The sequence below is a fragment of the Sus scrofa genome, chromosome 18 (assembly GCF_054392235.1).
Source record: "Sus scrofa isolate SSC_HxYL_T2T_F1_AM1 chromosome 18, Sscrofa_HxYL_maternal_Yorkshire_Landrace_v2.0, whole genome shotgun sequence".
In the NCBI taxonomy this organism is placed as follows: Eukaryota; Metazoa; Chordata; class Mammalia; order Artiodactyla; family Suidae; genus Sus; species Sus scrofa.
Window position 1 is genome coordinate 61,062,510 of NC_139400.1, and position 144,179 is coordinate 61,206,688.

General features: G+C 44.1%; 1 long non-coding RNA gene across 2 annotated transcripts; it reads right to left on the reverse strand.

The window, feature by feature from the left end:
• Nucleotides 1-30,696: 30,696 nt before the first annotated feature.
• Nucleotides 30,697-109,934, reverse strand: LOC106506869 (uncharacterized). 2 transcript variants are annotated; one of them, XR_014834354.1, is made up of 5 exons: nucleotides 109,795-109,934; nucleotides 108,343-108,507; nucleotides 43,284-45,675; nucleotides 41,832-42,085; nucleotides 30,697-31,743 (listed from the first exon to the last, which is right to left on the reverse strand). It is a non-coding gene; the product is annotated as an uncharacterized LOC106506869 (long non-coding RNA). The 2 variants fall into 2 exon arrangements; XR_001302487.3 differs by lacking the exon at nucleotides 30,697-31,743 and having other exon boundaries at nucleotides 39,731-42,085.
• Between the last annotated feature and the right edge of the window lie 34,245 nt (nucleotides 109,935-144,179).

Genomic DNA, 144,179 nt, shown 5'->3' on the forward strand with positions numbered 1-144,179 from the left:
CTGGGCCAGGCACTCACTCCAGGAGACAGAAAGGTAAGGTCTCAAATGTTAAAAAACATTGCATGTAGCGCCAATCAGAGCTGACGCCTTTCCGAGCACATCAGCGCCCTGGTTGCTCTAAGCTTCTTTGCAGGAGACTTTGAGCCTGTCCTGTTTCCTCCAAGGCTCCCTCACAGCCCCACCTCTTTGCTTTGAGCCCTGGGGTTAGCATCATCTTCCACTCCGATGCTTTCCCAGTCCCTCCCCCCTCCGCTCCCGACTCTAAGGTGCAGTCATTTGGTCTCTCAATTAGCCTCCGTGGGCTGGAACTTCTCTTATTGCAGTATTTTTCAAATTTCGGTCAACTGCATCCTACTTCAAACCGGTATCTTTTTTTGGTTCAGCATCTTCCTTAACTTCCCTCCCTTGTATTTCCTACAGGACCTGAAACACTCAGAATTGAGTTCATCATTATTTTTGGTTCTTGACAGACCCAGTCACTGGCCTGATCAAGGCTTACTATTCCTTATTTTGTGAGTTACTTAATTACTTCAAATATGGAATACATGTCTATAAACCACCACTCCAAACCAATGCCAGGGCACAGACAATAAACCCAGCCCTGTGATCCCCTGCTATAACTTCTTCCCCCACCCACTGGCCCCTGAAAAGCATCTTGCATCTGTGTTCTTCATTTGGTTGCTTACTTCTCTATATAGTCTCATTTCATCAGTATGTACATCTAAAATATGCATTCTTTACTTTGTCTTTAACCTTAAAAGAATGTAAATCATCTTTTTTTTATTATAGTTGATTTACAATGTTGTGCCAATTTCTGCTGTACAGCAAAGTGACCCAGTCATTTATATATATATATATAATAATATATATATATATTTATTTATAATATATATATATATTATATTATCTTTCTTATATTATCTCGCATCATGGTCTCTCCCAAGGGACTGGATATAGTTCCCTGCGTTATACAGAAGGACCTCATTGCTTTTTCATTCTCGATGTAATAGTTTGCATCTAAACCTCCCGTCCATCCCACTCCTGAGTCTTGCTTTTATTATGTTATATGACTTCGATTTATCCCTATTGTTCTGACTGGCTAGTGTTCATTCATTTTGATCATCATATAATATTCTGTTATGTGAATTCGCCACTGTTTATTTTATTCATCTACTTGTCTGCCATTGGGTATTTGGATGATTTCCATGGTTTTGCTATTGTGCAGAGGGCTGCTGTGAACCTTTTTCTGCAAATCTCCTGCATTCGAGTGCTAAGGTGTGTCTTGGATACGGTCATACAGGTGGAGTGGTAGGTAGCTCATTAGGGCAAGCAAATATCTGATGTAAGGAGGCAATGCCAAACTGTTTTCCAACGTAGTCACACCAATTTTTTCTGCCACCACTCACTAGCGGCATCTCTGAATGCCTCAGTGCTGCTGTCAGACTTGTGAGAGTTTACTCCAAGAGGAGAGGTGAAACGTCTCACTTTAAAAATGATTTTAAAGGGAAATTTAATGCTTTTAACCAGAAATCGAAAACTCGCATCATTTGTTACAAATAGGAGACGATGAAAATAAATACATAAAATGAAACCATTTTAAAACCATGCTCCGCATCATCGCCGGATACTCCTACCTACGGAAAGCAATTAGCCTGAGGTTGCTGTTTCCTTTATTAAAAGGGAAAAAAGCTGGCAGATAGTGGAGAGAATCAGAGTCGGTGCCTCTGCAACAAGCTAAGATGGTTTGACAGAAAGAATGTGGAAAAGGAAGTGCCTTTTCTCCTTCTGTGATTTGCTGCATTTAATTCTGAACACTCTTACGTGTTCACATCATCTGCAGTGCCACCCCCACCTCTGCCTGACCTGGTTCTCCTCGGTGCCTCCTCCAGTGCTCTCTTGCTAATCACAGACAATCCTGTGAGCCTCGCTGGCGCGGTGGACAGTGTCGACGTGTAATGCGGATCGCTGTGGGTAAACTCCGACTATGTCCGATGTCAGGAGAGAATTAGTCCTTGGCTGGTCCTAAAGCGGGTTGGATTTACACTTCGGCTTTAATATTAAGAGACTCATGTCCAGCAGAAATTGGCCCAACATTGCGAATCGACCATACTCTAAAAAAAAATAAAGAGAGATTCATGTTGTGTTTAAGGGTTCTTAGCTGAATATTCTCTTGTCCGTCTGAACGGTGTCTGATCTTTCAGTCTTCCTCTGAATGTTTTGTATCATGTATGTTGTAACAGTGTATACTCTCTCAAATGTTCTGGATGTGCCTGTTCAATACATGATGCTGTAGAAAAATGCGTTTTCCAAGGTGAATGAAAGAGTGAATAAGTGAATGGAGGCAGTGGTCAATAATACTTTCTGGAGTTCCCGTCGTGGCGCAGTGGTTAACGAATCCGACTAGGAACCATGAGGTTGCAGGTTCAGTCCCTGCCCTTGCTCAGTGGGTTAACGATCCGGCGTTGCCGTGAGCTGGGGTGTAGGTCGCAGACACTGCTCGGATCCCGCGTTGCTGTGGCTCTGGCGTAGGCCAGTGTCTCCAGCTCTGATTCGACCCCTAGCCTGGGAACCTCCATATGCCGCGGGAGCGGCCCAAGAAATAGCAAAAAGACAAAAAAAAACCAAAAAACAAAAAAACAACTTTTCTTTGTTTCCCAACTATCCTATGTGGTTACCTCATGCCTTTAACCTGGATTTTAAACATCCAGAAGACAGGAATCACCTTCCATTGAATGTATGTGCAGGCATCATTGCGTGAACGCTTGTAAGGGCGTGCGTTTAAGTGGAAACACCCTCTAACGTGATGGCAGCAAAGCTGGAAGTGACCATATCTCAGAAAGAGATTTTGCCAAATTTTGCTTGAAGACCCCAAACTGAAATTCCTGGTTTTATTAAATTTAAGGAGAGAGTTATGTAGTGGGAGACACATGCTTTGTTAGGCAAACAAACATGGGTTCCGTTTCCACGCTGCCAATGATCCTCGGTGCCATCTTGGGTATGATACCTAATTTTCCTGGCATGAGTGGTTAACCTATAAAATAGGATTCGTGAGCCCTTCCACACTTGACCGGGTTAAATAAAAGCAAGGCATGGGCTACCGAAATGCTTACATCGTGGTTTGGGAAATGCTTCCCCAACTTCTCAGAAGGTATTGTTTCCTCTGTGGATTTGAACTTCAGTGAGCGTTCCTGCCCACACATAATAATTAGCATTTCTTTTCACTCTGGTTAGATGCTTTGCAAAGGACTTGAGTCCTGAGTTCATTGCCTTGATGCATCACATCAGACAAGCATTGTCTTCTGTCAGCTCTCCTTCGTTGACGTCTGGGTTGTCTGTCGTTCTCCTGAGATTGGTTTTACAAAACAGAATGAGGAACTTTTTCTAGAATCATGCTGCCCTCCCATGCCAGAGAACTACTACAATACTGCTTTTCTTCCTAAAACCAGTCTGTCTGTTTGCGGAGTGATTCTCTGCTTCTGCTCGGAACACTACCTGCTTTTTCACCTCGGACAGATTCCAGGAGAAAGATATTCGGGATTGTGTGAACACTGCAGCTCTCCCACAGGATTTTATTGACCCTGAGACTGCATGCTGGAAATGAGGGGTAACACTGGTGTTTCGTGTGGGGTAGGGCCTTGCATGGCCCAAGACGCCCTGATGAGAAGACTGGAGAAGGTTATTCACATGAGGCCAGCATCAGATCCCGGGCAAATCAGTGGGGTGCTTATAAGAGATGAATCACAGCCATTCTTTGGCCCACACTTAAGATTCTAAGTCTGTCAATGAAGTTGGTCAAACTGGCAGAAATGTCTGCTCTGGTCTCTGGGAACACTGGAGAGCTATAAAATTGCTCCGAGTGGAAAATTCAACTCTAGCAGGAATTATGGGTCTGCAGCCAACACCACCAAGCAAACTGAAAACCAACCAGAATATTAAAAAAACAAATGACCGCAAACCATACAAAATGTTCAGGTCCGTGGTATAAAGAAAAATACTCCAAGGGCTCCAAAGGTCTGATTTATTAAAGACCTGGGTTCTCGCAAATGCATAAAATTGTACAATGACTCATAGAAAATCAGTCCTCAATGCATTTCGCACCAGGTAGAAGATATATGAAGAAAAACTCCGTTTATAGAAGGAGCCCACAATCACCGTGATTTATTAGGCAATTTCCCCACATGCAATGCTGTGTGAGCTCCGGGCCCAGCATGGAACCCTAACCAGAAGAAGAAATCAAGATAAAGCCGGAGGGCCCAGAAAACGTCTGGATTCAAAGGCAGGCTTGTGTGCAACTTGGCAGTAATGAGACCAAGTAGGGAGGCTGGGAATCTTAAAGGAAGGAAAACATTCCCCTTGGGCTCTGGGAAGGTTTTTCCCAGAGGAGACCGCTCGCTCCCAGCTAGCTCTCCTCTCCCACAAAATATTAGGGCCTCACCGACACATCGCCTTTCTTCCCCAGAAGGCAGAGGCGGCCTGATGTGCTGTGGACTGGCCCCCCGTGGCCATCCCTGGGGCCGTCTGTCCTGCTGTGGGCGCCCCTCCCCTGAGCGTGCGGTTTCGGTCCAGAGGATGACAAGCTGCACGAGCTGCACGGAAATACATGATGCCTCAGGGGTGCACAGGCAGGAAAGAGGGGGCTAGATATGATCCTGAAGTCGTGTTTGCAGGGAGCACCGTATGCATTTTAGTTTTAAAATGCCCGAAACCCCTCCCTCTGTGTACCTGGCTGCTACATCTAAGACGGAGACTCTTTGGGAGGCTGGACATCTGCTAAGGACCGTTCATCTAACCAGACGACCAGGAAGAAGTTTAAATCTCTTTCACGCTTCCATGTCGACTTTCTCCAGCTAGTTTCACGGACTATTGCCAAGCCGTGTATTTCTGTCCCCAGACACTCACAGAATATTTAAATCTCATGGCCGGAATGCAACATGAGATTAAATTTTTAAAGTTTAATTAGGAAGTTCATATACACACACGTATATATAGCAAATGATGTATGGAAATATATAGGTATGTATGTTTTTCCACAGACACAGAAAGTTTGGGGGCAGCTTTGGTCTGGAAAACCCATTCTTTCTCCTTTGAGAAAGCTCAAGGCGCGTGCAGCCGTGGTTCAGGCTTTGCAGTTTGAGTGCCATGCTGGGATTCTGTCTCGTGGTGACCGGGGCTGCGGCAGCCAGTGGGCTTCCAAGCCTCTCCCTGTACCTCCGGCCCCCTCCGGGTGTTGGCCCTGGAGATGCTTGGAGAATGAAAAGGCCTTCGCCTCAGGCTTCCCTCTGCGTTTGACTTTTTAACTTGTGGCTGCGCATCACTGAGACCAGGATCCGTCTGGGGGCAGGAATGCGGGGAAAGGCAAAGAAAATGCAGCTGTTTCACTCGGGGTCTCGCTCCCGTTCTCTCTTTTCTCTCGCTCCCGTTCTCTCTTTTTTTAAGATTTTTCTGTCTGCAGAGGGTCATTTTCCGATTTCTTGGGTTCTCTTTTTCTCTTATTTGCCTACTTAGCTCTCCCACCGCATTAAAAAGGCATAGTTAAGGAAAACAACCAGTCAACTCATCAAGAAAACTCCTTTTTTTTTACCACGCACATTTTACATTGAAGGAAGTTCATTTACAACGTTACGTTAGCTTCAAATGTTTGACCGAGGAATTCAGTTATACATGTATTCTTTTCCAGCCAGTTTCCTACTTTCAGTTATTATAAGATAGTGAGTATAATTTCTTAGTTTCTTTGCTATACCTACTTTATACACGGTGTGTTTATGTCAGTCTCAACCTCCTAATTTCTCTCTCCTCCCCTTTCTATCTCCTTTGCGACCATAAGTTTGTTTCCTATGTCTGCAAAGCACTTATTTTCAGAGTCATCATTTGATTTCAGACAGATGCAGTTCTAACTCCAGTTTTATCATTTGCCAGCATTTAATTAAACTATCTGGCCTCTGTTTCCACATTTACCAAATAAAGATAGTAATAACCAACTCAAAGCATAAGTGCACAGCCTAGGACCTGACACAGGCAAAATGTTTAATAAAAGGTTAAAAATCATCAAGCTTAATATTAACAGCTGCTTGATGATGTTGCTTGATACATACTTAGCAGTGCAAATTTCGGACGGATTTTTTTTTTTTTTTTTTTTTTAATGCATGTGTGCAGCTACTGCTTCCAGAAGCAGATCTGGAACACTGACATGGAAAATTCACAGCTTAGCACTTCCCTGCTGTTTCTCATTTATTGTCCTATGTGTCCTACTCAGCCCCTGGCTTATACTTGAAATCAATGCATTGCTTTTAGTTCCCATTTTTGCCTAATGTCTTTGCAGCTCTCTGTCTGCCGTAACTATTTACAGCATCATTTTTTAATATTGCTTCATGAACAGACGAAACCAAGGTCACGGTCATGACCGCATGTACTTGGTACAGCACAGACGCGTCTATACATGTTGGTAATTCTGTGTGCAGAAGGGCTCATCACATTTAAAGAGACTTTCTGTGAATTTTGCTGTTCAGGACTCACATTGCTCCTTCACATAAGCCTGTCTCTCGTTCCCAAATCACCGATTGCCTTCTGTAGCAAACCCTTATCCCACGGTACGGTTTTAAGGGGGCATCAAAGGGAAATTAAGTTATTTGGTTTCCAGTAGATGACCTCAAGTTTGAAGGCAACGATCTCCCTTTTTAGTCTGTAAATTAGATCCGAACATACATTCTGGTGTCAGAAATGTGGTTAAAATAGGGCGGTGATAAATAGTCATCTCTGACTTACGGGCCGGTCTGGCTACCAGTCTACCATCGTCACTAGTTCAAGAAAGTTCTTCTCATCAGCCCAAGGTTTAGAGAGGTGTTACCACCCCTTCCGAAGCCAAGAAGGCTGCTCTGAATGTATAGCTGATGGCCTACCCGCAGTGACTGGAAGGGACTATATTGGGTCTTTGTGTTTCACCATCAACGTGCATGTTCCGGGCCTTGTGGGGGTTGGTTGTCAAAAAGGAATTTATAATGTTCCATGGTTAAATTTGGAAAATAGATCCCAGTTTGAAAGGAAAATTCTATATGGTGGTTTCAAGTATTCTGTTCTGAAGAGGTCACCTGAGTAATTACAGATGTGAATTAAGCAGCCCTGAATATTAAATGCTTTGCTTCCTCATTTTGTGAGACGGCACAGCACAGACGGTTCTTGGTGTTTGTGGACTTTTGTGGGGGGGGGGGGAGTGGAGAGGAAAATGAACTTCATGTTAAAAAATTTCTGAGGAGTATCCCCCCCAAATAAATTATTTATATCTCATTTTGTTTTCCCCATGAGACTTCCAGGGACTAATTGGTGAATTGGAGGATATATTTGAAAATATTCCACTCGTTTTTTTTCTGGTGATGATGGAAAAGGAGTATAAAGTGTAAGAAACTGATGAATTTATGATCTAATGTGAGTGAAATCATCTGAAGTTTCGTGTGTGTGTATGTTTTTCTTATTTTGAGGCCCATCCTGATTCACTACTAATATGTTTTTAAAAAATCAAGGAGGAACTTGTCCAAATCTCAGTTCATAGGAATGGAATTAATATTGCTGTAAAAACAAGAGTGGGGGTAAAACCTCTGGCGCTCTGGTTAACAGGAACCATTGAACTCAGCAGCCGTGTGGACCCTGTGACTCATTCTGGGAAAGAACTTTCTCTGCCATTCTCTGACGGGGGCCAGCCGCTTCCATCAGCTATTAGCTCAGCTTTTAAAATTAACCGTACTAAGACCCACCAAAATCGCCTGGAAAAAATAGGGGATGATGTAGTCTCCATATATTTGAAGGTACCAAAATTGTGAGAAATGCATGATCTGAAGATTTTTTATTTTTGAGGCATTTCTTGTAAAATTAAAAAAAACTGAGTTGGAAAAATAAAGTTTTATGGAAAAATTTTCGAGTCCTATTCAAATGAAAAACATGACAGGGATTTTTTTTTTTTTTTAAACCTCATTTGGTCTTGTTTTCAAAAAAAATATGACACATGCCATTTAAAAACTTCAAGATGAGAGAAGAAACTTCGTGTGCTTTCAATTAAAATAGGTTCTTTTTGTCTCCCAGGGAGTATGAAAGTATTCCATGGAAGCCTGAGGAGAAGTGCAGGTTTATACTTTTTTAGAAGGGGGAGGCTACAGGAGCCCATGAACTCTTGCCTTTGGCCTTGGTCTTGGGCAAATTTCCCCATTTGCTTAGAAGAGGAAGGCTACTTCCTGGTTGAAATGAATTTCTCTTCCCCGTATTTTAGCAGATTAGACTACAGTGAGGAACCCTCACGTCTCAGCGGCTGAAACCACAGTCGTCTGTCCCTCCCTCTGGCTGCACAACTACACACCTGTCATGACCATCATGGGCACTCAGGTGCTGAGAGGCAAGCCGGGTGGAAAGAGGACTTTGGAAGGTCTTGCCTTGGCAATGAAACGCTTAGCTCTGAATCAGCATCACAGGACGCCACCCCACCTCAAGGAAGCCAGGAAGCACAGTCTTCCTGTGTGCTGGATTTACTGGCTGAACCATATAAGCATATAACCCCACATATAACTGCACAGCTACATTCATTATGTGGGGCTTGGCTTCCAATTATTCCTCCTTGGCATGGAGGTGACCATGGATTCTAAGATCACATGCAATGCATGCGTTATGTTGACCCATCTCTCCCCACCTGGCTTTTTTTATCAACAGACATCAGTTTAGGTTAAACATATGGGCATTTTGAGTATGGTTCTCTACAAACTAAAGGTTGGACACAGATTCCTTTACTTTCATAAGTCAGATAATTCACCAGTTACCACCCAATCGAGAATTTATTTGTGCTCTCTTTTTCACTAATTGATATTTTATATTTTTCTATTAAAACGCACTAGAGGAATCACGAATCGGAAATGGCTTTCCCTCCAGGAACTCACAAAACCTGACTCAGCTTTCTGGCTAGAAAAAACAGTTTTCAAAAATTAATTTCAATAGCTGTCCATTCAATGAATATTTTGAAGATAGCATGAGGATTTTGCAACTATTTTGGAAAGCATCTCAAAATATACTAACAGTAATCTCAAGACTATGTCAATCTATTTTCGGTCTATCCTCTAGTATATAAAGGTATTTGGCAAATGCCTTGAGACTGTAGTTGCTTTCATTCCTCATTTTAAAGATATTAATCATGAAAAGTTGAGAAGCCGCTCTAGTTAGATACTACTGCTAGGGAACATTGCCTAAAAATAATGAATGAAATAGTTAAAGACATGATGAGTTTAGAAATCAAGTGGTCTTAAAGCTTTCCTTTTTCCCAAATAAGAACTTTAAAATATTAAAAGGTAAGAACAGGTCTGCTTTCCACAGAGCCTTTGCAGGTAGTGGGCGTGCAGGTGGGGGGTTGGGGCAGGGAGACGGTGTTGGGTTTTCTGCCTTTACCGTCTGGCTTTTGCCTCACCTCCCTCTTCCTCATGATGGCTTTGGGGCACTTTCAGAAACCTCTAGGGCTCCATAGAATACAGGTTCAAGCTTGTGGATCTACACCCACGACTTATTGAGCAGACGAGGCAGCCAGGCACAGAGAGGTTGACCAGTGAGCCAAAGGGGCTCAGTGACCTGATTGAAAATCAAATATCTAGGGAGTTCCCACTGGGCCCAGCAGGTTAAGGATCTGGTGTTGCCGAAGCCGCAGCACAAATGTGATCCCTGACCTAGGGAACTTCCTTGGGCTGCAGATGCAGGCATTAAGGAAAAAAAAAAAATTGGATGTGTAGGAAGTGAAAGATGGGGGCTTGGGGGCTTTACAAAATTATTTTGTTGAGAGACTCCAAGCCCTATTCTGGCAACCTATGCTAAATATAACACCTCAAATAACATACATTTATTATGTGTCTATTTGTTTACAGAGTCAGGCAATATAACCCAGGTGCCATGGGGTTAAAAAATAAAAGTCGTATTTCCCACCCACAAGCGGTTTCGTGGGAGGAGAAAATTCTTTTGATCTATTTTTTCTGAATCGAGCATTCCATCCGGCTCTGTATTCCATGAACACTTACTCCATAAATATTTAATGAACATCTGATTTATCAGATAGACTCTGCATCAGTCCATATGTGTCTTCTACCTCTTGTAACAGTTTCTCCCGCTTTGCAGCTGCCCCCTTTCCCCTCCTTCTTTTTCTGGTTTCTTCCTTCTTTCTCCTCCTTCACCCCTACCATCTAAAATATTCCTGGTAAGCTCGTTAAAGCCTGGAATTCCTTTCAGGGTAGAAAATAGCCTTTCATTCCACATTGGAAGATAAAAGGATTAAAATGCAAATGAACAGTTGAAAGCACAGGTTCTACTTGTGTGACTAGATTTCAGTTAAAGCCCAATTAATCAATCCATCATCAAGGGTAAGTGACTGATAACAGCCTTTCCTGTTTTCCTAGGTGTAGTGGGTGGGGAGGGAGGGGGAGGGAGCCAGTGAGAGACCTTCAGGCAAAGGGAGGGCGTGGGGGGGAGGTACCATCAAGAAGCAGAGGGTCTGGGACTGCCCACGTTTGGTAGTTTGGCCTGGGACAAATAGAAGCATTACGCTGAAGTATCTGTGCAGTGCAGCTGCACCACAAAGGCAGCTCTACGTGATTTATGAAAGAGCTCACATGATTTATGAAGACTTAAAAAAACATCAGCACACAGCTGACTTTTTATAAAGGAGCTTCTTTCCCCACCCCCGGGATTCAAGGAGCTTGGAATTTAATGAGGGAAACGGAATCTACAATGAGAGACGATAAGGAGACGAGACTGTTTCTCACACAGACAGACCAGAATTTATGTATCTGATACCCTGGGCTTCGCCGAGCTCAGCCCAACCCAGCAACTCCGTGTTCTCCAAACACTCTTTGGAACGCTTCCACTCTGCGCAGGGCCCTGACACCCTGTCCAATACGCCTCACCTCTGAGGATTGTCTTGGAACCTGTAGTTGGCCTGGAAGGCTCCAGTCCACCCTCCCCCATTGCTGCCAGCTGAAATCCTCTACATCCTGCAAGTTGTCATCTGAATATCACAAAGGCTCTCTCTTCCCTCCAGACTTTTCCAGCTCTCAGTTCATGTCTCAGTCATGCCTTGCAATATAGTGGTAAATTTTTCTTTCAGGAGTGTTTAAACAACAACAACAAAAAGACAAAACTAAACAGTTGCAACAAAAACCAAGGAAGTTTTCGGTTGAAGTGGGTGGGCCCTGGTAGGATGCGTGTGGATAACAGACAGCAAAGGAAGCGCCCTCTCTAGTTTACTCTCATTGTCTCTGTGGAGAGAATGGGAATTGCCTCTGTTTGTTTGGAGCAGGTTGGAGCAGCGAGGGCAGGGGGATGGCTGTATAGCACAGGCCTGAGCTTGGCCTCTTCCTTCAGCCCCATTTCTGGAGATAACGTGATGGGTCAAGCAGCTGGTAAATGTCTCAAGTCCAGCCCATCAGAGGCCAAGATCTCTCAAGGCAAAATCAGATAAAAAGGGTTTGGGGCTATGATGGGGGGCTGCTGGAATAAAGTCAGAAGCAGGTGGACGGAGGGAGTGACTTTGATATATCACATCCTGGTTACCCCCCCCCCCCAAGAGTTATGGTTCTAGAGATTTCCTAGTACCTTCTTTTTTGTTTGCTTGTGCTAATGTAAGCTAACACTTAAATATCTTTTCTAAATTGACCTCAGTGAAAGAGAATGCGCTTCATACCTGAAGGAAGACAACAAACGTTTTTAAGGCAGAAGAGGAGCACTCAATGGATGGGTGGAGCAGTCCTAATAGAACTTTTAGAAAATGTCTTGATGTCCCGACCTCCTTACAAAGGCCTGTTGGCGATGCTCAGGGACACACATTGAGAGAAAAAAGAGGCACGGATGTTTGCAAAGAGAGCTTACAATTTCCAAAAGGAAACAGGAAACATCATGACAGATGTGGCCAGCGGCCCTTCCCTTGCTTGGAGTGCTGCTCGGAGAGGCCGGGACAACACGCCCATCTGGTAGAGCCTGGCGCTCCCGTCGTGGCTCAGCGGGTTAAGAACCGACCAGTAACCATGAGGATGCGGGTTCCCTCCCTGGCCTCACGCAGTGGGTTAAGAATCTGGTGTGGCCATGAGCTATGGTGTAAGTTGCAAACATGGCTCGGATCTGCCATTGCTGTGGCTGTGGTGTAGGCTGAGAGCTACAGCTCTGATTCAACCCCTAGCCTGGAAATTTCCATATGCCCTAGGTGGGGCCCTAAAAAGCCAAAAAAGAAAAAGAAAAACCATTTGGTAGAGCCACGTGACACATGGGTAAGGGGGTTGCGAATCAAGGGGCAAGTTTACTTTTTCCAGCTTCTCTTTCCCTTCGAATCCCTAGTGGATAACAGAGCCAGGAGTGATTAGGGCCCTAAAAATCATGACACGGAAACTATAAGAATCATGAACTGCTCTGAGGTTGAAATAAACTTTCACTGTATCCATCCACTGAGTCTGTGGAGCTCCTCAATGTGGGGGCCAGCAGTACAAGCTCAGGTCAAAGAGCATATGCCACCAGGTCCTGGAAAAAATTCTGTGCCAAATCCTGTATGTTCGAAGAGGCTTCTAGAGGCAGCTAAGGATACGTTGCGGATGTCGGATTAACCTCAGTCCTTGTTGAGGCAACTCCTTGTGGAAACAAGAGTGAGACGTGTTAGTGCACTTGGTCTCTCTGGGTGTGAACAAGAAAGCTGGTGGGGATGCTCTCTCTCTCCTGATATCTTTGAACACCGGGCACATCTATAGACAACTGAACTGGAGGAGGTCCCGGGGAGGTACCGGTTCATCACTTCGTAGACTGATAGCGCCTGGGGGACAGCACTAGCGGGACAGGACAGGACCCTAGGCTTCTCTGACCCTGTCCTGCTCTACGTGCAGTTTTAGATTTCATCGACCATAGCAAACACGATCTTTATTTGTGTGGAGCCCATGTGTAAAAGGGGTGGCGTAGCCTCTGCTCTGTAACAGAAGTAAACATCTAGACGAGCAACTGGCAAACTTCTCCTGTACTCGGACACACAGGAAGTGTTTCGGGCTTTCTGATCCAAGAGGTAAAAGTGAGGGTGTCATGTAGGTCCTCGCACGTGATTTCCATGTGTCGTGATCATTTTTTTTCTTTTGATTGTTCTCAATGATTAACGATTATAAATGATTCTTGAATGGTAGACAGTGTCACAGACTAAAAATAGGACACTGACCTTCAACCTAAAAAGCAAAAACAGCTTTGCAAACGCGGCGTGAGGGAAATAAGAGTTAGGAGATGAATTTCTTCCTTGGACCACATCACGGAGACCCAGCTGAAAAACTCTGGAGACAGCGCAAGAGGACAGAGGACACTGGGTTTAGGATAATGGATGAGCCGCTCTCTGGAAGAGGAACCAAGGCCTTTTGCTGGAGGCACACTGCGTCACCAGGAGCGTGCTTCCTGGGCTCTGAACCTGCCTGAGAGTCCGGCCAGGGGACCCGAGCTCCCAGAAAAGACTGGCCCAGAAGACGCTAGAGCCCTTTCCAGCCTTGAGAATCGGTTTTTCTTTTCTCACCACCAGGCTTCTTAAAGACATAGGAGGTGTATCCACGTCATTATTCTCTGGCCATAGATGTTCCATGAATATGTACTAGTGAGGGAACCTACGAGAATTTGCCAATTGCTTTGATATGTGAGACAAGGAAAAATAAATTCTCCCAGCAGAGGGAGGTGGGCTGCCTTGAGAGAGGCCCTTGGTGGGGTGAAATGTGCAGGGGTTACCGGATTCAGCGCAAAGCTTGGCTCCTGTTCTTTTTAACCTTGGCCTTGAGGAACAGACAGGAACCCTGGGGCTTTTCTTGCCATCCTCGGGCCGCATCGCGTTAGTGCTGTAATCCCACATGCGCTCCAACGCTCACCCACACATGGCAGGGCGGGAATCTTCCCCAGGAAGGGCTGAGTTTTCCAGCTTGGCTCGTAAACAGGCAGTGCCGCTCAAGTCCTCGGAAACCCATTTAACGAGTGTCATCCAGGACTTATACGCTGGCTGCAAAAATAGAGCGAGCTCAGTAAAACACCCGGCGGCTTCAGAGCTTCTGGAAACCGAATGCAGGGACAGGCACCAGGGATCTTTCAGCAAAAGTAATTTCCAGAGCTCACGTTCAACGCCTGGCACTTTGATAAGCGTTTAGAAGGGGTCTTATTACCACTGAGAATTAACAGGCAGCTGCCTTGCCTGGATTTGGCCCCCAGGGGGAGGGGGTCAGCCGAAGGTCAACCCAGAGAAAGGCTAAGACGGGGGCGGGGGGGGGGGGGCTGGCAGGGGTCCCCCGAGGCCCTCAGTTCTCCCCCTTCGCAGCAGACCCTGTTCTTAGAACACGTTCCATCAGGAGGGATGCCAGGTAAGCAGGTTATTTCCAGGCTGTCGCTAATGCATCCCCACGAGGCTAGTCCCGGAGGCCTGAAGCAGCAGGCCTGGGATCCCGCCGCCTAGCAGCTCACAGGCCAGAGTGCAGAAGTCTCTTCCCTTTCTGCACATCATGTCTAGCTGGGCTTTAAACAGACACCAGAAAGCTTGTTGTTTTAACGAGAAGTTTGCTTAAGAGACAAGCCCCACCTGTTGCTCCTGCTCCCACGAGACTGTCCGTTTACTCAACGATGCAGTGTCCTTTCCTGGAAATATGATCAGCAGGGCACAGACTCAGCCACCACCAGCCTCAAGCAGCCCCCAGCCGGCCCCTCAGCGCAGGGCCAAGACCCCCGGAAGCCAAGGTGGCTGTGCAGGCTGGGCCCCCAGAGGCCCTGCATGGCCTCTTTGCCTTAAGGCCTACAACCCAGAGGTTCCACTAAAACTTACAGTGGATTTCAGAAACCCCGGTGAGAGCTGGATGCTGCCGAGGCATGGGTAAGATTCGGCCAAAGACAATTGGTTCACTAATGGTGGCCATGCCCCGTGGCCTTGACCCAGGTACCTAGACCTCCCTCCTGCTCCTCCACAAAGGACCAGTGGGACAAGGACAGGTGGCAGAAGGGACCAACATCCTTCACCCTCTGAGGGGGTGAGGGGCCCACGCTCAGACGAGAGACAAGAAGGCGCTGTTCAAGAAACATCTTGTGTCCTCAGGTCTCAGCTCCCGAGTTGCCGGCTGGTCCCTCGGGCAGAACTGAACTTTGCTGGTTGGTTGTGCTGCTGGTCCTCCAGCTACAGGGGGTCCCCAGCCGGCTCGGTAGGGAGGCCCCTGCTTTAAGCTGACAAACACTCCAGACATCCACTGGCACCGCTCCAGGACCCACATCCACTTTGATCACGCCCTGATCATGCCCTTCGGAGGACAGATTGAGGTCTTCAAATCGGTCCAAGTCCCCCTTCGGGGTCCTTCCCACTGCTCTGCGAGCATCCCCTGAAGTTTCGGGCTCTGCTGCTCCTCACCGCCCATTTTCCTCCACGTCTCCGCTCTCCCTCCCGCCCTCTCCACACTCACCACCCCTCTACCCCGACACACACGCACGTACACACAAACACACACACCACACACCACACGGCTGGACCTGTGTGTCCGCACTGATGCCACGGCCCTTAGATGGCTTTCCCGATCCCTGATACCCCGAAGAATGTCCGACGTGCCTTGAACTCCCGCGCCATCGTTTCTGAGTCACGCCGAGACAGGACGTTCCAGGAAGGTGGGGCCGTAGCTGTTTCTCCCACTATTGTCTTCCAGGCACTAACACAGTCTGGAACTTGGGAGGAGCACAGTGAAAATGGGTTCATTCAATGAGTGAATGAATGAATGTGCTTTCCAATTGCTTTGTTATGGGAGGTCCCAGTGGCCTAGCGGTTAAAGAGCTGGCGTTGTCACTGCTGCAGCGTGGGTTCAACCCCTGGCCGGGGAACTTCTGCATGCCGTGGGGTATGTCCCAAACCAACATCCCAACAAACTGCTTTTTCCCTCTGGTTGGCTGAGAGTGCATCACAGTCTCTGCGTCTCCCACAGATGTCCTACTCAGGGTGCCCACGTGGTGGCAGCCACTCCGGGCTGTCTCCTGCATTGTCAACTGATCCCACCACCACACCTCCCTCAGTCTCATGGGGGACTCTGATTCCAGGTCCTGGCCACTCCTAATCTGCTCCTTGGGTGAGAACAGACTGGACCTTGCCATGTGGTGTCATAGACCCAACAAGTGGAGCTCGATAGAGATGCGACTTTGCATCAGCGTATCAAGAAACATCCTCAGAATTTGAGTTGCCAGCACCTTCCGTGTGAGTCTGCCATGGAGCTGCTGAGGAAGCAGTGCCAGGGGCTACGTTTCCTGCACTTCTGTCCCAATGAAGAGGAGGCAATAGCCCATCCTATTGGGCATGGGCCATAACAAACCCAGAGAGCCAAACTCAATTCAGCTCATCCCCAAAGAGGGAAATGAACAGATTCCAAGGGGGCAAGAAACATGGCAACTGAGGAAAGACTCACATAAGTCAGATCAGAGGCAAAGAGCAGAGAGAAAGCGACACTTAAGGGCTCCCTTCAAACACTGACGCTTGTCACCTGAAGGCATAGGAGGCCCAGTGAGGGCTCTGAATGGGCTTTTTTGGGACGGGGCTGGTCCATGAACTCCTGGAATGATAAGCAGAACTTCCATTGTATTGTACTTTTCTTTTTTTTTCCTGGAGAGAATGTCCAGAGTTTCATTTAGTTACTCAAAGAGGTTGCCCCCATATTAAAAGACAAAATACGATTGAAAAGCGAAAATGTGTTAAAACCACAGATGTCTACTGTCCAGCAGGACTGGAGATGGAGTCAAGGCGGGGTCAAGCAGGGAATGAACATGTCCAGTAGGAGACTGGGCAGAGCAAAGGCAGAAGGAAAAGGGATGCTTCACATGGGTCATGGCAAGTGTTTAAAAAGATGCTCTGGAGGTGAGGTGTCCGGATGGGGTTTGCTCCTGTGGAGTTGGCTGAAGCCTGATCACCCTGCAGTCTGTTCACGCGGTTTCCTCCAGCTGGTCTTCAAGGCCAACTTTTCTAGCATCTGACTGCACTTCGTAAAGTATAAACCCTTCGTTTGATTACAATATATTTTCTAGGAGTTCCTGTTGTGGTGCAGTGGAAACGAGTCAGATTAGTAACCATGAGGTTGCGGGTTCGATCCCTGGCCTCACTCAGCGGGTTAAGAATCTGGTGTTGCCATGAGCTGTGGTGTAGGTCGCAGACGCAGCTTGGATCCTGTGTGGCTGTGGCTTAGGCCAGCAGCTGTAGCTCCGATTCCACACCTAACCGGGGGAACTCCATATGCTGTGGGTGCAGCCCTAAAAAGCAAGTAATAATTATAGTAATAATTTGGTTTCCAGAGTGTCTTCAGCTGTGTGCAGTTGCTGGGCAGTGTCGAAGAGAAATAAGCCTCAGAGATAGCCCTGGACAGCCTCTGAATCAGCTTTTTGGTTTTTTTTTTTTTTTTTTTTTTTTTTTTTTGCCACACCTGCAGCATGGGGAAGTTCCTGGGTCAGGGATCAAACCTGTGCCACAGCAGCAACCCAAACTGCTGCAGTGACAACCCCAGATCCTTGACCCAGGATCAAGAGAACACCAGAACGTCTGGGTTCAGGGTGCTTTTTTCTGTGTAATTGAGGAGCAGGTGGCACAGGTGTGTGATTACACAGCCGTAGCCATGCGAGGCTTCAGCCTTCCCTGGTGGGAGAGAAGGGGTCAGTATAGACCAGGGCAAGGGTGTCACTCTCCTCCTTCAAAGCCCCAGGAGTGGCCTGCCTTTCAGGAGCATGACGGAGTTGAGTATTAATTACTTGCCGAATTTCATGCCGAATAAAACCACATGTGTCTTTCAGCTGTGGTTTGGAAACATTTCTACCCTGGATATTATCTGTGAAAATTGGATGGGATTACATCACCTTGCTGCTGGTTTATGCGTGTTCAAATTTCACGTCAGCAGGGAAGAGAAGGTGCTTCTGTGTGCTTCTTCTGGAGTCTTCCATGGAGAGGTAGCCGCCTGACTGAGACCTAACTTGGCCTGCACGCCGTGGAGAGCTACCTCTGCCCTCTTGGGAGCCTGGAACTGACCCTGCAGGCGGTAGGGAACCCCCAAAAGGTTTGTTTGAGAAGTTGAGGGACATGTCAGCGTGGGGGTGGTGGAGACATGGAGAGAAGACAGTGTGAGAAAAGCAAGAGAAGAGTTAGGAGCCGAGGGCTCAAGAACAGAAGCTACAAAGGATGAGAAGCATTCTGAAAAATATTTAGGACAAGCTGGTAGCTGATGAGTTTGTGGATATTGCATGCTGAAGGGAGGGCGACTCAGAGGAATCCTGGGTTTCTGGCCTGAGTGGCTGGTGCATAGTGGAGCCATAACTGAAAAAAAAAAAACAAATGAGGTGGGAATTACAGGGAATAGGTCTCAGGGGAAATAAAGAAGTACGCTGGATCCTCTGAGTTGTGAGGTATCTGTGTAACAACTTAGTGTACATATTTCAGGGAGCAAGATGGTAGCGATAAGTGATGGAGCCAGGTTTGGGGTGGGGGGGGAGGAAAGCAGAGAGGGTCAGAGAATAGGTAGATATTTTGGCTGTTCACACGGGGAAAAACTAGGCGGGAGAAGGTAGTATCTAAAGATTGAGAAATTCATGATCAACCCCCTCCATTTTTCCAAAGGTTGTAGGATACAGGGAATCTTTGAAAAGTAAGTACAGGATAGAGGGCTTGTTTTAAACTGTGGCTTAGGTGAAGACTGAGTAACCAAAGACAAGCAAAGGAGTTGTCAAGGCATATTTCTAGGAGCCCAGAAAATTGTAACTGCACTAATGCCCAGAGTTGTAGAATTCTCCTATCTGCTTTCAATCCCTCAGGTGTATCTGTTGGCACGGAGCTGTGGATTTCCCATGATGGTGCAACGGACCCTGAGGACATGAACTTCGCCTGGATATAAAGAAACACGGAAGGAGAGAGAGGCTGACCTTCGCCACTGTCTTTTGTGAAGCCGAGGGAGTGTTTGGTGGTATACGTCCTAAGTGCCTTAGTTTTCAGGTCAAATACATCTGGGTTTGCATCCCAGTTCAACCACTCACCAAGTGTAAGAAATGACTGGTGGCCTTTGGGCTTCTTGTGCCTTTGCCGTCTGCAGTGCTGGCCCACATGCCACAAGTTAGTATACCAGATGGCCAGAACACGTCCCTCCCCATATCACTGGAAACTGGAAGGACTGCGTTGTCGCTGACCACTGCTGTCCGACCAGACTCGTCTGTCAGCCACCACCCCGCATGCTGCCTCGTAAAAGATATGTTTCATGTGGGAACTTCCATAGGCTGCAGGTGTTAGCATTAAAAAAAAAAAAAAAAATCGGAAGTCTAGAAGCAAAAAATGGAGGCTTGGGGTTTTACAAAATTGTTTTATTGAGATACTCCAAGCCTGGGTCCCTATTCTGACAACATATGTTAATATACATACAACGCCTCAAATGGCATATATTTATTACGTGTCTACTTATTGACCAAGTACGGCAGTATAACCAAGGTGTCATGGGATTTTTCAAACATGTCACATTTCCCACCCACAAGGAGTTTGGTGTCTGGTTGGAGGAGAAAATTCTTTTAATCTGTTTTTCTGAATTGAGCATTCATCCAGCTCTGCATTCCATGAGCACTTCTTCAATAACTATTTAACGAACATCTGATGATGGTTCGTGTGGTTCAGTTTAAGGTCCCAGAGAAGTTTCTCTCTGGTTGCCTTTCTGCTCTAATCAGCCCATAAAACGAGAATTCTGCTCCCTGATGATGCATATCCTCCACCTCCAGATGCGACCCTGAAAGGATCTGGAGCTAACTGGTCGACGTGCACCCAACCTTGCATCCAACTTAGTGGAAAGATAGGTTAATGTAACTACTACTGCTTATGCCTTGTCAGAAGATGAAAAATGCAGGACAAATGCAAAACCAAAAGGAAGTCCACGACAAACAGGCACAAAAGGACATCCAGGACTCTTTGAGACAAATCAGAAAGTAAGGACCCCCTTGTGGGAGTAAGAACACCACCCCCAGAAAAGAATAGATAGAAAGCAACATCCTCGGGGAAAGAGATTCGGGTACAGCTGAGCCCAGATCTAACCTCAGGCAGCTGTCCCCAAGCTTGTTTCTTACTGGACCCGTAGCTCTCTAACCTCAAACACAAATAAAGATGCTCCCATTTCCAGGCATTGCTCAGCCTGTTCTGAGGAGTAGGCAGTGCTTAGATGTTTCCCCATGATGACCCCTGCTGCAGTTGACTTCTTGCCCTTTTCAATGGCTAAGAAAGGTATTTTTGCTGTGAAGGTTATCTTTCTCCTATTTGATGTGGAAGAGTCCTTCCTTTTTCACATGCCACTGGGAATTATTTTTATCAGACTCTTTTTCATCATACATGGAGAAATACGGATTAAGCATGGTGCAGGGGCGGGATGTACAGATTTAAAAGGCAAAGACAGGGAAAAAGGACAAAGAGGTATATGAGTGTGTGTGAGGAGGCTGAGGGATGGTGAGAGCCAAGTACTTGAGACAATTTACTGGCTCTATAACTTTGCCAGAAGCAGATCTGCAGGGAAATCTGGCTGAGTGAGCACTTTGCTTTTGCTGTTTGAATTTCGGTCCTAGAAACACTTTAGGTGAAACTTACTTGACAGAGTCCCTATTTGTTATCCCTGTGTCTGGTCTGGACTTGGCAGCAAAAGTAGAACAACTGAGGTGTTTGAGAAATGACTTTAGTTCTAGCCTTTCTGGAAATATTTAATGTCTAAAATATTTGGATAGTTAGGATTTACAACATTAGGGACATGCAAAGAGTCACAGCAACTACCTAACTACTGAATCTGATCTTTCAAAGTTTTATTTTCACTTGTTTTACTGTAAAAGAAAGCATAGGCATATGTCTTTATATAAAATACATGCGTATGATTTAAAAATAACGCAGGCATACCTCCTGGACATTGAGGGTTCAGTTCCAGACCACCAAATAAAGCAAATGGGTCATGTGAAATTTTTGGTTTCTCAGTGTATAGAAAAGTTAAGTTTACTCTATACTGTAGTCTATTAAGGGTGCAATAGCATTATGTCTAAAAAAAAAAAAAAAAACCAATGTACATACCTTAATTAAAAATACAAAATCCTTTGGGAGTTGCTGTTGTGGCTCAGTGGTAACAAGCCTGACTAGTATCCATGAGGATGAGGGTTCGATCCCTGGCCTTGCTCAGTGGGTTAAGGATCTGGCGTTGCCGTGAGCTGTGGTGTAGGTCACAGACGCGGCTCAGTTCTGATGTGGCTGTGGCTGTGGCGTAGGCTGGTGGCTATACCTCCGATTCAAACCCTAGTCCAGGGAACTTCCATCTGCTGTGGGTACAGCCCTAAAACAAACAAACAAACAAGACAAAAACCCTAATTACAATAGTAACATCTAAGATCACTGACCACAGATCACTATAACAAATACAATACTAATGGAAAAGTTTGAAGTGTTGTGAGAATCACCAAAATGAGACACAGAGACATGAAATGAGCAAATGATATTGGAAAAATTGTTCCAACAGACTTGCCAGATGCAGGGTTACCACAAAACTTCAATTTTTAAAAATTCGACATCTGTGTGGCTCAGTAATGCTAAGTGCAATAAAACAGGATATGCCTGTAAATTAGGGAATGAAGAAAACTATTTATGCATGGAATAACATAGATCAATTTCAGAAACAAAATATTGAGGGAAAGCATCCAGGAAAAAAAAAATAGAGTATATACTATGTAGGTCCATTTATATAAAGTTTAAAAGCAAGCAAAACTGATCAGTGGTATTGGACGTGAGAACACGTACCCTTGAGAGGGAGTTAGAAACGTGCCATTCCCTATTTTGTGTATTTTCATTGACTCTCTCTCTTCTTCAGTGCTTCATCTAGTGCTTCAGATGTAGGGAGGTCTTGGTGCTGGCGCACTGGAAATTTTAGCTCCATTCCCTGAGCTGTACGATTCTGTTTGTGCACATTTGTGTATATATGTTATATTTAAACAGCTTGCTAAAAGTATCACAGCAGATATCTGAGAACTCAATACCCATGTAAAGAAACAGACTGTGCCATTTCTTAGATGCCCCCTCTGTGATTTTCTTCTATCTCTCCACCAAATTTTACCACTATGCCTTCATTCCATTGCATAAACGTATTAAGACAAGTTATTTGGCCATGGGTGAATTTCTTTTCAATTATATTATAAAATTAAATATATATGGAGTTTCCGTCGTGGCTCAGTGGTTAACGAATCCAACTAGGAACCATGAGGTTGTGGGCTCGATCCCTGGCCCTGCTCAGTGGGTTAAGGATCTGGCATTGCCGTGAGCTGTGGTGTAGGTCGCAGATCCTCGGATCCCACGTTGCTGTGGCTCTGGTGTAGGCCGCCGGCTACAGCTCCGATTAGACCCCTTGCCTGGGAGCCTCCATATGCTGCTGGGAGCAGCCCAAGAAATGGCAAAAAAAAAAGACAAAAAAAATTTATATATATATATATATATATATATATATATATATATTGCAATATATATATATATATTGCAATATATATATATATTGCACTCAGGGTAAGGGGGTGGCTCCTTTTGGTCTAGGAGAGAATATTTACTGAAAAGTCTAAGGTCTGCTATCACTCTATAATAACCTATATATAGAATAGCTTCTTGCCTTGAGATCTATTTTGTATGTTACTAACATATGGTGGATTTTGTTCTTATCATTAGTATTCCATGATTCATTTTCTATCATTTTACTTGTAGTGTTTTTTGTCCTTATTGATGGGAGTCTGCCTTTTGGTAAACACATGTCTTATAGAATTGGATTTTTTAAAACATCCGTCTTGACAACATTAGCTTTTTATTTGGATTATTTAGTCTGTTTACATGTATTGCAATGTCTAATTGTTATATTTGGATTTCTATTTACCGTCTTACTTTTGGTTTCTCTTTGTCTCATCTGTTACATGCTTTGTTTTCTATTTGGGACTTTGGGGAGACTTTTTGTTTAATGGATCTTTTTTCTCCTCTGGTTTGGATGTTGTACATGCTTTTACTGCTTACCTTAGGAATTATAAAATACATTCTTACTAACGTTAAATTTTGTTACCACCTTTGACCTCTTCCCAGACATGTAAGGATCCTAGAATCTCTGCTCCATTCCTCTCCTTCCCCAATTGCATGCTATTGTGATGCATATCATTTCCCTCTTTATCTCAGGGCAATAATGGATTTATTCAGTCAAGAGCCATTAAATGTCACCCAAAAGTGTATTAATTTTTTGCTCTTTGTTTTTCCTGGCATTCTAAACCTTTGCCTCAAAATTGCTGTCCTTTCATCTGAAGAACATAGTTTAGTGAATTATATTTAGTAAGTTCTGTGAACAGAAAAATATATTAATTCTTCTTTCTCTAAAAATATTTGACTTTATTTTTGAAAAACATTTTTTCCTTGGGCAAAGAATCCTAGGTTGCCAAGGAGAGGGAGGGAGTGGGATGGACTAGGAGTTCAGAGTTAGTAGATGCAGACTATTATATTGAGAATGGATAAGCAGCGAGATCCTACTGTATGGCACAGGCAACTCTATCCATTCTCTTGGGATAGAACATGATGGAAGACAACATGAAAAAAAGAATATATATATCTATAGGACTGTGTTACTTTGCTGTACAGCAGAAATTGACACGATATTGTAAATCAACCATACTTTACTGAAAGCATTTTTTAAAAAGAATCTTGGGTTGAATGATTTCTGAGTTTGTTTGTTTGCTTGTTTTTTTTTTTTTTTTTTTTTTTTTTTTTTTTTATTCTCAATACAATGAAAATTCCACTCCACTATCTTTTAATTTCCATGATGGCTTTTGAAAAGTCTGCTGTGGGTGTGACATACTTTTGAAGGTTAATTGTCTCTTATCTATGGCTTCCCTTAGTATGTCTGCTTTGGCATTGATGTGTCCCAATATTAATATGATGTATCTTATTTTATATATGATTTTGTTTACCCCTTTTTAGTTACTCAAATCTTGAATCTCTTTCTCTGAAAATTTCTCAAGGTTTTCTCTTCAAACGTTGACCTTGCCACATTTTTTAGTTTTTTTAGCTTTCCTAGAACTCCCAATAAATATAAATTAGATCTTTTTATTCTATCTACTATACTGTTTAACTACATAGTAATCTACTTATTTGTCTTTTTGTGCTACATTCTGGGTAAATCTTTCAGTGCGACTTTCAAATTTACTGTTTAAAATTCAGCTTTGCTTGATCTGTTTTCAAACTCATCTGAGTTTTTAAATTTTCAAAATTTTATGGTTCATTTTTAGCAGTTTTGAGTCTTCTTTCAAATATGCTTGATTTTTCTTTACAATTTTTCCATTTTTTAATTCTATGTCCATATTTAAAAATTTGTAAGTTATAACCTATTTATTTAAACTTTGCAAACCTCAATGTTTTGTTTCTGTGTCTAAAGTCTTAAAGTGTTCAACTCTGCTTTTTCTCATTCAAAGGGGTCTTCTTTCTTCATTTGTTTAGTCATTTTTAAAAGTTAGCTGCTGATTTTCCTGTGTAACTTTTCTTGTGTGAAAATACTGTAAGAGCTGAGATGAAGGCATGTACTTTTGAAGGGGATTATTGTTTTCCTCTGCCAGGTGACAATATAGCATTATTTGACAATTTCATCTAAAATTTTTGAGCCATCCAGGTGCTGTGCAATTAAAGCAGGCAGCAAAGCCACATGAGTGCTAACGTGTATGTATAGTTTCCCAATCATTCCCCTTCTTTCACTCAATGCCAAAATTTAAGACAGGCAATTTTCTATATCCATGTGTTCCTTTTTCTCTTTACCATTTGCTCATATGATGAGGAGGACAATTTATTTCTAGTTCACACATGCTTAAGATATAACATTGAGGTGTTCCCATTTTATGAAGGGAGGGGCTCCATTAGACACTCTTCCTGGGGAGGGATCAGTGCTTTAGTTTTTGGCCTCCACGCACTACAGGATCATAAAACCTTAAATGGTCAAGTTCTGCAAATCTTCTTCAGGTAAACACACTGGATGAAATGCTAAGCTTGCTTCTCTAGGTTCTCACCTTCACTTAGATTTCGGCCTAAGTATCCATTGCGTTCTTTCTAGCTCACCAGATCAATTACTCAACACGTATTTGTGGACATCCTGCAATGAGGCAGCAACTAGTCCATGTTCTGGAGACACGGCGGGGTGAGAAACAGACAACGGTTCTTGCCTTCAAGACGTTTATGTCACAGCAATTGAGTGGTTGTTTTAACAAGATTTTTTAGAAAAACATCTCATGCCGTGCGTTTGCTTGTTTTCAGTGGGTTTACGTAGGTGCCCAGCCTGACATACGCCAAAGACAGAGCGTCTTCCTTTCCGTCAGGCCTTGTAAAGCAAGGTAGGGACAGTTCCCAGGGTCTGCTTTGCTTTGTTTCGTTTCGTTTTTAGGTGCCTTGGATTTGGTGTTTTGAAATGAGCACAGGACTGAGGAAAAGGACATCTAGACATTTGTCCCATTCTGCATCTTCCAAGAAACAAATACCCGACCTTAATTTTTTTCATCTTGGGTTAAAGGGGCTGCTCTCATCTCCAAGGATTATCTGGGGGGCACTAATTTCACAACATAAGTGAAGGCACGCGGTGGAGATTCTTCTTCAAAAGTCAAGGTTCTATTACGTTTGAACTAGAGAATTAGTCTTAAAGGAGTGAAGTATCCGATCCAAAGTCACACCGAAATAATTTAGTGTTCTAATCAAACCTGTTTTCTTTGACTGGGAGGGTAAGTGTGAGAGGAAAACAAAAACCAAAAACCAAAAAACCTCACCTCCAATAGAGGCATTTTCTTGAATTCACAGAACCCGTCAAGGAGGTGTAAGTGGCATCAGTGAGGTCACTCTGAAGAGCTACAATAAAGCCACATTCTGTGCCTTCCTGAGAGCTGGGGAGGAGGGGAAGACGGAGTATGTGGCGGGGGGGGGTAGGAGGCCAGCCCTTCGTAAAGGCCCCGTTCTCTAATGCCCACAAGCCCTTGAAGAACCGTCTCATCTGGGTCTACTTTCCCCCCAATATCAGTGAACACCCACAGCGAGGAGACTGAACGGCAAAGCAACTATCGCTGGGCCTCTCCTGTGTTCTGATAACCAGCAAGGTGCCGACTCGGCTGTGCTGCTCTCCCAGGAGCTCCAAGCACCTTTGAACCATTTGGTTGGGATGTAATTGAAGAAAACGGAGACGAGGCTCCAAGATCCTTCGGGGAGCTCAACCAGCTGCTACACAGGACGAAGCAAAAGCCTGCAACAGGCTAACTATTTATCTCTTCTGTGTCCTCAGATGGATGCTAGAGAGATTTAGTTCATACCTTGTGCTTCTGGCCCCATTGCTCAAGTCACTCAGGAAACTCCAGTCCGTGGACTAATGGAACTCACAATCTTACCCGGACAAAGTGTTTATTTATAATAAAAAAGAATTTTTCTAATAAAGAGAGGCAGATGTTAACCATCTTGATTCATGTCCAATGTGCTTGGACTCATTCAACGAGCTTCAAATGGAGGATCAGAGGGCAAGCCCTGTTTTGCTTCTGCCCTTCAGGGTCACATTAAATCCATGTTGTGTTTTCTGAAAGATTAGAAACAGACTCTGCTAAATGAACGCAGCAGCTCTGAGATGCAACTTGTCTGCCCTGAAGAGAAAGCCCTACAGTTTTGTTTTCGTGCTTTTGATGAAGAGTTCTTACGTGTGTGCTAAAAGGCCTGTGCTGCAAAACCTCGGATGCGCAGGGCAGCTGGTCTAGATGCTGATCATGTGACACTCTCCCTCTCTCCACTACTTCTTCCTTATTAAACGCCTCGAGATAGCAACGTAAGTAAAACTCGCGGGATATTAGAGAGACAGTCACAATTTCTTAACCGTAAAAATACACGTTTCTCAAACAGAAAACACAGTGCTACGTGACTAAGACTCCCTGGGGTCTAAAGGAGAACGCTTCGCCCTGTCTGAGAAGTTCACTCTTGTCTCAAGTAAAATCACACGAGTAAATATTCAGCCTCGATGCAGATCATCTGATTAACAAATTGTTCCGGCGCAAACGGAAAGGCTCAAATATTTTGAATTGACCATTTTTCACTGAAGGCTTTCACGAACTCTGACCACAGCTGTCCTTGAGGCCAGATGTTAGCTGTAAAATTCAGTGGATTTAATATCCCATACAACCTCCCTGCCTTTTCAGACAGGCTGAGGCCCCCCGCGCCTGTGTGTATTAGCTTTCCGTAGCTCCGGTCGCTGCGGCCGATGCATGGCTAGTATCCTCGTGTGGCTTGGCCGTGGCTCAGATTGCCTCTCAGCTTGTGTACAATCACGCCATTGAGAACCTTCCTCCTCTTGAGGTGAAGGAACCTCACCAATGCACTTGATACTGGCCGTTCCTAAAAGTCATTGGATGAAGTCAAATACCTTCCCTGTTTATCACGGCTCAGCTGCCCACGCCCAGTTAGCTGGGGCCTCCTCAAGTGCTTCTTCCCGGGGGGCTGCAGGATGGGGGCCCGGCACGCCTTGCGGGAGAGTGAGCCCTCTGCAGAGGGCACAGCCCTTGGAGCCCTCCGCTCCCTGCCTCCGCCCCCCGTGCATTTTCTGGTCTGTTAATTAGAGACTCAGGCCTGCAAATGCCTGTCTGTAATTCCTCGGGGCGAATTCACAAAGCCTGGGGAGCAGTGATGCAATGGAAAGAGCGCAGGGTTTCAGAATTGGAAAGACCCAGGCTTAAATCAAGCAACACCACTGAATTCCCTGAATGCCCGTTGATTCCAGTCTAAGCCCTACTCCTCCCCATGTAAGGCAGTAATTTTCAAGCCAGGTTCAGGACTGCTTCGGGGTCTGCAAATGTTTGTATGACTTTTTAAAGAACACATTAAAAACTTTTAATAAAACCATGCTTGAAAAGCACACATGCTCACATGTGTTAGGTACAAAAATGTGTCCCCTAAACTGCCCCGTTATTCTTACGGATTTGCTCTCACAAATGTGAAATTATAAGTTAAACTTTTACTCATAAAGTTCTACTTAAAGCTGTATTATATATGCTGACATCTCAAGTAATGGTGCACGTGACAAAAAGGCCTCCATTGTCTAAGATGTTTGAAAACCAGAGCCTCACAGTGCGATTCCAGATTGTCCAGAATGTTCTTTCTCTCCCTGGGGACGTCCATGTGGCCCATCAGCCCATGAAATGCTGCAGCTTTAAGATGCTTCACTTCCAGGCCTCTCTTTTATCGTTCCTCATGAGGTTTGAAAAGTGACGGGGGTGCAGGAGGGACGTGCTCTGTGTCCGCTGATGGACGGCCTGCAACCTGGGCCCAGGTGGCGCCCTCCAGCGAGAGCGCCCCGGAGGAGAAATCTTTATCCGGGAGAAAGTGTGGCTGCTTGGCAGGAGGGGGTGAGCTTTCCCACAGGGCGCGCAGTGCCTGCAGTGAGAGGGGACCGTAAGGCATTTGGAAGTCGCAAGTCGTTCTGTGTGACCAGAAGATGGTCCTTATGAGTGGAAGTTATTTTGCATGAAGGAGGAGCATGGAGAAGCGATGGATAAATACACGCAGACAAGTAGGTTGTGGGCAAATGGTGCAGGCTTTGTATGCATGCAAATGTGCTTGGATTTTGTCCAATATCTACTCGCTAAGCCACTGGAAGGCCTTTGGGGCCACACCTGCGGCATATGGAAGTTCCAGGGCGAGGGCTTGCATCGGAGCCGCAGCTGCCGGGCTCTGCAAGATCTGAGCTGCGTCTGCGACCTGCACCAAAGCGCTCAGCAATGCTGGGTTCGTAACCCACTGAGCGAGGCCGGGATTGAACCCAACTCCTCATGGATACCAGCAGGGTTCATTTTTGCTGAGCCACAACAGGAGTGCTGGTTTTTGCTTTTTTAAAGACAGAAACGTCTGTATGTATCTTCTGTGTTTTCCCCTGTGGTAGTAGGACTTTTCTTTTTTAAGCTCAGATGGTTCAAATATGTAGACTTTTTTTTTTCCTTTTGATCAAATAGGTCAGACAGAGCTGTTTAGGTTTTGTACGGTCCTTGTCACCTCTGGGTGTGCCTTTGGCCGAGCCTTAAACATCCGAATTGAGTTTCTGCGACCTGGGACCATTCCTCTAAAGCACGTGTGAGCTCACTGTAGAGGAAGCCCTCATTTGCACATGTTCTCTCTTCCCAAATGCTCCTCGGACGCCTCTTCACAACGTAAATTTTTCCTGCTCTTACCCAGATGCGCGTCCTCCAGAGACGCCCTCCTCAGATCTTCAGGCTGCATCTGGGTCCTCACCGTACGTTCCAGCAGCACCCAAACTAGCCTATCGCTGTGGTCACATTGCTACCGAGTTGAAATTATTTACTTCTTCTTTTAAAGAAGCCTTCATTGACGTTATGTCTTCTGAGGTCTTACATACTCAAGAAAGTCTGTCAGCAGTCTTCATAAAATCACTAAGTAAAGAGACTAAAGTGATATTGCTGTGGAGAAAACTGAGGTTAGCTTGACCTTTTTCACCATTTTTGGTATTGGGTTTTTTTTTTTTTTTTTTTTGTCTTTTTGCCATTTCTTGGGCCGTTCCCACGGCATATGGAGGTTCCCAGGCTAGGGGTCGAATTGGAGCTGTAGCTGCCGGCCTGCACCAGAGCCACAGCAACGCGGGATCCGAGCCGTGTCTGTGACCTATGCTACAGCTCATGGCAAAACCGGGTCCTTAAGCCACTGAGCAAGGCCAGGAATCGAACCCGCAACCTCATGGTTCCTAGTCGGATTCGTTAACCACTGCGCCACGACGGGAACTCCTAGTATTGGGTTTCTATGCTTAGACGACTGAAGAACTAATTTTTAGGGCTTTTTTATTTTATTATTATTATTTGTCTTTTTGCCTTTTCTAGGGCTGCTCCTGCGGCATATGGAGGTTCCCAGGCTAGGGGTCGAATCGGAGCTGTAGCCACCGGCCTACGCCAGAGCCACAGCAACGCGGGATCCGAGCCGCGTCTGCAACCTACACCACAGCTCACGGCAACGCCGGATCATTAACCCACTGAGCAAGGGCAGGGACCAAACCCACAACCTCATGGTTCCTAGTCGGATTCACTAACCACTGCGCCACGACGGGAACTCCCTTTTAGGGCTTTTTTAGAAGTATAATTTCCATACAATGAACTGTGTGTCTTTTAGCATACAATTTGAGGCTTTAAAATATGCATATTCCTATAAAATTATTACCCTCATCAAGATAATACACGTATTCACCACCCTCAAATGTGTGCCCATGTCCTTCTGTGACTGCTCCTTCATGCCCCATCTCCTCGCCCCAGGCAATCGCTACTTTACATGCTGTCTTGCATTTTCGAGCGTGACATACACATGTTTTTTGGCCTGGCTTCTTTCACTGAGCATAATTATTTTGAGATTCCTCCATGTTGTTGCATTTAAAAATAATTGCTGAATAGTATTCTATTCTAATCATATACCAAAAGGTATTTGTCCCTGCACCGGTTGATGGCATTCGTGTTGTTTCCACAGTTCGGTTACTGCCAGTAAAGCTGCTATGAATATTTGCGTGTGTGTGTTGGTGCACTGGAACTCATGAACACGCCTTTCCGCCCTCTCCGAAAGACCTTGTTCAGAGAATAAAAATGCAGACCACACAGTGGGAGAAAGTATTTACACACCGCGCATCTGAAAAAGTTCTTGTGTCAAATATATATTTACTATACCAGCAAGTTGCTAAGAGAGTCGATCTTGAGACTTCTCATAGCAAGGGAAAAAAGCTTGTGACTACGTGAGGTGATGGGCACTGAGTAAACGTAAGGCGGTGACCTTGGCATCACGCAGAGTATTAAGTCATTATGGTGTGTATACCTTTAATACAATGTTATATGTCAATGATGTCTCAAGAAAACTGAATTAAAAGAATATAAGCAGATCTTTTAAAACGCTAATGGAAAACAAAACGTTCAACTGAAACAGAGGCAAAGGATTTTGTCAGACGTAACCAAAGGAGTTATTTGAAAACACTGAACAACGTGGAACCACTCTGGGTCCTGCTTTTAAGCTTGGTTAGGCTGGCCCAGAGCAGCTCTTGGTCTAGAGGGGCTTCTTTCCTGCGGTTGAGACGGCAGGCAGAGCATCCTAGCCGCAGCCCATGAATTCTGAGGTTTCTCATCTGGCTCTTGGGAAAGGATACAATTTCCAGCCTCAGAAACTGTTTCCCCTGATCCTTTCAGGGGTTCTCAGGTCGCTTCCTCCGGCGCCTGGGCTGCCCCACGCCGCTGCACACAGGAGGGGGCGCCCTGCAGAGCTGCAGCACTTGCTCTGGGCAGCTCGCTCTTTTCCACCGTGCTGCTGGGATGCTCTGGGCACCTGGCCCCCCCAGACGTCTAGCTCCACCTCCTCCGCCCAGGGAAACCTCCCAGCGTGGCCTGGGGTTCCCTCGCCTACATCGCGGCCCCTGAAACTCTCCCCGGGAGAAAAACGGGGCAGTGGTGGGGCTCATCTTCCTACCTGTCTCCCAGGGATCACTGCGGTTTGTTGCCTGGCGTCTAATGTCTTGAAACGCCTTTGTTGCATCCAGTTGGTCGGGAGGGAGAGTCCATCCGTCCGGTCCCTGTCACTCCGCGTCAGCTTGAGTGGGATGCTGAATGGTCGTGCGTCACGGCTTTGGTACCTGACAGCTGCTTCATCCTCACGACTCGCCTGAGGGATGTGGACCCTGAGACTGCGGGAGGGGCCGCACAGATCGCCTGGGAAGGCAGAGGATAACTGCAAGAACCGTAGCCTGAACTCTGGCGGTCTGAATCGCAGCCTCCCCTGCTTTAACAATAATAGACCATACAGCCTGCTTTGCAAACGTGATGGCTTAATCAGCACTTCCTCCGTATCCAAATTCTCTCTCTCTCTACTTTACTGAAACAGAGTATATGTTATTTTATGGATGGTTTTCCCTTACAGTTTAAATACATCTTCATGGAGTGTCCCTCGTGGCTCAGTGGTTAACGAATCCGACTAGGAACCATGAGCTTGCGGGTTCAATCCCTGGCCTTGCTCAGTGGGTTAAGGATCCAGGGTTGCTGTGAGCTGTGGTGTAGGCTGGTGGCTACAGCCCCGATTGGACCCCTAGCCTGGGAACCTCCATATGCCACAGGTGCAGCCCTAGAAAAAGCAAAACGGCAAAAACAAACAAAAAAACAAAAATATGTATTTATACACACATCTTCAAATTTGAGTTTTTTATTCTGGTACATCTGGCGTTTGTATATTGGATTATTTTAAAACAAATATACATCCATGGCTAAACAATTCATGGCGTATTTTCTTATCAAGCAGTAGCACTCACAATTAGATGATTCTGTGTTATGTTGTGTTACTGAGGATTAAGCAGAAAACAAAAAATGAAAAACCAGATACCAACAGCTCTGAGGTGAAAAGGGACTTAGAGCAGTTGGACATTATGTGAAGAACTAGGAATGGCTTAACTAATTTATCTTTTTATGTATCTTGATAATGTATCTTTTTTATATGCACCAGACTGACATGTGATATAACGTAATCAATGTCTAAGATTAAGCGAGCTCCTTTGGTAGACACAAAAATTCCAGAAAAAAGACAGCACCATAACATCCCTGGCAGTGCTTTGTTCCTTTTTGAGTGGTACATGAAAGAGTGGTAGGTCTTACGATTGATGATGCTTTTGATTTAATGAAACATCACATCGCTTATCAATGTTTTAATTTTTTATACATGCCCTTTGCACTAACTCTTGTGTCTCAAACATTCATGATGCAATTTCAGGCCTAGAGTTCTGATTATTATAGTTTCTAATGTATGTGTTTCTAATAGTGTTGTTTTGTCCCTTGTTTTATTTCTTTAGCCACAATCTCCTTTTTTAAAAAATTCATTCTATCGTCTTTACTATTCCTTTTTTCTGAGCTCTTTCTTCGAAAATGAGTTTTTATTCACTTGTGTGGTAGTAGGGGAATTCGTTTCATTTCCTTGCACTGAGTCCTTGCCTATGGAATTAATTTCCCAAAAGAACTTTCCACTTCACTCTTTCTACTTAAGCTCCAGTCGATTTTCCCCACTTCATCCCATCTTGCAGTGTCCTGCCCTACAAATTCTGCTTGTCAGAGTTCCCACCAATCCTTCAATGTCTATTTCAAATACATCTTTAATAAAGATTTTATGGACGTGATGAGACCTTTCTCTCCTTCAAACCCTCATGGCACTTTTCCATCTCTTGTAGATCCTGCAAAGATTCTCCCTTGGAGTCTAACTAGTAGAGTAAATGTAGGTATTCCCGATTTGGCTCAGTGGGTTAGGATTCTGACTAGTAACCCTGAGGATGTGGGTTCGATCCCTGGCCTCCCTCAGTGGGCTAAAGATGCAGCACTGCAGTGTAGGTTGCAGGTGTGGCTGGGATCTGGCGTTGCTGTGGCTGTGGTGTAGGCCGGCAGCTGCAGCTCTGATTGGACCCTTAGCCTGGGAACCTCCATATGCTGCAGGAACCTCCACATGCTGCAGGCGTGGCCCTAAAAAAAGAGGGAGTGATAATACTTGCCCCAACTCCAAACCCATTAGGAACTCAGGGCACCCTGTATAAGTGTGAGAATACAAACAGCCTCATTGCAGAGTGGGAGGTGTGGGCCGGCCCGTGTGGGAAGAAAACCCCAAAGGGCTGGGGACGGATATCAGGTCTGTTAGGATGGAGTCGGGAAAGAGCAGGAGACTGGGATGGAGAGAGAAAGGGAAGGCCCTCAGAGGGGCCAGGGCTTGCAGGAGGCAGGAAGGAGGGGCACTGAGAGAAGCTGAAAAAACAAAAACAAACAAAATAAATTTATTGTAAATGTGCAACAGGGGATTTTTTTGGGGGGAGAGGGCCTTGTTAGTCTATAGTATGTCTTTGTATTTCCCAGTCAGAGGAAGGTGGTCTGTACATAACAGGTTCTTTTCTATTTTTTAAGATTTTTTCTATTATAGTTGATTTACAATGTTCTGTCGATTTCTGCTGTACAGCAAAGTGACCCAATCTCATAAAAAATACACACACACACGCACACACACATTCTCATAATAGGTTCTTGATTTGGTTGAGTTGAGCCAAATTGATAAGTTTAAGCTGTATGGGAAAACTCTAAGCAGTTAATTTTCTGAAATGATGTTAGAAATCATTGAGAAGTTATTACCAGATCTCCAGATCGTGCTTCTCTCTCTTTAGGACATGTCGGAGTCACCCGTGTAAGTTTTTGTTTGTTTATTCTGAATGGAGCCAAATTGATAAGTTTAAGCTGTATGGGAAAATTCTAAGCAGTTAATTTTCTGAAATGATGTTAGAAATCATTGAGAAGTTATTACCAGATCTCCAGATCGTGCTTCTCTATCTTTAGGACATGTCGGAGTCACCCGTGTAAGTTTTTGTTTGTTTATTCTGAACAGCAATCCTTGGATCCAGCAAATCTACTAAGACTGTAATCACAGAGAATGAGCCCCAGGAACTTGTTTTGAAAAGTGCTATGCAGGATTCTGATGCTCATAAAAGTTGAAAATACCGGTTTGAGGAAGTCAAGAGATGGTTGTCTTCTGAGCTCTACATGGATTTGGGGACATTTCTTGGACCACCTAATAATTGAGTCCTAATTCAACAAAGTAGTGAATGTACTAGAATAGCCAAAAACCTATTTTCCCAGAAAAGAAGAGACTGAATAAATAAAATATGTGGCTACTGTAAGCCATTCCTTCACATATTTAATATATGTGATGATGGAAAAATAATCTAGCCCTGACGACACGCTCTGTCTATAAATATGGTCACACAAAAGCGAGAATCACACATTACAATTATGTCGTACCCCTCCAGTAACCTAGACGCCTCTACAAAAATATACATCAAGAATATACTTTCTTTCAACCAAGAAGAAAATACTTTTGGGGGGCAGCTTCAGCTTTATTTTGTGTGCATAGTCTGGAAACATGATTAGCAAAGCGTGTACGGACAAATTTTTAATACACCACCCCAGGTAAGTCGTTAATCAGATAATGCGCCCAGTCCTCGACGATGTTCTGAGTAATGCAGTGTTATTCACCCTGAAGCATTAGACTCTTTATTAAGAATTAATGTGTTTAAGTTAGTGTCTATACAAACTTCAGAGTAGCCTCTAGGGCCCCTTTCCTCCAGAATTTAGAATCTAATCTGAATTTATGTAAATGACACAGAGCTGAGAGAATAAGTAGTTTCCCTCCCATTGGCTGTAAATAGGCAAGACTTTGCAGATCCGAGACTACTAATGAATTTGCACAAACCAGGCAGCAGAGACGCTATAAATCTTCTATAAAGATGCAGACACTTGAAATGCCAAGCTTTGGAAAATCTTCTGAGTTTTAGAGAATGAGTCTGGACTTAAACCACCCATAACTTCTATTAAGGTATCGCTAGGATACAAATCTGTGGCTTAAATTATCAGTGACACCATTAACTAGAGATAGGCATCATACAACTTTCGGTATATTTTTTTTCCAGCTCTTGTGCGAGTGTTTTTATAAACATGGTTTGGTACTTGGGTGTGTGCACACAGGCGTGTTTGTATGCATAGGAAATAATTGGGGGAGTTCCCACTGCGGCTCAGCGGTAATGAACCTGACCAGTATCCATGAGGATGTATGTTTGATCCCTGGCTCTGCTCAGGGGGCTGGAGCTCTGGCATTGCCATGAGCTGCGGTACAGGTCACAGACACAGCTCAGCTCTGACATTGCTGAGGACAGTGGCAGAGGCCTCACCAGCAGAGGCCTCACCAGCAGCACCAATTTGACCCCTAGCCTGGGAACTTCCATATGCCACAGGTGTGGCCCTAAAAAGAAAGAAAAGAAAATATTTGGAATCATAGGGGGAAAGTTTTTGACTTGACATAGTATAAGCTTTTTTTATATGATTAATTTTTTGGAACTATGACTTTTTAATACTTTTCAACCATGTGGGTTTTTACCATAATTTGTCCAACATATTCCTTATTGGGGATCTTTTTATTTATTTATTTATTTATTTTTTGGTCTTTCTGCCATTTTCTGGGTCACTCCCGCGGCACATGGAGGTTCCCAGGCTAGGGGTCCAATTGGAGCTGCAGCCACCGGCCTACGCCAGAGCCACAGCATCGCGGGATCTGAGCCGCGTCTGCAACCTACACCACAGCTCACGGCAACGCCGGATCCTTAACCCACTGAGCAAGGGCAGGGATCGAACCTGCAAGCTCATGGTTCCTAGTCGGATTCATTAACCACTGAGCCACGATGTGAACTCCATCAAATTTTAAAATACCTTGGGAAGAGTTCATCTTTTTGTAATATTGAACTCTCCAACATGTTATATACTCAGCACAAAATTCTGTTTACACAAATGTGCAGAGCTCCTTTTTTTTTCAAATTTTCTTTTACACCCCTTATCAAAGTTATAGCATTTTCTTCACATAGGACAAGTGTATTTTGTGTTACATTAAATAACGTACACTTTAAACATTTTTCCTTTGAATTTTTTTAAACAATTGTTGGACATATGGGTTATTTTCACTTTTTGGCTGCTATGTATAATGCTTCTATGAACATTTTTATGCCAGTTTTTTTAAGGACATATGTCTTCATCTCTCTTGGGTGGACACCTAGAAGTGGAAGGATTGGACCACGCGGCAACTCTATATTTAGCCATTTGAACAACTGCTGGACCATCTTCCATGACAGCGGCACCACGTTGCATTCCCACCAGCAATAGATGAGGGTTCCAACTCCTCCAGCTCTGTCAACACTTGTTATTAGCTGACTTTTTGATTTTAGCCATCCTAGTGTGTAGGAAATGGGATCATATTATGGTTTCAAATTGAGATTTTCATAATACCTTTTAACTAGTTATCGCTGCTATAAAGTACAGCTACAGTGACTCTTGTAATAGATATTCTCAAGACCTCTTCCTCCCGTTCCCCTCTCTGACATACTGGCTAATGTCTCTTGTACAATGAATACTCACGAACAGTCACCTGCTCTCTAGCATCCTACACAGGAGATTTGGGGCAGTGCCCTCATTAAAGAATACAGACTGTGTCTCCAGACTGTCTGGGGTCAAGTCTCAGATCTGTCCTTTTCCTGCTTATGTGACCTTGGACAAGTCATATCCATTGGGTCTCAGATCCTTGAACTCTTGGCATTAATGGATGTGATTTATCTAAGCAAAGCAAAAGGGAATTTTAATGAGTGCACACATAGTAAAGGAAATGACCTTAACTTTATGCCCCTCCAAATGGAAAATTGTTCTAAATATTTAAGTTGAAATCATCTCTCTCAGATATATATGTGTGTGTATATATACACATGTATTTAATTTTAATTTTCTTTACTTAATAAATATTCAATTAACAAATGAGATACTGCTATAAATGTCATCAAATATTTCCATAAGTATTTTCATACTTATTTACATAGTCTTTTCTTTTTCTTTCTTTCTTTTTTTGTCTTTTTAGGGCCACATCCACAGCACATGGAGGTTCCAAGGTTAGGGGTCGAATCAGAGCCGCAGCTGCCAGCCTCCACTGTAGCCACAGCAATGCCAGATCCAAGCCATGTCTGCAGCCTACACCACAGTTCACAGCAACACACCGAGTCCCTAACCCACTGAGTGTAGCTAGGGATCGGACCCACACCCTCTTGGATGCTTGTCAGTTCTGTTAACCGCTGAGTCATGATGGGAACTCCTATTTACATAGTTTTTCAATTAATTCTAATTGACTTTGAAGGGATAATGATTACCCACAAAAAAAGAATGTGCTGGGAATGTTTAATAACCAGCTCTAGAAAAATGTGTGTATACACACACAGAGGTTTATAAATTTTACTGATATAAAGGATTGTCGCTCACAATTTTAAACAATTTACAATACTTTTTAAGGAAATCCTAAATAGCCAATTGATTCTCACAGAATGCTGTCATTGATTTTTGCCAAACTCTTGCATTTGTAGCCCATCGATGGCTATAGTTCTGCCATGAAGGAACTAGAGACTCACGATCCAATTTGCTTTTCTCAAAAAATTCATTGTCATCAAATTGGGTGTGTGATTGATCGTTAAAACTTTTTCTCGCCCTGATCAAGGGAAGGGCAAGGACATTAATCCATAATATTCAGACCTTCACCCCTGCCAGGGTTCTGCTGCGAGAGAAGTTGTCCAGTATTGTCTGCAGTTGGAGTACATCTGTCCCTTTCATTCCTCTGATTGCAGGAGTTATTAAATCATTCGATGAGACAGAGGCTGCTCAGTTAACAGTTAAGACCCTGTTCAGATGTATCAGCCAATGGTAGTAGAGGCAGTTAACTTCGTTAGTTTCCTCTTTTCCTCTTTTCCATGTAACTTTTGGCTGTCTCTTATATGTCTACTATTTTTCCAATGTGATTTTTCCGAAAACTAATCTATCACATTCTGCTTGTTTTGTTTATAATTCCTCAACCAGCCCATATATATTTTCATTCTTTTTGCAGACTCCCTTGAGCTCTATGCATGATGGCTCAAATTTGTTCTGAAGATAAAATGTCCTCTTCGTCATTTAAAATTGAACATGAGAAATTTTCTCTAGCTTTTCCTTTTGTTCCTGGTAGCAAGTTACTCTGTTTTCCTAGAGAACTTTTATGTTTTTCACTGACAGGCAATATCTTGGAAGAGAGTTGATGAGTATTCTCTTCTGGTTCATCTTCACGCACTGGTTTATGGTTAAACATGAGCTACAATTATCCCAGCAACAGGATAAGCACCTTTATGAAATTTTTGAATCCAGAATTAAAAAAAAGATGACTGGAGTCCCGTCGTGGAGCAGCAGAAACAAATCCGACTAGGAACCATGAGGCGGTGGGTTCGATCCTTGGCCTCACTCAGTGAGTTAAGGATCTGGCGTTGCTGTGAGCTGTGGTGTAGGTTGCAGATGCAACTCGGACCTGGCGTGGCTATGGCATAGGCTGGCAGCTGTAGCTTCGATTATTCAATCCCTAGCCTGGGAACCTCCATATGCCACAGTTGTGGCCCCAAAAAGAAAAAGAAAGAAAGAAAAAAGAGAACTAAAGCTTTACATGAGTTTTCAGACATCCCCTACCCCTAGCAAAACGGGGTGGCCATCACTACAGTCCCGGAGCAGTTTGGTCAGGGTCTTCCTTCATTGTATTTGAAAAAACACAAGGTGGACTCAAGTTCTGCTGGAAATCGGCTTTCCCTTTAGCATAACCCAGACACCAAGAATAAGCAATGGCAGGAGACAGTGCCCTCCCTGCTCTCTCTTGATGCCCCAGTTACCCCAAGCACTGTGGCCGGCAGTGCATCGGTGGCTTCCAGGTGGCAGAAGGTTCCAAATGCCCTGGGGTCTTTTCTCAACTCCAGTTCTCCTATTGCTGAGTTAGGTGACCTTAGCAGAGTTTTATTAGCGTCTGATTGCTTCAGGCAGCTGCTGTTTCTCAGGAACAGAGCTGACTTTCGTTACCTCCTGCTAACTGTATCCCCTGACGTTTCGAGTATGTGGATGGCATTCCCAGTGCTGGTGGAAGGTGATCTCGATTTTTTACTTCCATTCATTATTTAAATAAAAATCTGAGAGCTGGAGATGTTATGTGCCTATGTTGGTTTTGCTGCTCTTCTCTGGAAATCTTTCTTTATGACATTAGTACAGATGGAAAAGCAAAAATATTCAACTTATATTTTAAAAAATAATTAGAAGTCACTTAGAGGCAAGCTGAAGACAGTTTATAGGCAGTCTTTATCTTTGATTCTTGCAGAAAATATGAAATATTCACAGTGAGTTTTATAATGCTATTTGAATCAAAACATTCCATCTCTGACTTGTTTGTTTTTTGTTTTTTGCTGCACCTACAGCATGCAGAAGTTCCTGGGCCAGGGATTGAACCCGCACCACAACAGTGACTTGGGCCACTGCAGTGACAATGCTGGATCCTTAACCCACTGTGCCACAAGGGAACTCCCACATCTGACTTTTGAAGGAGAAGCCAAACACCATAGAGGGAAATGTGGAAAAGAAAATTACATTCCAATTAGATAAACTGATAAAATCAAAAGTGAGTCTGAAGTTCCAGGTGACCTTAGGACTTTCAAAAAATGATCTTCCTTCCCTTTCTTCATTTCCTAACCCTGCCTCTCCCTTCCTCCTCCTCTCTAACCCCTTCCTTCTCTGTATTTCTATCTCTATCATCTCTTTCTTTTTTCTTCCATAGACATTTCTAATGAAGCTCTGAACCTGGCAAATTAATTGTGGGACATACGGTCAACTTCATAAGCCACCATGATTCCCTCATGTGGCTCCGACTCCAGAACCTTAGTATATTACTTTTGAATTGATACTATAACAAATTATGGCAAACCTAGTGGCTTAAAACAATACAAATTAATTATCATATAGTTCCAGAAATCAGAAGTCATAAATGGGTTTAATGGGGCTAAAATCAGGGCTCATATTCCTTTTGGCAGCTTTAGGAGAGAATCCATTCCGTGCTTTTTCTGTTTTCTGTAGGCTGCCCACTTCCTTAGCTCTTGGCTACATCACTTCAACCCCTACTTCCTTCATCAATCTTGTCAGACTCTCCTACCTTCCTCTTTCTCTTATAAGGAAGCTCATGATTGGGCCCATCTGCATATTCCAGGGTAATCTCCTCATCTCAAGATCCTTAACTCATATACCTAACAAAAACCTTCGAAATACATGGGGACAGGAGTTCCCATTGTGGCTCAGTGCTAACCAATGAGGATTTGGGTTTGATCCATGAGGATTTGGGTTTGATCCCTGGCTTTGCTGAGGGGGTTAAGGAACCGGCACTGCTGTGAGCTGTGGTATAGGTCTCAGACTCAGCTCGGATTTGGCACTGCTGTGGTTGTGATGTAGGCCAGTAGATACAGCTCTGATTTGACCCTTAGGCTGGGAACTTCCCTATGCTATGGGTGAGACCCTAAAAAGACCAAAAAAAAAAGGGGGGGGAATAGTGATAGAAATGAATGGAGAAGTTATAGTTTGAGACATAAAAATTTCTCTCTCAATAATCAAAAACAGTTCAAAATAAAATCAGTGAGGACACAGAACAAAATAACACCTCAATAACACTGCAACCAAATGGATCTAATTGCTATTAACAAAATGTTTTCTTCAGCAATAGTAGAATATCACAGTCAAGTGCACATGGACATTTACCAAAATAGAGCATATTCTGGGTCATAAAACAAACTTAATAATTAAAAAAATATAAAACCATATGAGTAAATTTTCTGACTCTAGTGGAATTAAACTAGGAAAAAAATAGCAAAAAGATAATAGTAACATCTCTAAACTCTTGAAAGTTAAACAACACTTATCTAAATAATCAATAGGTCAAAGAAGACTCAAGGGGCTTTAGGAAAATAGTTTGAATGGAACAATATATATAACATATACAAATTTATGGGATGCAGTTAAAGCAGTACTTAGAGGGAAACTTATAGCATTGAATGGTCATACCAGGGCGGAGATGTCTAGAAGCCAGTTAGTGGCTGTGAGATTGCTCTGCCAGATGGATAAGGTCTGGAGCAGAGGCATAGAGGATCCCAAGCTGTGTGTTTAGACCCTGTCAGGTTTCAAGGAATGGGGACAAACTTAGGGAACCTTGTTTATTGAGAGGCTGCATAGGGAGTACAAAGGAAAGCGAAACAGTATAAAAAATTTTTGGCAAATATATAGCCGTGTCTCACTGGAGACTGTCTGTATTCACCATCTCTCAGGGTGTGAAAGCGTGGCTTTGCATTTAGGCATACTTTGGTTCAGATCCAGGATCTGCCACTTACAAGTTAGATGATCAGAGGTGCTGGCCTGCTTCTTCAGTCCTTGGCACACAGCAAGTCCTCAATAAATGGTAGGGAATGGCAGGTGCTGTAGGTGGTGGTGATGGCCATTGTGAGTAGCAGCCTTAGAGAGCCAGGGCCTCTGGTAGCCTGGGCTCCGTTGACTCAGCTTCTGCATTCATGCTTCTTGCTGTTTCTTTATTCTCCTCTCATTTTGTTGTTCTTTCTTCATACCTTGCTCAGGGTCCTTCAGGATCCTGCATTAAGAGAGAGTTTCCCTCATGGCTCATGGCTCAGCAGCTAACGAACCCAACTAGCATCCATGAGGATGTGGGTTTGATCCCTGGCCTTGCTCAGTGGGTTAAGGATCCCGTGTTGCTGTGAGCTGTGGTGTAGGTCACAGACGTGGCTTGTATCCCAAATTACCATGTCTGTGGTGTAGGCTGGCAGCTGTAGCTCCGATTGCACTCCCATCTGAGAACTTCCATACGCTGCCATGGGTGTGGCCCTAAGAAGACAAAATACAAAAAAAAAAAAAAAAAAAAAAAAGGATCCTGGATGAAGCCTTGCTCCTGAGGCAGTGCACTGTGCTAAGGATCCAGCAGCCCATTTGGTTATTACCAGGACCCCATGATGTAAACAGTTTTATCTCCATTTTACTGGTTATAAACAGAGTATCAATGTGTGGGAGAGTGATGTCTGCCTAGCTGTCAATCTTGCACTGTCTTTCCTGCACTAGACAGCTACTGGAAGAGTCCAAATAGATGGCAATCATCTTACTGCAATTTACAAAGGAGGTTCTAGTCCCTCTGAGTTTTAGGAGGCCAAAGCTAACATGCAGCAGAAATGACTTGAGTTTTTCCCTTCAATTTCCATCCATGATTAACACTTGGAGGAAGTCCTAAGAGCAGGTAGAAATAATCCACCAACAAGAATATCTGGTTTTATCAAGAGTAGACTGATGTCATGCTCTAATTTGGATGGTCAGAAGTTCCCAGAGGACCTTTGAGAGAATTATTTCAACCTAACATGCTCTGTCTGTCTTATTCCTTCAAGTCTGTGATGCCTGGCAATCCATGCATTAGAAACATTTATGCATCTGCTTCCTTGGATGGAGGGTGTGGAGACATCCGGGATATCCGAGACTATCTCAGGGAAGAGGGAAGAGCTCTGAGTGCAATGGGCCAGCAGGCAGTGGACCTTCCAAGCCTCCTGCTATAATCCACGCTGTATCTGCTTCTCAGAGCTCTTCCATCAGAAAGAATTTCCTTACATGGTCCTGCAATCCCTGGGTCACTACTTAAGGCCCTTTCCTCCGGAGAGGGAGGACAGCTGGTCCTCCCTCTCCGTGTCATTATCCCTCAGGAAAGCAAGCACTTGCTGCTGGAATGTTTAATACATGTGGAGATCACTGAGCCTGCCAAGGATGCTTGTGAAAGGGCATGTGTGTCTTACCTTCCATAGTCCAAGATGACACCACTGAAGCATTGTTATCCACGTGTCAGGAGGGCTGAGACAACTGGCTTATGGTCTTGGAAAATGTGTATTTTATCCTTCGTCTTCCTGTAGAAGCTGTTGCTGCTTAAAGCTCTGCCTCTTGACCTTGCAAGTTCAGGTGCCTTTGCTCAAACCCTCTCCTCCTGTTCTCTGCCCCATCCCTTTCCCAAAAGCTCTCAGCTTGCTGAATTGTAAGCCTTCATCCTTTTTGGTTTCCAAGTATTGCTCAGTCTTGCCCGTTACCTGAAAGGGCTTCCGAAGTCCACATCACATGTCCTTAGCCAGCCTGGCTCGAGTTCTTTCTGCAGCATCTGCTTTCGAATGCTGGGGCCATGCAGCTTCCAGGCTGCTCACATTCATGGCCGTTCTTGAGTTATGGTAGCTGTCCGCCCACATACTTTTAGCCACCTGTCTTGTGTTAAACCTTGAAATCTAGTTCCCTGATCTTACCTTAAACATCTTACTCTTTTCAAACAGTGGTCTTCAAATGTGAGTGTGCATTTGGATTAACTGTGGAACTCTGGGGAAAATATAGATGAATAAGCACCATCCCAGACCAGCTGAATCCAAATGATCAGAAAAGAGCTCCTCATGGTGACCTGCTGAGGAAAAACATCCTTGGAGTTCGTGCTGCGGCTCAGCGGAAAGGAACCTGGGCAGTATCCATGAGGACGCATGTTCAGTCCCTGGCCTTGCTCAGCAGGGGGTAAGGATCCGGCATTGCCATGAACTGTGGTGTAGGTCGTGGACGTGGCTCAGATCCAGTGTTGCTGTGGCTGTGGCGTAGGCCAGCAGCTGCAGCTCTGATTTAACCCCTAGCCCGGGAAATTCCATATGCCTCAAGCGCGGACCTAAAAAGTGAAAAAAAAACAAAAACAAAAACAAAAAACCAAGAGAGAGAGACAGAGAATCTTGTCACTGTTTGGCTTACAGAGTTAGCCATTTGTGCAAGGAAAAGAGAGAAGGGTGCTGTCTGAGAAATGTTTCCTTCCAAGTGAAGATAGCTGATCTATTTCATGACTCATTGAGGCACCAGATATGGCAACAGTGGCATAGGCTTAAAACAAGTGGGAAGCCTGCAGAAGGAGGCACCCCGCCAGATTTGAGGTGTGCATGAAAAAAGCAGTAGACATCTGTTGATTTTTTTTGCCTGCCTGGCATCTCTTCTTCTGCCTTGTGTCTCTCTTAGACCCTATTCTGTGTAGTTGAGTGGAAATAACTCCTCTTTCACCTCCGTCATGGGGTGAACATGGGACCTTGACCTGAGCCCCCCGTTATCCTGCATTCCCCTGTCCACAGTGTTTGGATTACAAATGGATCCATCACCCAAACTGGCCAATGAGCACCCTCTCTAGGTTGTGCTGGGATTCCCAGAAAAGAGGCCCTTTCCCTTCTGAAATCACAGGTTTGCCACCTCATAGAAAGAGCCTTGTCGAGAGGAGGTGGTAACGGAAAAGCAGAACTGAAAGGCAGAAAGAGAGAGAGAAAATGACCAAGAAAGAGCAAAGACAAATACCTACTCAGCCCTGAATGAAGATGCTTTATAATGGGTCTCAGCTGCACAGCTGGTGCATTTTAGTTTAACCGAAGCTAGTTTTGCCCTGAATTTTCATCACCGTCCTCCCTTGGAGTTCTGTCCAATCCAGTGCACACTCCCAGATGTCACCCGTCTTAGGCAAATGCACATCCTTTAATAAATCGGGATTGTATAACATACAAAGACTGAATGTGTTTGAGTAACATTATGCAACACAAAAGGGTCCCATTGATCAAAAACATTTGGGTAAAATACTCCAAATTATGTTCTCCTCTTATAATTACATTTCACACATTAGCATATTTAAGAACTTGAGACGTTTTGAAGTCAATAAACAATTTAAGTATTATAATCCAGCATTTCCCTAATACAATTGATCATAGGTGTGTGTGTGTGTGTGTGTGTGTGTGTGTGTGTGGTGGAACGGGCTACCCAACATCCATAGCTTTCCTTTTGCTTCTGTGATGAATTTGAGGCCATTTTATATAGTCCATAGATGAAGTATTACTCTTAGATATAAGCCATTCCCTCGAAAAACACATTATACCTGTTATAAAAGAAATACTATGTGAAATGCAAAGGCATGTGGCCCATTTCCTGGAAGAATTTCTCTCTATATAAATAGCAGGACATTGAGCTTAGACTGTGAATGATTAAGCGGTATGATCAAAGTTAGGAGGAAAAGAAGCCTTTCTTTGACTTGGGAAAAGACCTGTATTTTTCTTACGGCGATCTCTCTTTCCGACAGCAGTTTCAGGGTGTCGAAGTCCCCCGCGTAGAGTGGAGCAGCTCCTCCACTGGCTCTCTGTAAACCTACAGGAAAAATGAGGGCTATCACTTCTTTTTTCTTGTTACTATTATTTTTTAATAGTTATTTCCCCCATACAATTTTTTTTCAGCTGTGCAGCATGGTGACCCAGTTACACATACATGTATACATTCTTTTTTCTCACATTTTCATGCTCCATCATAAGTGACTAGACATAGTTCCCATGCCACACAGCAGGATCTCATTGCTAATCCGTTCCAAAAGCAATAGTTTGTATCTATTAACCCCAAACTTCCAATCCATTCCCCTCCCTCCCCCTCCCCCTTGGCAACCACAAGTCTGTTTTGCAAGTCCATGATTTTCTTTTCTGTGGAAAGTTTCATTTGTGCCTTATATTAGACTCCAGATATAAGTGATATCACATGGTATTTGTCTTTCTCTTTCTGACTTACTTCACTCAGTATGAGAGTCTCTAGTTCCATCCATGTTGCTGCAAATGGCATGATTTCATTCTTTTTTATGGCTGAGTAGTATTCCATTGTGTATCTATACCACATCTTCCTGATCTAATCATCTGTCGATGGACATTTGGGTTGTTTCTATGTCTTGGGTATTGCGAATAGACGCATGTGTCTTTTTTAAGGAAAGTTTTGTCCCGATACATGGAGAGCTATCACTTTTGATTGGGGAAGAAATATATGGAGTAAGGTTAGGAGACAGAACCAGCCAGGGGCACACATCCTCTCTTCCTCACATCCCTGCTGACCCAAGACCAATTCTCCGATTCCCTTGGCCACTCTTAAAACCAATGGGAAGGTAGTTCTGCTAGGAAAAAAAAAAATTCCTTTTCGCCACTCCAGGGTGATCAGGGTCTGATGGTTTTAGAAAATCTTATCAGCGTGTAGTTGAATTACAATGTCGTGTTGGTTTCAGGTGTGCAGCAAAGTGAGTCCATTATATACACACATATATCCGCTCCTTTTCGGATTCTTTCCCCATCTAGGTTATTGCACAGCACTGCGTGGATTACCCCGTGCTGTTCTGTAGGTCCTTGTTACTTATCTCTTTTATATCTATGGTAGCGTGTATATGTCAGTCCCAACCCCCCAATGTATCCCTTCCAGCCGCGTTTCCCCTTTGGTAACCATACGTTTGGTTTTGAAAACTTTGAGTCAGTTTCTGTTTTGGAAGTTCTCCTGCGCCATTTTTAAAACTAAATTCCACATATTGGTGATCTCACATGATATTTGGCTTTCTCTGTCTGACTGACGTCACTTAGTACGATAATTTCTAGGTCTATCCATGTTTCCACAAATGGCATTATTTTGATCTTTTTTATGGCTGAGGAATCTTCCATTGTGCATATACACCACATCTTCTTACTCCACTCCTCTGCTGATGGAGGTTTAGGTGGCTTCCATGTCTTGGCTGTTGTAAATTATGCTTCAGGGAACATTGGGATGCACATAACTTTTCGAATTACGGTTTTCTCTGGATCTGTGCCCAAGCATGGGATTGCTGGATCGTATGGCAGTTCTCTATTTCAACCAGGGTGTGTCTTCAGTAACTCATAGCAAATCTGCCGCGGCTGGATACCTGAGTAATGTATCCAGCTCTGCCAGGTCCCCCAGGCCCCAGGGGGCTAGAAGCATGCACTGGGGTTTCCTCTGTATTTCTCCTACTGTGGCCTCTATCAAGCCCCAAGGGCTGATACTTCCAGCCAACTTTTCTGTTCAATCAAGCTTCACTAAATAGCCATTTCTATGGCTACTGCCTTCCACCGTCTTAGCTGCTACATCCCTGGGCACCAAAAACCAAACAGAGTCCACACACAGCCCAAATCTCATGATAGGAGGTGGCACTGTGGGGAGAGATGCCCTCTCCCTTTCATTTGTGTGACTTTATCCCCCTTCAAAGAGATCCTAGAGCAACACAGCTTTTCACTGATCTCTTAAAGAGATGGTAGCAAAATAACTCAGAAGAAAAATTTTTTCTTAGGATGGAAGATGAGTCCTGTGGGGTTGGGATTGGGACATGGACTTACATAACTGCAACTGAGCTATGCTCAGAATAACACACTCTGGGAGTTCCCGTCATGGTTCAATGGTTAACAAACCTGACTAGTATCCATGAGGTTGCAAGTTTGATCCCTGGCCTCGATCAGTGGGTTAAGGATCCACCGTTGCTGTGAGCTGTGGTGTAGGTTGCAGATGGGGTTCGGATCCTGCGTTGCTGTGGTGTAGGCCAGAGGCTACAGCTCTGATTTGACCCTTAGCCTGGAGCCCTCCATATGCTGTGGATACACCCCTATAAAGTCATTAAAAAAAAAAAAAAAGAAAGAAAGAAAAACCCTCTGTGGCAGCCAACGCCTTCGTACTGAGACACAGTGTCCCAGTTGCCATCTTGCATCACTGAGTTCTCCAAAGATGTTCCTCAGTCCCCAGAAGATGAGGTTCTGGAGCCCCCAGCTCCCTGCCTGCGTACGTCTGAAACTGGTTCTAGAACTGAAACACCAGCTACGAGGTTGTTACAACAAACAACCAAGACGGCAAAGGGCATAAAAGAGCATCAGCGATGTTTCCTACATCTTCAGGGACCGGTTCATAGACACACAGACTTTCCGCTTACCTCCTTCCATGTCAGAGGTCGGAAAACATTTTCGGTAAAGGGGCAGAAAGTAAATATTTTAGGCCTTACAAGCCATAGAGTGTGTGTGGGACAACTCAGTTCTGCTAGTGTAGCCCCAACACAGGCCATGTGTCACTAAACAAGCGAGTTTGTATTTCAATAAAACTTTCTTCAGGAAAACAAGGGGCAGACTGGACTTGATTGGGCAGGCTGCAGTTTCCTTTTCCATTTCGGGTCTTTAAAGTGATCGGTTTTGAATAACAAACCTCCAGATTAAAGCAGCATCACATGAACATCAGACAAGTTTGCCTGTAGCCCTTGACCACGTATCTAGTGGGCAATTAGCAGTGGATACAGGAGAGTCTTTGTCCAACAGTATCAACGAACCGTACAGCTGCTAAATCTGTCTTTGTTCCTGTTTGGTCCCTTTTCCTTTCACAGGTCTTGTGCCCATTTCATCTGCAAGGGCTTTCACATGGTCACTACCAACCCTGATTTCTCACCCTGGATGCAGGGTCTGGAACAGCTCCTCCGGCTCGTGTACCACAAACCAACGGGCGTGTGCCAAGCCGTCCCATTTTCCCACTAGGCTGGTCTGTGGGCGCGTACGTTAGAGAACACCCGTGCACAGAGTCACCTTTGGGTATAGGTATGGTCAGAAGGCAAACTCTGCAGACCGAGTAAAACAAAGCAGAAAGATGAGTTTATTCCAAGTGTTTCAACAGCCATCTGGGAAGTGCAAGCCTATGGGAGCAATGACCCCGAGTGGCTCACAGACTAAAGGGTTTTTATGGGGAACATGGGTAAGTTATTCGGGTTTTTCAGCTGATGTGTGCCTCGTGGTCTTATTTATTTATTTATTTACTTTGCCGTTCTTTTTGAGGGCCCCACTCATGGCATATGGACGTTCCCAGGGTGGGGGTCAAATAGGAGCTGCACCTGCCGGCCTACACCACAGCCACGGCAATGCCAGATCTGAGCCATGTCTGTACCCTCCATCCCAGCTCATGGTAAAGCTGGATCCTTTAACCCACTGAGCGCGGCCAGGGATTGAATCTGCGTTCTCATGTGTAGAGTTGGGTTCGTTATTGTTGGGAGCCAGAATGGGAACTCCTTCTTCCTTATTTATATCAGGGGAGTTGGGTCAGGGCAACACAGAATTCCACAAGCGGCCTGAACAGAATTGGGGTTCGGGGATCAGCTGGGGTCCTTTGTTGGTTTCTGAGAAGAGGTGGAAATTCCTGCAATTTATGTTAAGTTACATTTCATTTTTGTAAACGTGCCCGCACTGGCCAGCTCTATTTTGTCCCCAACGTAAATGACTCCACCTTCCCTTGGATTCTTCAGCATGCACTGCTTGCTGCTCAGGCCTCACCCAGATGCACCATTTCCAGGGGAATAACACCTGACTGCTGCTTTCTTTTGCATTGTAATTTACAGCAGTGGGGCTCTGGGAAAGTCCTTTGCAGTTCCTGCTGAGCCTTCCATTCCTAATTCTTTGCTCTAGAGTCTCCTGGCTTTTGCCTCATCCCGTTGCTCCTTGGTTAGATAAAAGCCCACCAACCACTGAAAAAAGGTATCAGCAGAAAAGCCTAGAAAAATTTATCAAAGATACATCGGTAAATAAATTCATTCGGTATCAGGCTAAAATCCTCTTTCATAGCCTCAATATACTCCCTTTTTGCTCAATCACTTCTCTCTTCTCTAAAGTACCTGCTATATCCCCCTCTCCTCGGAGCCCTGACAAAAAGGAACTGACATCTAATTTCTGAGAAATCAGCTCCCTAGAGGGTCAACACTCAGCGTTGTTTAAGGTATTGTCCTCTACCAGACAATACTTGCATTTCGAGAGGCACCTTCAGTCCCTTAATGAGAATACTGAGCACTAAGCTCATTTTAGGCACCATGTCAAATCTTGGGGAACCCTGTATCTGCCCACTGAATCTCAGAGGAGCCCACCCACACCTAGTACTATCCCAATTTATGGTTCCAAATGCCAGGAAATTGTTTTAACCAGTGCAAAAAAAAAAAAAAAGAAAGAAAAAAAAAAAAGTCCCAGATGCGAACTTCTAGATACAATTGATTGAGGGCGCCTAGTGAGGGCTTGTGTTAGATCCAGTGACCACAGTTCAGCTTCTGGATTTGCGGCTTCATGGCTGCGTGACCTTGGATATATTATTGGCCCTCTCTTTGCCTTTGTTTCTTGCTCTGAAATGGCTCTTGCCATAACAAGAAACATCATTAGAATTTGCCATAAATTATTTGTCACAGGTTGAAAGTGTCCCACTGAGACACACAGTAAATCTGAAATATTTATTTACTAAGAAATGCCTGCATTTTTCAGCTACTTGTTACAAGGGGCTTTAGAAAAACCATCCTTTTGTTGATGACAAGACAAGTGACATACACATGGCTAATGACAAATACCAGCGAGGGCTGAGCTATTTGAGAGTTGGCCTAGCTTTGTTACTTGGCAAGCTCTCCTTTTCCCCTAACTGGTTAATTCATCTTTTGTTTACAGAATCCTGAGCCTCTGTTTATACTTTAAAGGGAACAGAATTTTACTTCGTTCCTAAGGCAGTTTCGCCTAGAGGAAGATCAGAAGAAGATACCCTGAACGTGGCATTTGACCTTTAAAGGCTGGATAAGCCATTCTCAGTGCCTCCAAGGTTAAATTCCACAGCTATTATTTTAAAGCCCGCAGTACAGTCTGCTTTACCGCAACCTAGAAAATAGCAAGTTATTTTCTCTCCAGGGGTGACCATTTTTTCCTAAACAAATAGAGATAATTGCCTATTTAATTTATGACTTGAGGCAAGTCACTTATTGCCTGAAAATACTCATTGGAAGAGCCTGGCATTTTTAAATTAAAATACACTGTAATTTAGGTTACAATCTGTCATTTCTTTTTAATCCAATCATGATCCATTTTGATATAAACAATTTTGATTGAAGATGTATATTTTTATAAAACAGCTCCTTTCTCAACTTCCTACTAAATTACCTATTACAGACCCAGAAAAACATAAATACTTCGAACAACAGAGAAAAATGCAAGTTACCACCAGTCCATTGCCAGACTACGGGGTAAATTTCTGCTATTGACAAAGATGAGATAAACAGTTTGAAGTAAGGGGCACTTGCTTATGCCAGCAGCCAAGTGGTGAGTGTCCAAGATTGAATTCCGTGAGGCTAGAGATAAGAAAAGAAGAAGATTCTACCTAAGAAACTTCACAAAAAGTCAAGAAATGGAGAAACATTCTAAGTCAGAGAGTTTTCAGGAAAATGAAGCTTTCTACTCTGGTCACGACTGGTTTTGAATATCAAGTATATTTACCAGAGTTCTTACTCAAGACACAAAAAGCATTAACAAGAAAAATAATAATAATTTCAACTTTATAAAAAAGAAAACTTTTGCTCATCAAAAGACTCACCGTCAAAAATATTAAAAACAGGAATTCCTGTCGTGGCTCAGTGGTTAATGAACCCGACTAATATCCAAGAGGATGCGGCTTTGATCCCTGGCCTCGCTCAGTGGGTTAAGGATCTGATGTTGCTGTGAGCTACAGTGTAGGTCGCAGACACAGCTCTCGAATCCCTTGTTGCTGTGGCTGTGGTGTAGGCCGGCAGCCACAGTTCCGTTGGACCCCTAGCCTGGGAACCTCCATAGGCTGCAGGTGCAGCTCTAAAAAAACAAAAGACAAAAGATTAAAAAATAAATATATATATATATATATATATATATATATGCACACACACACATATATATATATACAAAACAGCTACAGACTGGAGAAAGTATTTATATTAAGTATTTTGCCCACTTAAATACCTATAAGTAGGCAAAATTTTAAGCAGTCTCTTGGCAACATAAGATATACAAATTGCAAACACACACATGAAAAGGTGCTCGGTAGTCACTGGGGAAATACAAATTAAAATACGGTGAAATACAACTCCATGTCCTCTGGAATGGCTCATATTAAAAAGAATGACAACACTAAATGATGGCGAAGATATGGAACAGCTGAAAATTTCATATATGACTTGGGAAAACATATATTGCTTTCTAAAACAGTTGTAAGTGTGGATCTACTCCATGCTCCAGAAGCTTCACCTCTAGGTATTTATTCAGGAGAATGAGAACATACATTTTCAAAAAGCCTCATACAGTTGATAAAGAATTTGTGGTATATTTATTTGCTCAGTGGAATACTGATTGTGATGCAGGGAAAAACAATACATTGTCCACCTAAAAGCCTGCGTGAATCACATACATCATGTTAAGAGAAAGAAGCAAGACACAAGAATACACATGATGTAGAGAATGTACAGACCTAACTTCCATCATCGTCACTGAATTTTGGTAAAAGCCATAAGGGAACTTTTGGAGATGATAGATGATGTACATCTTAATTGGGCTATAAATTACACAAGTGCATTCATTTGCCAAAACTCCCCAAACTGGATTCTTAAGATACTTGCCTTGTAGTATCTATACTAACTTAGTTTTTAAAAAATGTTTAAGTGAAATTATTATGTTCAAGGAATTAAAAGACAAGAAAGTAAATTTTGGAGGAGTACCTCCTACTTCTTTTAACTCGGGTTCCCATAAAGACACATTTTGAGACAATATTTCAAATGTTTACACGGCAATTTCCGGGAACACAGGAAGAAGGCAGGCAAGTAAAACAGGGCGAGGAAGTCGACCAGTGGTGGGTGTGTTTTAAAACAGATTCCACATTGGAAAACTCGAGCTTATTTCCTGGAGAAACCTAGGAAACAGCACAAAACACAGGGCTTGGTGTTCTTCTCCTGGGGGAAGAGGACAGTGAAGTGTTTATAGACCTACTCTTAAGAGTCTTTGGTTGAGGCTGTTCACACAGGTTGCTCATTTCTGGACACTTCCAGCCTGTCATGTGATTCCAGACAAAGTCTGCAAGTAGAGTAATACAGACAAAAGCAGTTCGAATTCATTTGTACCACTCTGAATGACAGAGTCCGCGGGTATGAAAGGACATTGATAGCACCTGTTAAAACCCTTTAAAATTAGTCCAGTGGGGAAATTTGGCTTCAGGTTGACATACGGATAATGTTAGACTGCTTGCTTCAAAGAAAAACTGTAAAAGATGAACAAAAGAAGGAGGAAGAGGAAGAGAAAGGAAGAAAAAGAGAGGAAGGAAGGAAGGAAGGAAGGAAGGAAGGAAGGAAGGAAGGAAGGAAGGAAGGAAGGAAGGAAGGAAGGAAGGAAGGGAGGGAGAGAGGGAGGACCTGCCTAATGGCTGGAGAGCAACCAAGGTGGTCAGAACTTGAGGGGCTACAGTTCCTGGGAAAAAGAGAAGCGCGTTGAAGTAAGCTCTACATCTGAAGTCACTTTGTCCCTTTGGGACAATTGCCAATTCGTAGAAGGAGGCACAATAAATAAATGGTCTGAGTGCCAATCCAGAGCCAACTCTTCCCCTTGGGCACTGACTCCCATGCCCTCGTCTATTCAGATACCTCACTGATTTTTTCCTGTATCATCAAATCTGCTTCTCAGATTATTTCCATCAGCTTACAAATAAATATTGCATATTTTCCCTCTATTAACTTCCCATTTCTCTGCTCCCCTTTAGAGCAAGTGTCTTTTTAAAAAATTGCCTTTCTTTCTTGCCTCTGTTTGTTCTTTCTCCTTCCCCCTTGTCAAACTCTTCCACACGTCGCTCCATCCAAACAGTGCTTCTGAGCACCTTCCGTGACCTCCACATTGTCAGATCCAGATTCTAACCTTGACCTATCGGTGGCATCTAACATCATTGAACACGCTCTCCTTATTGAAATAGTTTTCCGCACAGCTTTGAGGACTGTCTTTCTTTCCAGCTCCCCTCTCGCTTCACAACAGCACGTTCTCTGTCTTCTCTACTGGGTCCTCCTCCCTCTGACCGCTAAACCTTGGTGCGTCCAGGACGCAGTCACTTCCTTGGCAGTAAATACCATTTTATACTCTACTGCTCCCAAATTTATACCTGAGACCTTTTCCCAGAACGTCCCATTTGTGTAGCTAACTGTATAACCATACATCTACCTTTGGTTCTTTAAAAATTTAATTTCTCAAATTTAACATGGCCCCACTCACATAGCTGAAAGACCCTGTGTCACCAGACCTGCTTGTCTCAATTCTCCATCTCAGTGAATGAAAACACCCTTTTTCCAGTTGCTATACAAGAAATTTGGAGTCCATCTTAATTTTTCTCTGTGCTACACACCCCTGAGAAAATCTTGTCAGATCTTTCTCCAAATTATATTTAAAATATGGCAAATTTTCATCAGTTCCCCAATCAGCACCATAATTCTAGCCACTTAGACTCTTGAAATAGCCTCTGAAATGGTTATCCCCAATCTGATCTTTGTTCCCTTCATCCTATGCTTCACACTGAGGTTAGAATGATCCTCTCAGAGTTCCCAGTGTGGCTCAGTGGAAATGAACCTGACCAGCAGCCAGGAGGATGAGGGTTTGACCCCTGGCCTTGCTCAATGGGATAAGGGTGTAGCATTGCTGTGAGCTGTGGTGTAGGGCATGGACACAGCTGGGATCCCGCATGGCTGTGGCTGCGGCTGTGGTCAGCAGCTACAGCTCTGATTCCACCCCTAGCCTGGGAACTCCCATATGCCACAGGCGTGGCACTAAAAGAGCAAAAAAAGAAAAATAGAATGATCTTCTCAAAATGTAATGCATCTTCAGTTCAAAACCTTCCAAAGATTCCCCATTTGGAATAAATGCTAAGTCCTTGCAATGGTCTAGAAAAATCCTGTATGTGTTGGCCTTCCTAGCCCTTTCTGGATTACATTTCCCTAAGCCAGCCAGATACTCAATCACTTCCCTACTATATTAGAGTCCTCCAGAGAAACAAAATTTACCTATCTACCTACCTATCTATCAATCTACTATCTATCTATCTTTTACATTTTTAAAAATTATTATAAGGAATTGGCTCATGTAGGTATGGAGACTGGCAATGTTAAAATCTGCAGAGCCTGTGTCCTAGTTTGACTCTGAAGGCCAGCAGGCTACCATATAACCGAGAAGAGCTGATATCCCAATTCAAAGACCCTTAGGTGGGAAGACTCATTTCAGTTACAAGGCCGTTAAGTGGTAGAACTCTCTCTGACTCTGTAGATGGTCAATCTTTTGTTCATTCAGGCCTTCAACTGTTTGAGTGAGGCCCACCAACACTGGGGAGAGCACTCTGCTTTACTCATTCTACCAATTTAAAATTTAATCTCACCCAAAAACACTCTGATAGAAACATCGAGAATAATGTTTGGCCAAATATCTAGGCACCTTGTGGCTTAGAACAGTGAACGCATACAAGGAATCATCACATCTACAAAGGACCTTGGCGTTTGCTCTTCCCTCTTCTTAGAACACTCTTTCCCTAGGTATTCACATGGCTCCCTCCCTCACTTCCTTCAGGTCTCTTCTCAAATTCTATAATATCAGAGGGGTACGCCCTACCCATAACTCATACCAGCATTCCCAGGTCGCTCTTTCCAACTATTATTTTCCCTCATGACCTGTACCATCATCTGCTGTAGTGTTTGTTCATTGGTTTGTTTGTTTGTTTTACGGCTATATCTTCCTCCCTCGGCTCCATTGCATGTAACCTTCATGAAGGCAGGGATTTTGTCTATTTTACTCACTGCTGAATCCCCAGAGCCTGACATATAGTAATCTTTCAGTGAATATGTGTTTAATGAATTAAAATTTAATTACAACCATGAAAAAATAATCTCGCCAATGCAGAGAAAATAGGGAGAAAAGTGAATGAAATTTACACCTGTCAAGATGATATGAGTCCTGATGTTAAGATGACTCAATATTTCTTGAGTCTTAGTATTTTGAGAGATTTCCCTCTTTTCTCAAGTTCTTTTAAATAAAAATATTTTACTAAAAGTTCTATCCACTTAGAAGAACAAAGTTGGAAGACTGATGCTACTTGACTTCAAGAGGTATAAATCTATAGCAATTAGGACAGTGAGGTATCGGTGAAAGAACAGACAAATATACCAGTGGATCAGAATTGAGAGTCCAGAAATAGACCATAATAAACATAGTCAATTGACCTTTGACAAAGTAGCTGGAAATACAATGGAGTGATATTGGATCCAACAAATATTGCTGGACAACTGGACATTCACATGTAAAAGAATGAAGCTAGACCTTATACCCTTCACAAAAATTAAGTTAAATTGGATCATAGGCCTAAATGTAAACGCAAAATTATAAAATTCCTAGAAGATAAGATCAGCAAAAACCTAGGCGACCTTGGGTATGGTGATGCCTTTTTACACACAACACCAAAGAGATGATCCATGAAAGAAATAATTGACAACCTGGACTTCATTACAATTAAAAACTTCTCCTCCGCTGAAGACAAAATCATGAGAATTAGGAGATAAGCCACAGGCTAAGAGAAAATATTTGCAAAAGACACATCTGATTAAGGGCTTATCCAAAATATACAAAGAACTCTTTAAAACTCAACAGTACAAAAACAAACAAGCTAATTTAAAAATAAACCAAAGAACTTCACAGACACCTCACCAAAGAAGATATACAGATAGAAAATAAGCATATAAAAAGATGCTCCACATTACACGTCATCAGGGAAATGCAAATTAAAACAACAAGGAAGTGTCATTATGCATCTATTAAAACAGTTCACATCCAAACACTGAATATGCTAATTAATGGTGAGGATGTGGCACAGCAGGAATACTCACACATTGCTGTTGGGAATACAAAACGGTGTGGCAACTTTGGATGATGATTTGGCAGTTTCTTACAAAACTAAACACACTCACCAAATGGACCAGCCATTGCACTATGCAGAATTTTCCCAAAGTAGCTGAAAACTTATGTCCACACAAAAACTTGCACAGGGATGCTTATAGTAGCTTTATGCACCATTGCCCAAACTTGGAAGCAACCAAGGTGTTCATTAGTAGATGAATGGATAAATACATTGTAGTAGATTCAGACAATGTAATCTTATTCAGTGCTAAAAAGTAAATGAGCCACAACTGTGAAAAGACATGGAGGAAACTTAAATGCATATTACCAAGCGAAAGACATCAATCTGAAAGGTTACATTTGGAAAAAGCAGCACATTGGAGATAGAAAGAAGATCAGTGGTTGCCAAGTGTCGGAAGGCAGGCAGGTGGGAAACGAAAGGCAGTGAAAAATACTCTGTGTGATACTGAAAGATGAATATATGCCATTGTACATTTGTCCAAACCCACAGCATGTACAAAACCAAGCATGAACTAAGTTAAATTACGCAGTGTGCGCGCATATGATGTATCCATGTTAAAAACGTACCATATTCTGGTAAATGAGGTTGACAATGAGGAAAACTATGCATGGGGGGGGAATATATTGGAATCTTATGAACCTATTTTGTAGTAAAATTACAACTTCTCTAAAAAAATTGTCTTAAGATCTTACCCATCAAGAGGTTGCTGGCTTTGCTGGTGTTTGAACTACAAAGAAAGGCATTGAAAATCAGAATTCAGATCAATTTTGTTTCTGTTCCTCGTTTTTTAATTTTGATGAAAATGTTTTGATGTCTTTTGTGCAAGAAAATACCATTAGAGAGTTCTCGTCGTGGCTCTGTGGTTAACGAACCCGACCGTGATCCATGAGGATGCAGGTTCCATCCCTGGCCTCACTCAGTGGGTTAAGGAGCCAGCGGTGCCGAGAGCTGTGGAGTAGGTTGCAGACACGGCTGGGATCCCGCATGGCTGCAGCTCCGATTTAACCCCTCGCCTGGGAACTTCCACATGCCATGGGTTCGACCCTAAAAAGAAGAAAATAGCATGTTAGTTGTACATTTAAAGTGAAGGAGAGTGATGTTCCCTGGTGGCTCGGTGGGCTAAGGATCTGGTGTTGTCAGTGCTATGTCTCTGACGACGGCTGTGGCATGGGTTTGATCCCTGGTCCGTGGGCATGACCAAAAAATAATTTAAAAAAATTTTTTTTTTTTGGTTTTTGTTGTTGTTGTTTTGTTTTGTTTTTTTGTTTGTTTGTTTTTGTCTTTTTGCTATTTCTTGGGCCGTTCCCGCGGCATATGGAGGTTCCCAGGCTAGGGGTCGAATTGGAGCTGTAGCCACTGGCCTACACCAGAGCCACAACAACGCGGGATCTGAGCCGCGTCTGCAACCTACACCACAGCTCACGGCAACGCCGGATCCTTAACCCACTGAGCAAGGGCAGGGATCGAACCCGCAACCTCATGGTTCCTAGTCGGATTCGTTAACCACTGCGCCACGACGGGAACTCCTAAAAAATTTTTTTTAAATAAAGTGGATAAGAGACCATGTGAACTACCTCAAGTATGGGTAAGAAAATCTGTTGTTGTTGTTTTTTTCCACCAAATATCTCAGTTGAGATAAGAATATTAATTTTTTGTACATTTCTCAAAACCTTTTCATAAATGTTGAGACGTTCCAGTTGCAGCTCAGCAGTAACGAACCCAACTAGTATCCACAGGGACGTGGATTTGATTCCTGGCCCTGCTCAGTGGGTTAAGGATCTGGCATCGCTGTGGCTGTGGTGTAGGCTGTCAGCTGCAGCTCCAATTCGACCCCTAGGCTGGGAATTTCCATATGCCACGGGTGCAGCCCTAAAAATAAATAAATAAAAGCATGTTTGTGGAGCACGTATATACCAGGTACTCTAAAAGAAAGTGGTCACTTGCTTTGTTGTTACTAAGCCTGGGGTAGACATATATATACGACCTCCAGGCCAACGCTGGTCCATTGCCCATTTTTATCAGTATGTTTTACTGGAGCATATGGCCACTTTTCCCCACATATGGATTGTCTGTGGCTGCTTTCACCCTACAGCGATAGAGACCGAAGACCCACACGCAAGGTATTTCTCTTCTTATACTTTAAGGAAAAGTTTCCTGACCCCATTCTAGGGAATATGCCATTATATAAAGGCATTGGCTATAGGAGAGAAAAATATGAATGTGGTTAGGAAGGATGGAAGAAAGGAGCCCTTGGGTAGCCAAGGAGGTGATGCAGGAGGTGAGGAGATAAGACTGATCCAGGGGAAAGCTGGTCAGGTATGTGGAAAAGAACGGTGGCCAATGAAGGGCTGGTCCCAAGAACAGATGGTCACTAAAGACAAGCAACGCTAGTGTTGCAAATATGCCGCACCTGCTGGAGTGCAGTCGGCTGAGACAGTTTGCTTATAAATCTTGTGGAAAGCTTGACAGAAAGAGACCTGCAAAGGCACAAGAATGATACTATGGCTGGAGAAAAAATGTTTAGCAGAAGAGGAAAACAGAAATGCCTCATTTTTCTTAAGCTTGAGAAGAAAAAAAGGTTTTTGGTAGCACAGTGATGGAAGGAGAGAGACGGGGAATCCCGGCCTCTTGTTTCTCTGCCAGAGCCTGCTGCTGCTTATTCCATCGAAATCTCAGAGCAAACATACGTGTTCATACTGATCGTTAGTGCAGCCAATTCTTTTGAGGATTATCTACTGGGGGAGTACTTATATTTGAGCAAAGGGAGGTGACATTTCGGCACGGCTGCCTTGGTTGTAGGTGGACAGTATTGGACAGGTTTTGAAATGAGAAGGAATAGATATCATTCAAAGAGGAGTTCTCATGGTCCAGGGACAGGGCAGGGGGTGGAGATGCCACAGGAGCAGAAGGCACCCTACCTGTGTCCCTTTATACAGACTACCTAATCGCCTAAGTTCCAATGGCCAGTGGGCTCTCTCTGGCAACTGGAGCTCACTCAGTTCAGGGCATAGAAAGCCAGGAGTTCAAGAAAATACTACCTCCCACCCTTGAAAGCAGCCCTCCACAAACAACTAAAGGGAGTGGCAAATAAATCTTTAAATTCTGTAGGCTTCAGGTGGAATCACTCTGAAGCAAGGGGCCCACGATGTTCTCCCGGAGTTCCCTTATGGAGTTGGGTTCCCATCAACTACAGCGACCCTTCCTTGAGAACGTACCCTTTCCTGTCTCACTGCCCCACTCCCCTGCCAGTTCAGGAATCACCTTGAATCACTGTCTCCAGGTCTCCTTCTAGGAGAACCCAAATCAAGTCTGTTGTGTACAATGAGGTGAGATGTGGCATGAAATAAGGTGCTTCCATGAGGGTATCTCTGAATTGTATTCAAGGAAGAATATCAAGGTTGTACTGAGACCAATAGGTTCAACTTTCTGGTTTGAGAAGCAAGACAATACCTTAAATATACCACAAACAATAAGAAAAGTTGAGGGCTTTTGTGATGGTATTGCTGAGCCAATTGGGCTAGTGGTTTGAAATTAAAGCCATAAATGACAGCCATTTGTTGAAGACCTACCACTCTTTGACCCAGACTTAAAACAAGACCCAAGAAATGGTTTTACTTGTTCTTATTATTTAGATGCTCTAAATATGCTCTAAGTTAATTCTAGCTTTAATTTAATTTAATATGCACAACCTAAATGTCTGTCAACAAATGAGTGGATTAAGAAGATGTGGTAACATGTATACAATGGAATACTACTCAGCCATAAAAAAGAAAATAATGTCATTTGCTGCAACATGGATGCAACCAGCAATTCTCATGCTATATGAGGTTAAGTCATAAAGAGAAAGACAAATTCCACATATAAGTGGTAGTATTTATATGTGGAAACTAAAATATGGCACAAATGAACCTGTCCATAAAGCAGAAACAGACTCACAGACATAGAGAATAGACTTGTAGATGCCAAGGGGAAGGGAAGAGCGAGTGAGATGGACTGGGAGTCTGGGGGTAGTAGATGCAAACTATTATGTTCAGAATGGATAAGGAATGAGACCCTACTGAATAGCACATGGAAGTCTATCCAATCTCTTAGGATAGAACATGATGGAAAATAGTATGAGACAAAGAATATATATTATATATATATTATATATACATATATATGCATGCCTGGGTCACTTTGCTGTACTGCAGAGATTGGCACAATATTATAAATCAACTATATAGTATAAATATTATAAATCAACTATAATTTAAAAAAAGAATGAGTAAAGCCTATACATCCATTACATGTAAATTTAATTGAAACAATTTTTTTTTTTTTTTGTCTTTTTGCCTTTTTCTAGGGCTGCGCCTGCGGCATATGGAGGTTCCCAGGCTAGGGGTCTATCGGAGATGTAGGCGCCGGCCTACGCCAGAGCCACAGCAACACCCTATCTGAGCTGTGTCTGCGACCTACACCACAGCTCACGGTAAGGCCGGATCCTTAATCCACTGAGCAAGGCCAGGGATCGAACCCACAACCTCGTGGTTCCTAGTCGGGTTTGTTAACCACTGAGCCATGACGGGAACTCCCTGAAACAATTTTTACAGAAGCCAAATTGTATACCACATATTTGTCAGGAACTTGGGTGTGCAAAGTTGAGGAAACAAAATTCCTGCCCTCAAGGCTTTAGGGCATTCAAAGTCCTTTCATTGTCATCACCAGGTTTTATCATTGAAGCCTCCCTGCCTGGGAGCCGGGGTGTGTACACCGGCATTTTGAAGAGGGAAAAGCTGGGAAGTTGAGAGTGGTTGATACTCACAAAGACTATTATTGGGAGAGGGAGAACAAGAATCCAGGACCCCAAGAATGGGTGGAGTTTTTGACTTTTATTTATTTTTAGTTTTTATCTTCCTACCACTTTGCTCCTTTGTAATTGTAACGTTTAGTCGGAGGCTCAGAATTGCACAGCACTCAGATGGAAAGAATGTCTCTGTTTAATCAGTTATCTATAGCGAAGTAATATTATTCAGGTCAGCATGTATTTGCAGAGCATCTACCAGGCAAAAAGGAATCGTAATTTCTAGTCCAGGCGAGATAAAGGGCACACGTTTTTGTATAAGGAACAAAAGTAGCAGTATACGTCGCAATGTATAATACAATGTCGTGACAATTTTTTTTTTTTTTTTGGTCTTTTTAGGCTGCACCTGCAGCATGTGGAAGTTCCCAGGCTAGGGGTCCAATCAGAGCTATAGCTGCCGGCCTACGCCACAGCCGCAGCCATGCAGGATCCGAGCCACATCTTCGACCTGCACCACAGCTCACAGCAACGTCAGCTCCTTAACCCACTGAGGGAGGCCAGGGATCGAACCTGCGTCCTCATGGAAGCTAGTTGGGTTCATTAACCACTGAGTCGCAAAGGGAACTCCCATGACAAATATTGAGGTGACAAATTATGTCTTTTAGTCAGGGTCAGGATTAGTGAAATGGTGCTGAGTCTACCCGTCCCAAGTAGCACTAAGTAGTCATTTAGCCTCCAGGGAAAACTCACTAAAAAATCAACTTCTGGGAGTTCCCTGGTGGCACAGAGGAGAAGAATCTGGCATTGTCACTGCAGTGGCTGGGTTTGATCCCTGACCCAGGAATTTTTATATGCCTCTGGCATTGCCAAACAAAAAATCAGCTTCTGATCAGACCTGGCTGGCTGGCTGGTGGAGAGGAGGCAGGTGGGATGGAGGAATGGTGTCAGTCGAAGATGAGCAGGAAACGGGCAGAAGGCAGTGGCTCCTGGTGGAAGGGTACTTCACAGCTGTTCTGACGGGGGTTTCAAGGTTATTTTAAAAGAACTATGGATAAACGTAAATGATGATGATGGTAATTTGGTACCCGCTATTTTGCACGACTTTCCTTGATGCTTTTCCTCTGTGTGAATCTCAGCCCTGTCCAAATCTCATTTCTTTTCATTCATCACCGTATCTCTGCACTTTATCTCATCCCCCATCCTTCTCTCATCCCTACCTCTCCTCTAACCTATCCCATTCCTCACTCGGAATTCCAGCCTCTACCCAAGGCACACCCCACTCCTTATCCTTCACAAGTTAGTTGTTAAACAAATTTCTAACTCATTGGTAATTAGTACTAATTAGTTAAATGTATTAACTAGTTAATACTACTAAGAAATAAAAACTAATTTTCTAGGTAATAATTGACTAATAATTAATTCGCTTAACTAGTTAACTGGTTATTAAACTGATTCATTGGGTATTTTTTTAAACTGAAATTTTGGTGATTTAGTTTGGGTTAGATTAAAATTTTCCTGCATCAATACCTACATGAAAATGCCTTGTATATCTTACCTAATCTTGGTGACACAGCCAGGTAAATTACAGGTAATATTTACATATCATTGCTGAAATCAGAGTAAGGGGAAATAAAGTTTGCTATGATCAGTCAATATGCCTTCACATGGGTGTGTTTCCTTGCCTCTATCCAACTACACTCAATCTAATGGACATATAATATTTTGATATGGCTTTTAATTTTCTATTTCTCAGAGGTCTTTAGATACCACTAGAAAGGGAGTTAATAATAAAACCCATTACTCGTGTGGGGAGGGGAGGTGGAGAGGGAAGGGGAGATGGGTGAGCGTAGGAGCCCTGGAAAGAAGCAAAAGGCTGCCCAGCAGTAAGCAATGGACTAAGTGTCCAACCCAGGGTTAGGAGAGGATGTGATTTTGAAAATGGAACCAGCCTTCCAGTAGGGAACTCCCTTTCTACACATTATCCTTTTGTGGTGAATACACTGATTATCCCCGAGTTGTTCCCTAAGGCTGATGGGACATAATAGCTATGGTGGATTTAAAGAGACCACAGGTCTTGGCCTCTCCTCCCACTAAGAGACGGCATCCCTGCCCTCTCCCACGCTAGCTCTGGGCTGGCCCTGTCATTTGCCGTGACCTATAGAATGTGCTAGAAACGACATTGTGCCGGTTCCACAGCCTAGACCTTCAGGAGCTTGGCAGCTTTTATGTCTGCCATCTTGGAAGCCAGTTGCCATGGAAGAAATACAATTTATCCTCTTGGAAAGAGGGGCCATGTGCAGAGAGACTCTGGAGAATAAGAGGCTAGGAAGAGAGAGGACCAATGAGATGAGATGCTACTCTCCCAGCCACCCAGCCAGGCATCAGAGATCAAAGGGAAGCATCTTGAGTCTTCCAGGCTCATGCTGACCCCAGCGAACACCACAGGGAGCACAGATAATCCACTCTGCCCTAGCTTCGCACTGACTGCATATAACGGGCTTATAAATTGTTGTTCAAGTCATTAGGTTTGGGGGTAATTTCTTTTTTATTTTTAATTTTTTAATTTTCTAAATATTTTATTTTATTAAAATAAATTTTATTAGAGCATAGTTGACTTAGAAAATTACCTTAGTTTCAGCTGTACAGCAAAGTAAATCAGCTATACACAGACATATATCCATTCTTTTTCAGATTCTTTTCCCAGAGAGGTTATTGCACAGTATTGAGCAGATATGGGGTAGATTCTTACACCGTAATAGATAACTAAAGCAGAAATTTGTACTGCTTTTAAATAAGTAAGTAAGGGGAGTTCCTGTCTTGGCCCAGCAGAAACGAATCCAACTAAGAACCACAAGGTTGCAGGTTTGATACCTGGCCTCACTCTGGATTAAGGATCCCGAGTTGCTGTGGCTGTGGCGTAGGCCGGCAGCAACAGATCTGATTCGACCCCTAGCCTGGAAACCTCCACATGCCGCAGGTGCAGCTCTAAAAAGACAGAAAGACAAAAAAAAAAAAAAAAAAAAAAAATTAAGTAAGTTAAATAAAGCCCTAAGACCTGTAGTGTTGGCCTTGGGAATGAGCTGACGGCAAAGATTGGCAGAGTGACGAGAAAACTCTGCAAGGAGGCTGGAAAAGCGACGAGGACATCACTGCTGGAAGCTGCATGCAGGACGATCCTGTTCTGGAGAAGCAGAATTTTGGCAACACCATCGCCTGTTGTAAGGTGAAAGGTAGGAAACGCCACTAATAAATGTGTGGATCTGGCTAAGAAGATTTCTGGACGGAATGTATGAAGTGCCATTTGGCTTGTTTTAGCAGTTATGTGATAAGGTATCATGAGAGAAATGAACTAAAACATTGGCGTAAGTATGCAAGCAAAACATAGAAGAAATATAGAAGGCTCCAGACAGTCTCTTCCAAAAGCAAAAGATTTTCAAAATGAGATGTTGCCTCACGGCAAAGACCAAATCCAGGATACATTGCGTAAAATATGGCCTCAAGCTAAAAACAAAGCAAGGATGTCGATATAAGATGCTTGTTAAGATTTCTGAAAGATTTACAGCAGCGTCTCCTTCCTATACCCTCTCAGCTAGACAAAATGACTTCTGACTTCTTAAGGACAGTGTCACAGATTAGTGTGACACACCCAAAGTAGAGAGAGGTTTGTTTGGCGGGAATTATTGATGAGGCTTTTAGTGCAGAGAGAACTCCTCGCCCTGCCAAATATTCATAGAAAACCTCAAAAGGTTTTAAGTGAAGACTTTTGGGCAAAGCATTACCAGCTCGGACTAAAATGGACAAAGAACAGTTTGAAAATAAAAAGAAGCCTATGTATGGGCTCTCTCTCAATTTTCTGTGTGAAAGAAGCGGGCAGAAGCCTGTGTAATTTGTAGCTGCAGGTGTATTTGTTACAGGAAGTGAAGGACTTTCCCAAGACAGAGCTAAGAAAAGTAGAAAGCAGAATCAGCATCTATGGAGAGCTACGGATGAAGGAAGTAAAACTGAGTCTCATCAAGGAACGTTCTCTGTCCTGTGTACCTGGCTGGGTCATGAACAAATAAATACATTGTTGTTCTTTTAAGCCACAGAGTTTTAGGATGTCTCGTTACATAGATGTAATCGGTAACTGAAACCGCCGGTTTTTGGTGCATTACACCAAACTAAAAAGATTAATTTGGTCCCCTAGTCCCATTAAAACATCTATGAGGAGGATAATTTTAAAAACAAGAAGAGAACTATAAACGTGTTTTCTGAAGAGAGATCACAACAGACTAATCAGTTAAATGCCTATCCACCCAAGTGATCCATGGCCCTTGAAAAATGAGGATGTGCTCACTAAAAGGATACAACGTGCCTCCAAGATGTTTGGACGCAGCATCAAAGAAAATGTGGTACAAATACACGAGGAATATTACTCAGACATGAAAAAGAATAAAGAATGCAATTCGCAGCCACATAGATGGACCTAGAAACTATCATACTAAAATCTCTCTCTCTCTCTCATACACACACACACACACACACACATATACATGCTGTGGATTTTCATTATACCTATGTCATCTCCACCCAGATGAAGATATAAAATATACCCTTTTAAATAGCAGGGTAGATAATAGCTTATATTTTATACTCCCATAATTGTAAATATGTATGTATGTACATGACACACATTTATAGCGAGAAATGCCTGGGAGTTTGGTCATTCAAGCATCATTAGAATTCAGTTCCAGTGTGAAGTAGGTGATTTCACATCTACTCTTCCACCTTCATGGAGTGTTTGGCTCATTCCAAAGCGCCAGACTGTGGTATGTAAATATTTATCAGGTTGTGCCCTAAAGACCTGAGTGCTTGTCCCCACCCCTAATCTTCCACGAACAGGGGGCAGGTTCAAGGTCTACACATCTCCCAAGGGAAACAACTTCCCCATCCCTACCTCATCTGTGCCTAAGGAAAACCCCAGAAAGCAGACAACTTCAGAAAGCTGAGGGGGAAGGAAGGTACCACTGGGGACAATGGATGAGGTCGTTCCTCCCCGAGCAGACCCAGCTGGTCAGAAAATCCCCAGACCCCACAGTGAGCCTTCGCCGGGAAGATTTGGGAATTCTAGGGGGCTATTGTGTTTCTCTTTGAATGCTGAAGTAATAAACAATTCTAAGGATTCGTATCGATAATATGAGAAAAAAAATGTATATATGATACATGACAGAGTCACTGGGCTGTCCAGCAGAAATGACTCCACACCGTAAACCAGCTATACCGCTGATAAAAAATAAAATATATAAATAAGTAAACCAACAGCAAAAGGGTGTGTTTTGTTTTGTTTTGTTTTGTTTTGTTTTGTTCTCTCTCTCTTTTGTATATCTCAGCAGGGAAACTCTGCCCACCGAAGTCCTCAAAGATCTGGATTCAAGAACCCTCTACCCCTCCTACCACACTACCTCCCAACACACTACTGTAACGTTTGTTACAAAAGGGAAAAAACCCCACTGAGATCCCACACGGCCTCTTATGTGGGATGTCATGTCTGTTCACATGGTCCTCTCTAAATCCAAGGAGCAGACCCCCCAGAGGAAAGAAGAAGCAAAAATCCCTGTGAGCACTAGAAAGACAGAGCAAAATTGTCTGTATTTGGAATTTTAGATTGCCAACTCAACTTCTGTGGACATTTCTTTTTCTGCACTCTCTCTCTCATCTCCTGTCCAAAGAACCCCTTCCTCGATGAAACCTTTATTTTTCTTTTCCTGGCCCTGCTCTTCTGCAACACCAAGATAAGACTCGGCATTATATGTGCAGCTCAGGGAACTGACCCCGTGGGGCTACTGCAAGATAACAGCACTAAGTCAGCAGCTGTCTTGACCTGTGCTTGGGGTTTGCCATCACCTCTGCGTAGTAAAGTCTGACTCAGCTTTCATTTTTTTCTTTTTCAGCTCCACCCTTGACACAGGCATATGGAAGTTCCCTGGCCAGGGATCAAATCCGAGCCACAGCTGCAACCTACACCATAATTGCAGGAAGTCCCCACTTCGATTTCTAAATGTTTGACTCATGATGGCCTTTACCTCTCATCCATCTCTCTCTCCTTCTGTTCCACATTTGGGCAAGTTTGATAAAATAGCCCCAGTGCTCCCTGCATTGGCATTGGTGGGGAGCTTTAAGCCTCTGTCCTCTTTCTGGAAACCTCACCCTAGCCCCACACTCTAAGCACCTTACCAACCCCAAACCAGTCTCCTTTCTCAACTCCATTAAGGCACTTTTCCGGCCATCTTGGGCAGCCTCTCCTGCAATTCTTGGACAAACTAATTATATGAGAAATAATCCTCTTGCTACCTTCTGGATGAGGGTGTGGCATCATAAGTCTCAACATCAAAGCGGATTTTAAGGGAGGATCCATCCTGTCTCTGCAGGGTGTACAACACCCTCTGCTTCCTCCATACACCTTAGACGTGCAGTTCACTATCAGCTGTGATGCTGGAATGAAGCCCCCCCCCCCCAATTTTTTTTTTCCGGCTCTGAGCACGTATAGACTCTCAGCTTACCTTACCTATGTCTTGGCCCAAGAGGTCTACAGCTTCTGCTTCTACTCACTGCTATGTGCTCCTGATTCATTCAGATCTATGGAGCTATTCATCTTGTTTTTGAGTTCAGCAATGTGTTTGAATCTTTAAAAAAATGTATTATCTAGGAGTTCCCGTGGTGGCTCAGTGGTTAACAAATCCAACTAGGAACCATGAGGTTGCAGGTTCGATCCCTGGCCTTGCTCAGTGGGTTAAGGATCTGGCATTGCCGTGAGCTGTGGTGTAGGTTGCAGACGAGGCTCAGATCATGCATTGCTGTGGCTGTGGCACAGACCAGCGGCTATAGCTCTGATTAGACCCCTAGCCTGGGAACCTCCATATGCTGCGGGAACAGCTCTAGAAAAGGCAAAAAGACAAAAAAAAAAAAAAAAAGAAAGAAAAATGCATTATCTATGGCTGCTACTTATTGGTGAGGAGAGCTCTGTAGTGTGAACCCATAGTGCCACTCATTGCAAGTAAATAAGCAATTACAATGCAAAGTGACAAGTGCTGTGACATTGTAGTGGCATCAAAAAGTCTGAGAGAACCTAGCCGGTTCCCCAAAACCCAATTAGGACGAGAGACTTTACGGAAGCTAAATACTATGCTTGAGAATCAAGCGTTGCTAAGGTCAGGGAAGGAAGGGGAGAATTACTCAACACAATGGAAGCAGCTAAAATAGATGGCCCTGGAGCAAGATTGATTTGGACACCTTTGAGGACCTGAAGGAAGTTCGCCAGGGCTTCAGAGCAGAATGGGTGGAGCCAGACAGAAACCACGTGAGTATTAAAGGCGAGGTGAAGAAATAGGAGGTGTCCAAATCATGAAGGTCCTGGAAGACTTCCAGATGTTCAGACTTATCCCGAAGGACATGGAAAGTCGTTGCAGGATTTTGAGCAAGGAAGTGGCTTGACCAGAACAGCAGATTAGGGAAAACTCCTCTGGCCATTGAAAGGCCATAGAATTGAAGTGGAAAGAACTAGAGGCTGAGAGAGCAGTTTGGAGGCTGTGGCTGTGACCTAGGTGAGAGCTGAGGGTTGACACCCCTGGGAGTCAGGAATGGGAAGAGGGAAACGTGGAATGATTCAGAAGTTCAGGAGGCAGAAGGCAACAGGACGTGAAAACTGACTATACTGGTGAAAAAGGAGAGATTATGGGGTGAGGAGACAGTTGCAGATGCTGAACGATCATTTATTGAGAAACAGAACAAAGGAGAACTTGGCCTCATTGTATAAATTGTACAGGAGCCGTGAAAGACAAAAAGAATGTTTTATTTTGATTCTATCACAAATTGTGTTTAATCCCACAAACTGGTTACAAACAGAAAGAAGGGGGGAAAGTCAAAAAGTCAAAGAGCAAAGGACCAAAGCTGCATCGCACTACGTTTGTCCTGGACAGTTCTTTTCAGAAGCCCCACCGAGGGAATTTCACTTACATCTCATTGATCAGAATTGATCACATCATCCCTCTGCCTCCAAGGGAATCTGGAAAGTGGATGTTTCAAAGATAGTGTCATCTTGAACAAAACTGGGGGTTTTATTTGGGATAGAAATTAGCAGTCTCTGTCATAAATTGCCTGTAAAATGTCCACAAAATAGAGACCAATAAGCATTTGAGTAACGAAGCAGAGCTCAAAAAATGAGAGTTAGACTGAAAATAAAGATTCGACAAGTCTTGCCAGGAGCATGGTAACGTAACCCACAGAAGTGGCCGAGATTATTAAGAGACGCCAAGGAACTGAAATAGGAATGGTAAGAACAGAGAAGAAATTAACGTGGCTAGTCAATTTTTCACACTTAAAAAAGTTGATGTACAGTCGATGCACAATATTATATGTTACAGGTGCACAGTACAGTGATTCACAGTTTTTAAAGATGATTCTCCATTTATAGTTATTGTAAAGTATCGCGTATATTCCCTGTTATATAGTATATCCTTGTAACTTATTTTCTACCTAAGAGTGTGCATCTCTTAACCCCCTGCCTCTACCTTGTCCCTCCCTCTCCCACTGGTGACTAGTTTGTTCTCCATACTTGTGAGTCTGCTTCTTTTTTTGTTATATTCACTAGTTTGCTGTATTTTTAAAGGTTCATTTCATTAGCTACACTTAGTAATTATCTGGAAAGCAGAAGAAGCAGGAACCTAGAGTAATTTCGAATCTCTGTTTGGTCAGCTGGGTGCCTGGCAGTGCCATCACGATGGCAATGCACCAGGAGGCACAGGCTCACCAAACAAAGAGATCAGGAAGATTCTGAATATATTTCTGGAATACCAGGGGTAATTTCCAGAAGGAGGTTTCAAATAGAAATGTATAGGTCTGGACAAAATAGAGGGTTGCAGATGATTTAGGAGACACCTGTTGGCGCATATAAGTGCCTCCAAAGAGAGAGGGTATCATAGAGAGAAATAAACATATGGTTCCTGAAGGGAGGGGGATACATCAGGGGTTGGGATTGACAGATATACACTACTATACATAAAAGAGAGAAACAAAAAGGACCTACTGTTTATCACAGGGAACTGCGCTCAGTAATAACCTATCAGGGAAAAGAATCTGAAAAAATAGATACGTGTGTGTAACTGAGTCACTTTGCTGGACACCTGAAACTACCACAGGACTATAAATCAACTACACTTCAATAAAAGAGAGAGAGAGTAAATGAGAGCAGAAACGTCAAGGATGGAACTCTGAATGACATTTAAATGTAAAAATGACCCCTACCTGCCCATACCTTTCCTTACCAGTTTCCGTGTTAGACTCATTTCCCTACTAAATGATAATCCCTTTGAGGGAAAAATAAAACTAAGCGAAAAGTGTGTCTCCGAGCACAGAACAGATTATTTGACACGTGGCAGGTGAGAAAGAGTCAGCACGGAAGACGGAATACAGCCATGGAAATTATTGGATGCATCCATTTCAGTTCAGAAGCGAGGAACACATATAATGAACCGAAATGGACTGGCTCATTTGCATCCCAAACCATAGAAATCAGGATCCCTCCCAACCCATAAGTTACTACATAAATAATATTCACAACGTGATCCACTTCTGATTTGAAAGCTCAGGAGTTTGGTTTGCACGAGAAACACACTTGAATTTTAATGAAGTTGTTGAAACTCTTGCTTTCACCGGAGTAAGGAGAATTTTACTTTTTATGATAGTATTGTACGGTTCTGGTTCTAAAGTATCTTGCAAAATGGTTTTAAGGTAACCTTAGCACATGAGAGTCATCCGGGAAGTGTATGGTTTTAATTGGCTTGAGACTTCAGCCTCAGTTTTCTCATCCTAGCTTTCAATTTTCCGAGTCATGCCCTTGGAGCAGTTATTCTGCAACCAGGAAACCCCTCCCAGCTCAGATCCCTCCCGTGGGGCCTCTGGGGAGCAAGCGGGAACATCCTAAAATTCCCCGGATTCCTCTGCAGATTCAGCCACCACCTGGGCTCTGCTTCTTTTCAAAGCAGACCTAGAAAGGATTGGTCAGCACTCTTCCTGGGGTCAGGGGCACTTTTTTCCTTCGATAAGAGGTCAAGCGAAGCAGGGAGAACATATTTGTTCCTCTTGAAACTAAGGACAAAAGGGTCAAAGAAAGTGCTTTTGCTGCTCCGCTTAGCCCGTCTATTTTGTTATGAGAAAGTTGTTTTAAGCCTGCCTCAGCTCCATCCAAATCCCTGTTTAGATATCAGAGCCCTATCTCCCTGATCCGGCGACTCCCAGCCTGCATTAGCTTTCCCCTCCGCTGGTGTCTTGGGTGGGGAAATGAATCACTCAGACTCAGGCCCTTTTGACAGAGAGCTTAGAGGCAGCTCAGAACGGCAGAGGTGGACCAAGTGGGTGAGAGCGCCCAGGGCCCGCCACGCTGCACTCGGGGCTGTGCAGCTGAGCTCCTTAATTGGGTTCTTGCTCTTCGCAAGCCTCCAAATAGCTGTTCGAGTCCCAGAGTTGGTGGTGGAAATTTTTTTTTTTTTTTTTTCATCTGGCTAATAAGATTTTCCAAGTCACCAAAGCCAGAGGGGCTTGGGAAAGAAAGCCTCCTTTGTTAAACAAAGCAAGTTCTATGGGGACTTTCTGCCTTTGAATTTAGGGAACCTGCCCCAATTACAGTGCGAAATGATTGTGACTATTGAGGGATCTCAGTGGAAAAGGCAGCCTCCAACCCCGATGAGCATGGACTAGGAATATTAGTTTTACTGCAAATCCCTTCTTTGCAAGATCCAGAGGCGGGGACTTTGTTCCAAAGAATTTATAGAGAAATCTCACCGAGTCAAAGACAGCAAGCAACTCTCCAAAGAGTCTAAGAATTTTAAATGTGTTTTTCCAGCTCTCATGCTACAGCATTTTTTTTTTTTTTTTAAATAGAAACTCAGGAAGTAGCCAGCACTGGCAGATGGATAGGAATTAGTGACATTTCCTGTGTCACCCCCAAGTGAAGTGTTGTATCAGGTCATAGTTCAGGCTTTTAAGCCAAGGCAGGAGTCCTGGGGAGTTATTTTCATCTAGAATAATATATTTCATGTAAATTTATAGGAAGTTCTATTTCCTGCACATGCATCTGTATTAACACTATGACATATCGAGCACAGTAGGAAATGGCCTTTCTTCTTCAGCAGCCTTTTGAGCAATGGTAGTAAGGGAGGAATGACACTAAAGGATTCGTTGCATAACTCCGAAGATAATTCCAGTGGGCTCTGAGGTTCAAACAGGAGTGTGTCTGTTTTCTTGAGAATATGGGGAGCCTGAGGGAGAAGTTTCGGGAAGGGATGCGTTTGTCTAAGGGGCCATCAGAGGACCGTCTTGTGGCAATGCAGGCTCAACGGTTCGGATCTTCTGAAAGGAGCTGGAAATCCAGATTACTATGTGACATTTCCCAACAGAACATGGTGGCATCTCATTTTAAAAATGGGAGCGCCGGGAGTTCCCGTCATGGCGCAGTAGAAATGAATCCGACTAGGAAACATGAGATTGCGGGTTCGATCCCTGGCCTCACTCAGTGGGTTGAGGATCTGGCGTTGCCATGAGCTGTGGTGTAGGTCAAAGACAGGGCTCGGATCTGGTGTTGCTGTGGCTGTGGGGTAGGCCGGTGGCTACAGCTCCAATTAGATCCCTAGCCTGGGAACCTCCATATGCCACAGGAGTGGCCCTAAAAAGACAAAAAGGCAAAAAAAAAAAAAAAAAAAAAAAAAAAAAAGACAGAACAGGAGTTCCCATGAGGATGCAGATATGATCCCTGGCCTTGCTCAGTAAGGTAAGGATCCAGTGTTGTCCCGAGCTGTGGTGTCAGTTGCAGATGTGGCTTGGACCATGAGTTGCTATGGCTGTGGCGTAGGCTGGCAGCTACAGCTCCAATTCAACCCCTGGCCTGAGAACTTCCACATGCCGAGGTTGTGGCCCTAAAAAGCAAAAATAAATAAATAAATAAATTAATTAATTAATTAACCAAGAAATCAGCACCAACTCTCTACACAGCAAAGTGCTGGAAATTCTAATATACAAGAAGAACAAAGAAGCCTGAAGAACTTACATGCCCCTACCCTGACGTCTAGGGCTGCTAGAATCAAGGAGATGGAATTGCTGAAGTCATCTTTTCATTATTATTATTTTTAAGTTAAAGTATACCATACAACATAGTGACTCGATATTTTCATAGGTTGCACACCAAGTAAAGTCACAATGTCATCAACTATATTCCCTGTGCTGTACATTATATCCCTGGGACTGACTCATTTTAAAACTGGTAATTTGTATCTTTTAATCTCCTTCACTTATTCCCCCTGGCCCCAGCCCCCACCCCTGGCAACCACTAGTTATTCTATGAGTCTTTCTGTCTTGTTACATTTGTTCATGTAACATGTTTTTCAGATTTTACATATAAGTAAAAAAAAAAAAATTCATTATTTGGCTGCTCTCTCTTATTTCACTTAGCGTCACATCTCCAGGTCCATCCACATTGTCACGAAATGCAAGATTTCATTCTCTTTTCATGGGTGAGTAGTATTCCATTGTAGATATGCACTCTGCAGCCTCTTTATGAATTCATTTATCAGTGGACCCTGGGGTTGCCTCCACAGAGTGGCTACGGTAAACAATGCTGCTACGAACCACGGAGGGCAGATATACTTTGTAATTAGTGTTTCATTTTCTTTGGATAAATACTCCGAGGTAGAATCTCTGGGTTGTATGGTATTTTTATTTTTTTGATTAAAAATTGTAACTATTTTTAATTTTTGGAGAAAATCTGATACTGTTTTCCATGATGAATGTACCAGTTTACTTTCGCACCAATAGTGAACGATGGTTCCCTTTTCTCCACACCCTCACTAACATTTACTTCTTGTCTTTTGGATGAGAGCCATCCTGACAGGTATGAGGTGACAATTCATTGTGGTTTTGATTGGCATTTCTCCAATGATTAGTGATGTTGAATCTTTTCATGTGCCTATTGGGTATCTGTCTATCTTCTTTGGAAAAATGCCTGTTCAGATCCTCTGCCCATTTTTAATTGGATTATTGGGGTTTTTTTCTCCTTGAGTTGTATGAGTTTTTTATATATTTTGGATATTAACCTCAATTCAGACGTATCATTTGCAAATATCTTCTCTTATTCAGTAGGCTGCATATTCATTTTTTTGATGGTTTCCTTAGATGTGCAAAGCTTTTTAGTTTAATGTGGTTTCATTTATCTATTTTTACTTTTGTTGCCGTTGCCTGAGCAGTCAGGTCCAAAAAAAAAAAAAAAATCCTATGGATTGATCTTAAAGAGTGTACTTACTACATATGCTTTCTTCTAGTGGGGGTTTATGGTTTTAGGTCTTATATTTAAGTCTTTTATCCATTTTAGTTTATTTTTGTGTACGGTGTCAAAAGTAATCCAGTTTGATTCTTTTGGATGCAGTTGTCTGGTTTTCCCAGCACCATTTATTGAAGAGGTGAAACAGTGTATATTCTTGCCTCCTCTGTCATAGATTAATTGACCTTTATGTGCTTGAGTTTATCTCTGGCTCTCTATTCTGTTCCATTAATTGTGATCATACTGTTTAGATTAGCATAGCTTTATAGTATAGTTTGAAGTCAAGGAGCATGACTTTGTTCTTCTTTCTCAAGATTGCTTTGGGTATTTGGGATTTTTTTTGTTTCCATGCAAATTTTAGGATTATTTGTTCTATTTCTGTGAAAAATGTCATGGGTATTTTGATAAAGATTACATTGAATCTCAATATTGCTTTGGGTAGTATGGTCATTTTAACAATATTATTTTTTCCAATCCATGAACCTGGAATATCTGTCCATTTATTTGTGTAGTCTTCAATTTCTTTCATCAATATCTTATAGTTTTCAAAGTACAGGTCCTTCACTTGCTTGATCAAATTTATTCCTAGGTATTTTATTCTTTTAAATTCAGTTGTAAATGGGATTGTTTCCTTGATTTCTCTTTCTTAGTGTACAGAATGCAACAGATTTCTATATTTTATATATTTCAGCTTTCTCTTTGTTTCCATTTGCATGAAATATCTTTTTTTAGTCCTTTCATTTTTAGTCTGTTCATGTCTTTAGTTCTAGAGTGAATCTTTTGTAGACAACATAAATTTTTTTTAATTGGCCACCCTATGTCTTTTGATTGGAGCATTTAGTCCATTGATATTTAAATTGACTATTGGTACCTATGTACTTATTACCATTTTGTTATTTTTTTTCTGGTTGTTTTGTGGGTCTTCTCTGTTCTTTTCCTCTTATTTTTGTCTCTTCCCTTGTGGTTTGACGATTTTCTTTAGTATTATGCTTGTGTGTGTGTGTCTCTCTCTCTCTTTCTGGTGTGTGTGTATCTATTGCAGGTTTTAGGTTTATATCTATCTATCTACCCATCTGTCTACAAATGTATCTATCTATTCATTTTAAACTGATAGTCATTTGAGTTCAAACTCTTGCTACATTTCTTAACTCCCATCATGATTTATGTTTTTGATGTAATACTTTACATCTTTTTTGTGTATCCCTTAACTTCTTATTGTGCATATGGATAATTATTAAGCTTTTGTCTTTTAAAATTTCTGCTAGATTTATAGGTAGTTGATCTACTACCTCTACCATATATTTGCCTTTAAAAATGAGATTTTTTCCTTTCATACATTTCACATTTCTAGTGTTGTCTTTTCTTTTCCACTTAAGTGGCTTTAGCGGGAGTGCTGGAGCTGAAGTGAGTGCAGGCTGGGGCATTTTCTGGAGTGCACCAGGCCTACCACCCTGATTAGATTCCCTAGGACTGGAGCCAGGGCTTCTCCTGAGGCACACTAAGGGCCACTGCCTTACTGGGGTTGTTGAAGCTGGAACTGAATGCAGGCTGGAGGCTTTCCTGGGGTTGCCTTGGCAGGCCAGCAAGAACACCAGGTAATTTTTAATCTGCTGCTTCTTCACTGGTCTCAGAACAAGTATGTTTGTACACAGGTCCTCTAAGTGTGGAGTCTGGGTTTCCTATATCCTTCTGGCCCTCTCGATCATAATATCTATTGGTTTTCAAAATCAGTTAAAGAGACTTGTCTTCCCAGTGCCTGTCATCAGGGCTGGGGTACCCAATGTAGAGCTCAAACCCCTTGCTTCTTATGAAGGACCTCAAAGTTTGTGATATCCATATCCTTTTTTTTTTTTTGTCACCTGCCAGGGATATGGGTTCTATCTAGATTGCTTCTCTTCCCCTCCTACCCATCTTGGTGGGTTTTTTTTTTTTTTCTTTATATCCTTAATTGTAGAAGAGCTATTCTTCCAGTTTTCAGGCCACTCACAGAAAAAGTTATTCTACATGAAATTGCAGTTCTGGTGTGTTTGTAAGTGGAGGTGGGCTCAGGGTCTTCTCACTCCACCATCTTCATCCCGCCTCTCTCAGGAAAGTCTTCTTGAAACACAACTTCAGGTGATTTGACTTTGTCACACTGCCTGCTCTTGCTTTTCATGTGTCCCTTGTTTCTGGAGGCCTTAATGATTGGATTTTGGTTGAAAGGTTTTTTGGCTTGTTGGGAAAGCACAAATACAAGAGCACTGGAGCTAATTAATTGCTTCAATATGTGGTTTTATCATCTGCTCTGCTTACATCTGAAATGAATGCCATCTTTAGACTATATGAGCTATTAACAAATGTTTCTAGAATAAACGAATCAATGATCAACTCTCATTGTAATAATTATCCCATGAGCTTGTTAATTCTGTGTTTCTCTTAAAGATAATAACTAGACGGAGGAAAGTTTGGCGAGAATTCCTTCCAGTCTTGCTGTAGCTCACTTGTGGATGAAGTCTTACTCTAATTCAGAATTGGCAACTTTGTGAAGGGAAATGCATCTCTACTTTGTAAAGTGAAAATATAGGGAAAAGGGAGGAGGGTAAGAGTTGGAAGTTATTCTCCAGCTGAGATAATGTATCTTTCATCTCAAGTGCCAACTCCAATCTGTCTGCTTGGAGCCATGTGTGGAAAATCAGTTTTAGGCAGAGTACATCAGAATCACTGAAGATGCTGATGGAGTAAATCTCAGATGAAGCTTGATTTATTTTTTAATCTCCACAAATGATTCTGATGCTCAGCCAAAGGTAAGAATTATGGCCATAAGCACATGTCCACATTCTGGAGGAAGGAGTGCTCCAATCAATTAGTGATGTCTGCCTGGAGTGTCGGGAGGCAAGACAGAGGTGTGTACAGTCCTCACTTTCTCTCTCTCATTTTCCTACACCATTTGAGCCTTTGTGTTACTAACCTATCAGAAGGAATTACAGGGGAGAGAGTTAAATCACACTAAAGAAAAGGGAAGAAAGCCCCCCAAAACCAAGGTTCCATGATCTTTGTATTTCTTAAGAATTTATGCTCTTCTCCAAAATAGTCATTGACCCACAAATATTATCTCATATATCTAGGGTATCCTCTTTCTAAATTAAAGCATCTATCAATGCTGATTAGACCGAGGAGTTCTCTTGTGGCTCAGCAGGTTAAGTATCCAGTATTGTCAGTGCAGAGGCTCTGGTTGCTGCTATGGCATGAGTTCGATCTCTGGCCTGGGAAATTCCACATGCCACTAGTGTGGCCAAAAAGGAAAAAAAAAAGTAGAAAAAAGCACATTGGTTAGACATAATCATTGGGGGAAAAAAATACTTTAACTTACAGCATCAAGCTTAAAGCATCAAAATTAGGATGGCCTCAAATCAAACATAATTCTATCTCAGAAAATGTTTATATTAATATACTTTCTAGAAATAAAGGTGTATAGACCTATAGACCTAGTTTCCTAGAGTCATATTTCCATCTCCTAAGACTCAGACAAGTTCCTATTAATCTAAAGCAATCAAGCTGAAAAGATAGTGAGGGCATCTAGGTTAACCCCTTGAACTTACTGATAAAGACCCAGTGTGACTGAGGACTATTCTACTGACGTGCACCTTCGAATCTTCTCTTCCGTCATCCTCACTTTACCTGCTCCTTATACTCACAGAGCCCTTGGATCCGAACTCTCTGCTTTATCTGTACCCATCAGTTCTCTCCCGTATTCACTTCTTTCTCTGTCTAGTTTACGTTTCATGGTTCTCCACTTCAATCACTCTCCTGCCGAGAACATCAGCTTCCATTTGCCAATGAGCCATCCTTGGAACCCTCTTTCAAAACCCTGAGCAAACACCTCTTTGACTGTCCATATTCTCTTGCCTGGGCTCTCATGTCTGACCAGGTAAGTAATACAACACAATATACATTCATTTACCTTTTACTCTGCTACTCTCTGGTTTTTGCCCCCTACTCTGCAAAAATTATTTTCCCTGAAGTCATCAATGACATCCTTGCTGTAACACAGAGGGCTGCTTGTTAGGCTTCACCTGGATTCATCTCTTAGCCACACTTGCCCTTAGGAATCATGTCATTCTTATTGAAACGTTTGCCCCTTGGTCTCTGTATTTTCCCTTATTTCTCTGACCTATCCTTCTCACTCTCTCTTAAGGGAGTTTCTCTCCCATCTTGGTGCCTACATTAGTATATTTTAGGGCTCTCTCTGGAGACCTCTTCTCACTTTCTGTATTTAGCCTTACTCCTAGATTAGGTACCATCTCTGTCAGTGGTTCTCAGCTGCGGCAATTTTGTCCCCTGGGGGACATTAGCCAATGTTTGGGAACCTATGAAACTGTAACAACTTGGGTGATACGCTCCTGGCATCTAGAGGGCAGAGGTAAGGGATGTTGCTGGACATCCTGCAATGCACAGGATGGCCCTGCATCAAATAATTCGCTGGTCCTGAAGGTCAATAGTGCCAAGGTTGATAAAACCTAGTCTACGTGATTATGAATCAAAAGTCTGTTTCTCCAGCAGAGGCTTCTGAGAGCCAGGGCCACAGCTATAACTGCCCACCAAGTCTTTCCACTAGTTATCCCACTGGCACTTCCAACTCAAAACTCCAACCCACTTATGTCATCTGCCCCTGAAAACCTTGCCTCCTCCTAGGGTCATCTTTTTAGGTAAATGGTGCCACCATCTACCCACTTACTCGCAGCAGAACTATGAATGTTGTTATTGATTCATCCTTTCCCTCACCACTGAAATCCCATCTTTAATAAAATTCTGAAATATAACCTAAACATCTCTTGGGTCCATCTACTGCCCTCCCTGGTTGGACTTCTGCTTCTTCCAATCTTCTAACCATTCATGGTCCCACCTAATGCTGAAACGACAAGCATATCAGAAACATTCTGTATTTTAATTGTACTAAGTACACTGCAGTAGGACAGGACCATGCTTCCGCTGGTCACCGAGCCCCACACAGTGTGTCCTCTGTGTCTGCAACAGTTTGAACTTGCCTTGCCCCAAAGACACACCATCACACACACTTCACCTGATGAATTCATTCAGGTCTCAGTGTAGGTGTGACTTCTTCCAGGAAGCCTTCTGAATATTTAGAGCCTGGGCACCCCTATAATATTCTCCCCTGGCACCCTGTCTTTCCCTGACACTATTTAAGTAGCTTGTCTACTAGATTGGAATGTCTATTTTATCCTTGTACTACTGATGCCCATCACATTCCCTGCACCCAGCAAGCCCTGGATAAATGTCTAGCAGGTGAATGAGTGAGTGAATGATCTGTTGTTCATCTAGTTAGAACCGAATGTAGGTTCTTCATGAATACTCTTTCTCAAACAAGCTTTCAGAAGAAACTGGTCGCCTTGAGAATGTTTTGGTTAAAAGCAAGTTAATGTAAGACAAAGGGAATCAGAAATTACATCACACTTCCTTTATGCATTCGGTTATTTACAGATACATAAATGCAAAGATTTGGTGAAGAATGGAGTTTGTGTGCGAATTGGATGAATACCATTGGTACATGTCCTTTCAATCCTTTAGTGACAACTTACTCCTAAATTAGGGTAGAACATGTGCATGCTGTCTGCATGCTCTAAACTGTTACCTACTGAAAGGAAACGTTCACTATACATTTTTATCTAACTTTTTAGCTCAACGAAGCTCACAAGCTGTTTACCAGAACCTGAATTTGATCCTCATTTCTTAAACGTTCAACCCTGCTTACACTTAGCCTTCCAAATGGGATCATTCTAAAGCCACCCCCCTGAGCTCTCCTTGCAACTGCGCTTAAGGGTGATGTTCACACACAAGCGCCAAGTCTAAGTAACTCCGACAGATAAAGACAAAAATCCAAATAAAGTGAAAAATGAAAAGTGAATGTGAATCCCTCTCCTGCAACCATACTCTCTGGATCCTAGATAGTGCAACCTCTGTGCCACATAAAAGAAGAGACTACTGACAAGTTTCCGCCTCCTCCAGGAGCAGGTTACACCATGTAAAAGAAATCTCCAAGGATGTGGGCAGAGGGAGTGCAGGAAAAGCTACTTCACATGATTTGGACGCTTCTCTGGATTTTACCTTAGTTTCCTTATCTTAGAGGTATGTGAACTTAGACATTGGTCATTATTTGAATCTCTGTGAAACAGAAATCCACTCATCATGGTATAACAAACAGGTAAGGGCACTTTCTTTATGGAACATAAAAGAAAGTAAAACATTTTGGCTTATGTCTTTTCATAATCCTTACCCAGTGACTCTGCAGAAAATCAAATGACCTCCTCTTAGGCTTCATATATTTTCAAATCCTGGGCCATTTGGTGGAGCTTCTCCTATACGGCTTGCTTCCAAATTATAACATGTTCTGATATGATCAGAAAAGAATATATATGTATATGAATGTGGGATCATACGCATAGAATAAGCTGTGGTATATATATAATATATAAGCTGTGGTCTCACCACACGCTTTCCTTCTTTGGAAAATGGCACAAAATATTTTATCACCTTAGTCCTCCAGTGCAATGAAAAAAATTCCACGAAGAAAAACTGTCCTCATTAATGGATCCCTCATACAGCATCCTTCTAGGTTGTCTGTGAGCCACCGCGAAAGTGGAAAAAAAAAATCATTATTCACTCAAAAAGTTTAACCAATCCCTTCTGTAGGTCAGGCTCTATACAAAGCTTTGGATACATACATGAATGAGAGAATTCAAAGTCTAGGATGGAAAGCAGACATGTAAAAATAATTATAATATAATAAATACCATATTAGGAGTCAACATGAACTGGGGCCTGTAACTTAACAAAACACAATTCTAAATGCACATGTGGATAAACCCATTTAATCTCTATAAATTGCCTTAGGAGGTAGGTTTTATGGTTACTCCCCTCTTCTCATCACCCCCTCCTCCAGCTTTATTAGTGTGATGGCCTTTTGAAGTATCAACTTTCCCCAGTTATCCAATCAAACAGTGCCCTCTGTGTTGCCATGGCGATATAATGTAGATATGATTAAAGCCTATTAACAGTTGACTTTAAGTAAGAGAGATTATCCCAGATAATCTGGGTGGACCTGATTTAATCAGTTGAAAGGCCTTAAGAGCAAAGCAAGGCTTTATGATGAAGAAGAAGTTATAAATTTGGACCCACAGCTTTATCTGGCACTCCAGAGTTCCAGCCTGCCCTTCCTGATGGCCTTGCCTGAGGATTTCAAACTCAGCCCTCATAATCGCATAAACCAATTCCTTGTGATAAATCTCTTAATATATATATCTCTGACTGACTCTGTTTCTTTGGTTGAACCCCGGTGGATACAATGAGTCCGTAAACAAAGCCAGGGAGGCTAAGTAACTTGTCCAAGGTCATGGGGCTAATGCCCGGGGAGGAAGATTTAAACTCAAGGCGTTTGAGTACAAAGCCCCTGCACTGAACAACTACATGCATGTGTCTGATAGAAACTCTGGTTCAAAAGAGGTTCAAAGGAAGTAATCCTTAATTCTGATTGAAAGGATTGATGGCGAGTTGGAAGGCTTGTCCCAGGAAGATTTAAGGTGGAGGAAATACTAGGACTGGATTTTGAGGGATAAGGTAAACTCTGTGAGGGACTAAGACATGAAGGTCACAGCAGACAAAAAAGGACAAAAGCCCTGGGTACATTCAAGAGGGTGTGAAAACACACACACCTACTTCCATAAATAGGGGCATTTCATGTCCCTGCTGGGAATGTTTCTGTCCTGTTTCTCATTTGAGCAAAGTTGAATGAGATGATCTCTCAAGGTCCCTGTAAAGAATAAATAGGCCAGATGTGCAAAGTGTCTTGCAGGCTACGTGGAACAAGAGGGTGATTCTGGTAGGAAGAGTCCCTTCCCTCTTTCACGCCAACTCCACCCTCCACCGCGAAGTCCTCTCCATGTGCTGCGTGCCCGATGATAAATTAATATCCTGATGATAAATTAATATCCTGATGATAAATTAATATTCTTAAGAGACATGCCATGACATCCAGTCTCTTTCTCCATGGAATCGAATAGAACATACCTAACGAGGCACCAAGAGCCATGAAGGCTCTTGCCTTGCTTGCAGTCTGGCCTGAGTGGCATTGTCTTAAGCAGGCTACGACAGCTGGTAGGAAGAGGCGAACACATCGGGCTAAGAGAGGAAACAGGAAGGGGTTTGAGCAAACAACTCAAACTGCGATTGTCAGGGAAGGCTTCCTGGAGGAAGAGACATCTCAACTGGAACCTGAACACTGAACAGTAATCAGCCAGACTGGTGCTCCAGTTCGTGGGTAAAATGCACATGAGGTCTGGTCAGGAAAGCAGGTCTAAGAGGCCACCGTCTTTGTTTATTGTTGAAAGAGTGAGTAGCATTAGGAGTTCTTAAAATAGCCCCTATTCACACTCCCCCTCCTCAAAGATTGTTGGTGAGGTCTGCCCTTTAGCTGGCAGCGCTCAGACAGTGAGAAGGACCCATATATGGGATCTCCATCCTGCACAGACCATACGTCAAAAGAAACTGGCCTGGACTCAAGTTCACTGCCGTTCATATTTGCCTGAAGCCTGGAATATTTACCCACTTGGTGTCTCAACCAGACTCCACCTTCTGTCTAGCTGGCTAGCTTCCAATGATAATTTCATGTCACGTGGTATGACAGTGATAATTTAGCCTCTGTAGTAAAATGGAAGGTAATAATTAGAGTGTGAGGGAAAGGGGCACTGATTTTCCTGTGGCATGACACAAACTTTTCTAGCACATTGGATTCATTTTAATCTTGATATATTCCCCCCCCCCCCGACATGCCCTCTGTGTTTTTGTTGTCATGCAAAGCGTGTTTTATAAAGAAACTCACGTCATCGCTAAGTCCTAGGAAGGAGAGCTGTACCAAGGATTTTTGTGAGTCCATCTCTGTGTGGCATCTTGGGACAAGATCGTGAGTAAACAGTCCTGATAGGACTAAACATATCAGCAGCCCTTCTGAGGAAAGAGCAGAGGAAGGCCACAGTAAGGTACCCGGGATTCATCTAAATAGGGCCCCAAGCCTCAGGAAGAGCTGGAGCAAATGTTTCTGAAAAAGGGTCCCTATAGGGTTTCAGCTATTTGGCCAACTGATGTTGCGTGAGCAGGCCTGCACCCCCTGCATGCATACGGAGGAATAGCATCCCCAGGGGTGCTGCTCGGGGGGGCTGAGAGTCAGGTGTCACTTAGAGAGGTGAAGGTGCATACAGGACACTTCTGGGAAGTCCCGCTAGCATGTAGCATTGCATGGAGTTGGGTGACCACGTACAAGTAATGAGCTTGGTTATTTGTCTGAAGGAGCCATTACCTTCCAGGGACACCCGTTCACCTCTGGGGCATGACTGCACTCTATGGGCTCAAGAACAGTAGAGGGTGTCAGCTTCAGAAGATGCAGCAGCAAGGACCCGCAAGAACCAGCGGGTCAGAGTTGAAGATAATGGGATAAGAACTTCCTGTGTCTTCAGTGAAGGGCCCAGAGCCTGTACTTGGGTACCTGAGGACACAGGTGTGTGTTTGGGGATTGGGAACATAGAGAACGTTTATGCTGCACCAGTTAGACTGAGACAGTGAGGTCCCCGAGCTGGACCAGAAAGGAGAGCCTGAGCATCCGACTCTGAAACAAACACAAAGGGAAGAGTGTGTGCTCTGCTTTGTCAGAGTCCATGCTCTCTCCCTCAAGCCTGAATAATTGAATAATAAAATCCCAGAAAGTGATGGGAGAGCTGTGTCCCAGTTAAGGGAACACCCCTCCTCTGATCATATCTGGCCAAATAAAAAAATGCCTAAAAGGGGAACGCATCTGCCTCTAAGAGAAGAGGGGAGAGGAAGGGCAGAGAGAAAGAAACTCCATTCAGCTAAACCAGGATCACCAGGCATGGACAGACTTCTCTGGATTTCTCAGTCTCAGGATCTGTCCTATTCTTGTCTTGATCAGGTCTTATCTTTTTGCAAAGGACAGGGGGAGAGATTCTCAGGACGCCTCAGGTGGCGGGACGTAGAGGAGTTAAACTAGGAGATGAATAAATGCCACAGATCTAGAGCTGGGTCTAGAGAGTAACTGGGGCCCCGCAGGTGGAACTCGGGGTTCCTGAGGAGCAGAACGTCATTAAGGGATCCCCCAGCTCTAGCAACTTGGCCTCTCACTGTCAGAGTCGTCCGTATGGCTGCTCCATGCCCTTCCATTTCTAGCAGGTTGCTGCCTGCTGGTCCGCCCATTAACCTATGCCTAGTCCCCTCAGGGCTTCTGCTTCTCATGGCTTCTGCTACACCACGGCTTTCTCTCAGGCAATCGCTTGTTCCCCCTCTGTCTTCTGGAATGTATTGTTCAGTCTCCCGAAGGTGCTGATCTGAACACTCCATGGAAAAGTTTAGAGCTACTGGTAAGGAATCCTGCCCTTCCAGCTGTAGCCGCCAGGGCAGCAAATTCTCCTTCCCATGTGATGAACGGTCTGCAGTTCTTCCCTGGTCAGTAGGGGATGTAGGTAGAGGGTCATGGCCAATTACATATCAACTGCAGAGATAGTGTGATATATGGGAATATAGATACTGTAGCAAGCAAGCAGATGGCTTAAGCATGCTCAGAAAGTATGTCACCATTCTTGCCTTAGAAGGAAAACAGGATTTTGCTAACCCAGGCACACACACACACTTGCTACTAGAAGGTGATCTTCTGAGGGATTTCGTGTTTCCAGGAAATCACGGATGGGGGGCATTTTCTGATTCCTTTAAAGATGAAGGAGAGAGAAAGGAGGAGGAACAGAGGACGTGAATAATATTAATGACGTCTCTAAATACATCGTGTAAGGAGAATTTTGGGAAATTGGTGATGGAGTTGGGTTCCCACCTGGACTGATGAGAAGAAGAAAACCATTACCTGCAGATGCAGAAATAGAGGGCACAGAGAAAATATCTGGAAAAGTATTTTCCAAGTTTGGAAAAGTATTTAACAATTTGAGAAAGTAGAAGGCTTTATTAAACAGAATATTTGATAAACTGCCTGCTGTTCACTCATTTCAACCCTCTGAACAGTACCTTCTATTTCTTGTCTTAGGTATTTCTTTTAACCCCATGAGATATACATCTTTGATTAACATACGTGAAACTGAGGCTCAGAGAAGTGATGTAACTTGCCTGAGGTCACACAGCTGGTAAGTATCCCTGCTATGTGTTCACTCGCAGCATCAAAGTTCTTTGATATAAAAACACCTAGGAATTGGATGCAGGGATGCCCGTCAGGAAGATCAGCCAAGGAGCCAGAACCGGGCTCTGGAATCCGGGAAGTTATTGGAAGTCCACAAATAAAAACCCAGATATCCTTATCCTCTAGAATAGAAATGACCCTCCCACCCTAGGTAATAGCTGTAAAATGTGTCCCTTGCTTGAGCTCAGAATACAAACCATGAATTTGAGCTCTATGTATGGGCAGTATAATCCTCCAGAAGCTACACTTCTGCAAAAATTGCCTTGGAGGCAGTGAAATTCACGGGGTCAGGCATAAGCAAACAGCCTGCTTGGAGGTCCTCACATCCCAAGGCACAAGATACACGGACCCACAGTCAAAATTACACAGCTTGCTGGTGGTTCCCTTGCGGCTCAATCACCAGGTTAAGGATCTGGCATTGCCACTGCTGTGGCTCAGGTCGCTGCCGTGGCACAGGTTTGATCCCAGGTTCAGGATTATCCACATGCTACAGGTGCAGCAACAACGACAGAAACCCCAAAATAAAACAATCACAAGGCTTGGGAGGAAGTTTAATACCACGATAGTTGCCAAATGCAGCCACTGGGGGCATTTACATATTAGGAGTTACGGATAATGAAACAATATACATGAGACACAAATTCTGAATTTTTAAAATGTTTTAAGGGAAAAATGACATCCGCAAAACAAGAACCAGGGGTTATGAAATGAGATCCGGTGGGATTTTTTTTAAGATAGAAATGCTAGACATGAAAAAATATGGTCATACTGATAATAGTACCAACATTTCAACTCTCCTTGTATCCATCCATGGTGTCTTATGACTTCACAGTTCTTCTTAGAGTTTATTTCTCAATGTCTGAAAAATGGGCTGGCCTTGAGCCTGTCTTTGGCTAAGAGAGTTTCTTGCACTTGACCATGGGCCACTTCTGATCCTAGTCCCTCAAGAGGCTGTAGGAGTCTCTGCTGCACTCTGCCTTCACTCCGATAACATGCTCAGGCTAGCCTGCTGGAGGCTGAGGTCTGGGGAGCAGACATCAGTAACCCCGGTAACCCCACCCAAGAGTGTGAGTAACTCCAGCGGAGCCGATCACCCCAGATGCCTGATGAATACATAATCATAACTGTAGGCAACACACTGGTGATGATGCCCCAAATTCTCATGTGACAGAGGATGCAGAAAAGTATCAGAAAAATAGCTCCACATCTTAAACTCTTTCTCCTCTACCATATGAAACCTGTTTTCCTTGGTTTCACAAAGTTCCAACTGGTACCGTCTGGCAAATGCATTGGTGGCGAGAGCTGTTGGAGGTGGTGGCAGCTGAAATCTCTTGCCCTTAAATAGCTGTCAGCTCAAAACTATAAACAGTAAATACTGGGAAGCCTGTCTTAAAACCGCAGCCCCAGGGAGCAGCAGAAATTGGATGCCTCATAGAAAATGATCTTTAAGTAAAGGTTGAACACAATAGCCTTGGGGATACGTTTCCAACGGTGGCGGTGGCTAGAGACAGAGCTGTCTGATAGGAAGCACTGCCAGTCTAGGCAGTACAGAGCTCATTGGCTCGGAGACACATAATGAAAGAGAGCGATTCCGAGTTCCTTTTGGTGTTCATAGTGAGGCGAGAAAAACCCCGTGTATTTGCAAACATCCAGGGAAAACCATCTGTCGGTGAACGCATGCATCAGACCTTCAAAGATAAAGGGGAGCAGGGAGGGGTAAATTAGGAGTTTAGTGTTAACACAGACACACTACTAAACAGAAATAGATGAGCAGCAAGGATCGCCAGCAGAGTACAGGGCACTAATCTCAGTATTTTGTAATAACCTATAATGGAAAAGAATCTGAAAAGAGATCATATATATCTCTCTCTCTCAATCACTTTGCTGTACCCCTGAAACTGATACATTGTAAATCAATTATACTTAACTCAAAAAAATTTTTTTTAAAGATTATAGGCCAGGTGAAAAGCTGAACTTTGTCTCAAAGCCTCCATTCATTTCAGCAGCAGGTGCACCGCCCCTCACCATAAATCCTTCCCTTTCCGAGGAGAGGAACCTGCTAGGAGCCCTGGGGATGTGGGGTGTTGAAAGCAAGCCAGAGCAGAGAGGGGAGCCCTCTTGATGTCCCCTGACAGCAGGTGACCGCAGTCGGGAAGTACTCACTTTGCAGAGAGGGGCCTTTTGAGACCAGAGCAGCTTCAGCCTTTGAGGGGAGACTTAGGGACCTTGGGGCCACGGGGTAAGACCCCGTGAAAGGATGGCCCTGGAGTACTGTCGCCGGAGCCACCATTTCTTTGTCTGAGAGGGCTGGGGTGAGCTGGATCCGAGAGTGGAGCCGGGGTTCAGGGGGGTCGAGGGGAGACAGGTTTGCCATAAATGCCGCCAAGCACTTTGCGGCTGGATGCCCAGAGGGCGGGCATTCCTAGAAACGGTGCAGAGGCCAACCTTGCCACCACCCAGCAGTGGCAGAGCAACAGACCTTTGTTTTCTTGGCCTCTGAGTCTGTAAGACCCTACCCGGGGTAACTGACCAGGGCCCCACTTGGCCCTGGCCTTGGACGGGGCCCCCAGAGCTCAGAGCCGGCTGCGGGGCCCCAGTCAGTCACCTGTCACCTGTCCTGGAGCTGGTGCTCCCTCTCTTTGGCTTTCCTGGGCCTCAAGTTGCCACCCAGCTGAGTGTTTCCCAATCCTCCTCTCCAGGAACCTCCACCGATATTTTGGGGCCCCTGCGTTTTCCGTGTCTGAGCACAGCATGGGGGCGGGGAGCGCGTTATCCCGTGGAATCCATGCCAAGGGCATGAGCGGATATACAGCTGTGCCCTGAGCCCCCACCCTGCCGGTACGCTTATAGGTCATTCACAGGTTAGAATAACATGGCATCCTGCTAACAGTTCCTGGTCTGAAGTGTGTCCGTTGCTTATTAAAATGCCTGAGGTTTTGCACGAATATTCCATTTTGTTATCACACGGGCAGGCTAGAGATGCCCCCCGCACCAGCCTCACATGAAGAAGCATCTCCCGAGGAGGCCACTTGGCAACCGCCCAGGGGCGAAGCTGACTCCACACTCCGAGCTGTTCAGCATTTCCTACCTCAGCGTTCTCCTGGATAAAATGTGACTATTAATGAAAGCTATTTTGATAGTATCTGTTTTTTTGTTTTTAAAAAAGATAATCCATGTTAAGTGCTTAGCCCCAGGGCTTGGCACATAGCAAAGTAGTAATGTTAGCTACTAGTATTATAATTATTATTTCTAAAAATACTATGGCAACAATTAAAATCTTCCTTTTGAGTTAGCTCTTAATCAATGGGCTAAATGGAACCTTTTCAGAAGTAGTTTAAAGAGACAAAGCTACTCAGTTTTCATATTTTTCTGACTAAATACTTAGAAGAAGAGCTGACGAAGACAAAACAGCAAAGATATTGAGTAAAAAAAACAAACGGCAGAGTGGTCTTTTAATATCAAATATCAAAGCAAACTTTATATCAAATGAATATCACATTTTATATCAAATAGAGCAAAGACCTTAAGAGGAACATAGAGGGTCATATTTGTTTTCATTAAAGACAACATCTAAACTGAAGACGCAACCGTAGAAAACATACAAAGCTGCTAAAAATTTTATGTTTGTGATTTTTCAGTATGACGAGTAAAACAGTCATCTCACAAAGCTGAATCTGCCCCGAAAACAGATGAAGCAAAAACTATTAGATGTACAAGGAAGTTAATTAAATTAAGCTTTCATTTACTTGACTAGAAAACAGGTGTAGGTGAATATTAACCACACAGGACAATGATCCTGATACATTACATAGGAAAAAAAGAGAAAAAAAGGAACGTAGAACATTGGTTTCAAGGAATATGTCCTGAAGTCAAATCACTTTATCAAGGACTCAGAGCAGCTCACCTTTTGGAATTCACCTTTAAAAATAATTAGCATATTAATTGTTCTGAGAAATCCTAGAACTGAGTTTAGCACTAAGGTTTTCAACCAGATTTATTTGATCATGGACTACTCTTTTTTCACAACACCCATATTAAGTTGCTTTTGAACAATCTTTAATAGATGCGTTTTTGGGATATGCTAACCTAGAAACAGTCTCACTAAAATCAGGTAAATAAAAAGGAAGGATACGAGTTCTCGTTGTGGCTCAGCAGAAACAAATCTGACTAGTATCCACGGGGACGCAGGTTCAATCCGTTGTCTCACTCAGTGGGTTAAGGATCCGGAGTTGCCATGAGCTGTGGTGTAGGTCACAGACATGGCTCAGATTTGGTGTTGGTGCTATGGCTGTGTCATAGGCCAGTGGCTACAGCTCTGATTTGACTCCTAGCCTAGGAACCTCCATAAGCCAAGAATGTGGCCCTAAAAGACAATAAAAAAAAAAAAAAGGAAGGAAGGATAACTCTACATGTTACTATATAAATTCAACCACTATGGAAAACAGTGTGGCGGTACCTCAGAAAACTAAATATAGAACTACCATAAGATCCAGCAGTTCCACTGTTGGGCATTTATCCAGACAAAACATTCATTCAGAAAGATACGAGCACCCCCATGTTCATCAAAGTGCTAGCCAAGACCTGAAAACAACCTAAATGTCCATCAACACATGAATGGATTAATAAGATGTGGTACATATACACAATGGAATACTACTCAGCCATGAAAAAGAAAATGCCATTTGCAGCAACATGGATGGAACTAGAGATTCTCATACTAAGTGAAGTAGGTCAGAAAGAGACAAATACTATATGATATCACTTATATATGGAATCTAAAATATGGCACAGATGATCCTATGTACAAAACAAACAGATCAGGGACAAAGAGAGCAGACTCGTGGTTGCTGGGGGAGGGAAGGGGATGGACGGGGAGTTTGGGGCTAGTGGATATTTGGGGATATTTGGAATAGATGGGTAATAGGCTCTTACTGTACAGTACAGGGAATTGTGCGTGATTGGGTCGCTCTTCTGTACAACAGAAACTGAAGAAAATTCCAAATCAATGATACATTAATAAAAAAATAAACAAATAAGTACTATATAAAAGGCTTCTGGAAACCACACCAATTATCATTTTTACAGATGACAGTTTTCCACTTAGACTACTCATGATAGTCATCCAAAAAAAAAAACAAAAAACTAGAGCCATTATAATTTTCTAGCATATATGAAAGATAAGTATATTAAAAATCAGCATTTCATATATGATGTTCATAACAACTTGGAAAAGATCACGAGTAGAAAGCTTTTAATCACAGTAATAAAAACCCACCGCCTAGTGAATGAACTTTGGACTTGGTTCAGGCAACATCCTCTGGAAGACTTTGCCCAACTTGTCCTCCTGTCCCCCACTCACCGTCCACCCCCCACTCACATGCCCCCCCTCTGATACGAGCTCAGATCCTTGGACCTCACTCATCTCTTTACCTGTTGCTTTCCCCGACTGTGTACAGCTAAGTCAGCTCCTCCTAAGCAGAGAGTATGTTTCCTTATCTTAGCATCCCTAATATAGAGCCCAGTGGCCGAGGTGCTCGACAAATGTTTATCCATTTAATTAATTAAATATTTGAGACCAGCAAGAATGCAAATATCTGAGTTCCCACTGTGGTGCAATGGGTTAAGGGTCCAACTGCTGTAGCTTGGGTCACAGCCATGGCTCAGATTCAGTCCCTGACTCAGGAACTTCCATATGCCATAGGTGCAGCCATATAATAAAATAAAATAAAATAAAATAAAATAAAATAAAATAAAATAAAATAAAATAAAATAAAATAAAATAAAATAAAATAAATAAACCAATTTAAGTATTCATCTCTCTTATGTTAACTTCTTTGATTTCATCCTTTTATCTGTTACTTATACACACGGTTTGAAATTTTACCTTCACATAATACAATTTTACAATTTAAAAAGTCTCTGCTTTTAAAGTCACGAAGGGTTAGATGTTGAGACCGAATGGAAATTACGACTCCATTTTTTGAGAATTAGAAACTTTAAAAAAATAGGCTAAGGAATCCACACCGTCAATGACTGACAAGTAAAATCTCTCCCAAAATTGTAGGTGTCCCTCCAGAACAGGCTCAGTCCCGTTTGCCTGGCAATGACCTGGCGCTCAGGACCCGACTTCCTAGGTCTCTGGATCTGCCAGGGGAAGAGCTGCGCCCAGTTCAGGTTCCCTCAGGCCTGGGTCTTCCACATCTCCTGGCTCAGGGCTGTGGCCTTTCACAGCATCCCACCAAACGGGTGGCATCTGGGCTCAGGGGTCTTGATTACCCAGCCCCAGTGTTAATCCCCGCCCACCAGGCCACTCGCACTTGCATTCTGCTGGAAAGAGAGACAGTGAGAGAAACTCTTCTGAGCAGAGCCCAGAGCATTCAGGCCCAGACACATGGCCACAGGGACCTGTGACCTGCTGGTCCTCGGTCCACGTGACCCTGTCTGGTGCTTTGGCCCGACAGGTGCACATGGCATGCACCTGTGCCTTCTGAGGCTTGCAGAGTGGGACTGTGCAAGTGAGTCAAGGCGAACTAAATGAGACAGTTTGTGTATTTTAGCAGATCACTTCAAAAATTAAACTTTGGAGTTCCTGCCATGGCTCAGTGGTTAACGAATCCGACTAGGAACCATGAGGTTGCAGGTTCCATCCCTGGCCTTGCTCAGTGGGTTAAGGATCTGGCATTGCCGTGAGCTGTGGTGTAGGTTGCAAATGTGGCTCGGATCCGGCGTTGCTGTGGCTCTGGCGTAGGCCGGCGGCTACAGCTGCGATTTGACCCCTAGCCTGGGAACCTCCATATGCCGCAGGTGCGGCCCCAGAAAAGACAAAGACACACACACACACACACACACACACACACACACACAAAATTAAACTTTGCTTCTGGTGGTAGTACATGAACTCAAGGGGTTTGCCTTGTTTCACTTTATTTCCTTATTTTTTTCTTCAGATAGGCATTTTGTATTTCTCAACCGAGAAGTTAAAAGGGATCTAAACCATTGGAAAGCATGATTCCCCCAAGCAGTAGAAGGGGAAATCGAGTCGCTTCAGAGCGCTGAGTTTAGACATTAAGTACTAGGACTGAGCTGGATACCTCCAATATCCATCCTAAATTCTCTTTTGCAATCTGTGTCATACACGAACAAACATGGGGCATCGGGGTAGCCTTTCTGGATAACTCAGTGGGTGCAAAATATGAATAAATGTTCTTTCCCCCAAAGGTAATGCCTTATCTTCCTCCCATGGGCATTTTTAGCCCATAATAAATACATAATTAGGGACAAAAACCTTCAATGTGGATAACTCCCCCACGGGCAGCCTTTTATTCAGTATGTTGAAGGGGTTAATAAATCTACTTGGACAGTAATTTGAGAACCAATCTACTTATTTGCATGTATACAGTGATTCCCTGTGAGTCTTCGAAATCAGTATTTTAACCACATTCCAGCAGTCACTTCATCTGTGAATGGCCTCATACGGGCCAAATAGCTCATGATTTTTAATCTCTATCAATATTTTATTCCCATCTGCCCATTTACTCAAATCAAATCAGGAATTCCTTGAGGATATTGTAGGAGCCTAATAATAGCTTGTTGAATGAATGTACAAAAGCTATTGGACGTTCAGTGAGATTAGAATGCATGGTATTAGGGTCAAACATAACAGGATCCATTCAAAGAGGACGACGGAAAAGCACAAAGAAATGAGGGCCAGAGGCAGGTGCCCACACCCCGCAGATCAGGCGCATCTCTATCCTACGGGAACTGAGAGGAGTCTGGCGGTGAAATAGTCAAGGTGTAGGGATGTGTTTTTTGTGACCCTTGAGGGGACGGTCAACACAGATCCCGGGACATTTGCCAACCCTCTTCTCTCACTTTTACAGGACATAGTAACTGGCCCAGTGGCTACTAGCAAAAGCCCCTTGGGAACATTTCAATGGGCCAAAAAATTCAAGCTAAAGGTGGATTTTTCTCTTTTTTTACCTTGTGTTTTATAGTATGGAGAATACTAGGAGATACAATTTCCGGTGAGCCAGGATTTCGCTCTCTCTCGCTCTAGTTTTAAGGCCAGTAATTATCTAGAGAGCATAACCCTTTCATTGTTCTAGATCCAACGAAGCAGCTGCCCCTAGTCTGACCTCTGGGGGCCCCGCCAGCTGAGGCTCAGTGTGGCAGGTCCCCGTGAATCCTCCCACTGTCATCACTCCTGCAGGTCCCTCAGCCTGTCCTGCTTCCTGCCCCTTCGTCCCTCAGCCCTGTCCTGCTTCCTGCCCCTTCACCCTCCTGCAAACACGCACCCTCTCAAAACAGCTTCTCAGCACAGCCCCAGTCACTGAACGGGAAGCCTGTCCAAACTAAGACACCAAGGTCTTGTCTTGCATTCCTTCCTAGTGAAGAGGTTCCAAACCTTTTTTAGGAGGACAGAACTTGTATCACATCCAGATGTACATACTAGTCTCAAGAGACGGCCACCAGGCATCAGCCGTCCAATGCCTTGCCAGGATTTTCAATAGTGTTTTTCTTTATTTTTTCCACAATATTATCCAACTAATCACCTGCTCAAAAATTTGAACGGCTTTGTGTTACTCCTAGGACAAAATCCAAACTCTGTTGCAACAAACTCAAGAACCTTCAGAATTCAGGTCCTACAACTGGCCTCACTTTATCTTCACGTGCCCCTCCCACCCCTTCCCAACATGTACCCATATGTCAGCAGTATGACTCTCCGCAGATTCCCATCTCCCATTCTTTCCGGTCTGGGTCTTTTACTCTTACTCCCCTTGGCTGGAATACCTTTCCCCACGACATCACCCAGCAAGCTGCTCAGCCAGGACCAGCTACATAATTTACAGAGCCCAGTGTAAAATAAAAATATGGGCTTCTTGTTAAAAAATTATTAAGAATTTCAGAATGGCAAGAGCAGAGCATTCCATCAAGCCCAGGGCCTTTCTAAGCATGAGATTTGGGCAACTTTCACACGCCCAGTTCTCACTTCCGTCTTCTCTTTCTCTGAAGCTTTCCCCATTTCCCCTAAAGGAGGTAGATTGTCACTACACCCCCAGATGTCTCTTCTCTTACACTCACCCTGTGGTATTTTCATTTTGGTTTCCTCACTGGGCTGAAGTTCCTAAACTGGGCTTGGTCGATGCTGCCTACTCAGCATCGGCACAGCATATGGTACTTAACAGGTCCTTAGATTGGATTTGTTGACTGAATGAATGAGCCACCCCAACTCCTGCAACGTGTTTTCTACAGAATGTTGTTGTTATGTCTTTGTTTTGCTTCATTTTATATTCACAGATTTTGGTGTTTAGTTGCTTGGTTGGTCTGTTGTTTTTTTGGTTGTTCTAGAACAATTGTTCTGGAAGAATGCAAATATGACAGTGGCTTTGTATTTCTGGAATTTCCAGAGGTATGTAAAGGTTCCATTTCTATAACACAGAATATTTTTTTAACATTATTTAAAATGGGCATTGAAGGGAAAATTAAATGGCAGGTAATAAATCCTCATTCACCTCTATTTCCCTTTATGGATTTTTTTTTTGGGGGGGCGGTTGCTGTGCCCAAAACCTGTGGAAGTTCCTAGGCCAGGGATTGAACCCGCACCACAGCAGTGACCTAAGCCACAGCAAGGACAATACCAGATCCTTAAGCCGCTGAGCTACCAGGAAACTTCCCTTTATGGATTTTGATACATGCATTAAAGCTGTATTTTTCAGATAGTTTGGAACACGTGCTGTGCTTCAAACAAAGTTATCTTACTACAATAAATTCAGAAGGAGGCTAAACTTTTCTAGCTTCTCTTTTGCAGGCCTATACTGGCCTCAAGATTGGTGCTCTTAAATCTTCCACCCTCCAAGTATCACTTCTTCGAAAGATAGTTCACCCAGCAGGCAAATATAGAGAAGACGCATGCTGAGTCCTTTGGTTGAAGCACAGGTTGGGTTGGGGTGGACAGAGTGTTTGCCTCTCAGTTCTTGTTCCCCTCAGTCCCCCCCGCCCCAGGCAGGCGGTTTTGAAGATGGAGGGGGTATTTCACACATATGCATATGTAAATGGGAATATATATACTGTTGATACCTTTTTTCCCACTTTTGATAACAATCTGTTCAGGACCCAACACAGCAGTAGAATCCACCAAACTCCTACTTGACATCAGCCAATATTAATCATCTAGTCAAATTTCTGGGAAGAAAAACCAAGTTATTACTCTTTAATGTTTTGAAATCTCCCAGTTAGGTAGGCATAGAAGCAGGCTTAGTCATCAGAGGATCTGACATCCAGGTTTCATGATAACTAGCCCACTATCGCATTTTCATGAGAGTCGTTAGATTCCAAGAAGACAAGCTGCTTAATCTCAAAAGTCTCCCAAGTCTGACACAAGCCTTGAAAGGGCCTTACCAACACTAAAGCAAACTCTTTCCCAGTGACTGAGTGTTCAAACATCCATCTAAAAACAATCATCTAAAACATGGACTAATTAGCCATTACATAATTGTTTATATTAGCTGAATATTGTAAACAAATGTTCAACACTGTGGAATTAGTAGGTATATAGAAAGTGACGAAATTCCATTGGTTGGACTATTGTGCAGCCATTAAATCTGATGTTTACAAAGAGTTTTTAAAAGCTTGGAAAGATGTTTACATTATAATGCTAAGTGAATTATGAGGCTTCAGCAATGTATGTGCCATATGACCCCAACTATTTCTTGACTGTACAAAAAATAAGGATAAAATACAGAGAGATTTTAATTGTGATTTTTTTCTGAGATTATGATTCTTTTTCTTTTTGACTCTTCTGCTATCTCCATTTTTCCCAGTAAGCACATATAACTTTTATAGCAAGAAGAATATATAAATATATAAGACATTTCTTTTAAAAGTGACAGTCCCCAAACAGCACTTAACTTCACTGTGGTCCTTTTATGCATGAATCAACATGACATTGAGAACAGAGGGGCTATGAGCCACTGTAACATGATATTCAGGCCAGCCAGCACAAGAGCTGAGAAAATTCACGGAAAACTTGAAACCATGAAGCCCAATTTAAGGAAGAATGGTGAAATGGAAATTACCATTTGTGAAAAGTGAAAAAACTTGTAGGGGATTTTCAGTTACAATTATGTTATGCTGCTTTCTAGAAGCCAGGAGAAGCAGCCATTCTTCTTCTTCCTTTTTAAGTTTTATTGAAGTATAGTTAATTTACAAGGCTGTGATAATTTCTGCTGTACAAGAAAGTGACCCAGTCATACATATATGCATATCCATTCTCTCTCAGATTCTTTTCCCACATAGATGATCACAGAATATTGGGGAGAGTTCTCTGTGCTGTACCGCAGGCCCCCACTGGCCAGTCATTCCATATACCTCAGTGTGCATATGCCAGTCTCAAAACCCCAGTCCATCCCTCCCACCCCCTGTCCTGTCCACTTTGGTAACCATAAGTTTTTCAAAGTCTGCGAGCCTGTTTCTGTTCTGCAAAGAAGTTAATGTTTTTTGTTTTTGTTTTTGTTTTGATTCCATACAATTTCTGCTAAGATCAGGAACCAGACAAGGATGTCTGCTCTTGCCACATCTACTCAACAGAGTTTTGGAAGTCCTAGCCATGGCAATCAAAGAAAAGAGTAAAAGGAATCCAAGTCGGAAAAGAAGAAGTAAAACTATCACTGTTTGCAGGTGACATGTGACTGTACCTAGAAAATCCTAAAGACGCTACCAGAAAACTGTTAGAGCTCATCCATGAAGTCGGTAAAGTTGAAGGATTCAAAATTAACACACAGAATTCAACTGCATTTCTACAGACTGACAATGAAATGTCAGAAAGCGAAATTAGGGAAACCATTGCATTTACCATCATATCAAAAAGAATAAAAGACCTGGGAATAAACTTATCTAATGAAATACCCCTTCTTTATTTCACAGAAAGGGGTGAGGAGAGCTCAGAGGCTCAATCTGTGATAAATCCAAATATTGCAGTGTGGCCAAATACACAGCCAAGAAATAAAATAGGGTTCCCCTTTCTGGTGGCAGGTTTCAGAGTCCCAGGTTAGTTCAACTCAAAGGACCATTTATTAAGGACATATGTGGAATGAGAAGCAGGACACATTCTCCCGGAAGACAACAAGGAGGGGAGTGGATAGCTAGGAGCTACCATCGGAGGGAGTTGCATGGACCCCTGACCAGAAGGGTCCCCGGGTCTAAGGGTGTTCTGAAGACTTTGGCAGCAAGAGTCCACACCCACACGCTGGTGCTTCCGTATTCATACAACACAGACGCTCTGGGCATCTCTTTTTTCCTGTCCTGGCATCAGCTGACTTTTATACCTTCTTCTTCCGGATATTTCCTGCAATGCGTCTCTTCTGCTCTGTCCCTGATGAGCATTTTTTTGCATTTGGCTCATTATGGCCAGCCTCAGTGCCCTCTCCTCCATGGCATTCTGTGAGCTCCAACTCAGACGGAAGTGTAGCCAACTGCCTCCTTCTTTCTGGTATTCGTCGTTCCAGAAGGAGTTGCAGTGTCTCATCTCTTACTTACAGTAAACCATCTGGTAAGCTTCCGATAAGCCCGTGTAATCACTGCTGTGGGGTCACACATTCTTTCCTTGTCCATGAAAAAAATTCTACTAGTGACCGTCCAATGGGAAGGATTCTTGGGTTAAGCAGGTTCACGTAGAAGAGACAGGACCAAAAGGGTTCTGGCAGAGGGATGGCACCTAAGGGTTTACGCCTAACATCCTATTAACAGCAGTTGGCTGAGGGGGAGTTCTGTTTGCCTGATGAACATGTAGGATAAAGAATCCTGACTCTGGGATGTGGATGCGTGTCTCAAGTCCAATCAACATCATCAGTAAGCCCATGGAATAGGGTGACTGTATAAATAGTTTGTGCCTATTTGTTAACAGATAGTTAATGAATATTTTTATGTCAAGAAAAAAAAAGAGAGGTGATTTACATACTTAGCTGAGAGCCAGACCAACTTTCTTATCCTTCGTTATGTTTCCCGCAGACATGCTGTTCCCTATGTTGATCAAGTTAACAAAAGGAGTGGTGACACCTTGACTGCTCTCGAGTTCTTTTTTTTTTTTTCTTCTTCTTTTTCTTTTTATGGCTGCACCTGCTGCATATGGAGGTTCCCAGGCTAGGGGTCAAAGTAGAGCTGCCGCTGAGGCCTATGCCTTAGCCACAGCAACACCAGATCCAAGCCACCTCTGCGACCTGTGATGCAGCTTGCCGCAACGCTGGATCTTTAACCTACTGAGCAAGGCCAGGGATTGAATCTGCATCCTCATGGACAATAGTCGGGTTCTTAACCCACTTAGACACAATGAGAACTCCTGCTCTAGATTCCTGAATCACAATTTTGCCTAAAAACCAGTTACATCAGCTCCTTAAGACTTTGATGCTTATTTGTTTAAGACCAAAATAAAATAAGGGGCTTCCCCGCCTTGCCGCTCATTACTATTTAGATTGGTTTGGGCAAAGCTACAAGAAAACAAACCAAAACCCAAAAAAACAAAAACAAAAAACAAACAAAACAAAACAAAACAAAAATCCCCAGCAATCTTTCTTTTGGCATCTAGATGTGTTTATTAAACTGAGAGTCTGGGATGAAAACAGTTGAAAGGAAAAAAACGGCCTTAAAGGGGAGGCCAATGCCAAGTCTGCAAAGAAATGGTCCCTAATGGTCCTTTCCATGGATGGATCAGAGGGCCTCAGTGCCCTTGGATCCTCTGATTCCATTCTTCTCATGGTCTGTCAAAGAAATATTCAGATAGCTGTTTAATGCCAGAGGTCTGGAAAGAAGGAATGGAATATTTATAAAGTACATGCTACACCTGGCATAATAGTGGGGTCCTCTCTCACTTGCTATCTCATTGAAACCTCACAAAAATGCTGGGAGTTAAGCCTGACAATGGCCATGTCTCAGGAAACTGAGGTTTAGAGGGTTAGCCTTTAAAACCCAGAAGAAAAGTTGTAACTGTTATAATAGAGATTTTAAAAGTCATAAAAGAATATTATGAATAGTTATATGCCAACAAATTGGACAACTTGGAAAAAGTTTATAAATTTCTAGAAACATGAAATCTTCTAAGACTGAATCAGGAAGAAATAGACACTCGGGCAGGGACCTATCGCTAGTAGCAGTATTGCCTTAGCAATCAAAAAACTCCTAGCAAACACAAGTCCAGTACCACATAGCTTCGCAGTGGTGACCGAACAAAGAAGAGCTAATGCCTATCTTTCTCAAACTACTCCAAAACATTGAAGGGGTGGGAAGACTCCAAAATTCATTCTATGAAGTTACCACTACCCTGTACCAAAACCAGACAAAAACACTATAAAAAAGAAAAGAAATTTACAGGCCAATCTCTCTGATGCATATAGATTTAAAAATCCTCAAAAATACATTAGCAAACCAAATTCAACAATACGTCAAAAGGATCAAGTGGGGTTTATATCAGGGAGGCAAAGATGGTCTCCTAGTCACAAGTCAGTCCATGCGATGTGTCACGTTGGCAAAAGAAAGAATAAAAACCACATGATCGTTTTACTTTAAAAAGGAAAAATGATGGGTGACATAATTCCCAACATTGATTAAGCACATGTAGAACAGATAGCCAAGAAAGACCCATGTATTTTTCTTTTTTCTTTTTTGGGCTGTGCCCACAGCATGCAAAAGTTCCTGAGCCAGGGATCAAGCCTGGGCCAGAGCAGCGACTCAGGCTGCTGCAGTGACAAGGCCGATATTTAAACTGCTGTGCCACAAGGGAACTCCCAAGAGAGACCCATGTATTCTGGATTTTAAATAACCAGGAGGAAAGTGAAGGGCAATTGAGGAGGTTGGTATCACATGATCGGGCTTTTCAAGACTGAAAATGGAGATAGGAAGGACATATGTAAGGAGAAAAAGAGGCTAAATGGGAGCTAACTGTGAGGCTGAGTGAGCAAGGGTCCCAAAACCCAACGGAAGTATCCAAGTGGCATTGAGAGGTCAGCTCTAGAAGACCTCAGGACTCCAAGCTTACTGCCAAATCAGACCCTGGTTCCCGGAGCTTAGCAGAAACCACGTCTCTCTCGTGTTGGTGCTGGGTCGCTAGGAAAACCAGGCCAGCCTCCCCAGCTCTACTTGTAAAAGCAACAAGCTGATAGTTCAACAGTCAGGCAGACATGGGTTTGGAAAAAGGCCCCAGGAGGTATTATTCTCTGGGATCTTCCACAAGGTCACCCACCATAAAGCAAGCACCAAAGCATTTATAAAACGCCCAAGAAACACACTTTGCCAAACAAATCCAACCGTTTCACTCAGCCCACAGGGTTTGGTGAGGTGTCTCATGGCTCCAGTTCAACTTCCTGTCCTATCGTCAGAGTTTCCAGACTCCTGGGACATTTGGCTAAGGCTGGGCGTTCCAGCTCCTGTCGAGGGACTCTCTCCTGCCAGGAAGGGTGGAGTGGCTGAAGTGGAATCATCCAAGCGGGTCTTTTCCACTCCCACCTCTGGGGTCTCCTCTAGACTCCCTCGCATCATCACAGAATCCAAACGATCTGGAGACACGAGGTCAGACGAATGTCCCAACATGCCTTTTGTCCCTAGAGGCATCCTTCTTAGAGAAAAAAAAAAAAGGTAGAAAAAAAAACAAAGTCTCCCCAAACAAATACCATTTACTTTGGAATCATCAGGAAAGAGGGGCAATCGAGAAATTTCTACTCTTCTCCACACAGTCAGTCACGTGGCGCTTCATTTATGCTCAACGGCTAGATTCAGCATCAAAAGTAAAGGCAGGTGAAAGTTACGCTTTCTGGCTCCAGGCTGATGGTTTGCTTTTGCCTTACTGTCAAAAATCCACCCTCAACTTCTCTTAAGATCTTTCGCACACACATACCAGACTCAGAGGAAAGGAGAACATTCCTCTGGGCTACATAACAAGCCAATTATTTTTCAATTGCTTCATCCTCTTCCTCTCCACCCTCTTCGAGTAAATATTTGGGAGACACAATTCTGCGGCCTGGCAATTTGCAAAGACTCTCTTTGTCCGCACAAAGGCCAAACAAGATGGACGAGGTTAAGGGAGGATGTGCGTTTTCTCGGATAATCAGTTGCAATATCCACATCTCTAATTCACGGCTTCCTTTGATTTATCAATGTCATATTTCACATTACGGCCCCCAACGTCCTTTTTCTTCATTTCCTTTCTAATTATTGCTTCCCCACTCAATAATTGGCTGTTATATGGTTTCTGAAGTCTCGCATCTAGTTTGTTCAGCATCTTGGAATGTGATGAGAAGAGAGAGCTCTCTGTTAGAAGAACCATATGGACTTTTTTGTTCTTTTCATTTGCTGGTCCTGTCCATCCTTGTCAGTACGTACTTCCTAGCGAGTGGTTAACGACACAGGAGATGAAAAGGAAAAGCTTTTCTGAGGTCGTTGGAGGAAGGGCAGTGCAGAACGGAGGCTCAGGACTCAGTTTTACCCCTTATCAAGGGCAGACGTCATGGAAATTTTTTAACCTATAAGATGCATGGGTACTTTATCTATAAACTAAGCGATTTCAAACTCCCAGATAATGGAAACTCTGAGGATTAGAAAGAGGAATCGCCTTGCTGGGTGGCTGAAAGAATCAGAGAATGGATATCACTTCTTGCTCTGCCATTGCTCCTACCCCAGTACAAGCCACTGGCATCTCTCACCTGGACTATTGAAACGGCCTCCCTTCCACTCTTACCCCAACTAAAGTCCATTCTCAGCACAGTATCATGCCCATCATGCCCATGCTATAGGCATCCTCAGAGAGCAAAAGCCAGACCTTTCCCATAGGACAACCCCCCAACTGTCTCTCTGACTGCAGCGTCTATGGCTCTCTCCCTTGCTTCTTCCATTCAGCTACACTGGCCTTCTGGTGGTCCTTGAATGCCTCTCTGACCTCACCTCAGGGCCTTTGTACTGGCTGTTTGAGCTGCCTGGAATATTCTGCACCCTGGCCCATGCCTTCAGCCCACCTGATTGCACAGCTCTGGTGAGCTGTTCCATGTATGTCACCAACCTGTGCATCATGGGTATGTCTCTCCATCACTCTGCTTGGCTACCATGGAACTTTCTCTGAAACCACAGAAAGTGACAGAGCCTGAGTTCAGGTGCAACCTGGTCCCACAGGGAAGTTAATGTGCCAATGGCATCCGTAACCAATGGGATTTGGTGAATAAATGCCCAACCCCATCTTTCAGTTGGGATCCTCCTTGGGTCCTCAGAGAGCCCCTGAAGGATTGAGCCCAGGTGTGAACAGCAGTAAACAGCCAGCTGACATACCCTCCCTCGGTTGATTTTCTCACTTCTCCATCTCAGCCTTCTCCACTCTTTACGTCTGGTTCTGGGACCATCTTTCTAAGCTCCAATCCCAGAGCTGTATTCCTTGGTGACTTCCCAAGATGGAAAGGAAACATCCTTTTTTTTTGGTTTGATTGTTATGGGAGCCTAGAAAAGGGTGCTTCTGAATTTCTTAGCAGGTCAAGGACTCAGCTGCTCCTTTCCCAGCTGTAGTTAGTTCTAAGACTGGACCAAGGAGATCTCTTACCAAGAGCAAACTTGGAGATGAAACCCAAAGTATGTGTCCCAAGTGGTAAGAGATAGATCTTTCCAGAAGTATTCATGAAATTCCTTCCTGCTCTTGGTAATTTTTGAGTCAGACAACACTATTTTCAGATCAGAAAGTGCTTGTCTCTGCTCACCACCTGTGGGGTCCTGGCACACAGATGAGCTGGAAAAAATTGGAGGACGTCAGCTTCATCATTGTTTGGGATACTTTTTCTCTCTGAGAAAATCTCCCTCAGGCTGTAACAGAATACCATGGAGTGACGTATTAGTTCACTCAGGCTGCCGTAACAAAATGCCACAGGCTGGGTGGCTTAAACCACAGACAGGTATTTTCTCTCAGTTCTGGAGGCGGGAAGTCTGAGATGAAGGTGTCAGTGGGGCCATGATCCCTCTGAGGTCTCTAGGGAAGGGTCCTCCCTTGCCTCTTGCAGCACCGGCTCCTTGCAGGCAATTCTTGACTACCCTTGGCTTGAAGACATGTCATTCCAATCTTCACTGCCATCTTCATGTGGCTGCCCTCCACCTGAGTTGCTTCTCCCCATCTTATAAGGACATAAATCATTGTATTGGACCTGATCTAACCCAGTATGACTTCATCTTAACCTGATTACATCTGCAACAACTCTATTTTCCAGCAAGGTCACATTCAGAGACAGCAGGAGTTAGGATTTGAACATATCTCTTGGGGGGGGGGGGGAGACACAACTCAACCCACAATGGGTATCACACCATGAGATTATTACTGATATTCTGTAGATGAAGACCCTTCTGAGGCTCAGAACAAGTCACAGTCAGTATTTCTCCAAGTTTGGTCCAACAAACGCCTAATCGGGTCCACTTGGGGATTTATTACAGCACAAATTCCTGGGTCTCACCATGAATACTGCAGAATTCCAATACTGCAGAATTGGAATCTAGAATCTGTGCATCTCACAAGGACCATAGGTGATCACAGGCACACTTGATTTGAGGAAACCCCAAGTTTCATAAGAGCCACCAGAGATTTTGTAAATAAGTGAATACAACCTTAAGCACTCAGACTTCAAAACTCAGTTTCCACAGTGGATCATTTTATCTTTTAACTGTCTAATCCAAGAATTTGCTTGTTTCTTAGTCCCATATCCTTGTGGATGCTGGTCTTCCTTCCTTGGCATACTTGGCAGGACCCCTGGGCCATGCTGTACAGGTTGGCCCACGTGGAAGCCCCGCTCTTTCACCAAACCCTTATTCCACTTCCCTTACCCTGCCTCCTTCCCTCCACATCGCCTGGTGCTACTCAGATTTCTCATCCGCCTTGGTGGGAGGGAGCTGGTCCCCACTCTGGTTGCTTACAGAATCTCCAGGTCATTATATGTTATACCATTCCTTCCTAAGGATTATACCACTACTCTCAGAAGCACTGGGCAGTTTCACTTCAGAACTTTCTTCCCAAGATGGGATCCTGATTTTGATGCTAAATCCTTTGTTCAGGGGGCAAATACTACCACTACTTTGTAAATAATAATAATAATAATAGTAACAGTAACAATAAACATTTATTGAGTCTTGCTACGTGCCAGGCATCATGCCATTTCATATGGTTTCTCATTAGATCCTCCTTTAGAGGGGTAACATTAACATACCACTTTCAAAGATGAGCAAACTAAGTCTTAACACCAAGGTCAGAATCAGGATTTAAGACTAGATACTTTGACTCTGCTGTATGTTCGGATGCCTCTCTAAACTGCCTAGACAGTCCAGCCCAGCCCCTACTCCTCATTCTGGATTCCAGTAAGTCCCCTCCTTTCCACTTGACACTGTCTGCAATCACCATTCACTCTTCTCTACCCAGCCTGCCGCCCCACTGTGTCCTTTCACTTCCAAACACTGCCCCTTCCCACCTCTTGATCTTCCAAAGACATCCCATTTGGGCCCTTAGCAGGTACCATTACATGTCGTCATCATGAGCAAGGACAAGGTTGAGTGTCCACCACTAATCCTACCAGGAGGATAGTTAGCATAGAGTAACCACACCTTGAATGAATGATGGCAGCCCATCCCGGCAGCCCTTCTGCACACAGTGGAAATCTTGCCTTGAGAGTCAAGAGCCTTCCTTTCTTTCCACCCTTGACTCTGTGACTCCTTAGAATTATGCTTGAACATGTCCATTCATCTCCCTGGCCTGTACGAAGAAGGACTGGGTTCCATAATTCCTAAAATTTCATCCAGCTCTAACATTCTCTATATCTAAGTCCTACTTTGCCCATGAAGACGCTCCTATAACTTTTGCCAATATGGATCACTTCTCTTCTTAATCAAGTCCCTATTTCAGTACCAAAGATCAGAACACAATCTGACAGAAATATTTTGGACTACTTCTGGATATATGGGAAGCAATGAAACTGTAGCTTGACTGCTACTGTGCTACAAAAATGCTGCTCCGCATAGGGTATTTTGGTAGCAATAGACAGAATATTTGAAATCAAGGTGGTCCTGAAAAGACAGAATGTGCTTAGTCCCCACAGCAGGACTAAATAATAAAGAGCAATTTTGAAGCATCTAATTTTTTGCTCTTTGTCAAGTACCTTCTTTTGTACTTTTCATGTATTTTTCTATACGCTATATTTGCAATGTGTATAATAAAACTTAGTTCCTTCCCAGATAAATTCCATGAAACAAGAAACTCTCTGTATGCTTTTCATATCTCCATATGTCTTCCCCAAAGTAGCCTCATCGTAGGAGCCCAGTGTGTGCAAGCAACAAAGCTAGAAATATAACACAAAGCACTATATGGGATTAAGCATTAAATGCTAACTGCAGGCTGTTGGTAAGCCAGACTCCCAACAAGGGATGACTGCAGTCTGGTTGGAAAGGAGTCAACAAAAACGGAGCACAGTCTATCCACACAGGCTTTGCTCTGTCATCCATTCATTCATCTTCAATGTGAGCTCGCTGTGACCTCATAGATCATGAGGTCTAACCAAAATTTGTACAATTAAATTCATCTTTTCCTTTCTTGAGAGCTATAATAGACTCGTACCCAAATTAAAGGAATTAGGGGGTGACCATAGATACACAAAGCCATAGAAAGCTCCCATGTTGAGGGACAGCAGAAACCACGTGAATCTAGAATTTGAGAATTAAAAGGACCCTTAAAAAGGACCAAATTCACCGTCTTCATTTTGTGGATGGAGGAAGTGAGGGCAAGGATTATAAGGCAAATTGCCCAAGGTCCTTAGAAGTTAGAAGTGGAGGCAGAGGGTTTCTTTTTTTTTTTAAAAAAAAAAAAAAGCCCTCTAACTTTCAGGCTGGGGTGTTTCTCAGAAGGTCCCTTGAGACCTCTTTTTCAATAGTACCACAAGGATGAATATTTGACTGGAGCCATTTTTCCCTTGATCACCCCCCATCCCACTGGAGTTTAGGGTCTAGGTGGGGGTCCCCTAAAGAAAGATGAGTTGTTTTTTCCAGGGTTAGTCAGGAGGTTCTGGTTCAAACTGTGTAGTTCCTCACGTGTGGTTTGTGGGAGAAGCTGCTGCAGGCTGGGCTCCATCAGCCCTACTTCCTCTGATCTGTTTAACATACAGGTCTCAGGACATCCCTGGACACGTGTCCTATCTGACAGAGGCTCAAATTCTGACAATCATGCTTTTAGTTACAAAATCTCTTACTCTTATTTTCAGAAGAAAAAAAATTTTTTCCCTGTGTCTATGCCCCAAATCTCCCGTATAGCAGCTGCGCGGACCTACTAAAGTCCAAGCACCCCACAGAATCACAGAGCACCCCGGTCTCCACGTGCATGGTCTCTCGTCATCACAGCGGCTGCATGCACTCCCTCTCTGTCACTTCACAGCGTCTTTTTTCAATCATCAAGAGCACCCGGCGTCTCCCTCAAACCCTTGCTTCAGAAAGGGATCAGGAGTTGGCGCACGACAGTCTGTGGACCAAATCCAGCCTGTTGCCAGCTTTTGCCAATAAAGATTCATTGGAACGTAGCTATACCCCTTTGTCCATATTCTCGCTATGATTTCTAGCTATGTGCTGCAATGGCAGAGCTGAATAGCTGGGATAGAGAATGTGTCACCTGCAACGCCTAAAATATCTACTATCTGGGCCTTTTACAGAAGAAATCTGCAGACCCATGAGCTACGTCACCAGAGCCATGGAGAAGATACCATTACTGCCAGAATTTCCTGTCACCATTATCAAATATGTTGATATGGCCTCTTAACTTACAAGTGTTGCTTGGTTCCTCATTCTTGCCAGCAACACTGAGATGCATAGATGATAAAGGATCCTAATTTATGGCAAGTGAGGAAGTCAAGTCAGGATTCTAATAGGAAAGGAGAAAGAGAAAGGTACCTGATGTTCCTGATTAGCTTGTTGGTAGGAAGCTCTCCTTCCTGGTCAGGGGCTGGATCAGGAAGTGGCTGATCACAGGGAAGCATAACCACAGGTTATTTCCAGTTTTTCTAGAACCAGGAGAGTGGTCGTTGCCAACAAAACAGCACTGCTAACTCCCCAAGGCTAGAGTAAAATCAGGAAAATAATTAGTTGCAATCAGATTCTGTCAATACCCAAACAGACTACAAAGTGATCACCCACAGGCAACCTGACGGTCACAGGACCAGACAGCATACAGAATAGAAACAAAACCTTTTCTTTTAATTCATGGCTTAAGATAGACATTTATTTATTATACTCATGCACATAAGCCCAAAAGAAGGACTAATTTGGTGGTACTGCAGCCTTCGGGATCTGAGACCCTTGTATTCCCAACCTAACGTGGGGCTTCCAGCCTCAGCGTTACCTCACAGCACAAGATCGAGCGATGCTGTCACTCCAGCCATTGTGTCCCACTTGCAGGTTAAAAGAAGGAAGAAAGCTGATGTTGAAAAAAAAAAAAAAAAAAAAAAAAAAAAAGGTATTCCCCAGCAGAGTCACTCCCTTAAAAAATCCTTCTGGGAAGTACTGCCCTAGAAATTAGCTTATGCCTCATTGGCCAGAACTTAGGCACAAGGGAAACTGGGGGTTGTAGTCTTTCAGCTAGGTACTTGGATTTGTAGAGTCCAACTGGAATCCTAGCACCAGGAAAAAGGGAAAGGATCAGCAATCTCTGCCTCCCATTGGCTCTTGGAAACCCTGAGGAGAGAAATCGCTCCTCTAGATTTACTTTCAAGAAGAATGCACTCTGACTATTGTACTTTGTCCATAGAGAACAAAATAGCTAAAAATAATAGTATTTACAGAGGCAGTGCCTGTCATTTCACCACAGCTGGTTCCCTGGGGGCCTGATACCTAAGGGGAAATGATGGATGCTTGTGTCCACAGCTGAGAGAGGGGACTGCTGCCTGCCTGGGTTTTTTGTTCCAGAAAAAGGAAAGTCTGAAAGACAGACAAATCTCTGGGTCTGGACTCGTCCCACCCACCATGCTTTCGAGCCCACTTCCCTCAAGTGACTCGAATGACAGAAGGAAGGGTCTCTGCTGGGCACCCCGGCCATGGGGCTACATCCTCTGCTGCCGCGTGGCCAGGGAAAAAGCACCTTCAGTTCCCGCCAGGCCCCTCTGAGGACCCTGTGATGACATCGCAGTGGAATGGGGTCACGGCTAAAATAGATTCCTACGCCAGGACAAAGGAGCAGTGTTCCCGGGGGAGGCGGCTGGAGTGGAGGGCGCTCCGTTAAGAAAGGAAAAGCATAGCACACCCACAAATATCTGCGTGTCACTCCCAGTGTCACTTCGGCTTTCCTGCCCCTAGGCAACCTTTATCAAAACAAAAACCAAACAAACAGAAGAAAAAAGTGCAACACACCTTTGTCTCCACCCCATAGCGGGGGTGGGGAGGAAGTCAGCCCGAAAGGAAGCCCAGCAAGGCCCGGACGGCTTCGGGAAGCCGCAAACGCAGCGACCAGCTCAGCAGCGGCCGGGGGCTTGTCCCGCCCTCCAGTGGGCGTGGCCAGATCGTGGGGCGGAGCCAAGATGAAGGCAGGCTCCCTGCAGACCGGCCGCCCCACCTTTCCCGCAGCTCCCATTTCTTCAGCTCCCATCCTCCTTCCTTGAGGAAGTCCCTGTAAGTTCTGGAAGAGAGGGAGAAGGCCATGCCGCAGCAGAGGGTCCGAAACCCCTGAGATGGGTGTCCCCGCCTGGCCAAAGCCACCTCTGTGCATTGCCCTGCCGCCCTCAGCCGCTGGGATGCCACCCTGTCTCTCGCGGCGTTGGCGGTCTCGCTTTTCTGCCCACTTACTAAGAATGGAGAGGAAACAGGAGAAAGCCATCCGAAGCTATATCCCCAGCAGCAACCCCAAAGGTCACTTTTCAGGGACGCGGAGTTCTGCCCCACGGGCTCCTGGGCTCTGTGACAACCACCCCTTTTCCAGGTGGCCGTGCACTGTGTGTGGAGCACATTTTCCCGCAGGGAGAGACTGTGTCACAGATGGTGATGGACAACGCTAGATCAATGACCTATGCGTCCCCAGCCCCAAATCATCTTGCCGTTTTTGAAGGCGTTTTTCGGATATATGTCATTTTCTGCCAGAAGGCCTGTGCCCCCTGGCCTTCCTCCCGCCCTGTGGAATCCACAGCATGGGCCTCCCAGGACTCATCTGTGCCCCCTCTAGAGAGACACAGGCGCAGTCGTGAGCACAGAGGCACTGAGCCATGTTCTCTCAGCTCGGCAGGCCGCTCTCCAAGGCCCCATAGGTCTGGACTGAAGGAGCACAAAGGCCAGATCCGCACCTCGGGCCCTCTTCACTGCAGGTTCCAAGCCATTAGCAAGGAAGGCGCGTGGGCCCTCCCCGGCCCGCTGTGCCCTTTGCTCTGAACATGAGCCCTCACTTAGCAGCGAGGCTGAACCCTGAACAAGTCTCAATTCCTCTCCGACGACGTTGGCCACGGGTGCTTAAAACAGAGGCAGCCTCCACTTGATGTTTGATTCCTCCTGGGTATGAACTGAGGGCACTCGTCCTACCAGTAAGTAAATGGCCTGCGTTTGGATTATAATTGAACTGTTTTGCTGCAAGCATTGCACTCAGAAAATTATAGCCCTATCGCAATAAGGAGACAGGAAGGGTTCATTCACCTCCAAAGGGAGCATAGTTCACTCTTTCCTCCCCGGAAGGATCAGATCAAGAGGTAATTATAAATGACTGATAATCTGGCTTACATTTTTATTGGGCTGTAATTAAACGGCGTAGTATTCATCCTCATTATTCTAGCCATTCCACATTGGCTGTATCCTCCGAGAGAATTTGGAAGCCATAAACCAGAACCTTCTCCCCGTGAAGTCTGGCGTCTTCTGAAAGATGAAGAGTTCTATTACTGAGAGGCAAGTCATTTGATCTGCAACAGCAGAACCTGTTGCCAGAACCCAGTGTGGGTCCCCACCCGTGCTCACTGACGCCCGAGGTGCTAGCTCTCCTCAGTGGCCTGGAACGAAACGCTTCTGCAAGGCTCAATAGCAGATCTGCTTTTTGACGTCTACTGGAGGGCAGCTTCTTGCAAAGAAGTTCTTAGTTCCAAGCCAAAGACATATGTATCCATATGTTCATAGCAGCACTATTCCTTTTTTTTTTTTTTTGTCTTTTGTCCTTTTATGCCCGTACCTGTGGCACATGGAGGATCCCAGGCTAGGGGTCGAACCAGAGCTATTGCTGCCAGCCTATACCACAGCCACAGCAACGCGGGATCCAAGCCGCGTCTGCCACCTACACCACAGGTCACGGCAATGCTGGATCCTTAACCCACTGAGCAAGGCCAGGGATCAAACCCGCAACCTCTTGGTTCCTAGTCAGACTCGTTTCCGCTGCACCACAATGGGAACTCCAGCAGCACTATTCACAGTAGCCAAGATATGGAAATAACCTAAATGTCCATCAACAGATGAATGGATTAAGAAGATGTGGTACATATACACAATGGAATACTACTCGGCCATAGAAAGAACAAAATAATGCCATTTGCAGCAACGTGGGTGGAACTAGAGACCCTCACACTAAGTGAAGTAAGTCAGAAGGAGAAAGACAAATATGGTATAATATCACTTATATATGGAGTCTAATACACGGCACAAATAAATCTTTCCTCAGAAAAGAAAATCATGGACTTGGAGAACAGACTTGTGGTTGCCAAGGGGAAGGGAGTGGGATGGACTGGGAATTTGGGGTTAGTAGCTGCAGACTCTTGCCTTTGGAATGGATAAGCAATGAGATCCTGCTGTGTAGCACTGGGAACTATGTCTGGTCACTTATGATGGAGCAGGATCATGTGAGAAAAAGAATGTATACATGTGTGTGTGACTAGGTCACTTTGCTGTACGGTAGAAAATTGACAGAACACTGTAAACCAGCTATAATGGAAAAAGTAAAAATCATTTAAAAATAGAATAAGATTAATGTGTAAAAAAAGAGAAAGACAAATATCATATGATATCACTTACATGTGGAATCTAAAATATGGCACAACTAAACCTATCTATAAAACAGAAAGAGACAGACTTTGAGAATAGACTTGTGGTTGCCAGAGGCGGGGGCGGGCAGGGGAGGGATGGACTGGGAGTTGGGGGTTAGTAGATGCAAACTACCACATTGCGACTGGTTAAGCAATGAGGCCCTGCTGTCTAACACAGGGAACTATATTCAGTTTCTTGGGATGGACCGTGGTGGAAGATAGTGATATATATATATGCATATTTTAGGTACCGGGTCTCTATGCTGTACGTAATTAGCACGACTCTGTAAATCAACTCTAATTTTTTTTAATTTAAAAAAACAGATCTGGACACTGAAGGGAAGAACATTTATGTTCACATTTGAGAGCGTCTAAACAAAACCATGTGGTTCTCTGGGAAGATGTTCTAGTGCAACGAACACATATACTCCCTTGCAGTGTTCACGGTTTAGGGGAAAGAGGGTTAAAAATGCATTGAAATATGTCCATTGTGTTTTTCGGCTGTGGGGATGGCAGGCGTGGAGGGACATGGTGAGAGGGAGAATAAAGGGGGCTAAGAACTGGCTCAGAGAAGGTTCTCAAGGAGCTGACCGTTTATCTAGACCCAAAGGCTGTCGGGGGGCAAGAGCGTGGGTGAAGTCCTAGGGCAGAGAAAGAGCCATGCCAGCTCCTGAAGCATCCGGAGCAGACAGCTTAGGGAGCGGAGGGTGGAGAGGTATGGTTCCAAGCTGATCAGGCACTTGCCAGAAACATCAGTGCGGGAACGTGCACCAGGGGGACAGAGCTGACCTGTATGGACCTTCCCAATGTAGGGATGTTGCCATGTAACAGGCACCTGCCACGTTCTGACCCAGGTGGCAAGAGAACCAAGAAGCCCACCCTGTGCATTTGCTCGGAGGAAAGAGCAGCGTGCCCAGAGAGGCCCGTGCTGCTCTTGGGCCCCAGCCAGGGTTCGGGAGCTCAGCATCTCAGACTCACCTAGTTCAGCAGCCCCCTACCTGCCTCCTGGCCATTCCTCCTCCTCTCTGAGCCATTCTCCACAATGCACTGGAAATGGTTTTCCAAAACCAGACCTGACCAGATCCCTTCAATAAGTAACTCCCTGTTATCTATGAAATAAAGCTCCTGAGCACATTCTTGTTACTTGTACCCTGCTCACCTCTTTCTTGGTTTCATCTCTCGCTGCTTTGCACTCCAATAGTCCAAACTACTCTGAGTTTCCAAACTCCATTCCACTCACCTGCTTCCTTCCGTGCTTTTGCAGATCCACCTGCCTCTGGGCTGAGCTTTGCTCCTTTTAAAAGACATAAACAGGAGTTCCCACTGTGGCACAGAGAATTAAGAATCCAACTGCAGTAGCTTGGGTGGCTGCTAGGGTGTGGGTTTGATCCCCAGCCCAGTGCAGTGGGTTAAAGGATCCCAGCTGCAGCTCAGATTCAATCCCTGGCCGGGGAACTTCCATATGCTGCTGGTGCAGCCATAAAAAAAATAATAATAAAATAAAATAAAAACTAAAAGACACTGACAGCCTGTACCCATCTGGCCCTTAGACTCTTCCTCAGCGTTCCTCATTTCCTCACCTGACCTTGTTTTGACCGTTCTGCAGCCCGCCTCAAAGTCTACCGCCCTCAGGGGTCCATTCATAAACAACCAGTTAGATCTAATCATTGCTCCTCTCTGCTCAATATCTTTTTGTTTATCTCTTTGTTTTATTACTCAGTGAATTTTCTTACATTTATAGTTGTACAGTGATCATCAAAACCAAATTTTATAGCATGTCCATCCCAAACCCTAAGTGCATCCCCCCACTCCACCCCCAACCTGTCTCCTTTGGAAATCATAAGTTTTTCAAAGTCTGTGAGTCAGTAGCTGTTCTGCAAAGAAGTTCATTGTGTCCTTTTTTTAGATTCCACGTGTAAGTGATAGCATATGATGTTGGTGTCTCATTGTCTGACTGACTTCACTTAACATGATAATTTCTAGGTCCATCCATGTTGCTGCAAATGCCAGTATTTCTTCCCTTTTAATGACTGAGTGATATTCCACTGTGTGTATGTACCACATCTTCTTGATCCACTCCTCTGTCGATGGGCATTTAGGTTATTTCCATGTCTGGGCTATTGTATATAGTACTGCAGTGAACATTGGAGTACATGTGTCTTTGTGAGTCAGGGTTTTCTCTGGATAGATGTCCAGGAGTGGGATTGCTGGGTCAAATGGTAGTTCTATTTTGAGTTTTCTGAGGCATCTCCATACTGTTTTCCACAGTGGTTGCACCAATTTACATTCCCACCACCAGTGTAGTAGGGTTCCCTTTTCTCCACACCCTCTCTAGCACTTATTATTTGTAGATTTTTTTGAGGATGGCCATTCTGGCTGGTGTAAGGTGGTACCTCAGAGTGGTTTTGATTTGCATCTATCTAATAATGAGTGATGTTGAACATCTTTTCATGTGTTTTTTGGCCATCTGTATATCTTCTTTGGAGAATTGTCTGTTTAGATCTTCTGCCCATTTTTTGATGGGGTTATTCGTTTTTTTGGTATTGTCTGCTCAATATCTTGTAGGCAACAAATAACTTGAGATTGTGTGTGTGTGCGCATTGTAATTCTCTTGCAAGTTCACACTGTCTCTCTTCAACCTACACATCTGTTTTATTGCTCTTTGCCAACAATTCAGTACATACTCACTAAGGGCTCATGAGACCTTTGAACTGTACAAGAAAAATAACAAAACAGAGAGCCAGTTGTAGAAGACAGTCCTTGACTCTCCAGTTCCAGCCAGTGGCACGTCCCGAAGACCTTCAATTTGTTGGCTTAGCCTATCTGATCCCTGATGTACATGGACGCCCAATGCTACTTAGACTGGGGGCCTGGGCTTAATCTTACAGGTCCAAACGCATTCTCATTCCCTTATCTGAACCTCTCTGAGGGCATTCGTTACATTCTACCTGAACATATTATTATCTTCATAACCTCATAGTTCCTTAAAACTGAAATATGAACTCAATGATAGTTGTTCCTAACACCCAGGGGTACTCAGTATATTACCGATAAAAAAAAGGAAATTATGTCTTTCTTGCTGCAGTCCCACAACCCAGGCAGTATTCCTCTATGAAAATCCTGACTGTGGCTCCCCAACACGTAATGAGTGTTAGTGCCATCCATTGCTGCCACCGAGGACACCAGGACAGATCCCAAATCGAATGGTCACGTCACCAACAAATGGGAGCATGGTGATTCCTCGGGGAATTCCTTTTTTTTAAATTGAAGTCTAGTTGATTTTCAGCGTTATGTCTGTTTCTGGTGTACAGCAAAGCGATTCCATTCTACACCATGTGTATTCTTTGGCCTGTGGTTTATTCCAAGACTCTGACTATGGTTCCCACGCTGTACAGTGGGACGTTGTTGTTTATTTTAGATGCAGTAGTTTTATCTGCTAATCTCAATTGCCTGATTTATCCCTCTCCCACCCCCTTTCCCTTTGGTAACCATACTTTTGTCTTCTATGTCTATGAGTCTGTTTCTGTTTTTCAAATAAGCTTATTTGTATTATGTCGTAGATTCCATATGTGATATCCTATGGTATTTATGAGTCTCTGCCTGACTTACCTCGCTTAGTAAGATAATCTCTAGCTCCATCCATGTAGTTCCATCCGTGTTGGCATGATTTCATTCATTTTTATGGCTTATCCATTGTATGCATATATCTTATCTTCTTTATACATTTATTGGACATTTGGGTTGCCTTCATGTCTTTGCTACTGTAAATAGGGCTGCTATAAACATTGGGGTGCCTGTATCTTTTCAAATTAGGGTTTTCTCCTGATATATGTCCAGGAATGGGATTGCTGGATCACATGGAAATTCTTCTACTTTCAGTTTTTTGAGGAACCTCCACGAGTGTTCCCTTTTCTCCACACCCTCTCCAGCATTTATTATTTGTAGACTTTTGAATCATGGCCATTCTGACCGGTAGGAAATTTCTCAAGAGTTATCAGAACTAGATCATTTTAACATTGACGCATGGCTACGTTTCTCGTATTTGTACATCGCATAAACTTTCAAACACTAATAGTTATTTTTAAAGTAAGACCGATTCAATTAAAGTGATTCCATTCAAGTAAGAAATGACAAATACGGACTGTCACACATACCTAAAACAAGAACCGATATTCAGATCACATAAGGATCTATTCAGCCGGAAAGGACAATGCTGAGGAAGACAGAGCCAGCGTAGAACATCATGTGTGAACCACTAACTGTGGCGTCCACCGCAGCTCGCGGTAGTATTAATGATGGCTGACGTTTTGACTCGGGTGGGACCTTTTGTCTAAGGTGATTACAGGGTAGGCACAAATGACCGTGTAATTGCTCTAATGTGAGCTTACATTTAATCACAACACCGGAGCTGATCTTGAACAGTTCACCACACCATTATCCAAGAGAGAGCTTATGAAATTGCAAATTGGGCTCTGGGAACCCGCTTTACCCTTGATCATGGGCAATAAAGTTTGGATTTCTAGTTGATGAGACACAAGGAAGCCTAGAAATCCTACCTGCACAGAATCTTTAACGCTTCATTTATGGGCTCAGAATATCTTGCACGTCAAAGAAAATGGAGTTCAATCCTGATTAAAAAAAAAAAAAAAGTACCGTCAATTGAGTAAGAGAAGAAAACTGTTGCTATGTTGGGATAACAGATCAAATACTGTTTTTTAAACTTTGTTTGTTGTTTGTTTTATGGCTGCGCCCACAGCATATGAAATTCCCAGGCTTGGGGTTGAATCGGAGCTGCAGCTGCTGGCCTACACTGAAGCCACAGCCACGCTGGATCCGAGCCAAGTCTGCTATCTATACCACAGCTCACGGCAACGCCGGATCCTTAACCCACTGAGCAAGGCCAGGGATCGAACCCACGTCTTCACAGATACTAGTTGGGTTCATTACCATCAAGCCACAACAGGAACTCCCTAAAGGTGAGTATTTTCTAAGCATCACTTTAAGAATTTTTATGGTTCACAATAGGTATCCACTTCTATTTTATTTTTATTTTAAAATTTAAGTGTATCTATTTCTTTTTTCATTATGCATCTTGCGTGTGTCTGTATTTAAACATAATCCATTTGCATTTATTGTGCTAATGAATAATGCAGTATTACTTCTATTACCTTGTTTTATGCTTTACATGTTGTATAAACATATAAACCTATAAACATAGAAAACCTTTTGTTTTTCAGTCTTTTACTATGTGGGAAATGTTTTCTAATCTTTTTGTAATCTGGTAACTTACAAGATTCTGGTTTTAGTTATACTGGTAGCTATTGAAGTGTACATTTTTAAATGCTCCCCCAGTGTACATTTTTCCCTCAGGAAGGATGCAGAAGTATTGACCCTTCGCACTTAATAAGTAAGATGGCAACGTGAGCATTGTTTCACTGTTCCTCCTTTTTTTTTCCTGGCCTCCCTGGACTAACGCATGATTCTGATGACACTTTCGATGCATGCTGTTATGCATGTTATTTATATTTTTCTGCTTTTTTACATTTCCATCCCATGTTCTAATCACAATTACTTTTTTTTTAATGGTTGCACCCGAGGCATATGGAATTTCCTGGGCCAGGGATTGAATCCGAGCTGCAGCTGTGACACACCACAGCTGCAGCAACACCGGATCCTTTAACCGAAGGTTCCGGGCTGGGGGTCAAATCCCTGCCCCCCACAGCGACCCAAGCTGCTGTAGTTGGATTCTTAACCCTTGGTGCCACAGTGAGAATTCCTACAACAATTATTTAGACTTGACTCAATATTTATCTGCTTTCCATATTACCACTGCTTGCTGACTTTTAGCTGTTTAATTTTGACTCATTTATTGATCAGTTGCCCCATGTCGTAAGTAGTTTTTTAGGAAGCGTATACAGGTGGCTTATTTGGTGGGCTTTTCCTATAACCATCTTTATTTAGAATCCTTTCTTCCTTCTGCACCTTGACATTAATGATGCATTTCTTTCATTGTATTCCAATGAGAGATTTCTTTGTTTTTCCTGTCTGCCCATTCTTGAAGGATCCGAGGTTCTCCATGCGTGAAGTTTGCCAATACTGACAAATGCAGGGAGCCACTGGGTCCCATCAATAGCCATATGATCTCCATCAGCATCTTCTTCCTAGACCCCAGACTAGAAGGCTACTTCACTTTACTTTCAGTCTTTAAAAGGCAGTTATGTAGTATGGCCCTCTGGGATTGGTGAGGGGTCTGCTTTCCCATCCTGGGCATCTTATATTGCAAAAAATACAGTTTGTTCATAGATAATTGAAATTGTTCCTGTCTGCTCACTCACTATGTTCACGGTCCTCCATTTACCATCATCCATGTCTCATACCTGCGTCTGACTATTTCTGACCTTACCCTCTTGCATTACTCCCCAGCTCCCCAAGAGGAGAGCAAAAGAGACGTGCCAAGGAAAGAGTTTGGTTGGCTGAAATAAACTTAGCCACGACGGAAAGCAGTTGCTTCATCCTTTAATTGGTGAAGGCTCCTGAATGCTGGGATACGTAACTCAGTAAGACGGGGTGGAAATTTCTCAGTGGCTTTCGGCTTGATCTGGCTTGTCTACCTCAGGCACCATCGGAGCTTTGGTTGGTAGAAATTCCTCCTGGCATCTAGCAAATCATTAGTCTGTATTCCCAATTTCCAGTACTGTGGAGGCTTTTATCTCTCACTCAATTTCCGTAATTATTTCAATTAGAATTGGGGAAGGTAGAAACGTGCCCCTAACTAGCTGCCGTCTTATCTGGGAAGTTCATCTTCATAAGGATTTTAATGGGAACTGGGAGAAGGAATGTGAGTTTGATACCATCTTAGGAGAAAGCTTGCCCCTTTGACTTTCTTTGCAGTAGAAACAACTGGCGTAAAAGTGAAGTAAAACTAATAGACAAAAATAAGACACTGCTTCTACAACCCTGCTTCTCTCCACTGACCATCGGCGTGGGCAAGTTCAGTGCCTGGAGAAAGCCGTCATCCCAACTCGTTTCTCAACAGAGGAGAAGTAACTGATGGCGTAGCTAGTCGAACAGACCAAGGCTGCTGAGAACAAAGCAGCAGGGCTGCTGGAGGAGGATCCTTGTCTAAGAAAAAGATGCCAAAAGATGATGTGAGGAGTAGGGCAGCGTTTAGGATACAGGCTCTGGCCTCTCACTGCTTGTCTTCAAATCCCGGCTCTACTGGCTGATGAACCGCAGGTCCTTAGGCAAGGTCGCATGTCTACACGTCCGGCTCCTTATTGCAAAGATAGCCCGTGTCTCCATGGGTGGCTGTAAGGAAAAATGGCCCTGTACGTGCAACACGCTTACTGTAGGCCCTGGCCCAAGTATTCACTGTTGTTACATTGGCCCTCGTTCTTCCGTGTGTGTTTGTTTGTTTCTTTTTGGCGACTCCCATAGAATATGGACGTCCCTGGGCCAGGGATCAAACCTGGGCCACAGCAGCGGCCCGAGGTACTGCAATGACACCACCAAATCCTTAGTGCATTGTGCCACAGCAGCACACCGGCCCTCACTTCCTAAACAGGGAGCCGTCAGATACAGACAAGGCAGAGCCAGTTCCTGGACCTACTGTTGACTCCGGTACAGATTAGAGACAGGGCTGGTTCCCTCGTGGCTCTGGAGGGGGAGGCAGCTCGAAGGGGGTGTGCACAGTGACCTGGACTCAGGGGGGAGATGACTGCTGAGGTGCTGGGAGAACGAGAAGTCCCTGAAGAGAGGAATGGAGTCTTGCTTCCCTTGAAATCACTGCTTTGCTGTATCTAGCCTAGAGAACCTGTACATCCTAGGCATTTAATAGATATGTGTTAAAGGAGTGAATTCATTCACTGGAGGCAGTAAGATGAAGACAAGCCTGGACTAGTCAGAGCAGACCAGAGGCAGCACGGACGCAGATGCAAAGCCTGGGGAGATTTAGTGTCCAAAATAATCACTTAGGTTATTTATTCACCAACCTACATGGTCCCAGTGAGAGACTTCATACATTTAAAGTCACTTTATTTTGAATTCTTACCAAGCTTCCCAGTTTTGAAATGAGGAAACTGAGGATTAGAGGAAGGAAGTAGCTTCTTCAGGCTCTCTCTGTTAGCTTGTGTCCAAGCCAGAGTGTGGCTCTTCCCTGACCACCCCACTGTCCAGAATCCTGGGCACAGGCAGAGCATCCTGCACCTGCAGAAGCGCATATGCACCAAGGCCACTGGCTTTGTAAGCCAGGGCTCACCTCAGAGTACGTGCTTGAGAAAGAGAGAGAGAGGAGGAAAACAGAAGGGTCCAAACCAGAAAATTCATCCTGGAGGCACAAGAACGAACAATGGTGGCTTGAGATACTGGTGAATCAATATGAGATCTCTGGCTGGGCCAAGCCTCACACTCTTTCGATTGTAATTCATCCCCTGCTAAGAAATGAAACCATAAAATACTCACATATTCTATTTCCCTTTTTATTAGCCTGCCACAGCATCCAAAGGGGCAATGGCCATGACTGCCACCAGGAAAGACATGAATTTGAATATTGCTGGGTCACTGCAAGGAAGGGATGAGAGACAACCTGAATGGGACCATTCTTAATATATGATTTTAATTTGTGGCAAACAAAAGGTCATATATTTAAAAAGAAAAACAGGAGTTCCTATTGTAGTGCAGCAGAAACAAATCTGACTAGGAACCATGAGGTTGCAGGTTTGATCCCTGGCCTTGCTCATTGGGTTAAGGATCCAGTGTTGCTGTGAGCTGTGGTGTAGGTCTCAGATGGGGCTCGGATCTGGCATTGCTGTGGCTGTGGTGTAGGCCGGCGGCAACAGCTCCAGTTCGACCCCTAGCCTAGGAAGCTCCACATGCTGCGGGTGCAACCCTAAAAGGACAAAAGGCAAAAAAAAAAAAAATGGAAAAAGAAGAACAGCATATGAATGTTGCAATGGAACACCCACGATGCATCCTAAATTAATAACCTCCCGTTTCCACCTCCCAAATGACCACGATTACGAGTCTGACCTTTACGGCCTATGACTCAAGAAAGTAAGGCCAACAACTCAGCTGCTGCTTGTCTCCATGAAGTGATATGTATTGGCATTTTTTTATTTTTGTCTTTTAATTTAATTTTATCGGGATGTAGTTGACTTCCTTTGTTGTATCAGTTTCAGATGAACAGCAAAGTGAATCAGTCATGCGTATACATATATCCATTCTTTTTCCCCATATAGGTTATTACAAACTATCGAGCAGGTTTTCCTGTGCTCTACAGTAGCTTCTCATTAATTTTCTGTTTTATACGGTAGTGGGTCTGTGTTGTTCCCCCCTACCAATGCTTCCCTCCACCAGTGTTTCACCTAGGGTAACCATTAGTCTGCTTTTGAAATCTGTGAGTTTGTTTCTGTTTCGTGTGCATTTTGAAGGAATTCCTGTAACATCGGGAACACCCTGCAGGTTCTCCAAAGGTGAAGAGAAACACGCCTTCTGAGGGCATCTCAGAACCCTTCCCATACCATCCTGCAGTGTCAACGCATTCCCGATGGACTTGGAGTGGGCATCTGTGGGGACCCCTTGGCCAGTGGGGTCAGCTGGGCTCCAGGGCCACCGCATTTCCCACGGGTCAAAGTCCCTGGAAGGGAGATGACGAAGTCCATGCCAGACCACTTTTGCTCCACACCCCTCATGCCACACCTGCCTGCTGAGGGAGAAATCCTGCTGCTTCCTGGGACGTGCCCCCACTTCCCAATGGGAGAGAATATAGGGGCAGCACCTGGCTCCCTGTCTGTCCATCAGCAGATGTCTTCCTCAGATCGGGGCTTAGGAGGCTAGGATCTCACCCACTGCCCCCGGGCGGGGGAGGGGGGGAGGACAAAGGTTGGGGAAGGATACACTCTAATGCCCTTGCCTAGACCCACTGCCTTTCACAGGATGGGGGCGCCGGGGGCCACCTAGAAATAGCATTTCATAAAACCAGGGTCTGAAGCCAAGAACTTTTGTTTGCACTGACAGAGTTTGCTAAAACACACAGCATGTCGAGTCTCAAACATTCCAAGGCCCCTGATGCGGGCGACCAGGCTCTAGGGGTCACAGCAGTGGAGCACCCCATCAAGGCAGCTCAGGACCAGGGCTCCAGGAGAGGAGGGCGGGAGGAGGGGGTCTGAGAGCGGGGGTGCCCGCCAGCCCACGTTGGAGTTCAAGCCTCCACATTATCAGAGCACAGTCCAAGAATCAACACTAGAAAACACACACAGGTTTCATGCTGCAAATGCAGGTGCCTGGATCCCACCTGGCACCCAGGAAGCAGAATCTTTGGGGTTCAGTGTGAACTGACCCATGAGAGCTGGAGGAAGGAATGAGTGACTTGGGGGTGCCCATCGGGGCTCAGCGGTAACGAACCTGCCTAGGATCCATGAGGATGCAGGTTTGATCCCTGGCCTCGATCAGTGGGTTAAGGATCCAGTGTTGCTTTGGGCTATGGTGTAGGTCGCAGACATGGCTTGGATCTGGCTTTGCTGTGGCTGTGGTGTAAGTCGGCAGCGATAGCTCCGATTCCACCCCTAGCCTGGGAACTTCCATATTTTGCAGGTGTGGGCCTAAAAAGCAGGGTTGGGAGGAGAATGAGTGACTGAACCAAACCCGCCTCAGCTGAAGTTGTCTTTATTGTCCCAGCCTTTGCCCAGACCACGGCCTCTCAGACTGTCTTCAGGGCCAAGAGTCCCTGGGACAAAATGACTTCAAAACTGAGAATCCACTTAGTTTTCTACAAGGCTCATTACCCCCGGGGCTAATCCCCAGCTCCCCGCCTGCTGTGCTAAGGAGCCCGCATCATTAGTCTACACCCCACGTGGGCCGAGAGCCCGGCTCCCCAAGGTCACAAGCTCGGGGCTTGTATCTCAAATGGGGACCTGTGCCAAGCCCCTCCCCCCTCCCCTGACTCAGGCTGGTCTTTCCCAGCTCCCTGGGGCTAAAGCCTCCCAAAGGCCCCACCACAGCTGCATTTGGTGCTGTTACGAAAACAATTAGAGGCCCAGGACAACCTCAGTTCTCAATAGTCTCAAAGACAGGGTCAGAGAATTATCTACAGCCAAAACCCACTTTCAGTATGAGCCAGAATTGAGATATCTTGCGATATACCTGGGATCTTCTGGCTGTGGGGCCTGCAGGGCCAGACACATTATAAACAGTCAAATGTTGAACACTCGAGATGCTCACGGACCACCTGGCCCCACCTGACAGCAGAGACTGAGGCACATGGTCTGCTTGCTCTGGGACAGACACCACAGGTTTTGTTTTTTTCTTTTAAAGTTGATTTACACTGTCATGTCAATTTCGCCGTACAGCATACTGACCCAGACATGCACACACACACAAACACACAAACACACACACACACACATATATATATATATATACACACATTCTTTTTCTCATACTATCTTCCATCATGTTCAATCCCAAGAGATTGGATCTAGTTCCCTGTTGCAATACAGTGGGGACTGATTGCTTATCCATTCTAAGTGTCATAGACACCGCTTTTTAAGACCCTGAGAAACTGTCCCTGTTCTCCTTGGAGTTGGTTCTCTCTCCACGTGTTCCCAGCCCCCAGCTAGCAGCCTAACAGCACGCGAAGCAGGCATCAGCGACTTTTTTGTAAGTGGCGAGGGAGTCGGTGTTTTAGGCTTTTACCGTCTCCGTTGCAACTGTGTGACTCTGCCGTATCCAGGTGAATGCTGCGGCGGATGAAACACGTTCATTACAAAAACAGGCAGTGATGTGGACTTGGCCCCGGGCTGTAGTTTGCCAACCTGGCATAGAGGTTAAAAGGGAAGGCACACGGATGCGCGTAGGCAAATCTGAGCTCTGGCGGGTTCTCATCTGTGCAGACTTAGGCAACTTACCCGACTGCTCTAAGTGTCAACAGCATATGCTCTTCTAAGACCTCAGAGAGATTCATGCACATAAAATGCTTAAGAGGGGAGTTCCCAGTGGAAACGTAGCTCAGTGGAAACGAATCTCACTGGCATCCATGAGGACACAGGTTCGATCCCTGACCTTGCTCAGTGTATTAAGGATCCGGCGTTGCCGTGAGCTGTGGCGTAGGTCGCAGACGCAGCTCAGATCCCATGTCGCTGTGGCTGTGGCATAGGCCGGCAGCTACAGCTCCAATTCAACCCCCTAGGCTGGGCACCTCCATATGCCACAGGCGCAGCCCTAAAAAGACACAAATAAATAAATAAAGAGCTGAAGAGGGTTTCTAAGCACATGGTAAACAACCACCAGCTGATCGCCCACTAGGGTCCCCTGTGCTCGCTTGTGCCCCAGCCATGCCTGCGTGTGCTCCGCTCTTAGAATGCGATTTTATTGATTGGTCAGCCACCCCTGCTGGAGCCAGCCTTTGCGACTGCCTTGCAAGTCATGAGCCTCTCCCCTGCGCTACTGAACAGAATTCCTCCTGGCTCTGATGTCCCCGACACTCCCCCGCCCCCCCAAGGCTGCCACGTGGTCCCAGGCTGCCTCAGGCAGCAGCCTCTGCCCTTCTGACAGCCTGGATGGCAAATAGGAGCATGGACCGCGCCCTCAAATGTCCTCATACCAGTGCTGGCCTGCAGAGTTCTGCGGAATCCCCTTTCCATGAGACAGTGACAAGTGTTTGCAAAAGGGAAAGGGGACCCAAGGGCAGTTAGGGCCGAGGAACACAGGGCTAAAGACACTTTAAAATGTTTCTTTGGGAGCTCCTGTCGTGGTTCAGCAGGTTAAGGGCCTGATGACATCTCTGTGAGCATGCGGGTTCAATCCCTGGCCTCATTCAGTGGGTTAAGGCTCCCGTGTTGCTGCAAGCTGGCATGTAGGTCACAGATGCAGCTCAGATCCGGTGTTGCCGTGGCTGTGGTGTAGACGTGCTGCTGCAGCTCTCATTCAACCCTTGGCCCGGGAACTTCCACGCGCCACAGATGTGGCCATGCTGGAAAATAATAATAATAAAAATAGTAATAAAATGTTTCTTTTGTACAGAACTTCGCAGGGCCTTTAAGAAGCTCATATGCAGGGTTCATCTTCCAGATTGAAGTCTTAGCACTCTGCAGCGTTTCCAAGCTTTATTTCAATACGGGGCAGTTCTCAAGGGCCATCGCACACTCAGGATTCTGAGGGACCCAGTTTGGGAGAGGCAGCTGTGCAGGCAGAGCGTGGGTCTCCGTGCCAGCGTTGACAGCCGGCGAAAGTGAACAGGGGGTGTGTGGTGGAGAAATCCGTCAAACCCCTCCTGTGTGTCATCCGCGTTTCACTTCCCATCACAAGTGGCTCAGCACATTTGGGCTGCGGGCGCTGCCTGCCCTCCCCCAGGGAGGTAGCTTTTCCCAGCACAAGGGCCTGTTCCCTCTGTCAGCCCAACCAGCCGGATCTATAAAGAATTCCCTGAGTTCGTGAAATCCAATGCCCCTTGCTTCCTGAAGACACCCCAGTCACCCCCGACCAGCTCCATCTTTCCAAATGTTCTCCCCTTTGACTCTTAAAAGAAGTTCAAAGTGACCCACAATTCATGTCGAATGGACGGGGCTGCCATTTCCTGGTTGTCCCCAAGGGCTGCTTTATACAACTGTGGCTTTATTGGTCTTAGTCATCTCATCTCCTCAGGGCCCTTTTTTGAACTCAGTGAACTTGTTTAAACATCTCAAGCCTCCTCCCGTTTCCCTCGGCCCCCTTTCTGTGTGCCCAACCCGACCTGGGGGGCAGGGGAGGAGGGGGCACTGTGGAAATGCGAATCTTCCTTGCAACTCCAGGGCTGGGCATGGCGTTCTGCACCCCCACCTGTGCCCAGGAGGTCGCAGCCTCAGCCCCTGCGGTCTGAGAGTCTCTCCCTTTGGGTGTGGGGCGGGGGCGGGGGAGGGGGGGGAGGGACTCGGGGTGAAGACCCTCGTCCCAGAGGCACCCCCGCACCTACTCCGTGGCTGGTACTTGTTCACCAACAGGAGGCCCTTCCAAATTTTCTTTATTGCAAATCGGGGGCCAAGAGCTTCCAGTCCAACGATACCTGGGATGCACCTTGAAGTCTCCCGATGAAAGGGGCCGCGGACATGCCACGGACTATGATTTCTGCAAACAAAGGAAATAATAGCTTGTTGCTTCATCTAATTCCCCCGAGTGGGCTCAGGCTCTGTAATTACCCGGGTTACAGGGCGCTTGCTGGAAGGCCGCAGCCATAGGCAAGGCACCACGCACTCCCCAAGCTTTCATTGGGGGTGGGGGCTGCTGCGAGGCTGGCTTGGCGGGGGAGGTAAAGCCAGGCTTGTAATATGTGGAAATCGACTTTCACAGAAGCAGCTCCAAAACCCACAAGGCTCGTTTGTGCCAGTTCCTGCTCCCTAGGGCCCTGGCACCCTCAAGGAGGGAACAGACGTGTGTCTTTCCCAAGCTGGGGGCTGAGATGCTGGAAAGATGCTCGGCCCCGGGAGGCAGGGGGGTGTAAGGAGTTCTCTCCAACTCAAAGTCAACAGGCGGGGGTTGGCGGGGGTTGGCGGGGGTTGGCGGGGGTTGGCGGGGGTTGGCGGGGGTTGGCGGGGGTTGGCGGGGGTTGGCGGGGGGTGAAGTCCACGGTTCCCAGGCTCCTCCTCGCGGCACAGTCTCCCTTCCTCCTCAGGCTCCTTCCAGGATCCTAACCCCAGTGCGCTTGACCAGGATACAAAAGGGGCAGGACAGGGAGCTCTCACGCAGGCCCGCCACCTGCTCTGATGGAGGACTTTCCCTCTGCGGTGGTCCAAGGCCGCCTTGGCCCCGGATGTTGCACCTCCACCCCAGAATTCTCTGGCCATGAAATCCCGAAGCCTCCGATTTGATTCTCCAAGGCCCGAAGGGAGTCCTGGGGGCCCACATGGATCCCCTGCTGCTCCGCCTCCCTCTCTGCACCAGGCTGCACCCGACCCCTCAGACAGGGAGCCTCGCCAGCTCCCGAGGGCTCTCTGGTGAGTCAGGGAGGGACAGGAGGGGACCTCGGGGTGCTGCTCCCGGCAGAGAGACGGCTTCCCCAGGCCTCCTCCCCTTCTGGTCTTCATCCCCAACCTGAAACAGCACTGCCCCCACCCCCAGGTTCATCCCCCATCCACACCCCCTCTGAGCCACATTCGAGGAGGCCCTTGGAAAAGGAAGAACCTTCTTTTGCAACGTGCTTCTTAAACCTTCTGTGAGCCTGGGCCCCATGCACTTCCTGGGCGCCTCCCTGGCTGAGGCCCGCAGAACCAAAGCGACTATTAATTAAGAGGTTTCCATACCATGGTCTGACCCCGCATTTTCTCAGTATTTCCTCGCCTTCCCCCCCCCCCCCCCCCAATCCCAGCTCCAGGCCTCCTGCACGGAGACCTCTCGTCAGGGATGGGGTCTGAGAGCACAGCTTTCCTCTTTCTGATTCCTTTCCTACCAGACCCTCTGCCTTGGGCGGGTCTGGAGAAATCTGGAATCCAAACAGTCTTAAAGAGTTACGGCTCCAGGAACTGCGGATGGCAACGTTTTCTACTCTTACCAGTTCCAACTTTCCCATCTGGCTGTTTCAGGATGAGAGCTGAAGATTACTGTCAGCATTAATTACAATCAGGTGTACTTTTCTTCGACTCCATTTTGCCCCAATGGTTTCTCACACAGCAAGAAATCCTTCAAATGCGTGTCCTTTGAAAGGGGGCACATAAATCCTTGCTGCTGGTGAGAGCTGCTGTCAGCCCGCAGGGCTCTCCCTGGATCCCGTGAACTTGGTGAAGTTCACCCGAGCTTCCTCAGGTTTCAAGATCTGCCTCCCTCTCTCGAATCTTCAGGGCAGGAAGTGTCAAGGGAATCAGCTTCCTTGCAAGATTTTGGACACTTTCTGCTTCCCGTCAAGAAGGGTGGGCAGAGGGTCTGCCCTCAGGGCCCCAGCTGAACCGAGAGGGCCAAGCTGCAGAGGGAGGAAACCAACCACGTGGAGCCAGGGCCCAGCCAACCCTGGCATTCCCACCCCGACCTCTTTCCTCAGGTCTCATCTTCCGCACCTGCTCCCCCCGGCCCCCGACCTCTTCCACGACAGTGTTTGTAAATCTTTCTCTCGTTCGGAAATATTTTCTTTCCCTCCATGTTTGTCCCTATATGCATATTTACATACTCCCTTAAATAGTTTCCAGAAGCTTCTTCTAATTACTCTCCTCAGGTTAATTTTTCTCTACAGACTCTCCATACCTAGTAATCTTCAAGATTAATTAGACACCAGGGCCAGTCTCCTTTTGTAAAGACACTTGAATATCATTCGGATCAGCCATTCTCATATTTCAGTGACTCTTTTTAACAGCTCTGCTGCGTAAGCCACGCTGCCACTCTTGCTAACATGGCGATGTTGGGGACGTCGCTTAAGCCCACTGAACGGCTGTGCTCTTGCCTGCGGAATGGGGGCGCTCTGTCTTCAGAGCCCCTAAGTGGGTTTTCGGGAAGAGAACAGCTCAGCACCGACGCGTGTAAGGTGTCAGCTGCTCTCGTGAAAGCATATGCTCCGTGATTCTGGGCCCTGGGTAGCCCCTACCCTTGAACATTCATAAAAACACAAATCCCTTTCTCTTGGAGAGTGGAGGAAGGGGCTGCTTCTAAAAGGCTACAGATGTGTAGGCAGTGTAAAAGCAACACTGTTTTAAGGCCACTCCATTTTCTTCCTCATGGAGCCCAACTTTCATGGATGCCCTTTGTCACCCGTGGCTCATTCTGTTCTCGAATAGAATGAACCACCTCACCCCGTTGGCCTGTGGTTTTATCCCTGAGCCACTGCAATGTACAAGTCCAGTGTTTGAAAAGGAGAACCCTTAACTTCTAACCTTTGCCCCATCCCCAACGTCCCCCGACCTACCACCCACAAAATAATTATCTTGGGAGAAAACGGGGGTCGAGAGTTGACACCTTTGAAAAAACTGGGTGGAGGATGACATTTCCTCAATAAAAACTGAATAGAGGCGTTTACCACAACCACATCGGCTGTGCTGCTACTTCAACCCTGGCCACTGCTTGCCCCCGCTCGCTTTTCCCAGTGTCTTGCCTTTCCGAGCTCCATGGCTCTGCTGGGTCTGCCTCATTCCTCTCGTCCTGGGCTTCCTCACCCCAGCTACCTGGAGACCTTCCACGGTGGGTATTAACTGCAGCTCCACTCAGAGCTCCTGCAGCCACATCTTCCAGACGAATTCTCTGGGAGCATTTCATAATCTCAGTAGAATAAATGAAGCTTTTGACAGTTAATTTATTTCCTTGATGTATTTCAGATGTCTCTCCAGACAAAGCACCGGGTTAGTCCTGTTGGTTGTCTTGCATCGGATATTACGGGAGGACACTTCCTCAGCACATTATGGAGGTGTGCATTAATTGTTTTTACACACAGTCGCGGAGCTGAATGACCTTCTGAGCTCCTAATTTTTTCACTTCATCAAACTCAACGGGTGTGCTGAGATTCACAAATGAGACCGTTACGAATGTGGCCACAACCGCGTGGGTCTGCCTAAAATTGGGAGCTCATCCTTGGACTCATGAAGGTGCAGAAACCACCCATTATGAGCAAAATTAAGGGAAATAGGTTATGGGGACAAATGGTCTTGTCAAATACTCCCTTTTCCAGATTTTAAATGTTTTGGCACAAGTGTTTTTTGTTGTTAAAGTTTTATTTCTTTAACTATGTTCTAAATTTCTGCAAGGAGGGTCACTGCTTCAGCCCCCTTGCGGGACACAGAACTTAGGAGGTGCTGGAGGATGTCTCAGATACCCTGAGGCCGGAGGGCTAAGGAAAGATTGCAGGCGGAATGAACAGAAAATTCTGGGTGTTGCTGCTCTCAGTTCCGATTTCCCAGACCATGCCTCGGGTCGATCCTGAGGAGGGAAAGCCATGGTCGTCGCTGACTGTGACGGGCATGAGCCCCTGGGCCGCCGCAAGTGCCTTCCTTGGCCGCCTTCACTTCAGGGTCGTGCCCCTGTACCGGTGCTTAGGGTATAACTTTGGAAGATAGACGAATGCATATTTCAATCCGGGCTCTGTTCCTTAATGACTCAGGGACACCAGCTTGTCCTCTTGGGACCTCCATTTCTTTATATGTGCAGTGGGATAATCGCTATTGCGAAGATTCTGTAAGATAGTGAGTATACAACTTTCAGGATCTTTCAATGCCAGCCATACAGAATATGTTCCCTTTGCTGTACAGTGGGAAAATTAAAAAAAATATATATATATGTTCCCTAAGTGGTAGCTTTATTTTTTTATTTTTAAAAGATTTTATGGGAATACAGTTGACTTATAATGTGTTAGTTTCAGGTGTACAGCAACAGGAATCAGTTATACATATACATATACCTACTTCAGATTCTTTCCCCATATCGGTTATTACAGAGTATTGGGTAGATTTCCCTGCGCTACACAGTAGGTCCATGTTACTTATCTATTTTATAAATAGTATTGCGTGTATGTTAATTCCAATCTACTAATTTATCCTTCAGTAGCTTTATTTTAGTTGCAATAACTGAACAACAGACACGATCCACACGCAGTGACCTGTGTCTATTCTAGTCTCTGGACTATACTATTAGTTTTCTATGCTGTGTAACAAATAACCAAAAACTGAATTGCTTAAAACAACATACATTTATTCTCGCACAGTTTATATGGATCGGGAGTCTGGGCACAGCTTAACTGGGTCTTCTGTTTATTCTGCAATCAAGATGGGGTTGTGTTCTCATCTGGAGACTCAACTGGAAGTGAATCCTCTTTTCAGTTCAGTCAAGTGTTAGCAGATGTCAATTTCTTGCAACTATAAGACTGAGTTGCTTGACTTCTTACTGTATATCAGCAAATAGAGGCCACCCAGAGTCCACTGCCATGGGATCCTCTCCATAGGTCTTTATACAGTATGTCAACCTGCTTCTTCCAAGAGGACAGCAGAAAAAAATAAAGAGTCTGTGAGCAAGACAGAGTCTTACACCACAGAGAAGTAACATACCAACACTTTGCCATATTCTCTTGGTTAGAAGCAAGACCTGGGTTGCACCCACACTCAGTAAGAGGGGATCATACAGGAGAAGTCCAGGAGGAGTGGATAATGCAGGTGGCCCTAAGTCTGCCTGCCATAACCAGAAGAGTCTTCAGAGAGTAAAGATGTCCAAGGAAAGCCTACATCTTGTTTCTTAAAAGATAGCCCCTGACCAGCAGCATCAGTATCGCTGTACCCTCTCCAGCCCTACTGTATTAGTATTCTATTGCTGCTGTAACAAAGCACCACAAACTCAGTGGAAAAACATACAAACATATTCCTTTATAGTTCTTGAGGTCAAAAAAACCTGAAAAGGCTCCCACTGGCCTAAAATCAAGCTTTCACCGGGGCTGCATTGCTTTTGGAAGTTCAGGGTTGTGGGGGTATGTTTTTCCCTGCTCTTTCGAGTTCCTAGAGGCTGTCCGAACCCTTTGGCTCCCAGCCACATCATTCCATCTTCAAAGCCAGCAACAGGCAGTTGAGTTCTTCTCACATTACATCACCCTGGTTACTTCTGCCTTCCTCTTCTACATGTAAGGATCTTTGTGACTATCTCGGGGCTACCTAGATGGTCCGGGATAATCTCCTTATTTTAAGGTTGACGCAACCTAAATTCTATCTGCAAACTTAATTCTCCTTTGCCATGTAAGGTAACATACTTACGTGCTACAGGTGTTGGGATGTGAACAGCATTTGGGGGCCATTATTCTTCCAACTACATGGAAGATAAGACATGACATACTGAAGTATGTCTTCCTATCACATCATACTGCAGTATGATGAAGGTTCCAGGAAGCTCTTGTTTAACCAGCCTTCCAGATGATGCTGACACACACCTAAGCTAGAGAGCCAGGGGTCTACATCCACAGAGTTGGAAAGAGTTCATCTGTAAGACACTGGTGCTGATACCTGGTCACTGGCAAGAGTTAGGGGGCAGGAAATTATTGTGATGGTTAAATTCTGTTAAACAAAATATTGAAGAATCCAACAGGTATAAACAACAGGAATGTTTTTTCTAGATATAGTTTCTGAAGTCTGTATTCTATCCATCAAAAAGGAGAAAGAAGCCCCCTCCCTCAGTGTCCACGCAGTGTGAAGAGTTCACCAGAGGAGCTAGAGCTGGGATGAGCCTCAGCCACTGGTATTTCTCAGAGGTGGTGCAGAGGAGGAAGGCAAACCTTATTATGCCATAAAAGAGGACGTGAACCATGAGTCACTGCAGGTGGAACACCCCAGAGTCTTTTGTAATAAATATGAAAGTCCACAGGCAGACAATGGGCGGATGAGTGATTCCTAACTCACTGATGTGCATCCAAACAGTATAGGATACATAACAGGATCCCTAAGTCACAGGATGCTGCCTTGGACCAAAGTGTTCACCTTAGTAGTACCTGGCCAAGTTGTCACCAAGTGCATTCTAATGGCGGTGATATTGGATGCTACATATGGTTCGTTGCGTATAGTAAGAGCTCAATAGCTAGGACAATAATGAATGGGCTTTTCTTATTTTCTTTCTAAGATCATGACTTTCTTATTCACTGGCCCAGGGTAGCCTCTTGGTTGGGGGGATGAAAGAAGAATTTGGGTGGAGAGGGATTAGGATTTGTCATGGAATTAATTCAAAATCTGAGCTCCAGCTCAAATAATATGAGATTATTCAAGACAGTATTTCCTTCCCTTTTCAACTGTTAAGGGTTAACGATGGGGGACTCTAACCATAAATTTCTCTCTATTTGGAAAGGATTACCTATTTTCCATTAAAGCCTAGTCATGATGGATTAAGAAAAAAGATGACCTATTTAGTCGTTCTCAAGCATTAGCTGCGTCAGAATTACCTGGAGAGCTTGTTAAACTACAGATCCCTAGGCCCTACCCCAGAGATTCTGACTCAGGAGAGGAGAGCCTTCTCCTCCCTGGAGTGTTTAGGAAACAAGAGGTAGAGAGGTGGAAAATACTAGAGCAGAGGTATGTGTTCCAATCTCCCTCTTCCCAGGTTCTGCACAGAGAAGCTAAAATAAATTAGAGTAATTTGGAGGACAGAAGGAGGAATTTTGTCTCCAAATTCTCCATTCATGATTCTTAGAGATCAGTGCTCAAAGCCTTCTGCCAACATGCTGCATTTAGCCCAGCTAAGAGAGCAGAACAGATGGGTCAAACAGACAGAGCCCTAATTGGTAATTTCGAGCAGTAGAGGACCACTGGGCACAGGACTGGGTGGGGGCGGGGGTGATGGAGACCTGGTGTTCCACAGCCATCAGAAGCAGAGAGGGCACTGTGTCATCCGGGGGACATGATTGATGACCCCCCCACACAGTGTCAGCTGAGCCGAAATGACAGACCACAGTTCATCAGTCATAGACTTCAGCCTTGGGTGCCAACAGGACAAGGACCACCTGGATACAAAGAATATTGAACATCAAATGGGGGAGGCCTCCAAAGTCCATCCACCACGCAGTCACATGAGCTGGCCCACTCCTCCAACACCCAGACACCCCTCAGAGAGCAGCTGGAAGAGGAAGGATAGAAGACAGCCAAGAACCAAGGCTGAGTATTTTACCAAAACCAAACAACCAAACAAAACCCTCAAGACACCGACTTGCACTAGGTTTAAAAAAGGTAGGTCTAAAAGTGAGTGAATTAATTGATAGTAAACAAGACTTTATTGTGTATGCAGGTCACGATAAGATGGATGGTCACCTTGTGTCAGTGCCCAGGGTGCAGCGGCTGTCTGGGGTGCCATGTGGAGGGTTTGGAAGCTTCCAGAGGGCTTGGTCACTTAGCAGTGGCTCTCCTGAGTGAAAGGTCAGGTGACAGTTCCTCTGGCACTGCGTGGCCGTCGCTAGCAGAGGCTATGTTCTAGTTTGGGTGAATCGATGTTGCACAACTTCCCAAAGATGGGCAAAGAATCATCCTTTCTGTGACCCTAGAAATACGTCTTTTAACAACAGAAATCATGTGAAATATGTGATTTTTTTTGACCAAGGATCTGTCAATATCATTTGGAGACTGAGGCTAAAGTCTGCAATGGGTGTGGATGGAAGAGAAAGAAAGAAAATTAGTGCATTTTCAACAAATATGCTCTGAGTCCCTTCACATATAAGACTCCATGCCAGATTCTATAGGTAACGTCAAAACAGACCTCCTCCAGGGAAAGTACTATGTCCTTCTGACCAAGAAGCCTTTGAAATGTGGGTGGCTGATGTGCTTGCTAGAGTCACAATGGTAAGAGCAGTGGCAAAATGCCTCCTAGTGCCTGTTGTGGTATGAATCCAAAATCCTTGCAAATACTGTCCCCCCCTCCACGCCCTTGGAGAGGAGTTATACTTTGGGGAGCTTCAAGTACACTGAATCTCCTAACCAAATACACTATGAAGTTCCAGCAAAGCTATGGGGAACAAATGTTTGGCAATAATAGTAATTTTATAGCCGTCTATTTAAATGATGGGATCATTTCAATCATGCCTTGAACCCTGAGCATTAATGAGGTGCAGGGAAAATGGATGAGACAGTCCTGCTGGCGTGGACACCGCATGATATATCTCCTATAAGGAGTAGCCATCAGGCTACAGGAAGTGAATGAAAATGCACTTCTTCTTCCAGTGTCTTTCTTCCAGTTGTGGGGTTTTATTTTCAATATTTCCTGGGTTTCAGATCTACAAAACAATTCCAAAAATATGCTTTTTTGTGAAAGTAATGTTTTCTGAAATGTGCACGACATAATATGTCTACCTAAACTCTTGATATTTAGAGCCATGAATTTTTTTTTTTTTTTTTTTTTGTCTTTTTAGTCTGCACCTGTGGCATATGACGGTTCCCAGGCTTGGGGTTGAATCAGCTACAGCTGCTGGCCTACACTGCAGCCACAGCAATGCCAGAGCTAAGCCACATCTTTGACCTGCACCACAGCTCATGGCAATGCCAGATCCTTACCCACCGAGCAAGGCCAGGGATGGAACCTGTGTCCTCATGAATACTAGTCAGATTCGCGACGGAAGCCACGACAAGAGCCACGTCGGGCATTCCTTTTTTTTCTTTTAACGGCCAGCCCCACTGGAAATTCCCAGGCTAGGGGTAGAATCGGACCCGCAGCTGGATGCCACAGCCACAGCAACACCAGACCCAAGTTGCATCTACAATCCGTGCTACGGTTTGTGGCAACACTGGATCCTTAACCCACTGAGCGAGGCCAGGGATTGAACCTGCATCCTCACAGACACTATGTCTAATTCTTAACCTGTAGAGCCACAACAGGAACTTCCAAGAGCCATGAATAAATTATTTTATGTCTGACTCATTTGTGAAACATATTCTGGGGCTATTTTCCTGTTTGCGTTTCACACAAAATCTATTACTGAAGCCTGTTGCAATGAATTTTAGAACTTATTTAAATAATTCCGTTAATGCCATGGTTTGATTTTAAAAAAATATAACACTCATGTGTTTTCAAAAAGTTGGTCACAAAGGAATTAGAAAATTATGGCAATAAAACTTTGTAAACTTTCATGTGTTTTGAGAAGGCTGTTCCTTCTGTGTAGCCTAGTTTAGTCTGGATCCGTATAATCCTGTACCCACTCCAGGGGATACAATAAATGCTCCGTGATTTTGGTTTTTACATTTAGTGTTGGTGCATCAGAGTCTAATGATTACACAGCCGACAATTAATCAAAATGCTTGAGAGTAGGATGCTTCTTCCAGTTAATTGAATTTTATGATAAGTTCAGGCTTCAGTGGCAAATCATTTTCTTTTTTCTTTCTTTCTTTTTTGTTTTTTGGTTTTGTTTTTGTTTCTTGTCTTTTTGGGGCTGCACCTGTAGCATATGGAGGTTCCCAGGCTAGGGGTCCAATTGGAGCTGTAGCTGCCCGCCTAAGCCAGAGCCACAGCCGCAGATCCAAGCCCTGTCTTCGAACTACACCACAGCTCGCAGACACCCCAGCCTGTTGAGCAAGGCCGGGGATCGAACCTGCGTTCTCATGGATACTAGTCAGGTTTGTTTCTGATGAGCCACCATGGCAACTGTTTTTTTTTTTTTTTTTGGATGACCCTGCATCATATAGAGTTCCTGGACCAGGGGTCAGATCTGAGTGGCAGTTGCGACATACACAATAGCTGTGGCCAGATCCTTAACTCACTGTGCTGGGTCGGGGGTCAAACCTGCATCCCAGCGCTCTAGAGATGCCACGGATCCCTTTGCACCACAGCAGGAACTCCTCCTTTTATTTTTATCCTTGTGAAGAATCCTTATAAAATGCATTAGTTCGCATTGGTAACTACAGTGTACTGAGGATTCACATTTGATTTTCATGAAAGAGTGGTTCTTCTTCCTTTTTTTTTGCCCACCTATTTCATCCTGGCCGAGAATGGAACCCTTGTCATAGCAGTGACAATGCCAGGTCCTTATCCCACTAAGCCACCAGGAAACTCCAAAAGATTTGTTCTTTTTATCAGTCTCCACACCAATTCTTTCAGAATATTGGCCCTTGTCTTAAGTTCGTGCCTCTTTCCCCTTAAAAAAAAACTTCATTCATTGGATGCCTTTATTAATTAGGTTTCTCTGTAATGCCTTTTGCTAGAATAGCTTTTGCAAGTTCAAAATTGCAAAGTAGGATTTTTTGAAACAAAAAGGAAATTCTCAGTGAAGACTGCTGTGCCTTATGAACTTTTGAACAGGCGCATCTGTCAGGGGAGAGTCTCATTCTTTAAAGCTTTATGGCCCAGGCTAGAGTTACAGCCATGAGAATGTGGAACTCAGACCAGGGCAGGTGTTTCCATTCTTCCCAGATGCTTATCTTAAGATGGAGTAACATTGAGTCTATAAAACAGGGGTGGAAATTTCACTGGTGAAGATTCAGGCTGGACCATAAAATTGCCCCCAGGCCGTGCCTTGCACTGCCTGTGTGTGAACCCTCTAAAGAACCTTCTAGAAATGCAACCAAGGACCTCAACGTGTATACGTGTGTGTGCATGTGTGTAAAGATACGCATTTTAATGTGTTCTAATGGGTTAAAATTCCTGATGAATTATTAAACACCTGTTTTAGGCTTTCAACTCTGCTATCAGAGGCTGAAGGTATTTAAAAGCAGTTATCAAAGATATTCCTTGTATTCAGAGACATTAGAGTTTTTTAGATTGAAGAAAAGGAATAACATAAAATCCTTTAGGAACCTGAACCTCTGGAACTGTGTCTCTAGGAGAAGTACTTACAGGTTTATAGACGCTGAGGCCAGAAGATTTGCTCACCGTCTCTGATGCTAACCAAGAAAAGTGATGTTTTGAAATGCACATTGGGGAGTTCCCGTTGCGGCTCAGTGGATGAAGAACCCAACATAATCTCCTTGAGGATGCAGGTTCAAACCCTGGTCTTGCTCAGTGGGTTAAGGATCCAGCTCTGCTGCAAGCTGCAGTGTGAGCTGCAGATATGGCTCAGATCTGGTGCTGCTGTGTCTGTGGTGCAGGCTGCAGCTGCAGCTCCAGTTTGACCCCTAGCCTAGGAACATCCATATCCCACAGGTCTGGCCCTAACAATAATAAAACAAAGTAAAATAATAAAATAAGATGAATATAGGAGCACATCACTTCCCCGCATAAGACCCTCTAGAGCCCCTTCTTCCATGTCTGATCGATTTTGGATTCTACAAAGTAACGAGTGTTCCTCTTTGCGCCCCTGAGACATTTTGCTCCCAGCCCTCATCACACTGGCTTTTAAAAAATTCTCCTGAAAGTACCCGATTCTCCCCCACTTTGGAACCCTCTCAAATGCCTGTCACCTGTAGTGTCCCCACACTATTTGCCTTGCTAATGTCACTTGGGTCTCACATCACACGTCACCCTCCCTCCATCCAAATCCATCCAATTATGTGGTCAATTTTATTCCTACACTTTCTGTGCATTACACATCTCAGAGTTTGTAACTAAATATGGGTTTGACTATTCAGAGCTCTTTGCTCCCATCACACTATGTAATTTATGAAAAGGGGAGCCATGTTTTCATTTACTTCTTTTTTCCTGATGCCAACACAGTTCCCAAACATGAGAAGTAGTCAATAAATATCTGCTGAACAAGTGCATAAATAAATAAGAGAATAAACAGAATACAGTGAAACAGAGTCAGATGTTCACCACACCTGCTCTCCGATGATGCTGCTAGCAAAAAACGCCATCCTCAAGTGATTCCCATCATTTGTCATTTTATTCATTAAATGACTACTGCACACCTGGTGTGTGCTGGGTATTATGTCAGGTATTGAGGGGCGCTATGCAGCTCTGGGGCCTGAAATTCTGGTTCCAGCAATTACTAGTCACGTGACCTGGGTTACTTAATTCTGTAGACCCATGGGATACGGAAGTTCCCAGCCAGGGATCAAATCTGAGCCACAGCTGCGACCTATGCCACCAGATCCTTAACCCACCGCACCAGGCTGGAGATCAAACCCACACACCACAGAGACATTGCCAGATTCTTAACAGTGGGAACAATGAGCCACAGTGGGAACTCCCATTTTCTACTTTTTTTGATATTTTTACACTTCATGTATTGTACTGGGGCACTTTTCATCTTTTTCTACTGTTTTTTCATTTTCTATGTAAATCTAAATAAAAATTGAAACTTTGTAATACTAAACATTACAATAATTTGAGCTTGAAACAAGACAGCTGAGCTTTGTTTTCAGTAAAGTGTGTTTATTTTCTTGGCATCTTTAATGCAAGTTTATTGTTATTGATAATAAAAGCAGTCTTCTTTTCTAAAATTGTGAAATATGGCCATATTTCAAAACCTTGGGCAGAGTTTTCAAGGGAAATATGTCCCTGTTAGTCACATCTGAAAGAAATTAAAATTTTAAGGTCTGCCGTATCTCACATAATCTCATAGAGATAATGCCTAAATTCCCAGGAGGATGAGAGGGGTGGGGTCTTGGACTAAAGGGCCTTGTTTTCTAGATGCCATTCGATACTTTCTCATTGGAGGTTACAGTGGTCCCCCCGACCCCCCCATTACCAGTCACGCTGTGTCCTCTCTTGCATCTTTATTTTTTTGCATTTCACCCATATCACTGTAACCTAAGACATGTGAAACTGATCATTTTTAACTCATGACATCACTTATCACTGAGAACCATTCATGACTAGATGTTTGAGAACTGAATGTTAAAATTTTAGAATTTCCTGCACTTTGCTTTAGAATGCGAGGGTTCCTAGAGGTTGAGAAACATCATGCTCTTATTGTCCTCTTTATTCCCTTGCCTTCTATAAAAGAAATGCTAAGTGTGCTTTTAAGAACTCTTACCCAGGGAGTTTCCGTTGTGGCTCAGTGGAAACGAATCTGACTAGCATTCATGAGGACACAGGTTCAATCCCTGGCCTCGCTCAGTGGGTTAAGGATCTGGCATTGACGAGAGCTGTGGTGTAGGTCACAGATGTGGCTCGGATCTGGCATTGCTGTGGCTCTGGTGTAGGTCAGCGGCTACAGCTCTGATTTGACCCCTAGCCTGGGAACCTCCATCTGCTGCAAGTGCAACCTCCCCCCTAAAAAAAAGACAAAAAAAAAATAAATCTTACCCGTAGAATGGTTTTGTGTGCTCCCCAAAGTAGAAATATGTTGTGATGTTATTCTGGCATCTTTGTCATTATTTATAACATAATTTTAGGAAAAAAAGATGCCATTTCTGGAGCGTTCTTAATCCCCCAAAAATAATCATAGCAACTGCCATAATAATGAACAATATAACCATTATTCATTAAGACAGTGATTCATAATCTGAACTATTTGAACTATTATCCTATTATGCTTAGTTATGATGATGATGGTGAAAATTACTGTTTCCAGCTGTTGAGTATACAAGGAATTTCAGAGCTCAAGGAAAGAAAATGAATACCAAAAAAAAAAAAAAAATTGATGAAACTTTTTTCTTCAAATCTCAGGTAAAAGCTATTTAAAGCAAAGCTAAACCTGACAAAGTGTTAATCCAGGATCCAGCTGGCAATGCTGCAGCTGCAGTGCAGGTCACCGCTGTAGCTCCGATCTGATCCCTGGCCCAGGAACCCCATGTGATGTGGGACAGCCAAAAATAATAATAATAATAACAATAATAAAAATAAAATAAAGCCAAAAGATTCCAATTTTGTCTTGATTTAACACACATTCATTGGCCTGATCAGGAGAGATTTATGTGTGTTCAAGTTGTAACTTCTTCCTCCCAAATTTCCACCAAAAACATCTCTTCAATTCCAGACTGAAAACAATCAGGAGCAATTCTGATAGGAGGAAATGCTTGATGTTTGAAAGTCGTGCTGAGTGTTTATGATAAAGTTGGTTCAGCCATTCTAGAAAGCACAGCATCACGAAGGGCCAAGGGCCCAGGAGACGGGAGGTGGGCTTCTCGGCTACATGTCGCAGCTCTGGCTCCAGACAGCAGGTGCACACAGCTGTCTTGTCTGTGAAGAAAACAGGGGCATGTTTTAGACTCTTGGATGTTGGGAGTCTAACAATATCCAATAAGTTCATTGACAAAATGAACTTATTTGCCAAACATAGACAGATTCGCAGACAGAGAAGAAAAATCAAAACCTAACCACAGGGGATGGTGGAGGGTGGAAAGAGAAATTAGGAGTTTTGGATGAACATACGCAGACTGTAAAAGAGATAAACAACAAGGACCTAATGTGTAGCCCTAGAGGCAATACCCTGTGATAACCTGTAATGGAAAAGAATCTAAAAATGAATATATACAAATATAGGTGTATGCATATGTGTGTGTTTAACTGCATGTAACTGAACCACGTCACTGTACACTTGAAACTAACACAATGTGTCAAGTAAGTAACTCTACTTCCGTTTAAAAAGAGAGAGCAAAAAAAAAAAAAAAAGACAAAGAAAACCATAACCATAAAGGAAAATATTGACAAGAGGCTTGGCTGTGTAAAAACCGTAAATTTAGGTAACCAATAAAACACGATCAATTAGCTAAAAGACTATTTTTTAAAACAAATGAAAAATAAAACAGACACTGGATGATTCTTTGCAATATATAAATAAATGTTTAACCATTATGGAAGAGCAGGAGGCCAATGGAAAAAACACACTGCTAGGTCATGAACTGGCAATTCAAGAAAGAAGAAATATAAATGACAAAGACGTCAAAAGAGAGTCAGCTTACCAAGAACTCATTAAAAACAGTATAAGAAAGCACCGTACTTACTTAGCAACGTGACATGTCTTAATTGATTATACAGGGCAGGAACATGAACACCAGCACACACTTCCAGTGAAACTGGTTTTTGGAGCGTGTCCACTTGGGAGTCTCACTTCCAGGAATTTACGCTGTAGAAATAATGACGCAATACAAAAATATGTGCCTAAAAATGCTCGGCAATGCTTTACTTGTAGTGGTTAGTGAGAAATTTTCTACAAGTATATATTAGTAGACAACTAGTTAATTTATACAGGCAATGGAATAAAATCAGAAGGAATACGGACAGCTGTTATTAATAAGGATAATCTGTGTTACCCACATAAAAAATATTATACATATATTATTGTATCAAGAGCAAGTTTCGGGACACTGCAAGTCATGATTGCATTATTTAAAATATAGAAATAAATATATAAATACATAAATATGTGTGTAATGTGTGCAATTTTTATTTATTTTTTTTAGGGCCCCACCTGCAGTGAGCATATGGAGGCTCCCAGGCTAGGAGTCAAATCGGAGCTGCAGCTGTGATACATACATACCACCATTCATGGCAATGCTGGATCCTTAACCCACAGAGTGAGGCCAGGGATTGAATCTGCATCCTCATGGGTACTAGTGGGGTTCATTGCTGCTGAGCCACAACGGGAAATCCTGCATCTATTATTGTAGTTACAGTTAATACATTAATTATTTAATAACATTTTGATAAAATTCCAGAGATTATAGAACCTGAGTGAGGTATACAGCATCCCTGTTTCCAGCCCAGCCCCCCCATACCAAATTCCTCATTTACATAAAAGGCCAATAATGCAAAAAGCACTTTCACAGTTAGTGGGATTATCCTACGTCCTTACAGGACATTTGCTCCTGTCCAAAATGTTCATAAGACATCTGGTCCATAAGACTTTTGGTCCATAAGACATTTGGTCCTCTCCAAAAGGTCCTTCAAATTTGGTCCCATAAAAATCAGCCATGATCATATTTGGTCCATGCCAAGTGGTTTTGGCCAGGACTAAATATCTGGGACCTTTTGGCATGGAGTCCATGGATGTTCTGGATATATGACAAAATATCAAGAACCTTGTGGCATGGACCAAATTTCTTAAGGACCAATGTCTTGCCGACATTTTGACAGACCCAAATGTCTGCTAACCAGTAATATCACAGAGAGCAAGAGACGTCACTGTCTCCATAAACTTACAGACTAGTGAGGAAAAGGATACTTAACATGAAGTCACAAGCCACCGTGAGATGTACAGGAATCCCAGCACTGAGGACATGGGGGCCGGGGTCGGGGGACCCAATCAGGCTTGAGATATGAGACAACCTGCCAAAGGTGACACCAGAAAGCTATAAAGAAGTTATTAAAGTAAGGGGTAATAAATTATGTTGGAGGTGAGAGATTTCTAGGGAAGAAAGCAAGCGAGAGTATTTAGAAGACCTATAAAGAGACCCTGCAAAGAGTTTTAATTTTATCCTCAGAGTGGCAGAAAATTCAAGAAGGGTTTATGCACGTTTACACAAAGGAGATAGGATCAGATTTATGTTTTGATATACAACCCTGGCCACGTGAATAATGAAATAGAGACTTCCTTTTCTGGCTTTGGCTAGCTGGAGACATTGGGGCAAAATAACTAGATCTTGCATTAAAAATAGCTGAAGTTCCTGTCGTGGTGCAGCGGAAACGAATCCAACTGGAAACCATGAGATTTCGGGTTCGATCCCTGGCCTCGCCCCGTGGGTTAAGGATCAGGCATTGTCACGAGCTGTAGTGTAGGTCACAGACACGGCTCGGATCTGAGGTTGCTGTGGCTATGGCGTAGGTTGGCAGTTGTAGCTCCAATTGGAACCTTAGGCTGGGAACCTCCATATGCCACGGGTGTGGCCCTAAAAAGCAAAAAAAAAAAAAAAAAAAAAAAAAAAAAAAAAAAAAAAAAGTTTTTTGTGTGTGTGTTGTTTTATTTTGACTTTCATAAAATATGGGGAAGGGAAAACAACACTTACAATATTTCATACCAGTGTTTCTCAAAACATAGCCCATGGGTCTCTGGGATTCCCCAAGGATTTTCGGGGGCGGGGTCTTCAAGGTCAAAACTCTTTGCACAGGAAGCTGAACCTTGCTTTTTTCACCATGTTAACATTTGCCCCAATCGTGCACAAATAGTGGTGGTAAAACGACATCAACACCAGGGCACAGACCAGTGTCCCTTCACTCCACATGCTCCCAATGACAAAAAATGTCAGTTTCACAGAAGAATGACCTTGATGAGGCAGATTAATACATTAATATCAACCCTGGACAATCAATCTTTAATATTTTCTGTGACAATGGAGGAAGTGCTTTAAGAAAAACAAACGACAGTCTTTGTTGCCATTGACTGAACTGAAGTTTTCAAACAAAAAATTAAATTAAAAAAAATTGTAGCCACCGCATTGAGCTTGAAAGCCTCTCAATAACTAAAGATTTTTCTGATGTGAATGGTGGATTTGTAACACATACGTTATTATACTGTATAATGAAACGTGCTAAAATTGGAAAGATTTGCATAAC